The sequence below is a fragment of the Thunnus albacares genome, chromosome 6 (assembly GCF_914725855.1).
Source record: "Thunnus albacares chromosome 6, fThuAlb1.1, whole genome shotgun sequence".
NCBI lineage: Eukaryota > Metazoa > Chordata > Actinopteri > Scombriformes > Scombridae > Thunnus > Thunnus albacares.
This window is the reverse complement of record NC_058111.1, coordinates 14,318,872-14,463,050: the sequence shown is the minus strand read 5'-3', so window position 1 is coordinate 14,463,050 and position 144,179 is coordinate 14,318,872. Positions and strand designations below refer to the sequence as shown.

The 144,179-nt window shown below is 40.1% G+C and overlaps 3 protein-coding genes and 1 long non-coding RNA gene across 8 annotated transcripts in view; 2 read left to right on the top strand and 2 right to left on the bottom strand.

Annotated features, from left to right (window-relative positions):
* The window catches only part of LOC122983537 (succinate receptor 1-like), a 4,344-nt gene extending 435 nt beyond the window's left edge, over nt 1–3,909 (bottom strand). The window contains exons 1-2 of the mRNA XM_044353313.1: nt 1,343–3,909; nt 1–1,089 (exon numbers count right to left, since the gene is read on the bottom strand). The exon at nt 1–1,089 is cut by the window's left edge and continues 435 nt beyond it. Coding sequence (XP_044209248.1) covers nt 139–1,089; nt 1,343–1,441 — 1,050 coding nt within the window. The 5' untranslated portion in view covers nt 1,442–3,909 and the 3' untranslated portion in view covers nt 1–138. The remainder of the gene's footprint in view (nt 1,090–1,342) is intronic.
* A 27,079-nt stretch (nt 3,910–30,988) lies between these two features.
* LOC122983497 (muscleblind-like protein 1) lies at nt 30,989–99,306 on the top strand. 5 transcript variants are annotated; one of them, XM_044353229.1, is made up of 11 exons: nt 30,989–31,118; nt 49,667–50,730; nt 79,480–79,650; nt 84,701–84,919; nt 88,053–88,292; nt 90,512–90,565; nt 91,431–91,581; nt 93,080–93,115; nt 93,979–94,070; nt 94,440–94,513; nt 95,601–99,306. In XM_044353229.1, exons 2-10 carry the CDS (start codon nt 50,557–50,559, stop codon nt 94,494–94,496), a joined length of 1,194 nt encoding a protein of 397 aa, XP_044209164.1. In that variant the 5' UTR covers nt 30,989–31,118; nt 49,667–50,556; the 3' UTR covers nt 94,497–94,513; nt 95,601–99,306. The 5 variants fall into 5 exon arrangements, with proteins under 5 accessions (XP_044209164.1, XP_044209168.1, XP_044209166.1 ...); XM_044353233.1 differs by lacking the exon at nt 90,512–90,565 and having other exon boundaries at nt 30,990–31,118; nt 91,464–91,581; XM_044353231.1 differs by lacking the exon at nt 93,080–93,115 and having other exon boundaries at nt 30,990–31,118.
* LOC122983498 lies at nt 35,005–37,732 on the bottom strand. Its single transcript, XR_006403719.1, has 3 exons — nt 36,754–37,732; nt 36,115–36,244; nt 35,005–35,456 (listed from the first exon to the last, which is right to left on the bottom strand). It is a non-coding gene; the product is annotated as an uncharacterized LOC122983498 (long non-coding RNA).
* A 26,699-nt stretch (nt 99,307–126,005) lies between the features above and the next one.
* p2ry1 (purinergic receptor P2Y1) lies at nt 126,006–129,110 on the top strand. The gene is made up of 2 exons (XM_044355320.1): nt 126,006–126,406; nt 126,673–129,110. The coding sequence occupies exon 2, from the start codon at nt 126,702–126,704 to the stop codon at nt 127,761–127,763; it is 1,062 nt and encodes a 353-aa protein (XP_044211255.1). The 5' UTR covers nt 126,006–126,406; nt 126,673–126,701; the 3' UTR covers nt 127,764–129,110.
* The last annotated feature ends 15,069 nt before the right edge of the window (nt 129,111–144,179 follow it).

Genomic DNA, 144,179 nt, shown 5'->3' with positions numbered 1-144,179 from the left:
GACACAATAGAAATAAAGAAAAACATAACTTTAACAAAACACAGTATGTAAAGATAGAGCTGACTCACATGTGTGGATGTACTATTTCCACACATGTTGTATTTCTGTACATACAGAAGGATTTTGTGTTGAGTTTTCTCAGGCTGATTCTCTACGCTGCTCTATGTTTCTGACAAACTTTCTGAGATTAGTGATCAGGAGTTCTCTGAACTTGTCACCCATGAAGAAGTAGAAGACAGGGTTGATGACACTGTGCAAGAAGGCCAACGGTCGGGTCAAGATATACAAGCCCTCTATGTACATATTTGTACACAGACGCTGCTCTTTCCCAATCTGCCGAGATGCAATTCTGACATTTCTCATCACATGGTATGGAGTGTAGAGAACCAGAAACATTACTGCTGCTGATGTAACAACCCTTAGAGGCCTCTTGAACGAAGTTGTCCTGCGCTGTAGAGTGTTGTCCTGGGCACGGAGCAAATGTGCAATCTGGTAGGAGAAAACACAAAGTCCAAGCAGTGGGAGAATGTAACCAGTCAAGGTTAGCCCTAGGCTGTAACCTAATATATCGACATCCCCTTCTAGGCTAGCAAAATCTTTGCATAGACTATAGTTTTCAATCTGCAGGTCCTGGAACATCAGTACTATCATTGGAGTCACTTCCACGTTGACAGCTAGCCAGCTCAGCCCGGTCACGATCCGCGCTGATTTTGGCCTTAGCAGGAAGTGGTTCCGTGCTGGATATTTTATGAGCAGGTAGCGGTCCATGCTAAGCCAGACCATGAAGAGTATGGAAGAGTAGAGATTGACATGGAGAACATAGCGGTTGATAATGCAGGCAGAGGGACTGGTTTCAAAATGTTTATTCGCATAGAGGTAGGAGAGGCGTGGCAGCGTGCAGATGAAAATAAGGTCGGACACTGCCAGGTTGAAGAGATAAATATTGCAGCTTTGCCACTCCGTCAAGCAAAATATGTATCCAAGTACAACCAAAAGGTTGCCAAGGAAACCAATGCAGAACTCTATACCATAAAATGGTGACAGGTAGTACATCTCCAGCACATCATCTATCATTGTACAGTTGATCACCTGGAGAGTGGAGAGGGGAGGAGAAGAAAAGAAAAGAGGAGAAGAGAAGGAATAGGAAGAAAGGAAAGTAAGGGGTAAAGAAGGAGAAAATAAATAAATGGATGAGTAATAATAGAAACAAAATCTTATGACCTGGAACTGTGAACTTTAAGGAAAATTCTTCAATAACGTATTCAGTAGAAACTTATTTTAGGTTCAATGCTAACCACTTTCAGCACATTATAAATATTGTGTGTTTTAGGATAAGACTTACCATGCTGTAGTAGTAGTAGTTGCTGGTGGTGTGAATACTGTAGGGAGTGTGACCATTGGCAGGTGCAGCCACTATCTGTACACTGGAAACAGTAAACATTGAGCTCTGAGGGTACTGGTGACTCTAATATGACAAGGTTGGAAAATACAACCACAATAACAATTTCACCATTCATTTGCATTTACAATATGCAAAGATGATTTAAACCAAACAAGACCTCAAAATAGATTTAATAAGTTACTTGGTATCTGTACACCTATTTAATGTTTTGTTACCTGGCCCACCTGTCCAGGAGTACAGCTACTACTGTTTGTGACTGCTGTAACCCTAGATATTATGTTTATACAAATCCCCTGAAAACTTGTTGTCTAGAAAAAAAACCCATAAAAGAAGAAAATGCAAAAAATACAAAACTTCAAAAACTCTAAAAAATGTTTATGGTTTCATCTAATGTGAAATTTTCATGCTCGGTTATTATAGTTACTATAAAGTTATTATAAATTATTGAACAGTCATTTAATTCTTAGAGCTATGTATAAAACATTCGACCATGAGCATACATTCTTTTTCACGCAAATACACATTTACAATTTAAATAGCTGCCATTTTCCCATCTTAAAGAATTGCTTTTTTCAAACTGTTTTTACATAATGTCAATTTTTCCAACTTTAAAAAAAAACAGTTCTATAAGTAAGAGGTCAGTAGAACAACGGCAAACTGTGGTCTATTGACTTCTCTACTCCCTGACCAAAACCTGGCACGGGGATCAGGCTATGCTAGATCAGGGCTCTATTAGATGAGTATATGGTGGTAACTATTGGTGAAACCCCATCATTCAGTTATACTACTTCTTTACACTTGCTGCTCAGAGACGGTTCATTATGGGCCCACATCAGGCCCTTTCAGTGTTTATGGTTAGAGAGCGGTATTTGGATTTATCCGGGGCAACCTTGTCAAGAAAGATTTACTGTGTTGTAATGGGGCATAGCCAGACAACATTTAGCCACCTTAGAAACCATCACAGTACTGGAGGCTGTCCCACCACTTTATCTGGGTCAGGAAGTTGTCGCTGAATAACTTATGTTCCTATCTGTCTGCACTAATGTTGTGAACTGCTCAAAGCAAAAGCTTGAAGTGCTCGAATTGTTGACTGTTTCTCTTTCAAGGTCTGTGAATGCATGAATCCTCCACTAGTCCTCTGAAAATTTGTTTTTCTTTGCTGAAGTTTTTAGTTGTAAAAACAAAAAAACATTCAATCATCCATTCAGATTTTGGATACTTATCATTATTTACATAATATTGTATTGTGAGATTATTAGGAAAACTTAATAATAGTATGGACATATACACGATTTTTGTTCCATTGTGACAATTTTTGAGGGCAAAACCAAAACTATTGTGCACTAAGCAGTAAATAAATTTGTATACAGCTAATGAGAGATACTCTGAAAAACTGAATTTAAGTTGGATATTGCTGGGTGCTTGTATACACAGCTGACTGCAGCATGCACAGTATTGTTTGATCTACAGTGGAGTGCTTTACATAAGTCAACAAATTGAGCAGCACTTGATCATTTAGCATCTAAAAGAGCAGTGTCAGTAAATAGATTTACATAGTTATAATCAAATGCGCAGCAAAAATGGAGCAAGGTCTAAAAAAAGAAACGTGACTGTCAGAAAATGTTCACCATTCACACACTAACTACTTTTTTAAGAAAGTTTGACCTAAAAGATGCTTGTCTGAAATTATTTTGGTCATGTATAATACAACAAGTAAGTGGTATATATGCACCCCTTCTAAACTGTTGATAAACTCCATTTTAATAGTCATATTAAGTCAGTGGATAAAAGATAAATTCTATTGCTGTTTTCAACAAATTTAAGATTAAGTTTATGAGCTCTAGTGAAGTTCTTTTGGTTGATAGTTGATAGCTAAAACTGAGAGGTCTCAGTGCCTGGTCAGTGGAATAGGTAAGACAAAACGGTTCATATTTAGTCAAACAAATTTCAAACAAAGAGTTGACACGTATGAATTGGTAATTCAGTGTGTTTATAGCGAATGAGGACTTCAACCACTACTACTCAACTAATCTCATGCAACTGCTACTCAATTGTCAACAGTGTGAGTGTATCTTGCCCAAACCTGATCCTTCTTGTTGGCTGGACTGGCGGCGGACGAGGACTATAACTGCGGTTGTCCGTGACTGACTGACTGACTGAGTGATGAAGTTACACCGTTGATCGGGTGGCCGAGTGCTGGAGTTTCCCCATTGGCCGTTGCTCTTTCAAAATGAATCGGCGTGAGATGATGGAAGTGGAGGACAGTAGCGTGACCCAGAGTGACTGTGTTTCCTGCTCCAATCTCTAACGCTCTCAGCTCCGGTGTTAAATGCAGTGAAGTCGGTTAAACTCCTGTTTAAACAGATGCATACCAGCGTCTCTACCGTCTCCTCCTCTACCGTCCAGTCTGATCGACACTCCGGCTGGAAGCGCTGTCAACAGCCGGCAAGAGCTGCTCCATGGTGTGTTTGGATTTTATAACTGAACTAAATACCAGAACATAAGTATTTCTCTGATGTTTTCACATTACAAACAATGAACAACAGCATTAAAACACAAGTCTTGCAGGAAAACATGCTAAAACTCATGTAGGCTGTTATATCAGTTTAGTGTGGCGCGACTGTTCTGCAGGTGCACTTAATTTGACTGTAACTGCTGTAACCAGGCGGAGATAAAGCCTCCTGAATTTCCACCCAAAATGCTGTCACAACTTTCATTTACAATTTCCACTGCAGCCTCCATGATCACCAACAGGTAAAGAGGCAGAAAAAAGGCACAGAGAGAGTGCACAATTAAAGCACCCCAAATTAACATTACTCTGTCAAAACACATGCAGAGTGAAACAGATGAGAGAGCAGGGAGAGTTAACAGATAATTAGAATAGTTATAATTAGAATTAAAATAAGTTCTCTTTCAAATCTAACATCCCAAGATATGAATGCAAAGTATTGTTCATGCAACTGCATTTATAACCTTGTTTTTGACTCAAATGTGGCTTAATCATATCATGTGATGCTACTTCAGTACACTTTACCAGCAAATATTACCGGACCACTATAGAAAAATTGAAGATGAAAATTTAATATCCAGGAATTCATATTATAGACATTACCACTGACTATCCCTGTAACAAATTGGCCACAATTTCACACATTGACCATACACGGTTTAGCCATATAATAGGTTTTGACCTAGTCTTGTCTTTGGACAACCAAAGTAGGCAGTAGGTAGTAGGCAATTGCCAATTCTAATCCTTTTAAATTTAACATCATTATGTTATATGGTGATGCTCCTGTTTTTAATTTTATAAGCTTCAATAATGTAAATGACAACTGTTCATTCACTTTGCTTTGGAACATATGCAGATAACAGAACAATACCACAGTGTTGACTTTTGAATTTTCAATCTATGGTGTCAAGAGCCTTTCCTGTGGTTGCGTAACACCCCCTGATCTTAATGATGTTGATTGTGATAGGAGGCCACAGTATATTTTGGCAACAAAGCTTACAATGTTGGTCAGCCTTTAGAAAGCACATGATCTACTGCTGAGAGACATGTGAGATGAAGTCAGGGTGATTTTTTTTTTTTTTTTTTTACCTTTCCCTGCCGAGAAAATAAGCTAGGTATAATAGAATGTTCCTGTCCTTAAGAAACCCCGCCTGGGACTGACAGTGGTTTGTTTGGTTATATTACTTGGGCTGAAGAGTAATCTTTCAGCATCGCTGTGCTTTAGTGCTGTTGGGATTTATTCGAGCAGAGGCCAACAGTTGGGCAATGACATAAGTCTATTTTTGATATTGACTTGGACTAGCTTATGTTATAGTATCCTTGTGTTTATGTAATTCATATAATTTTTGTTTTTAAGTCATTAAATGGCCTTGCTCCAGATTAAACAAAACAAATGTTCATCCAATATCAACCGCTAAAAATTCTCAGACCATCAGGCAGCCTGCTCATGGCTCTGTCTTCTATCAGTTCCCAAGAGCAGGAGAGGTTACCTCTGATTTCTACACTTCTGACAGACGATATATCTTACCTTAAAAATGCCACAAGATTAATAAAAAAGAAGGCGTAAACCTGCGGTGCTTAACTTTTACATATAAATGAACGCCTTTTACATTCAAGCCCTTGCCAGACGAGTTCATGCAACGTTGATTTAGCCTATCACAGCCAGATAATTCACAGTATACAGTCAATTTTTAAATCTCATGTCAGCAGGGCCGCTGCTAACCATTTGGAGGCCCTAAGCATAATTGGTCATGGGGGCCCTGACTCAAGTCTGAGTCGAGTCCCAAGATGGGCTCCAGTGCTCCAATCTGGCACGGTCAAAGAGCTGACATACAAATAAAAAAAGTCTACATTAAACAAAAATGTGCTGTGATTTCATATTAATATTAATGATGCACTGATTGCAATTTTATTGGATTTTTGGCGATTCTGATTTTCTTTATAAGAATTAAATATGTTTTTTTTTCTTTTGGAAAAAAATCGGATATATATTACTTCTTTATCAGTTAACAAGTTTTCTCCTCTTCCGTTCTTCAGCGCCAGATTCATGTTGTCTCTTACTTGCCATTATGCCTCATTCAAAAACAGCTTGATAAAGCAGGCTAATATGGCAATTTTTTTTCAATTTGTGTTAAAACGTAATAATGTGATAATTATCATGACATTTTTATCAACCTTAATTTTGGGGGCCCCTGCCTGGTACTTGAGGCCCCACGCACTCTGCGTATGCGGAGCGGCGGCACTGCATGTCGGGCAGGACGTTCCTGCTTTGGCTGTTTGTATGTGCTCCCAGAGACTTCCACCAGTTGAGCTGGCAAATTTCCAGTTAGCTCTCTGCTAACTTGAACAGGGATAAAATAATTTAATCGTGTGGCTTTTCAAGGCTTTGCAGATGTTATTGGACCTCATGGACCCAATTCTGATAGTGAAACGAGTCATTTTGTGGAAGCTGTGTGATGCTCAAAACAATTTGGTTTACATTCGCAACAGTAGCAACGGAGTAGGCTACGGCAGAGCCTATGACATAAGCACACATCGACAATTTTTTTGTAATTACTGTCACTGCCAGAGGGGGGAGACAAAAGTCCTGCACTCCAGCTTTAAAACATTTGTTTTTATTACAGAATTTGAATAAGTAATATACAGTTGCCTGCTTTTGATACAATGTTTTATTTTTTATTATTTGACACTCTCTAAGTACCTTTTTCTTTGCTTTCTGTCGATTATTTTGCACCATGTGCTATTTAAATAAAGTTTACCTGGCTCTGTCTTGTCTTGCCTTGTTCATAGCAGAGTTCAGCTCATTTTTCCTGTCTGGGAAGAAGTTGCCCCTGGTTGAATCACATTATCATATCAAAATATCTAATCGTATGTCAAATAATCCCTTAATATTTTTAAATATATTACCATGATAATGTTTTCAATCACCACTTTATATAGCATGAGAGTGCTCTCTGGTGGTTGACCACAGCAATTGAAGTATTAGAGTCTTCACAGAAGCAAGTGCTGCTAAAAGGCTGAAGTCATACACATGACCACATGACCGGTCCACATACAGTAGCCAGTTGTCATCATTTTATGTCCATCTTGTGTGCATGGAGTGAAGGCGACTCTCAGTCATGCCACACATTTTTAAAACTATAGGCTGCACTTTTTCCCTAGACCTCAATTTCTCAGGTAGGTTTGAAAAAATCAGAGTGACTGGCCTACAGTATGTGTTTGGCCTTTGTAAGTCAAAGTACTCAGGTCAAATAGGAGCTGTATGTACATTTTCAGCATTTGGCAGATGCTCTTTGATTAAATTGATCAAGAGTGACTTGCAGTAAAGCATTCAGGATTCGAACCCCTGGACTCCCAGTCACCAGAAATCGTTTTTTCTGTCTCTTCCTACAGTATGACCTTCAATACTTTTTAAGTCCTGCAGAAGGAGTCTGGGTACTGGCCAGCATCATCCCCTCCAACACCCACTGGCACCACACTTCTTTATAGATCTTTTTCAGACAAACCTGACATCAGCAGGTAGATTACATTAAAACTAAAGGACCAAAAAGTGTGAATGTGTGTACATGTGTGGGTTTGAGACTTACAAATTACCACTACAAAACAGTAGTCTGTACAGTAAACGACCGTCCAATTGTACTTTTTGGCTGAATTTGAGTGCAGTTACTGTAAAACACAGCAGTCTCCTGTTCACCATAAAAGGAGTCCATAAATGTGTGTTAAGATGTCATTGTTGTGTATGTGTGTCTGCTACAAGAAGCTAGAGGACAACATTTTAAATTTAAAATTTAAATTGCACTCAATCTGAAGAGAACACTGAGATCAAATTAATGAGAATGCTATCTAAATCAAAAATAACATATTTATTCCAGCCGCATAGAGCCTTAACAGACATGTAATACAAATTTAATCCAGAAGAGGGCAGTATTAGCTAAAAGCTCAGACTTTGGGGTTGAGACTCCACAAGTGTCCTGCTTTATATTTGTAGGAATTACATTGATAGAGTTATGCACTTGTTAGAGGATTGTTACAGAATTTTTATTTTTATAAAGGTATATCAAATGAATTGAAATAACTAAGAAGTTATGAATGAACCAAATGAATTAATGAAAAACAATACAGGAGGGCAAGTCCTAAGTGTTGCCAATTAGATGGAAATTAAACTGGAAATAAAGACAGAGACAGAAGGAATAAAAGAGGAACAGATATCAGAGCTTGTGATGGACTGGTTAGTTTAACGGTGGAGCTTTGCCAATTAGTATGTCACAGTGCCCTCATTAAGTGTGATTCTGTGTGTGTGTGTGTGTTGGTGTCTCTGTGTGTGAAATGAAGAAATGAAAAGGTGATGAACTAAAGCTGTTACTTTCACTTGTGCTCATTCCTCCATCTCCCCCTGAGTTGGAGAATTTGTCCTGAATGTTCCCTGACACACACACACACACACACACAAAGAAAGAGAGAAATAGATAGAACTTAATGACCTAAAAGCATCACCAAAAATCAATTTTGCAGAGAAAATACGAATATATAATTTGGCCTGGTGAACACATACATTTTTTTTCTAAGTAGATTTCCATGTTAACGCGTTAGTGAGTGAGTGTGTGTTACATGCTGGCCCATTGTGGGCGAGTGCTCCCATTAGCCCCTGTAGATTTCACTGTCCCAGTTCTGGAAGGTGACACAGTTAAAGCTTTATCGCTACAACTCTGCACTAATTATCAGTGTGGTTCACATTTGACAGTGAGTTAATTGGATCAAAACCTGAGGTAGCGTGTGGCCTCAGGAGTGTTTTAGTGTGTATCACATGAGATGAAGGCGGAGACAGTGAGAGATTTGATTGGCAAATACCATCTTTTTACTGCATAATGTTAAGGTTGTTGAGTTACATCCAAAAGTGCGACCTGAAGTCCTCCAACTCTGATATTCTCTGCATATTTGAGTCATTTTTGTCTATTTAGAATTTTCTTCCTTCCCTGTGGTCTATCTTCTTTTTTCATCATTTCAACCCTCTCTCACACTCTTTTCAATCCTGTCTCCTTTCTTTTCTTCCAAACATCAAATCCCGATATGTTGTCATAGGTTTGAGAGGATGTTTCAACAATTCACCAAGTGTTTGTTTAAGCAGTGGTCAAACTGGCATGCCCAGACAGAGGTGAGATTGAGGACTTCATCTGCTCTGGTTGTTTGTGGGGGTCACAGCCAGTACCGGTTATGCAGACTGGTTTTGAAAAAATGGCTTTAAAATGTCCCAAACAGTCTTTGTTTTCATGTTTCAAGTGCCCGTGGTCATTCTGTCTCAGTGAAACATGATCATTCGTTGTAAAAATATACAGCGAGCTATTGCTTTTTTGGCCAATTTACAGTTTCCCTTCAGTGAGAGAACCAGTTAGACCCATGCTGTTTTATCTGTGTCAGAGGCACTGTTAAATTAAGCTCCCATTCCTCTTCCCCTTACTTCTGCAGAAGTAATTTTCAGAATTCAACATAAAGTAACATTTTTAGGATATTTCTTTCTTCAAAATTGCAGAGTCCATTTTGGAGATCTGATTCTTGATAGTAAATATAATTGAATAGCCAGGACCCCCCATCTTCAACTACTATCTTGACTCTTCTGGTTATTTTGGAACCTGCAAACCCATCAGTTTGAACCCCGTACCTCCAGCATATCTTTTTGTATTTTTTCTGTGGATCTATTTCATTTTCAGTCACGGTAGCTCCAGAGGCTTGTTTTACACACGCGGGTGGTGCATGCTGTGTCAGGCTTTCTCAGCGTTACTGATATGATTGCCTCTGCTGTCTACTGGGACGTATAAATTCAAAACCACCCTCAGGTCAGCTAACCGTCAGCTAATCTCTACTCTAGTCACTGGACACGTCGCAAAGCTAAGACTTCCTGGCCTCAGCAGGGGCTAATATCTAACTCTGCCATGTTTTCTCTTCAACCTCTGCTCTCAGGGTCAGTCAAGCACAACAAATGTCATGCCTTGGCTGTATCCACATGCTTTACATTTGAGTGTGAAACTCATACAAAATCTCTGCTTTAATGCTGGCCTGCTGTGTTTTCGTCCCAAAGCAGATTTTAAGATAATACTGGGTTAGCATAAGCATACTTTTCAATATAGTGAACCATCAGAAATGCAGTAAGCAGCTGCCTGCTTTTAATTTTCCTAAAATGGTAGCTTGAGTGAGCCTTTGTGAAAGTTTCACAAGCTATGAAACTTGTTTTCCGCATTAAACTGGCAGCTGTGTGACACACAGGGGTGCACTTCGAACAGCAACATCTGTGTGTGATTTGCCTGTTGCGTCCATGTCAGACTGAGTTCACGTGAATCGCTGTCATTCATTTCGGCAGGTTTTCTGTACAGTGGTTGTTTCCGAGCACACGCACGCATTTTCAAAGTCTTCTCTTGTTTAATTACTGGCATCACCAGGATTTACAGATCTGAACATTACCGCACCTCACAGAACATAATGGCCCTCCTGTTCTGTATTTCGACTTAGTGACATCATACCGTTGCTGTTGGGAAACCTGGGAGCTGTAAAACAGGTTATATTATGTAAAATACACATTGTAATGGTTTAGCAGGGTTTAATGGAGATAGTGAGTGTCTTCTAAGCCTTTAAAGAACTGTATATTGCTCTAAACAGCAAACAGGGAAGTATCCTTTATATCACAGATTTCCAAGTACCCTCGTAGCACATCAGCTTTCCTGTCACTCCTTTTCTGTGAATTCTGCCTGAATTGGCAGCTCTGTCAGCTGACAGTTAAGTGTGGGCTGATGACAGAAAACTTGCCTTTGCAACACTGACATCAGCCGTTCTTTGCTCCCTTTCAGTTTCAACTCAATCCCTTCTCAGGGTTTTCCCCACCTCCCCATCATTGTAATTCTCTTGACTTGTCTACGTTTTACTCCCTCACTTCTCACTACAATGTAAGACACAGAAAACACAGCTAGGGAGGATTTTTGCATCAGTAACAGCATTTGGACCAATGGCTTGTCATATCTGCAGCTTCCTAATTGGTGTTGCTCAATTGGCGTCTCACAGCACCACGGAGGACATCGCTGAAACCCGTCTCCACGCTAAAGAAAAGAGAGCGTGCAATAGGTGCTTGGAGGAAAACAATGCGCTGAGCAGTGACATAATGTGGATGGATTTTACTGTAAATTTGGCGAGATGAAAAGTAAAATTATGAAGTAAGATTTCACACAAAAGTAGAGTAAGATGAGTTGACAAGTATAATGTAAATAACCCCTGACTGCATGCTAAGATCTCTCTATATCAGGTCTCTGTGTCGCAGGTTGAGAATGATGAATTTTCTCTGTGTGGTCTTTGACTTCCCAGTTTGTGTGTGTTGGCACCAGAGGACAGGACTCACTCTGCCAGCCATTGTCGAAGTGGTCAACAGTTCTCCTAAATAACACACCCACAGGAATGTGTTTCAGTCTGCTTGGTTTTACAAAATATAAAGAGAGGAAATAAGGAAAGATCACGTTTGGAGGTGCTCACATGAACTGAACCACTAAGAATTTAAATGTTTGTTCTGTGGTTGAGAAGGGTCATCCTGTTTATTTTCTCATGTGGAGTGATGTCTAACATAAATAGTGTGAGATGTCAAATATGCTTCTGCTAAATGGTTCTGATGCGCTCCAGAATCTAACACAAGTGTCAATCTGGGCACTACTTGGGAGCCTAGGCCACAATCCAATGAAGTCCTGTTCCTATTGGTTTGGTGCTATTTAACCATTCACAAGTACTGCCATGCGGTTTGAGTTACTAGTACTCCTATGCTACCTACTGCCTATCAGCTAGGTTGTAGTAGGTGACCGGGGTGAGCAAGAATCAATACCTTCTTCCAGAGTCTCTAATCGCCGGATAAGACAATAATAATAACACAATAACTTACTATAATCAGTTGAACCAGTATGTGTTTAAAGAGGTCTCTTCTCCTCCTAGAAACTTGTTAGCATCTCACAGAAAGCCCCAGCACCGTGGTAGGTATGTCCCTCATTCTAGGCTTTTCCCCTAGTGCAGTGGCTTCTGCCCTAACAGTTCTACCACTGGTCCATCTCTTGGGGGGCACAGATTAGCAGTTCAAACATATTTGAGAATTATTAAAAAGCAAGAGGTCTTACCGAAAGGGTAGTTGAGAGCCTTAGATGGATGAATTATCAGGACCAAAAAGATGAGAAGTTCCTGTCTATCAATAGATCAAAATGATCTACTTTGTTTTATTCAGCACATAAATCAAGCTACAAAATCTCCAAAAAGTAAAATCTAATAAGTTAGAGAAATCTTCACAAAAGAGTAGTTTAAGTTTAATAAACTAAAAAATCTTCAACACAACAAGCAAACTATAATATATCAAAAGAATACAATCTAATGAGCTGAAAATCTACTCAAAAACTCAAGAAAAGCAAAAACTCACAACTCAAAAAACTGAGAAAAAACTGACTCAAAATCTCTCCTCAGAGTTACATCTCCTCTATTTAAGCTGCAGCTGAGGGAGGTCTTCACTATTTTTGTCCTATCAGAATCCTACAGAACACACATTTTAGATTCAAAATATTTCATTGGTTATGTGAAACATGCATATATTATCAATTCAAAACATTCATTGGTTATATGTATGCAGATGACACACACACAAAAAAAGAATAATAACAAAGGATAGTACCAAATAAGGTTAGTATGACAAAACATGGAAGTGTGCTTGCACAAAACTTGTGACACAGCTAAGATCGCATTTCCTGAGAATCTATGCAGATGAGTATGTGTTAAGCAACAGCCATGACTGACTCTACTATTAACATTACACGTATGCTTGTATTAGAGTTTCAGTTCTCAGTCTATGAATCGGTTTTTCTTTCCCTTTCTGTCCTTTGCTGGGCAGAATACACTCTTGCCCCGTGTTGTCTCCCAACACTTAATAATGTATGCCTGTCTGTGTTTGTGCATGTGGTGGCCTTCACATCCATCCAAACACCTGATCCAGTGTTTTCATCCTCCTGAAGAAGATACTGTCCTCTTTTCCTTTTCTCTATCACTGGTCAGTTGCTCTGCCTTTTTCTCCCTTCACTCCTCCCCAGGTGGCGATTATGAGTGACACGATACTAATGTCTCAACTTCATGCTCTGATGCACACAGACAAGGGGAAAAAAATGTCAGGGAAACAGTCTCTCCCATCTCCCATTGTCCATTTCCACTCCTGCTCCCTCTCTCATCACCTCTCTCAGCAGGTAGATGGGTCAGAGGTCTCGCTCTGTGACATCACAGCTCTTTGCTTGTCTCATGGCAGCTCAGATTTCAGCTCCATGGATTAGATTAGGCTCATATTGGCTGGCTGACTCACTGTCCTTGAGTTATGTTGCGCTTTGAAGGAGAGTCTGCATGGCTATGTGGTCAAGGAGGGGTGGATCTAAATTGGATTTTTGCTCAGATGGAGATAAATCTAAAAATGAAACTCCATAGATTCCCTTCCCTCTCTGTGCTATAGTTTGCTTTGTAATTCTAAGCAATTCTAACCACTACCTCGTTGTTTTGTAAAGGTCTGACTTATGAAAATGTTGTCTATTTGTTCACCACTCTGGCTCAGACTGAAGTATCACAGCAATCATTGGATGGATTACCATGACATTTTGTAACATTCATGTTCTCCAGTGGATGAACCCTACTGACTTTACCACCATGAGGTTGACATATTTCTTTTTTCAATGAAGTGTCTTGACAACTACTGGACGGATTATCATGCAGTTTGGTAGAGATATCCATGGTGCCTAATGTCCTATTGACTTTGATGATCCCCTGATTTTTCATATAGCACCACTGGCAGATCTAATTTTTCGGTTATCCAGTGAAATATCTCAACATCTACTTGACTGATAGCTAGAAAACTTGACTTTCATTAGCACTAACATGAGGTTGACATTTGTGATTTTGAGTGAAATTTCTCAAAATCAACTGGATGGATTGTTATGAAATTTGGTACAAACATTCATGCTCCCCTCTCCAGCTTTGGAGATTGTTTAATATTCCATATAGTGCCATCATCAGGGCAAAATTCATCCAATATTTTGTCCTGTAAAACTAATGACATTGCCATCAGCCTTAGCTGTACTATTTGTTTAGTATTAATTAGCAAATGTTAGCATGCTAAGATGCTAAACAAAAATGGTGAACATGGTTAACATTATACCAGCTAAACATGAGCATGTTGTGACTTTGAGCATGTTACTAAGCTGATGCATGCATTTAGCTCAGAGTCACAGAACTGCTAGTATGTAACTCGTGTCTTGTTTAAGAAGAGATTGTCTGTGTCGCTGGTACAATCAATACTATAATTCTTGAACTACTTACTCCTCCTGCTTTTTCTCCTTCACATTAAACAATTTCTGCCATCAAACTAGCTTTTTTTCTATCAACACCCTGATGCCACCATCCTGATTATATTACGCCTCCTTTCCGACTCCTGAATTAACTTGTGTGACCTCTGTTCCACATATACCCAGGTAGGGAATGACCTACATGTCCTGAGGCATGTTTCTATCTAAAACCTTAAACCTTAAAATGTCAACTGAAACTGATCATTATCAGCCTATGACACAAAGGTTGAGAAACTGACTCTCTATTTGACCCTTTTGTTTTATTTGTGTGTATGATGTGGTATTTTATTGGAATGTGTTTGGAAACTGTCTTAATATCACAGTCTTATTATCCCTACCCTCGATGTGTTGCTGATAGGCAGCATGAAACAAATAGGTTGAATGCGATCTGTCTGCAGTGGAGATGGAAGTGCTAGAAATGGTGCAGTAGGACAGGAAGGGCTTTGATCCAATTCTAAAGAGAGCTTCCCAGATTTCATTAACCTGAGACTGCATTCTTACCCAGAGTGTAAAACTCTCCTCAATGGACAACTCGCCTGAGCTTTCTCTTTATGGATGCCATTCTTTTCTTTTTATTCCCATTCCCCCGTTTTCTTTCTGTTCTCCATTTTTTTCCACCCCTGCTTTGGCAGAGCTCCAACGCCTAAGCTTTTTCATTGGCCTGCTGACTCTACAAACAGCTTTACAACATTCCTGAGTAAGAATCATGCCTCCTCCTCACCTCTGTGTACATACTACACCTTGCCCCTCAAAATCTCTGAAACCCCTTACAAAGACCTCCCTGGAACAACCTCACCCTTGTGTTACTTCAATCTTGTTCTGTATTTAACTACAACTCCATGGACAGCAGTCTTACCTCCTGCTCTGGTTATATGTCTTTATCTGTTCTGTGTAAACACTGCATACACATGCTAGTGTGCACATGGTCAGCCGCATTCTGTGTTTATATGAGTGGGGATAGAGGCATGCTGGCGGTTTAAGCACTGTAAACATGTCTTAAACGGATGTCTGCCTCACAGTGTGGGTGATGTCATCTTGTGTGCGGCACGGGCCAAGTTCAACATTCTACACATGCAAGCAGCGGATAGGGTCGTCGCACACAGGAAAACATATGACCAAAAAAAGGCAATCCAGCATTGGCTGTGGCATCAGTAGTCTGGAGCAAACATCATTAAGCTAAGAACTGTGACTAGCAGAGCAAAGAATTGAGTTAGCTCAGACAGTCAGCTTTCATCTAGACTCATTAGGTTACAGCTCACTCTTAGGCCTGACACACAACTGCCTCTGTGTTTTTGTCTTCTTCCTCTCCCCTTCATTCCTTTGTAGCCTCCTCCTTCCCTCCCTATGTCTACATCATTTTCTCTCTCTCCCTCTCTCTCTCTTTCTCTCTCTCTCTCTCATATACACACACACAGAAAAAATAAAAACAATATTGACTCTGCATAGTAGAATGATTACTTATAAGCTGATGCCGTGGCAGTCTGCAGCCTGTTTTCAAGTCAGTGACTCACTGTGAGGAATGGGTAATGGCTGAGAGATGGAGCTGGAGTCAAGAAGCAGAGTGGTTGGCAGGCTGGCTAACAGGGGCTGGGAGGAAGGAAGACAAGTCTGCTGCTGGTTGGCTTGGTGTTGCTCTGCCTTAGAAGGCTGTGTTTGGGAACAAGGTTTGTTTGCACTGCAGGGCTAATGGACTATTCAGAGACGACTACACATATACCGTTATGTTCTTGTCCTCTTTCTCTCTATGTCTGTTTATCTACTACTTATTGGGGCGACTGTGGCTCAGGAGGTAGAGCAGGTCAATTTTTGTGAGTGTGTGTGTGAATGAGTGTGTGACCAGTAGAGACATTGTAAAGCGCTATATCGCTCCTGAAGAGCACATTGGCACCTTGCATGGCAGCCTCTGCCATCAGCATATGTGTGTGTGAATGAGTGAATGTTGACTTGTGTTGTAGAGTGCTTTGATTGGTCGGTAGACTTGAAAAGTGCTATATAAATGCAGACCATTTACCATCTATCTGTCTGTCTCTAAGTCTGCCTGTCTGTCTGGTCCACTCAAGCACAGATGCATACTGTATGAAAAGGCACATGAATACAGAATAACACAAACACATGTACTTGCCTTGCTTTTGCATAAACAAACAACAAATGCTTGTCTGCTCTGTGTGTAAATGAATAATTCAGGAACAATGCAGCAAACTCCAAACACACCAGGATGTTGATGTGAATTTCAATCTGAAATAGTATGTTAACATTATTTCATGTTGCAAAACACATAAACATGCTTTGCATGTTCTTGAAAATGTTTTTTTTTTCATTATTTTTCATGTTTTCTTTCTGTCATGCATATTTACACATGAGGTATCGCGCATTGATTGGCAGAAATATATCATGTTTCTGATAGTTAGGTTACAAACTGATTCATTAAATGAAATGAAAAGAAATTGCAAAATATAAATAAATATGAATATCATTAACATATAGCTTTACATTACATTTCAATACAAATACTACAACAATGAATACTAAATTAGCCATTATGTAGTAGCACTAATTAGCTGAGATAGAACATGACCTATCAATAAGAAATTAATACTGTGATCATCTTGTCATTACAAGTACTATAATTAGTGAGCTGCATAATTATCTGCTATTTTTTCGATGATACGACAAAGTGTTGCTGTTAGTAAACAAGACAAAGTGTTTACAGCCGTGCTAGTGGCTCTGTGAGGCTGTAGTACAACAGCGCCTTGAGCTAAAAGCTGACATTCGTATGATAACATATTAACAATGACAATGCTAATATGCTGACATTTAGCAGGTATAATGTTTATCATGTTCACCATCTTTGTTTAGTGTGTTAGCATGCTAACATTTGGTAATTAGCACTTAACACAGAGTTCAGCTGTAGCTGATGGGAATGTCATTAGTTTTGCTCATAAATCAAAATATTTAATCTGGACCACAGTGGTGGACCAACCAACCGACAGTCTGATGTTGCCATTCGTAGAGCCATACTGCTAGCATGTAACAAGAAACAAATCATTTGGTTTATATATCACTGCCTTCATTGAGAAACTCATATTCTCTGAAATGATTTTCATGATCTTCACGATCGCGATCGTCTTTATAAATCTTCTCTACAAATCTCTCCCTGTAGCACACATATACACTGCTAACTGATAAAATAGGTTAACAATGTTTTGGGTTTACCTTGTTATCTAATCCTCTGCTACATCCTTTCGTTTGGTGACTTTTTTCACAGTACTTACAACCAGCCACCCACCAAAACACACTGTCTCACTGTCTCAGTGATAATATTGATATTATATTGCATGCCTCTCCACTCTTTATTTCATCTTTGTTTTACTGTACTTTAATCTAAGTAAAGCTGAGTAAAGTGCATGGATTTCCTGAAGCATTATGGGAAGCGTAGTCCCCCAGAGTGTCTGTCTCACTGTAGGTCTGGGCTCTGTGCTCCCTGTCGGGGTACTAAGGGGATTGGATATGCTCTGCTAATGCTATTAGTGCTGCAGCTGGGGATTACTGTCTCAAAAGGAAAGGGGAAAAGGGCGTGAAAAGTGAAAAATCATTGCGTCGGGGAGGATGTGCGTGACAGAGATTTGCATGTTTGTACATGTATTCCAGAGAGAAAGAGAGAGATTAAAAAAGGGATATTCATGCAAACTATTACACACCAACAAAATACTCAGTCACTGTCTCTAATGCAAAGTGTTGTGTGAGCTGTTTTTTAATTTCATTTGGCTGTTACAGTACTCCTGTGATTTGAGTTAATTAGTCTATTAAGCTGGCCAGCACCTCTTGGAAACAGAATTATTTTTAGCTAAAGGAGAGAGATGTTGTGATTACTCTCTTTTCAAGAAGGCCAAAGTTGAAATCTGAGACAGAAGCAGAGGGCTGATCCATTTCGACTCGCTCGTGCCAGAAAAGCTCATAAAAGCATTGTGTTGCATGTTGACACAGTAAAATCTGAGTGAAAACAAAAAGTGAAAATCACATTTTAAACATCCAGCACTATCGACAGCCTTATGAGTGGCACTTGCGGTAAATATCATACACCTTTTTTTTTTTTTTAACAGTCCTACCCATGTGAACAACTGAGTCCTCCTCCAGTCAGTGTAAGTGATATTACTGAGTTGAGAGCAGATTTCTTAAATGGGAAGTAGCCATACTGTCCAGTGTGCACATTGCTTGAGATCAATACAGGAGGAAAATGAGAATCATCCTCACCTAAAATAAGGTACACCATTTACCACTCAGAGTATGACAGCAGGACAGGAGTTTTGAGAGGTCAGCGTCTTGTTTTCTTACAGGAACGATAAAGTAGTGTCTTTCTCAGAAGGCCAAGTTGCTGGAAGCATTATATATCACTGCTGTTAAAGAACACATAGAAGCAAGCAGAGGATAATGTGTGGTGCACAGAGTGGACACTATCTGCCCACCAGGGTCTGTAGCTTGCCTTCTGGGTTCTATGGATTGTGCATCTATAACCAGCTGGTGAAGAAGAGCATGATCCTTCAGGGAAGGACATTCTGACTTGGAATTACGAAATAAGAAATGAAGAAATGTTCTGAATCATTAAATACCACATACCTCATCTAGTGAATAGCATTGCCTTATGAATATGTGCAGTGTGTATTGAGGACTCTGATTTACCACTGGCAATACTATTTCACAAGGCATTTGTTTGTCCAATCAAACAGAAAATCTAGATTTCATATTGCCTGGGGGCTGCTGCAGGTGATTTTTTGAGGTTTTCCCACCGCAACAAAAGTAAGAGTTTGATATTCCCAGTCAAATGTCTGAAGCAGTACAGACTGTAGACATAGATTGTGTACACTAGGAGTCTGTTTCAACATCTTTTTTTAAGTTATCATTTATGGGCCCTAAATCCAACCCCGCACATAATTAGCACACAAATTCACTGATCCAGTTATGTTGCATGTTTTCAGATTGTTTTGTTCATGCATCTTTAATCAGCTATTAATCTCCACGTAAAAAAAGTGCAGTTTACTTTTGTTTATTCATTAGTTAACTGCCATAATTGCCAATTAGTTCCAAAAAGTACTGATCTTTCATTCCAGTTCTGTCTAACTGTGTATAAACTACCAAAACCAATAATAAAACCAATGTTTCTGTTTTTCCTCTGTTAATCCTTAGCCCTTCTGTCTCTCTATCTTAGCATCTGTTGTCTTTCTCCAACACGCTCTCCAATATTCATTATCTCCCCACATCTTTCCCCTCACTGTCTCACACATTTACACATTCTTTCTGCTAGTTGCTATGAGTTGAGACTGTCCTTATGAATATTTACCAACAGCAAGTTACCAAGGGCAATCTGCTGAGATTTGTTCACTCCCACCCTGTTTCATGTGTATGCATGCGTATATGTCTGTGCGCTTCACACTGCATCACTGCATGTGAGTGTGAGTTATTTTTTCAGCGATAATGCTCTGACTCTCCTCTAGGCAGGGTCGGGTATTTGGATCAAACCCAAGAGTAACCTATATGTTATCAGAGAAGTCAACATCTCTCCCACGTACAGAGCCTGACCTACTGTAGATTCATGTTTAAGAATCTCTTTTTTTTATTAAAAGGGAAATGCAGTTGAGTTAGTATTCCTCACGTCCATATTCGATGTACAGTACAAGCTCTTTTTGCTGCATTGTTAGGTAACTGAATGTACCTACAACAGATACTAGCTGTAAGCACACAGTATATGTTGCATTTTGCACCCCCAGCAAGACACAGCTACAAACAGACAAGGTTGCAGCTACATTGCACCATTCTGTGTGAGTGGCATTAACAAGGAATTTTTCTTCCATCCAAACACTTTTTAACAATTCACATTACTGTGCCAACAATGGGGTAGCATTCATCTGTGGAGCACAGTCAGGGGCAGCAGTGCTGAAGAGGTCGATCAAATTCGGCAATCAAATTTGATTGAATGGCTTTTAAGTGAAACAAATGGGGGTTATTTGATGTCTATTGAATACTTTGCTTTATACACGTTGCCTTTCAGATATAGAGTCGTTTGCTGGTCAGCCTTGGCATTTCTGGGTTTCAAGTGAGAACTCACCTCTATCAGTTCTAGAGGTTTCACATTAAGGCATTTCTTGATAGGGGTTACCAGCTTAAACTATTCATACTCTTGCCAAACTCTTCAGTGTTGTTGCTGTTTCCTTCCATGACTTCTTTGGTTATAGTTTGGTTTTAGAAGCTGCACTTGGCATTTCATTGCTGTTGTGCGGTGGATGTTTTCTAAACCCTGAACACCACACCACTTTTAATTTAAGGGTGACAACAACATTTTGGTATTCTGTTTAGTTTCTAGCGTTCGCAGGAAAAGAGTTTGCAGCAAAGATTGATTAAAACGTTTTCTATGTTTTGTTAATGTCTTTCAACTGGCCATGAGCAAAGAGGTGACGTAACCTTGCATTAATAATATTACCCCTACTGTCATAGCATTGGGCTGTTATTGCTTGGATGATGGTGAAAGGGCCTGTTGATTGTCTGCATGTGAAGGAATATTAAAAAGAATTCAAGACTGTGATGCTTGTCCATTCTGTTTGGTGTGAGTCCTCCTCTGCGATAACAGACTGATTATAACAGAGACAAACATCAAACCCCTCACCCATCCCCATCTCATCTCTCAAATAGACATGAGGGGGAGATGCGCTTAAAAATAAATGGGTAAATATTATTTTGCTGTCAAATTCACCATTTGAAAAGCCTGTTCAATTTGCCACCAGCAATAGGAACCCTAGGCCTTTAACAGCGTAGCTCTGCTGTTTACAAATTACACCCAGGATCCCACTCTTTAAATCGAGGGTTTGAAGTGCAATGCTGTTTAGATATTCAATGTAAAATATGTGTAATGTTGTGCTGTGCTTGCATCAACAAATTAAGCCTTTAGAAAAATCTCTGCCTCAAGTGATAGGAGATAATATGCAGTACATCAGTTGAACTTTTTAGACTTCTCAGGATCTGCATATGTGATATCATGAATGATATCCACCACAACAGAGATTGTTTTGACTTTATTTTACATACAATATAACAAAGTGACCTAAATATCATGTTTGGGACACTTACTGTAGAATCTATTATCTGAAGCAAATATTGAGATGTGGGGAAGCCATCAAAAGATATACAGATCTACCATATTATATTCAACAACCCCTACTTGTAATATAACAGTGATGGCAACAACCACTAATCTTTCCCAAATGTTCTAATTGTATCTAAGATGCAAGGCACAACTCAAATATTTCAAACTGCAAACTTGACACAACAGTCTCTGCGTCCTGTGATAGTTTTTTTCGGAGAAAATATTCTGAAGCCACGGTCAGATAACAAGGAAAAACAAAGTTTGTGTGATCCTCCTCCATAATCATATGTGTGGTTTGTTTATATTTTCTGGTGATGGATGTCATGCGTGCAGCCACATTCTGATAAAAGTTCAAATTACATGAACTTTGACCCTGAGCTGTGCAGACCTTTGTAAGTGCAGCCAGTTTATGAAGGCTACTGGTTGTGCTGTGCTTGAGGATGAAGGATAAATTAAAGGGAACATATTATGCACATTGCCCAGTCTATATTTTCATTCAGGGTCTCTAGAGGAATATATTTGCATGATTTATAGTTCAAAAATTCATTATTTATCTTATACTGACCCTTTATGCAGCCCCTCAGTTCAGCCTATGTCTGAAACAGGCCATTTTAGCTCCTGTCTCTTTAAGGTCCTCCTCCTGATGAGCCCACTCTGTTCTGATCGGCCAGCTTTTGGCAGACCACTGTCTTCGGAGGATAAGTAAATAGTAGTAGGTTTTCACTTCTCATTTCTTGTTTTTTACTCAAAATGTCAACTTCTCAAATACATCCGTACATGTTTGAGCCAAAACCTGATCTGAAATATGCGAATGGACAACGTGAACAACCCATGGAACAACATTAGCAATGACCTTAGAAACAAAGACTACAGGATTGATTGGCATTTGTTGGCATGCGCAAACAATCTAATGTCAGTTCAGTGGGGAAGTAGAAGTAACTTTGTAAATGGTGCATTCAGAGCAGGCTGAGGCCCTGGCTTTTGACTTTCAGGGAGCATTTTTTTTATATATTCACCTCAGGTTTTGGAATGTCTAACATCATAACAGTGTAGAAATAACAGAAAATCACAAAAAGAACGATTAGAAAAGGTGTGTTTCTATAAGTATCTATACAATAACAAATCATCATCATATTGGATAAAATATCAGCCTTCAAATTCAGCTACCAGGTTTGCATTCATACTGAATGTAACCTTACTAGAAACCAAATTGCAAATTGCTATTTACCAATAAGTCTGCTCCCACAGAGTCCCCCACAGCCAACCCAAGAATCTGGCACAGAGCAAAGTAGCAAGCTCAGCTCAAAAGCCTTTTTTTCTGCTATAATGTGAATAGGGCTTATGAACTCTCTGCAGTAATGCAAGATAAACACAGTAAAATGCATGACTGCTGTCGATATACAGTTTTTGAAAAAAACCCAAACCCAGGTGAACAAAAGTCCGGGGGCTGAATTCACAAAGAATGGATTGCAGTCGCTGATGCACCGTAATTGCACATCACTTGCAACCGCTATCTGCCCTGTCTCAAGATCCAGTTCACAAAAGATATTGCGCTAATGATATCACAGTGCAAACACGCCCATAAAGTTTTGCAGCTGAGTGCAATATGGCCTTGTAAATGCGTTTCAGTTACCACCAAATCTCTGAAGACGCTAAAAATTTCACTCTAACTGCGTGTGGCTATTAGTGCTAAATGTATGCATATTACCTCATTTAAATATGTGTAAATAGAAAAGGAGCACAGAGACGCTATTTGCTTGGCAGCACAGTTAGGGGTGTATTTCAACCTTTGCGGATGCTTCGTGACTTTTTGTCTTATTTGTGCAGGTTTAGTGGCCGCAAAAGCCGCGCAATCCTTTTGTGAGTTCGCCCCTGAGGATAGTAATAATTACATCAGGAGTTCCACTGCCATCATTATGCATAAGCCTAATCAATGGTCATTGCGCTTAAGGGGAACTGCAATGTTGTTAATGAATAGTTCCAATGAGCAGTGAGCTCCGTATGTGTGTGTATGTGCGCGAGTGGTTAGTGTTAATGTCACTAATGAATAGATGTGGCGCACAGAGCCTGTGGACACCTGCTGTTACCATTAGTCCCAAAGAGCAGACTAATCACCCTGGCTTTCAAATCTGGGCAGGTTATTCAGTATCCCTCAAACTCAAGGACTCTTACTCTTATTACACGGAGGATATGAGTGGATTCAGTGATAATGCCAGCTTGTTCAGATATACTCCTTCCAGAGGCAAAAAATGCCACAGAAAAGCCCATTTTATTGATTTAATGCAGTTTTGTCTTCTGCAGAGCACTGAACGCCCGGAGGAGTAGCTTTTACTTAGTGGCACATTCTCCACAAACCTAAGGAATAAAGTAGAGCAGCAAGTGTCAATTGGCAGCCTATGTGCACAAACAAGCGCACAAGTGCTGGCACATTCACACTTGTTGCCTCCCACATTGTCTATACCTTACTCTGCTCCCTCCCCTTCCTTTGCCAAGCTCAGTGATTAAATCATTCTCATAAGAATTTCAACAGTCAATGCTCAGTGTATCCCAGTTTCTACCTGTTCCCATGGCTACTGAAAAGACAGAGACCAGGACTGTGGGAGGTGTAGTTTTTTTCTTAACTGGTCTGACTAGTCTTATTCTTTCCAGCTCCAGTGGCATGGCCGTATCGCTCATCTGGGTCCAAATGTGAACATGCAATGTGCATGTTTCGGTGACAGAGAGGATTCTCGTAAGGTCATGACGGATTTGAAGTAGGTAATGCAAGACTGTGGGACAGAGGGAGAGAAAGAACGATGACAGCTACTAGAGAAAAAACAGGAAGGCTAGATGTTGAAAGATTGAGCGTTTGGGGAACCAGTGTGACGGTTGCACTGCAGGACTCAGCTGCAAGCTGCTGATTTACAGGGCCTGAAGGACAGCCACGGCCTTCCACCCACTCTGTCGCCATGGGAGACGGTGGAGAGGAGGTCTCGTCTCCTTTTCTTCTTCACCTTCATTCTCTCTCCTTTACACACTTATCTCTCTTTCTCTCCCTCTGTTCTTTTTCTGCCTGTCAGCTCTCCCTTTCTTGATAATTTATTGAACTCCCATTATCATTCTGAATCAGCCAGCCAAATAACTATTAAAAGTTAAAAGGAAGGTGAATAATGAGGAAAATTGAAATAATTACATCAAAGTGTAAAATCTGTCTATCCCTGTGTGTCTGTCTATCTGGCTGCATGCATGTGTGCACATAACCCATTCATCTGGTCCATCTGTCCAGCTCTCCAGCCGTACTTTCCTTGTTGATAATGTGACTGAAATGTGTGTTATCAAAGTGCTGCAGGCCTCAGCGCACTGACAGTAGTAATGGAGAAAGAGGAAGAAACCACAAACAGGAACTATAGCCTGCTTCCAGGAACCAGCATGGACTGCCACATCAACATCCCCCCCCCCCCACATACACACAAACACACACACTCAGAGGCAAACACAAGCACAAGGATGCATGTGCATACACACAAACACTGTATCTGTGTCTCTCTCACTATACACCACCCTCTCTTTATCTCACAAGGCAGAAGCAACAGTTAGTGATCACATGACCTCTCCTCACTTCTGTGTTAGCAAGCTAGCTCAGGCTCAGAGTAAATGTTAAATAGAAGAAGTAGAGGCAAGTAGAGTGAATGCAGTTTGTGAAACATTTTGTTTTGTTCTATTCTATTTCACTATTTAAACAGAATACAGAGAGAGAGACTGAAGAGCTACAGTAGAGGGGGGATGGAGGGAGGGAGGCTGTTGCCAGGGCAACCAGAGCCGCGGCGGTCGTCATCATGAGGCTTCTTCTGCATTGTGTGTGTATGTGTGTGGACACAGCGCGTGTGAGTTCACCCTCCTCTCTCCAGACAGAAGGCGAGGACATCCCCCTCTAACACTGTGCCAACAGAGAGAGAGAGACACACACAGCAGAGAGAGAAAGAGAGAGAGAGAGAGACTGAAACCCCATAATGCACTGCACGCTGCAGGGCTGAAGTCGTGCAGATTCATCAGTTCCTGTTCGGAGGGGATTGTGTGTGAGCACACACTCACTCATACATCCAGACCGAGTGCAGGAGAAACACACAGACAACCTGGCAGGTAAGGCAGCCCTTCTGTGTCCGTTGGACGGCTTCTGGGTTTACATGATGATCTGCTTGTCTGTCTGTTACTGCCTCTGAAAGGAGGAGAGGGGAGAGTTCTCTATCCAGACGACAGGGTGTCATTAATATTTGACATGTTATGATTCCGACAACTTCCCTGCCTGTTGCTGGTGATTGCTGCTGTATATTTTTCTTACTTGTAAATATTTGAGTTTGGGATTTTTCAAAAGCAGGATTTATATTAGAGAGAAGATTTGAAACAGCTGATGTGCATGTGGGATATGTGTTAGTTTTTGTCTGTTTTGTTGGGGGTTTTTTTTGGACAGTTTTACATCCTTCCAGCGTACAGATACTGTCTAAACAGCTACTGATTTGAATACACTGGAACTGTTTTGCATGTAGTTATGTCATGTGAATGCTGGTGTGCACAGTTTAACTTTTAGGGAAAGACTACTGATATGGAATTCTACAGCATTCACTTATTATTCTGAAGGCTATTGACATTTTCGTGTACAATGTATACAGTGCAGTACCTTTATGATACTAAATAGTTATAATAATATCAATATTTCCAAATACTGTTTAACAAAAGTAATAGCAATTCAGCATTAATATATAAAATTAAGTTTTAAAGGCTTAATTGCAAAACATCAAGTTAACGTTGCATTGATTCTGTCTAATTTGCTTCATGTAACGCTAAAGTGAGACTAATTAGGTCATTTAAAATATAAGCCTAATGTGCCAAGTCAAAAAACAACTTGATCTAATGATCCACATTGAGTTATACTCTGATTACAACAATCATCGATGAGGCATTTTAGGATTAAGTTTCTAAAGTTCTTTCTTCACAGAATTAAAAATATAGTAAAATTCCTCAAAAGCAAAGCCTGTTTTTTTGAGTCATCTGCAGTGACATTAGTGAAAGCTGATTGGCGGGTAAAAGCGTGGCTCCTCCTTACGGGTCATTCTGTGGTTTAACGGCCACTGAGGCTTGTGACCGTATCTGTTGCGCCAGAGACACAGGCAGGCTGGAAAGTGCGATTGCAGCAGCTTAGGGCAGGGGCTCTTAAACTTTATTACCTCAGGACTCAAATGGGAAATTTCAGTTCTCCACCCTGGGATCCCTTTGAGAACTAATGTTTCAACACTGTCATGTGGAGAAACAATGGAAGGTCAAAATAAGGGCTAAGAGGGAAAAAATAGCTTTCAAATAAAACTTCATGATTTTTAAATTAAACCTTAATTCCAAAAGGACATCATTTAAATGTCAGCTGTTCATACTGACCCCTGAGTTATCTTATCTCAGAATACAGCTTTTAAATAAAATACAGCTCCAAATAATTTCACAAACAAGTCTCAAAGGAGCTTGAAGATTGTTTTACTGGTATATCTTTCACCTTCTGACAGAGTGTATTATGTGGACGTGGGAAGCAGTTTATACTGAACACTGTAACGGACTATGCAAAGAGCTTTGCGGCTTGGGACATAAAATGCAAAAAAGCCATAATGCAGATCAGGCAAAAAAAAAAAAAAATCTTTTGAATATTCAGTTTGTCTCCATTTAGCGCAGACAGAGCACCGCTTCTTTCTGCTCTTCCCCTGCAGAAATCCACCTGTCAAAACTCAAAATGGAGAGGCTCCTCTTTTTCATTATGGCTCCTTTCATTAAGAGCCCCCCCTTCACTATCTGTGTTGTCGCCTGATAGAATTATCCACCAGACACCTATGTGACAGTAGCATCTATATATCTGCCCCCGCTCTGTAATAATTCAGCGTTGGTGCTCTGGAGACTCAAAGCTGCCTGATAAAAGTGAATGTGTGCGTGAACATGTATGTGTGTGTATAGTCATCTGGGTGTTTAATGTGTTCTTGAAAGCATGTGCATGAGCTCTTATTGAGCTCCAGTTGAAGCGGAATGAAAAAGCAGAGGGAAGTATGTCTGTTTTAAGTTATAAGTTGAAAAAAAAAATGGCAAAAAGTGGTTGTTGGTTTGCTCCAACTTTGCACTGAATAACATTGGTAATACCAGACCTCCACCAATGATTAGTTTCAGAGTTTAGGAGGATTTCAAACAATGGTCATTCAGATATTCCACTGCTGGTCTGTTATAGAGCTTTGTGTTGACAGATTTCCAGATTTTCCATCCTCGTGTGGTGAGGTCACATCCTGGGGCTTCACATTATGTTGCTACTAGTACTCTGAGCTGTTCATAGTGAAGGGAAGGACATAGGTGCTGTGAGGTCGTGCAGTTTTAAAAGATTAAAATAGCTGCTATTGTTTGAAGATGATCAATTCAATGATTTGACCTTAGATACTCAACAATAGAGCAGAGGTCTGTTATGAATGTTGAAAACCTCACAGACTCACACTGGGTCGCCCTGCTGGATTTTCCATTCGGTAAGAACCCTGAGGTTCTCCAGAAGATATTCTTTTGCTGTCGGTCCAGCTCTGGCTTCGCTTAGCAGCATGGATCAAAGGTGATATATGGATCCAGATCTTCTCGTCCAACTTCAGCTCCTCCTTTCTCTGTTCTTTTTCTCAATTTTTTTCCTCATTCCTGGCTTTAATGATGTGGAACACAAGAGTTGAACATGTTCATGGAGTTATGGCCTCTTTTTGATATGATCACAATGAACCAGGATGTTAAGGCTTGTGTGGCACTGGTTTGTGTTAGAAAGCAGCGCCTGGAACGTGCTTTCTCGTTCTCTTCTCCACACACATCAGCAGAACAGTGGGCAGGATCCTTAGTGTGCATTAAATTATCTGCGATTGCAGCAATTATCTGCATCCAAAACCTTTCACTGTGCCTTGTTTCTTGATCACTGTGTCTCTCCTTTAAGACGAGAAGCACATCAACAGTGGTGGAAAGCACATTTACAGAAGTACTTAAGAGAAATTCTGAGGCACTTACTTGAGTATTTACAGTATTTACAGTATTTTATGCTACTTTGCTTCGTTTTTGGAGGAAAGAGTACTCTGCAGATTCAGATTCTCAAGCTCTGAGCATATAAAAAACTATGCATTGTTATACTGTAAATGAAACAACCTAACAGTGTATAAAATAGTTTAGGTTAGCTCCATCTCGACAAGCTACAATAATAGCTATAATAACAAAATGCTGTTTACATGTTAATGCAACAGTAATAATACTCCAATAATACAATGATATACAGTAAAATTGTTCCTAATATTTTACCACCCTCATGTATGTTAATGGAGTGGACAAAATATTAGGAACACCATTCAATATAATTCACCCCAGTACACCACCACCACCTACTAGGACCTCAATAATAAACATAAAGTAGAATTATCACTTTTCTGACAATGCTAACCAAAACTGATGTATAAGCTTCGTAAATGTACAGTTTATGGCAGAGCTGCATTAGGTTGCACAGGTGTACCTAATGAAGTGGCCAATCAGTGTATATATCAACGTTGTGCTTACAATTTGTTGCGCTGACTCCAAGTGGCCAGAAAAGTAATGCTGTTTTAAATAAAATTTTAAAATGTTAGACCTTCCAGTGATGATGGAGTATGAATACTTTGAATGGTTCTTGCCACCACATCGCTTATTACAATGGCACATGTGGGAAAGCAGTTAACCTACTGAAGTGATCGTGAGCAGGACTCTGAATGTGTGTCTGACATCTGAGCTCTCAGTAGGGCAAGAAAAAAATAAATCTTTCTTTAAAGAGTGTAACACAGACAGATGTTTTTCCAGAGAAAAGTGCTATCACATCCTGTATTTTTAGAGTCCATCTGTATTCTAAACGATCACAACATGACATGTACACACTAAATCCAGTTCCCATTTCCGCATAATCCTGGAAGACAACTATAGGGCCTTTTTTGGGCACAGGACAGTGACTTGCCAGCTCTAAAATCGAAATTCCATATTACTGGCGTCTGTAGTGCGTTGCTTTGACTCTATGAACGAATGAATAAATATTTACAGAAGCAAAAGCTAAACATTAACACTTAGAGCAGAACAGACATTCATCATATGTGATTTTGAAGGCAGGCTGCAGGCTGCTGCTCAATCAACACCCCAACACTCTTACACACACACATGCACACACAAGCCAATACAGTGATAGATTCCAAACACCCTGATATATTGCAGCCACAAGTCAGTGATGTGGCTCTGAGTCACTTGGTAACACCCACCTGACACATACACACACACCTCCACACACACACACACACACACACACACACACACACACACACATACGCACCTGACGTAGTGTTTGATGGAGTTAGACACCATGGCAACAGAGCTGTGACTCTTGCTGTCCTGTGAGTGGACTGAAGCTGTGGAGGAGGGAGGAGAAAGCTACAATATAGCGCTGCTACTCAAGTGCAGCTATTATTATTCCCAATCGCTCTTTCTCTCTATTCTCTGCTTTTCTTTTTTCTCTCTCTCTTCACCACAGCCGTTATCTGCATGGTGCATTTCTCTTCCATTTTTTTTTTTTTTTTTTTTTTGCAGTATAAAGGCTGTGAGTTGAAAAACTCAGTCAAAGGAAGTAGAGGAGGTAGAGGAGAGGTCAGCAAGCATGTATTTCTAAAGCTATCGATGTGCAAAACCTGACACATTATCAGAGGGAATCGCGCTGATTCTCACAGCTGCAACCAGACATCATCCAGGATGGCGTCTTATTTGTTGACATATTATTTTTATCTCACCCATCTTGTGCTCTCTCACTCACGCTGCACCTCCCTGCTTCAATCACAGACCAAAAATCAATTAACTCCTCCTGTCATTATTTCTCTATTTAACCCTCCTTCATTTTTATTTGCCTTGCAGTTTTACTCTCTCTCTCTTTTCCTGTCAGTCATGTTTTATAAAGGTAGTAGCACAGATGAGGCGAGCGGAAGGAGGGAGAGAAGGGGGCGTGCAGGTGGACAGGTCTCACAAACAGCATCTGTATGAGATTTACTGCCTGCAGATACAGATGGTGGAGAGACAGGGAGGAAGAAAGTGGGGGGAGAGGGAGGTGTTGGAACAGTGCAGGTGAATTGCATTTTTGGTCTCCGGTAGCATTTTCACAGTCTGATTGTCAGCATTTGTTAACATACACACACGCACACACACACACACACACACTATAACGCAGTGTGAAATTGTGGGAACGTGGCTGTTGACAGTAGAAGTTTGTCTGAGTTAAGTTCCCCTCTCCTCTCCTCCCTCTTCTGCATACGATCCAAGCGCGAGCTGTGAAAGGTGAACTTGCAGCCTGCTGTGGATAAATTATGTGTGACATGTTTAGCTGTGCAGCCTTATATGGAGACGGGTGTATCTGAATACAGTAGGGCTCTGCCAAGAGGGAAGGAGGGAGAGAGAGAGAGAGAGAGAGAGAGAGGGAGTGAAGGACAGGGAGGGAGGAAGAGGAGAAGGAGGAGGAGGAAGGAAAAGAGGCAGGGGAGGGAGAAAGCGAAGGAAAAAGGAGGGAGGAGGGGGCAGTGACGGAGGGAGTGAAAGAGAGGAGTGCCGCGAAGCAAGCATGAGGTTTTCACTTTCCATTCTCCCCTCAGCAGCAGTCAGATGAGTCCTTGCAGAGACACAGTAAGTCTTTGCTGTTTACTTTGTGTATGTGTGTGTGTGTGTGTGTGTGTGTGTGAGGTGTGTGTACAGGCATTACTTTGTGTTTGTTTAGTCACTAATGAGTGAGTTTGCTGCTTACATTTTCTGCCATATCGCTTTTGGAATTATCATTCACCATCTGGATATTGACTGTGGTGTATTCATGTGTGTTTGTATGAGTAATTTATATGTCTGTTTGTGTGTGTGTGTGTGTGTGTGTGTACATATGCAGATGGCCACTGTGCTTCACTGCTAATGTGTGGTTGTTTGAGGCGGGACAGTTTTAATGTGGAAAAGAGCTGAGCAGACGAAAGAATGGGTAACGTTAGTGTTTAATGTTCCGCAGAGTAGTTAACGCTCACAACACTCGCGCACAAAGACACACACTGACACACACTGACACACACACTCTCTTTTCTGGCAGACTTCACTCTGTCTCTCTCAGTTTCTCACATGCTCTCCTCCTTCAGTTGGACTACACTGAAATCCCCGTTGGGTGACTCCTACTGTTAACACTAAAGCTAAAATATTCACTCACATTTATGGATGAATGAATGAAAACACACACATACACACTCACTCACTCAGACACACACTTACACATATGAACGGCTTTACACTCCCCCCTGTATAATGACAGGACTACTGTTTACACTACAGCTGCCCTCAGGAAATGATTAAACTCCTGCGTTACCCGGGCTGTCTGCGCCAGTCTGACACACAAGCGCAAATACACACACGCATGTACACACACAAAATAAATCATCACTGACATTTGCATGCTGTATAAAGGCCAAAAAAGTGAACATAATTTGGTTAAAGTGGCTTTATAATCCTTAGTAAAGTTTGTGTATACATTCAGATAGTAAATGGATGCTATAATTAAGTCATGTATATATAGGCTGTTATATTTTGTCAGTGTTTTCCTGACAATTTCTTAATGTGGGTGGTTTTATTTGTCAGTAGGGTGGGGGGCAACAACATGATAGAATTGTAAAAGCCTATGCTTAATACAGAACCATTTGGAGAAAATAATATAATAAACATAGTCTCTTTAAAACCTGGAATTTTGGATATTGAATATAAGCAGGGTTTCACTCTTGTTTGCTTTGCATTAAAAGTTAAATCACTGGAATAGGTCGAGTGTGGTCTAGAATACATTAACTTTGGAGTCTCGACATTTTTCAATTAATCTTCTAAACATGCACCGCTCATTTGCCACATTTCCATACGGTTCGGACACCTGCTCGGTGCTGTAACTGTGATCGGAGTCTATGATGCAAATTTTCCGCACCGCATCTATCACTCTCTCATTCACCTGTCTGCCTACATGTCTCAGGAGGGTTTGCCAGAAGGTGTCACTTACTTTGATGACATGTTGCGGGTTCACCCAAACTGAAACACGTGCCTGCTGCCTGCAGTTCCTCGTCTAATAAGCTCAGTGTGACTCCATTTACCAGTTTTAGATTTGCATCGATAGTACCTTAAGTTGCAGACTTCATTGCAGCTCCAGGAGCACAGCAGAGAGATGTTATTGTGGGTCCCTTTTCCTCCTCCCTCCATCTGTCACAAGTGAAAGTAAGCACCAAAATTTTGGAGTAGAAGGAGTCGAGTTGGCTGATTGCTGATGGAAATATTTACAGAAGGGCAAACACAAATTCTTTCTAACAACAGTTAATACTGCAGTTTGAGCTCTCATGTCATTATTCACCAAATTGATCCTGTCGTAGACACCATGTCCGTCTATATTTCCTCTCTTGTTTCACATACACGCCCTCTTCTCACCCACTAATCTGAACACTTCTACCTCTTCGGGTTCCTCATCCCTCTCTGTCTTTGTCTCTCTCTGCAGCTGTCTGTCTTATTCTTTGCGTCTTTCTGTTTTTGTTTTTTGTTTTTTTTTATGGCTCACTGTATTTCTCTTTCGTCTGACTCTTCGTGGGATGGAAAAGCTTCTCTGCAGATCAGAGAAGGCAGATCTACACGGTCATTAGAGTATAGAACAGCAAGAGCGCAGAGGCACTCATACATACTGAATTTCACAGCACACATATCCCGACTAAACAACTGTGTGTATGTGAGAGAAAAGAAAGAGACTCTAATGGATGGGGAGTTAGAGGACGCATGCTTACCTGCTTTTGACTGTATCGATTAAAAAAAAGAGGAATTATGGTTTTCCTCCCCCACCTTCTCTTTCCATCCTTCAACTAATCTTTGGAAGTGATGTCATCTCCCTGCTGTCCTCAGCAGGCACAGGGCAGTCTGTTGCATGCAGATGAGTAGTGTGTGTGTGTGTGTGTGTGTATGTGCATAATGACATGAGCATGCCTCCATCCTGATTTACATTATTCAATTATCAAGTAAGAAAATGGGGCGAAAGCTCTGATCAAGGTTATGGCAGGGGAAGGTGACTGGAGATGACTTTGAGCCTCATGCTTCAGAAATTCAACACAGAGCATGTAACCGGCAGATAGATAGACAGTCAGTCACTCAGACAAATGGTTGGGGGAGTCCTACGAGGCCATTTGGTGAGTGGCAAAATCACAGTGAGTCAGTCAATGGTGTATGATTGCTGTTTTCCCTGCAGTCTGCAAAGCTGTCACTGGACTAATGCACACTAGTGGAAGATGTAATCTATAGTAAATACACTTGGCTCCACAGAGCAGCCCTCTGTGATTTCCACAGATTAAGGTGTCAAACTGAATCACTGGTCATAGACAGCTGAAGAGTACAGATTATCCGCCGTTTGGCCAAGGGACTCCCTAAAAACTTGGTATTTCACCCGGGGGTGGTGCCTTTGCCCTGCATCACACAAAGTGTTGCATGCCTGATGCACGTTGTCATCGGCTCACTTTGGATCGTCTCGTCACTTTTTGGTAACCTAAGTTGTTTATCAACCTAATCTTTGCTTCAACCCCAATATTAAACCTACAGGAGACCTCACGCCTAATTGTAATTTCAAACAGAGATGATTTTTTTTTCACTCATCGATTTATGAAGATAGATACACTTAAATTTTTGCTCCTGGCACTGCTGGCATGGCTGCAACCGCAACTAGAGCCCTGGAGATTTTCAAATGACTTTTACCAGACTGTTGATAAATTCTCAAATTGACCATCATAATGTTATACTGGAATATATGTACAAGTAAATAGTGCTAAAATATATTGACATTTTGATATACTAAATTATGTCCAACAACAAAAATCTACTCAGATGGAGGTCTGTATTCTGATATCAATGTAGTATCTTGCATCAATAGATGCCCAAACGAGCTTACATGGCAGACTATCAGTTTCCATATAGGTGTGACACCAAATATACAAATTATAGGAAAACATGAATAGTATATTATGTATGCCTTCATACTTGACATGCATCAAAAAAACTGATCTCATATTGTATTTGTGTATTATTCAGTCTAGTTTGCCTAATTATCCAAGCTTTAGAAATAAAACTAGCCCATACTTTGCCACTCAGTCCAACTTCTCATTTTCATTAAACCAAAACAATTCAGGATTTTTGTTCTGTGTGCTTACAAAGGTGGACACAGGTTATCATAGTACAATTTATTTTCATCATCTCCCAGGTCTCAGACCAAATACACGCTACCTTAATCACTTACCTACTTCTATTGCCAGCAGTAGGATACCTCCTCTGGACATAGCATAGAGTTCCTCACCAAAGGGTTTCTGTTCTTTCTATTTGAGAGTCCTTAGCATGGAAAAGTCTGGGAACTCCTCACCAATCCACATTTCAATTGGTGCAATCACCAGAGGCAGTGCATGTTGCAACTCCTTGGGTCTCATAATTTGGATTTTTAGTATTTGTCAAAACATGTCAATAAAAGTAACTGAGGGCCCCCACCAGAATTATTTCCATGTACACACTTGAGACCAAATATACAAATTAATACTTTAACAGAATATTATGTATATGTTCATATATGACAAACATCTGCACAAATAACTGGTATATGTTATGACATTCTTATGTTAGCATGACTGGATAGTGCAAATTAAATGTAGTAACCTATATTATTTGTACAAAACTAGCGTAACTCACCGTCCATCATGGAAAACCAATGAACGTGCACTACGAGCACGGGCTGAGACGGTCACGGAGCTCGCAGAAGCGTGTGCACTGCTATGTCCTGCAAAACCACACCCATCCAGGTGAAATACCAAGTTTTTAGGGAGTCCTGTTTGGCCCAGTTCTGCTCTGATGATGAGTCAGGGATTCTGCTCTTCATGTGTGTGTGGTTGTGATTAACTGACATCCACTCCTTTGGTATTTCCTGATTTGATCTAAAATACCAGACTGAAGAATGACAAAAATTCACAGAAGGCCAGTTCATTAGTGTTAATTATCTTCATCGGACTTTAATAATCTATACAACAATTCTGCTATTAAAGTTTTCAGCCATTCAGCTTAATCAGTGATCATCTTGCTGTTACTGAGCCATCTCCTGTCAAGGATTGTCCGTGGCTCAAGTTGTCATAAATTGCATCTGTCTCTGTCTTTATATGCTGGTGTCCTGCATGCTGAATATCTCCACTCTGTCTATCTCAGGCCATGCCATCTCTACCTCCCCTCTGTCTACCTATTTGTCTATATCTGTATACTGTATGTCTGCATGTATGAGCAAAGGCGAGTCGGGGAAAGTAAAAAAGTAAAGACTGCGTATGTGTCTGATAAAGGCCCCGTGCTTGAAATGCCACATGCGGAGGTCATAAATTTACACAAGGCAGCTTATTTCAAAGTGGGCAGACTACTTTTTCACGGGCATCTGTCTGCCTCCCTTCCACCTATTACATCTATATCCCTGGGATGTCTCCTCTCCATCAATCAGTCTGTTTCTCACCCTGTCCGTCTGTCTTTCCATCTAACTCTCTCTCTCATTCTCTCTGTTTTCCAATCTTTCTCATCTACCCTCCCACCCACACTCTCACACACATATATATTCTCATACACACACCTCCTCCATTGCTATTCCTGAGAGGAGCAGACTGGTCTGGCAGTGGCTTGGTTTATGTCCATGAACTCAGTGACACCGTTTTTGCCGCTGCATTACACCACACTGGCACTACCACAGCTAGGTATCCACACTGCAGAGGGGATAGGAGTAAAAAAACAAGCAAAATGCATGTCACAATACATGCATGCACAAATAGGTAATCATGTATCTAAATGTATATTATCTCACATCCCTGTGTGTGTGGATGTCTACTATCTCCCCAAACCCCCACCCCCACCCCCCATCTCTATGTGCATCAGGCTGTTTAAACACTTGCACTGATATCACAGTGCAGACGACAGCTTGCACACGTGCCACTTGACTGCCCTCATCGTCTCCCCTCCCCTCTGTTTGTCTTACAGCTGAAGGAGGGAGTCATAGATTGTGTGTGTGTGTGAGAGACAGAGTGAACACATGAGAGAGATAGTTGATGTTGTTCATATGCATACATATTACTCATATGCTTGTGTCCTGAATATAAATGCACTGGCTGACCTTCCGTTCTTCTCTACTGTTGTGTATGCTTTGTAGATGATGCAGATCTGCTGTGTCATGGTTTGTGGTCAATACTAATGTGTGTGTGTGTGTGTGTAAGATTACCCTGATGGTACAATCTGTAGAAACATCATCGTAATGGAGTATCATTTCAGAATGACCAGCACTCAACCGGAGACTGCTGGATCATATCTTAAGCCTGTAGGGGATTGGCATGTGAGCATTATTTATTCGGTTGTCCCTTCAGCAAGGTATTTAATGTCACACAGATGTCCATCACTCAGTTTTCCTGAGCAGTTTAAATGGAGAAAAAAGGAAAAGTTTTTATTGTGCCTTAGATTAGGGTGACCAGAAGTCCCTGTTTTCCAGGGACAGTCCCAAAGACAGTTTTTGATGGGCTGTCCCTGGCTGGAGCTGTCCCTGGATATGTCCCTGTCTTGAACTGTACGTTAAAAACAGACCACAAAGTGAAATAATATTTTACGTGGCAAGAAAGGCCAGGCAGCAGAGCCTACCGGTTGATGTCTCAATTGCGTTGTACTTGTTTTGGCCAACAGAGGGGGCTGCTTGCTATAGCGGCTTCATATCACTCTTCTTCTTCTACTAACTACTTGCTCGTGGCAATTTTAGAGAAAACTAGCTAGCAAGTGTCACGTGAATCCACAACATCACCACAAACATCTTTTCAAGCCAGGTAAGTTGTCACCATGAGAAGCACTGTCGCCAAGTGCTTGCTCATCAGGGAATTGCTGGGTCTCTATAAATTAAAGAGTACGGTCTGGACCTGCTCTATGTGAAAAGTGCCCTGAAATAACTTTAGTTATGATTTGGCACTATATAAATAAAAATTGAAATTGAGTGAATGAATTGAGTAAGTTACAATCATTTGAGATCCTAGCTAGTGATGTTATAATGTCACAATTTATTATGTAGATAGATAGATCAGCTCTATAAGGTTTTAAATGGCCTTTAAATACCCTAAGTTAGCTAACTAGGTTAGCTAGCTACTGTCATGCTAGCTAGATTAAAAAACATTCACATGTAAACATACAGTGGACAGGGTATTTTGAAAATATGATTATATAAAATGAATGCACAATTAATTATAAAAATATTTATCTGTACTTATTATTTATTACTTATTTGTATAATTTTAATGGTTTGGCATTATAATAAGTAGTGTGAAAATATATTTTGAAATTTTCATGGATAACATTAGCATAATGTTTTGTTAGGGAGTGGAGAGGAAGGAGAGGAGGAAGACTGGATAGGAAGAAGAGTGAAGGAGATAGAGGAGGAAAGGTGAAGATATAATTACAGAGCCTGCCAATTTATTATTCCAAACAATGTTTTTGAGATAGAATACAAAATGAGGCAAGCAGTTAGAATCTGTTAACCTAAGTATTTTATCTAATAGTGTACTATTTATTATTAAAGATTAGAGAGGAAGGAGAAGAGAGTGACAAGGAAAAATTAAGGCAGTAAAAAGAGTGAAGTGAGGAGACTGTAGAAGAATGAGGTGGAAAGGTTAAGAGAAGGACAGGAAGAAAGAGAAGGAAGATAAATGAAGAAAAGAGGAAGAGAAAGACTGGAGGAGAAGAAAAAGTTGAGAGTAAAAAGAGTGACACAAGGAGAGTGAAGAAGAGCAGACAGAGGAGGTACAATGGCTATTTCCAAGAAACGGAAATGCCATTTTAATGACAACATGATGAGAGAATTTCCATTTATACGCCCCAATTTATGAGCCAAAGTTTACATGTGCTAGGACAAAATGTGATGCCATAGTAAGTAACGTATTAGCACCATGGGCAGCTACTTTGGTAACACATGACCTCGACCTAGACCTGTCCATTAATGCGTCTAATCATGGACATGTAAAGCCGCTATTGTAAGATAGCCTATATAATGGCAACACATCTGTGGAAACAAAACTGTTTGATTTTGTTGAATTGAAAGGAGAAACAGCAAAGGAAAGTGGAGCTGAAGTCCTGGTGGTTATCCAAAAATTTAATCTGGAAAACAAAGTTGTGACATTCTCTGCCGACAACACAAATACCAAATTTGGAGGACTGAATAGGCTGGAGAGGGTCAGTGAATACCAAAGTTAAAAATGCTCTGCAGCGGGAGATGACTGCAAGACGTGATGGCAACTTCATTCCAGTTTTGGTCAGAGAACTTCTGAGAGAGCTAGAGGAAAATGGAGCAATGTCAAAAGAGAGCTTTCCCAAAACATCCCAATCATTCTTCATTACGGCTGTGAACTACTTGCAAGCATGGGGAAAGCACACAGATGATCTAAAAGATTTACATTGTCTCCTTTTAAAAAGGGAACCGCAGCACGAAGAGATCCAGAAGGCAGCAGCCACACTGCAAGAAAAATGCTCCAGTGTGACCATCAACGAGGATGCGTTGTTTGACGAGGTTACTGGCCAGCAAGATTTCCTAAAGGGGGGATCTCTTGAAGAATGGAAAACATCTGAGACACCACTTAGTCAGAGATGGAGCATGGTGGTTACCCACTTCAAAGTGAATGACATCCCACACACTAACCTGGCTAGATTAATGTTTATTGTCATGTGCTTACTTGGAAGTAATGCACCAGTTGAGATAGTGTTCTCCCAAATGAATGATATATGGACAGCAGCAAGAAATAGCTTTGCTGTTCCTCCCATCAAGGCCATGCTTATTGTGAAGACAAACGTCAACCTCCCCAGCCAGGAGTTAATGGAGAAGCTGGCCGAAGACAGAGCTATCCTGAAGAAAATTCTTCTGAGAAATATACAGATTAGGTTGGTATAAGTATATTGTGTACTTACCAATCTCATCATCATATTTCTTTATTATGTTGTTAAGTATTTCACATATACTGTTGCCTCTGTTTTTTCAATTTTACCCATGTTCTCTTCTGCTCTTATTCTACCCAGACTACCAGGGACCACTGTTAGTGTGTCTGATAGTTTTGTCTCTCTGTTGCAGTGTGTCTGTTAGTGTGTCAGTCTGATAGTGTTGCTTGTCTGTCTTCTCTGTCTTGTACGTATAGATAATTAAATACACTGTATTGAACCAATGTAGTTTGACCATTCTCTTTATTGTGTGTTCCAGTGTTTACTATAGCTTCACTCACCATGCTACTGTAAACTATGATTGTCTGACATGGTTTACAAAGTAGCATAGTTTATTACAGTACAACAGTTACCATGGTCAAAATACTTGAAACCCAAATTGTCCCCCTTTTTTATTTCATAGATAATAACATTGGATATTTTGATCATATATTGACCGCCAGACTGAAAATGGCCCCGGTTTTCATTTCAGAAATCTGGTCACTTTACCTTAGATATTTACGGACTCCAAAAGCAATTTGCTGTTCACTTTTATAATATTAGCTAAAGTAAAATGGAAAGTTATCCCATTAGCACTCATTATTCACTGTCATGTGACTTGTTGACTCTTAACGAGCCATTTCTGCATCATTAATTAAGATGTTATGTCACTCTTAAATATTACCTGTATTTAATGAAGCAAGAGTCTACAGTCATGCTAGCGGCTCTGTGAGGCTGTACTTAGGAACAACAGCCTTGAGGTAAATGCTACATCAGCATGCTAACAGGCTTACAATAGCAATGTTAACATGCTGATGTTTAGCAGGTTTGATGTTTACCATCTTAGTTCACCATATTAGCTTGCTAACATTTGCTTATTAGCTCTTCACAAAAGTACAGCTGAGGCATGTGGTTGGTCATAAACCAAAGTTTTGACAAATTAAAATTTTGATCTGATGATGGTGCTGAATGAAAAGTCAGCGGATCACCAAAGTTAGCACAATTTATGCTAAGGGAAACATGAATGTCTGTACGAATTTTCATGTCAATGCCACCACCAGTTGTTGAAATATTTCAGTCTGGAGCAAAGTGTTGGAGTGACCAACCAACCAACAGACAGACATTGCTATTCATAGAGCAGCCCAGTCGCCAGAATAAAATGTTGGCATTGTATGTTTCTGTAAACCACGGATATGTTGAATCTCTACATTTCAATACATTCAATATGTAGCATATCAACATTTCTACAATACATATCATAGGGAAAGTGACATAGTTCAGATGACATCTATATGACTGCACTTCCATGTTAGGAGGAGACAGATTGGGCTAGACAGTTGCCAAAGTATCAAGCAGCAGAGACCATTGTTCAAGACCACTGCTCACTTCCCCCTTTAACCGACAAAACTGGGTATTTTTAGCGAGTTGTTGCGACATTTGCAGCTGTTTTTCTGGCGACAAAACTGGGTATTATAACCCAAATGATGATCTTTTCCTAACCCTAACCAAGTGGTTTTTGGGCCTAAACCTAAACAGACCTTAACCACAGTGTTCTCACAACATAAAACATAATTATTCAACTAAAAACAGCCATTTAATGCAGCGTTAAATGACACACGAAAAGTTTAAAATGCGATCAACAATGAAACATTGAAATATAGAGATTCTACGTATCCGTGGTTTGCAGACACATACAATGCCAACGTTTTATTCTGTTGACTGGGTTGTATAGAGCCATGCTGTGAGCATGGCTAAAAGAAAAAAACGCTATCTCACAATATTATTATAATGCTAGCAAGTATTTCTGCAGCGTGCACCAACAGAACAGTGCTAAGTGATGAGTATGTTAACACTGTTTTTTCAAATAAGTGTTATAAAAATATATTTATAGAGAATGAAAGACCCGCTGTCTCTTCTAGCTAGCCTTGGTCCAGTATTTTATTTTCATCTACATTAATCATGCAGTAATTCCTGCTGCTAGTCTATAGAGAGGAAAGATAGGGACTGACAATAACATTAAAGTCACATCCACAGCCCTTGAGAATGTTACATTAACGTTAGCTTACCTTTTTATCATGGTTGGCATGCTGGACTGTCTGTTTTTGTAGTTTGTCCCATCTATTTTGTTGCTGTCTTCTTACCTAATTTCCAGAAGGATTGTAGTTTCATAAATCTGTTATAAACCGGTGAAGTTAGGTAACATAACTGGCAGAGACAAAGCATCACTGAAATGCAAGATGCTGCTTATTGTGCAACAGGTCAAGCAGCAATAATCTGTCTTTTACATTTCTGTTTTGTTGTGTACAAAAATTTTAATGCGCTTCATCTTTGTTTTTGTTTTCAAATGTTACTTTTTATTTAGTTTTAGCATACATGGGAAAAAAAGGTCGTCAGCAAATATTTGTTTGTCATAATTTTCATAGATGACATTAACACTGCTCAGGACTGAAATCAGGCTATGACACTCTTGTACTGATTTTTAATGTGAAACTTAGAATAGTTTTATAGAATATACTTAAACATTCTTAGAAACAGTAGAAAGTAAGTTTACAAAATATTTCATATTTGTTTACAGGAAGCTCTCCAGATATGTAGAGTTATAAATATTTAAGTAAAACTATTTGGTGAAAACTATTGTCTCTTGTTATTGAAAAGCCAGAACTTCCTGCTCTAGTCTCAGCACTGGGTAATAAACTGTCTACTGAGCAATGCTGCTCAGATTTCATTGCGGCATTTGAAAACTTGATGATTTCCTCTGAACCGCCTGCTATCAGGCAGGACCTGACACCATTAACCACTTTGTCCTTGCTTTAAACATGGTTTCTCTAGTTGCCGTGGTGATGATGACCTTGCAGCACATTTCTGTGGTACTGCAGCATAAGGTGTTGTGTGAACAAGGAACGAGAAGAGAGACAGCGAGGAGCGATAGAGGGGGCAGAGACAGTGGGCGAATAAAATGAGGCCAGCTACTATTAAAAGACAAGCCACGTTCACAAAGTTGTTTATGTCACATGATACTCATACGAGTGCTGCTTACCAGAAGGCGCGTAGATTTCCGAGAAGGAGAAAGATTTGGGGAGAGAAAAAGTGGAAAACAGAGTGAGAAATATGCATGAAGAGAAATAGAAACAGAGAACAGGTGGGGATCAGAGAAAGATAAATGAAGAAAGATAAGAAAATTCAACTTTTTTCCCTCTTATTTCATCTTATATCCTCTTTTATACCTGCCAGGATTCACCTTGTTTCCCCCTCTCACTACCAGACACCTACCTCTGTCTCCCTCCAACTTGTACTAATTGCTCCTGTTTGCCTCCAATCACTCTTCCTTTAGCCTCTTCCCTTCCCCTGTCACCACCTCTTGTCTCCTTTACTCAATTTGTCTCTCACAGTCTCTACCCCTCCCTTCTTCCCGATGCTCCTGTCAGTATAAAGGGCAGCTCAGGTCGTATATAGATGATGTCCTGGTCAGCCGGTGATGCGGTGTAATACGAAACGTCCAGCATCTGCTTTTTGCTGCTGCAGTCAGCGCCCTTTAACCTCTCGCATTACTGAATTTCTCCTCCCTCCCTCCGTCTTTCCTTCCCTTTTTTTCTTTTGCTTTTCCGAGGGTGCACCAGATAAACCGCTGACTTCTAATCTGTTGTATAAACTTGCTAATTACATTTTAACTGAATTACAATAATCCCTGTGCTTCTAATCAACTATATTTCCAAACATACTAGAAGAGAGCATAAAAACGAGATTCTGAGTCCTTCACTGAAATTTGTAACAGTTAAGGAATGTCTGAACTGTCAACTCACCGCCTAAACAAACAGGACTGTCTGATTGGCAGACAGCAACAAGTTTTCTTTTTTTTAATTTTTTTTTTATTATAGACCAGAGTTTACACTCTGTCTCTTGGGCAATTTAGTTTCAAGGCAAATTGTTTCCTCTCTCTTTCAAGCAAGTTTGACCATTGCTCTTTTTGTCTCTGTCTGTTTGTTGTTTTTAAAGGTCAGCAATAGGAAACCAAACATGTAGCAACCTGGTTTTTTTTCTTCTTTCCTTCCACTTTTTCTCCTTTATTTCTTCTTCTGGAAGTCATTCGAGGTGAATAAATGGCTCCCATCTCTGGCTCCTGTTGACTTCCTCATTCCTTCTCTTTCTCCGTCTGTGCTGCTCTCAGATGCAGGGCTGAATGTGGCTTGTGTTAACAGAGGCAGTTTGATGAAATAAAGTGCAATTCCATGTGGCTTGCACTAAAGGATACACAGCTACTTAAAGCAAAAAATGTGGTGCTGGCTTGACATTGTACACAAACTCACGCACAATTATTATCTGTCGTAGATTATCATTGATGAATAGGATCCACTTTTCATCATGAAGACCACGATTTGTGAATATTCTAATCTATATTCTTTAAACATAACAGTCAGTAACTCAGCAGCAGTGGTGTCACTGGAGGCTAAATTGGTGTGTTTTTTTCTGGGGAGTTGTCATAGCCATAAAAATAATCCAGAGTTCGCCAAACAAGCGGCACCATTTTAGCAGACAGATTAACACAGGATCAGGTGGCTTTCTTTAAACGAGGAGATGCATGAACCCCGGTGACATTCGCAGCATTGCACTCTGCTTTGTGCATGTCGACAGCTGAGGTTGGTCACGAGTGAGGCAAAATGTTTAGCCAAGATTTTATGCTTTTAATGAAGTGTGTATGTTTGTGCGTGTATGTGTGTGTTCAGGGATTCGGGGCGTTAAGGGGCTGGGGGTTGCGTAATATCCTCAGCTTTTTCTACCTCCCTCTCCTCTCCAACTTATTACCTTGGCTAGTTGATCTGATAGTGTAATAATATCTCCTGCCTCTGGCTACGGGAAATGGCCACATGCATTATTCACACATGCTAAGATGCTTATTGATGACTCCTTTATTTATATATTTCCTCAACACCAGAGTCATTTCTCACATTATTTTTTTTTTACCCTTTCAGTTTTAATCCCCTGTTTTGATATGAGCCTTGTCTAATGAGCCTCATTCACTCTCAGTTTTCAGATGTGTTGTGTTTGTTTGATAGGCATTTAGTTCAAGCTTTTGGCATGAGAGAGCTCTTTGCATGTCGATGTGACATAGAGGCTAATAATACATGTAGGTGGAGCCCCATTTATTAAATCTGCTTTATTTGATGTTAAAGCTCATGGCAGTTCATTATGCCGTAGCTGTTTCCACTGGGGTATAATACCAGTGCTGTATGAAAGTCCAGAGAAAACATAACTCATTTTGGAAAACTAGCATGACATTGCTTTTGGACTCTTGGGTGGGTTTGTCTAATCTAATTTTTGTGCATTCTCCAGCTATTTGCTTCCTTTCCATTCATGCAGTCATTGTAAGTGGATCGCATTCTCTTTTATCTCGGTGCATGCCAGAGTTCAATGCTACTGGATATTTTCTCTCTAAACCCACATTCCCTTTCTGCTTAAATCCATAGCCTCTGACACAGCAATTACACACAACATTGGTGAGCTGTGTTTCTGGCTAAAAATTGATACTTAAGGTGTGCAATTGTGTGTGTTTGAATGTTTTTCTTGTTGAGAATCAGTGTTTGTGTAGTGAATGATAACAATAGAGTTGGTTCCATTTCTAAAAGGTATTCATGATATCTAGCTCAGGTAGATTAAGTCAAGTAGATAAAATCCCAAATGCGCAATTTCATAATGCACACAGACCGGTCCACATAAGCATCTTGATACCGTCTCCTACAATTCTGAATCGATTCACAAATATTAGAAATTGATTTTCTAAATGTTAGTTAATAATGTAAACTCAACTGCGAGGGCAGTGCACCACCCGGACAGTCTATAGCAGTCACAAGCTAGTTACACACGAGTTATCTTGTCAATACATCCATGTATCTTGTAGTTCATCTTCAAAAACAGGAAGCGGTAGTAAACATGTTTTGATTTAATCACTAAATAACTTTGCAAGACAAATATTAAGTATATTATGAACTTTTTACACTGTCACTCAGACACTAAAGTTAGCGGAGTGGAGCAGCAAACTTCAGCAGTATCAAACAAGACTGGCTGACAAACACACACTGCAGCATTAAACAAATTAAACCAACTCTAAGGTGAAGAAAATAACTCAGTGCTCAGTCTGTTTCACCTCAAGAACCCTGCAGCAAGCAGCAAAACAGTGATGGCTTTCCTCAGAGCTAACGGTGCAGCAGAAGCTGCTCTTCACTGCTGGAGACATAACATTAATAACACAGCGGAGCACTCCGCCCAGGGGTGGATTTAGTGATTTGAGGGCCCAGGCAAACTCTCTCTTGCTTTATTTTCACCTTCTCTCTGACTGAGAATGTTAGTATTGGCAGTGGTAGAAGAAGTACTCAAAACTTTTATTCTGAAGTAAAACTATTAATACAGCACAGTAAAAGTCAGTATTTAAATTTTTACTTTAAAGTGAAGAGTGAAACATAGGTATTATTAGCACAATGTACTTACATGTACTTAACTTGTGTTCAAGGTGGAGCTTTTAATTCTTATATAATGCTGGATAATTTAATGAATAATATTAATCATCATTTTATTCGTTATATTTCATGAGTAAAATCTGAATCTGCAATGTAACCAGTAACATTTATCTCTCAGGTAAATGTAGTGGTACAATGTTTTCCTTGGAAGTAGAAGTAGAATTATACAGTTGCATATTTTTTAAGTGCTTGGAGGACCTTTTGTAAGTTATTTTGGGGTATAATGAGTTAAAATAGTAACATAATTCAATATTTTTCATGTCTAAACATCATAATAAAGTCTGTGCCTGACTCCGCCTCCCCCTCATTTTGTTATTCTCATACAGGCAGGAGACTTTCAAATTGATTAATTAATTAATTAATTAATTAAGTTAATGAAGTTAACTTTTTAAGATAAAAAGGCTGCGGACCATTTATCTTAATTGCTAGTTATGTTTCATATTGTATTCCAGTAAACTAAGTACACCAGTGAATTGTTTCAGTATACTGGAGCACAGATTGAATATAGTGCCTCCTTTTCTATTCATTCAATTGAGAATCTATTGTGAATCAGAATTGAAATGTGAGATTCCCAAAGATTCCCAGCCCTAATTAGATAATTTCAGATAGCAATAAATAAGGTTATTCATAAAACTTTGTTTGACTAGTTTATTATGCTACTGAACCCACCCGTCACACACTGTGCCTTCACACGCCATGCACCACCACCACAGGTAAATTCTCAACGTGTGGGAAACACTGTATCTAAATATAATAAGTACATAAGTGCATTTAAAGGAACAGTTCAACATTTAGGGAAAAATGCTTACTTGTATTCTTGCCACAAGAGAAGATTGATGTCACTTTCATAAATGTTTCTTATAGTAAATAATACTGAAACAACAAAATTTAAAAAAAAAACAAAAACGTCATATCTCATTTGTTTAACTGGTGATGACACGAAAAATGCAAAGCTTTAGCCGCATAACAGTTTGCTTTGCATAAAAACTAGAAGTAGGGGAAAACTAGCTTGTCTCTGACCCACATAAAACTACAATGTGTAGTTTGAATAAACAAACAAGGTGGAACGTGTTCATTTTAAGCTTTAGAGGTGCTGGTAGGTGGATTTTGTTATCTTTGGGCAGAATCTGATTCGAGATTCCAGCCAAACTGGCTACTGGTTGTAGTTTCATATTTAATGGACATACATGAGAATGGTATCAATCTTATCATCTAATACTCAGCAAGAAAGGCAAAAAAGCTATATTTCCCAAAGTGTTGAATTAGTCTTTCAAGTAAAAAACCTTAAAATTGAATTCATTGCATTATATATGTAGGTCCTTTTATTTGCAGACAAGAAATGCCACCTACTATCCTGACATCTGTGCGATAGAAAGAAAGAGGGAAAGTTATAGGAGAGGTCAGGAAGTAAGTAAGAATAGGCGATGCAGAAGACTAATTTTGCCACTCCATATTTAATGCACTGGTAATGGTAGCCCTCTCCGTATTCTCTTTCCTTACCACATTCCTCCTGCCAGATACAGTGGGCTGCCCTGGCCTCTTGCACACACACATGCACTGCCCAAAATATCAACTTCGGGCTGAAAAAGTAGTTCACCACAGATGTGACTGGCCTAAATAGTCAAAGAGGGCATGACACATAAGCAATCAATGTTTGACCAAGGGAGTATTTTTACTTTTTCTCTTCCTTCCACTCTCCCTTTGCTATTTATTTCACGCTCATTTTACTTCAAACCACCTGTTTTTTTTTTGTTGGTTTTTTTATTATTGTTTTTGCAGTATTAGTGGTTGCAGATCTGAAGAAAAAAAAAATCAATCCTTAGATGCTATGCTATCATTGTTAAATATCATCAGTTTGTGAAGTTCAGGGTGTTCCAGGAGTTATTTTGTGATAAATAATTGTAAATCACCATCTTTCAACCTGACTCATCTTCTTTTTCAGTTTGTGATTTCCCTGAATGCGTTGTGACAGTTCCCAGAGAGAAATGCCTGCTTTTTTGTGCATCTACTACATGTAGGTAGCAAAAGAGATCGGCATACTAGGTTTATTATAGTAGACTGAGAACTGAAGTTTTTCAGTCAAGTTAAGGACTTGAGGTCTATCGACAAAGCTCATTCTATTGTCTTTTGACCAATTGATGCATTTAAGTGAAAGAAAAGTGTCACTTTGGTGTGTTCACTAGCTGGTGGGAAACGCTGACATCCAAGGCTGCAAAATCCTTTAATGCAAGATACTACCACTTACAACTTTTTCCACATCATTCATCAGTGTTGCTGTTTGTCCTCATGGCTTCGTTTTCTAATACAATAGCCAGTGTTTGGCAGCTGGTAGATATGTTTGGGATGTTAGTGTTTCCCGCCAGCACAAATAAACTCAACAGGCCACATCAGCCCAACAGACAAAGACCAGCCTGCTTTCTGTTTCTGAATCACACCAAAATAATGACAACTAGTAGGCTCCTAGCTTGCATACGGTATGTAGGAACATGACAGTGAATAACAGGTCTACTTCAGTAACCAGGCGTTTCCCTAAATAAAGTCCTTTTAAAGTTGCCCACAAACTTCTGTCTCAATGGCTGCTTTATATAAAGATCATGTCATCCTTTCCTGATATCATATTCACAAACACATTATATCTGCTAGAGTGTGGGGGGCCTAGAAGTGATGTAACCATATGTGGGATGAGGGCACTTAGTGTAAGCGTAGCAGCTGTGGGAGTTTTGGGGGGCAGTCGGTGCTTTCAACATCTGAATGTGAGCACAGAGGTCAGAAAGTGGATGATTTAACGAGCGTGTGAGAATATGTTTAACAAAATAAAAATGCACAAGTAAAACAATATGTCATCACTTGATTCCTTCCTCTCTCTCTGTGATGAGCAACCTCACGTAGTCCTATCTCTCATCTCACTTGGCCATCTGCCAACTGTGATGCTGGAACCATTCAGCCAGCTGATTGGGTGTTTCCAGTCTCACCAGGGATGGGCAGGTTTATAAGTCACTGACTACGCAGTGACAGCGAATACTTGGATACTTGAACACTTGCTCTGTTGTTATTGATACCTATGTTGTTATTTTGTTGTTTTGTGGGTGCAAAGTTGCAATGTTTCTGCACTTAAATAGCACGTGTTTGTGCCAATAACTTACAGCACAGGTTTCTCTTCGTGTAGAAGTTCCTAGTTTGAAGTTCCTATTATTTTGTTATTTTCTTTTAATTCAAATTTATCTGGTATCAAAGTTGTTAAAGACTGACCTGTGCCAATCATAATAAGCATTTCAAAGCAATTATTACTATAAAAATCAAAATGAGATTGTCATAAACAACAGTCTAAGATTTCTAATATTATCCATTCCTACAAGTCATTGTTTCTTTCTCTCTCTCTCTTTTTCTTCTTCCTCTTGATCTCTCTCTTCTTCACTGTCTTCCTTATAAATAAATTGTCTGTGCCTGAATGCGTGAGCTTTACTGTTAGCGATATGGTGTTTGATTTGATTTTCCAGTTGAGAGCCTGGCAGTGTCTGTGAGGGCTACTGTGAGAGAGGATCTGCAGGAGAATGAATGGGAAACATGTTCCGATGAAGCTGTGTGTATGAATCTGAATGTGTGTGTGAATGTATTAGCCTCTGTGCGCGCACACGTGTGTGTGCGTGAAGCCATGCTCCACTGACACTATTCCCTCCCTCTCCACAGAGAGAAGTGCCTTCTTTCGCTGACCCCTGTGGCTGTTTGGCTCCACTGAAGCCGCCTCTGCCTCTGTGCCTGTACATGTCTGCCGGAGTTGCCAGCCACACCAGGAGCCGCAGGACTGCTAGGACTGCCAACCCCGTCCACTGAGCCAGTCCCCACACCACTGACACCTCCCTCCCTCCATCTCCTGCTCTGTTTGCCAGCCAGAACTCTCTCCATCTATGCCACTCAACCCTCCTCTGTGGAAGTCAACCACTCCCTCCTCTGCAGACAGAGCCTGATGCTGAAGACAGACAGCTTTTATCAGCTCCTGTGAGCGGAAGGAGATTGTCTCTTTGGTGTCCCCTCCACCAAAGCCTACTCCTCCTCCTCCTCCTCCTCCTCCTCCTCCTCCTCCTTCTCTTCCTCTTTCTCCTCCTTCCTCCTTTCCTCCAGCCCTGCATCTTTTCATCATGGGCCAACTCGATCGATAATGTGTTTTGCCATTCGTCTCATCTGACAGTTCAGCCAAGGAGCGAGGCGATTGAGAGAACTTGTGTGTGTGCGTGTGTGTGTGTGTTTGAGAGAGAGGACGAGAGAGAGAGATTACAAAGCAAACCTCTGTGGCCATCACCAGCTCAGGCCCTGGGTGACAGGCGGTGAAGGATTCCTATTACAGCCACAAACAGACTCTTATGATGGGCCGCAGGTGGTAGGCGAGTCCCAGGCCTCACAGGCTTCACCTCAGAGTCAGACCCTCTGGAGATAACCTCTTAAGACTGGCTTTTTCCCATGTCATTTACTTATTCATTCTCACCATTTGTCCCAGTGTCATTAGAAACGTGCAGACGCACACATAATTGCATTTGCTGGATACCTATTACTTTCAATCAACCCCTCCTGCCTGGCCCAAAATGGCGGTGAATGTGACACCGATCCGGGACACGAAGTGGCTGACGTTGGAGGTTTGTCGGGAATTCCAGAGAGGAACATGTTCACGACCGGACAGTGAGTGCAAGTTTGCCCACCCTGCCAAGAGCTGTCAAGTGGAAAATGGCAGAGTCATTGCCTGTTTTGACTCACTCAAGGTGAGTATGACAAACACCTGTGATGTTCATTCACCACACAGCCCTGTTTGCTTTTTTGTCTGGCTTGCGAGGTTGACAAGCACTGTCTCAGGAAGTTTTAAGTGTTTACTTTGGGGTTTTAGGGATGCTAGAATTTAGGAAGAATGTGTAGCTGGTGATTCAGGCTTTGATACAGAAAAGTTCAGGAAAGGCTTTTCATTCAGGAAGATTGAGTATAGTTTGTAGTAAGGAAACAAGGAAGGAAACAGCAATGATTTTGCTGCAGAGTGAGATATTGTGACTTAAGAGTACCACGAGGTTAAGCCATGGCAAGGGGATAAATGCATACAATGCCAGTCAAACCTGTGGACACATTTTCCCATTCACTTGAATGAGAATGTGTCCAAATGTCTGACTGGTACTGTATCTGTATAAATATGTTTGTGTGCCTTGGTAAGCTGAGATGAGGCCACAATCGCATTATGGGAATCAGTCTCAGAGTTTCCTTCTCTGGTACAAAACTTTAAGGCAGGACCGTCTGTTGGCACATTGCAAAAGTTTCTGTGTGATCGTCACATCAACAGGCTGAATGGGAAACAGAAGTAGGACAGCACACTGTGTATTTCATGTTTGTATGTGAGTCTGCAAGTGTATGTCTGTGTGTGTTATTTTGAGGTCATGCAGCACAGTGGGGTGTTCTCAGAAGGCTCTGTAATTTACTATCTATTTTTGCCCTGGCACTGAGACAACACACTCCCACTATGCAGCTTCTCTCTCTCTCTCTCTCTCTCTCTCTCTCTCTCTCTCTCTCGCACTCTCTCTTGTACTCTCTCTTTCTCTCTCTCTCTCTCTCTCTCTCTCTCTCTCTCTCTCTCTCTCTGAGATGGAGGGAGGGAAAATAAAAAAATGAGAGAAGATGGAAAGAGGGGAATATAGAATGGACTGGTTTGAGAAGTTGTGTTGAAAATATATATGAAGGGTTTCATCACAGAATGCTGAATGTCCATTGTGACAAAAAATGTTTGCCTGATGCTTGAAAGCACAGCTGATTAAAATGTCTATATTGTCAGTAGACTGTGACCAAAGTACTTGAGTTTAAAAGCTTCTTAGTGAGTTTGATTTTTATGTCTTTATGTCATTTTTGTCACAGTATGTCAACCAACCCTGTCTCCCCAAAAATTAAGTTCATATATTCTCTTAATTTTATTTTTGCAGGTATTTGGTCATAAACCTAACCCTAAACATATTGAGCAAATCAAAATTTTGTTGTTAATTTTTTGTTGTTAAGCGTTGTCAGTTTCAAGGCAATCAATTCAATAGTTGCTGAGACATTTCACTTAAAACCATAAATGTCAACTTCATGGTGGCACTAGATGAAAAGCCAGGGGATCACCAAGTCAGTAGGATTCATTCTCTGGGGACCATGAATGTCTTCACAAAATTTCACATCAATTCAACCAATAGTTGTTGAGATATTTCAATCACTAAGTGGCTAAACAGTAAACACAGCCCGCCTCATGCTTCAAGTCAGCATTGATTTTTTCAGTATATAACAAAGTACAACCAACCTTGACCAGTTGAGTTGCCTAAACTTAACCTTAAAACCATTAATCATCCTTTAGTTGCCATGAGCGAATATTGTTGGTAAAAGAAGTTAAAACCTGTTGTTTGTTGTTTTGTCGAATGTATTTTTTAGCTTCAACTAAAACTAAGCTATCAAGAAAAGAGAAGTTTTGACAATAATGAAAATACATTTAAATAAGATACAACACATTATCTCATCAGTTATAAATATATGGTACTCAGCTGACAGTTGTGAACAGTCATTAACTGCGGGTATGCATCTGGTCACACACAAAGGGTCAGCTGTGGCAGCATGGCTGAGAGCCAAGCACAAACACTGGGCTTCTGTAACAAAGTATATGACACATAAATATGTACATATTAAATGTACATATGCAGGATATGAGTTCACGTACCTCAACACATGCCTGCGTGTGTCACACAAACCTCACAATGTGAAATGTGTTGGATACAGAGATATCAGTTTAGTCAATCTGGGCATTTTGGCTCAAGTGGGCACAATGATTCTGGATCCCAGAGTTCTGTCTACCGTGTTGTGCACATGTCCTGTAATTTGTCTCCTATCTGATTGGCAAGCAGGGTGTTACTCAGTGTAACTGGAGACCAGAGCTGGAAGTCAGTCAAGCCAGGCCAGGCTGTAGCTTACCCCGGTTTATAACTGGGGGGATTTCTTGTTAAGCCAGGCACTGTGTTATTACAACTCTGGGCTGCTTGGTTGGAGTTGGGGTGTCTTGGGTGGGTTGAGTAGGTACAGGTAAGGCAGGAATGGATAAGGGGGACTGCTGGGGCATCGTATGGATCATGAAAACAGTCATGCAGACTGAGCCGGAGAGTGCGAGAGCAGGCGCAGCAGGGAATGTGCGAGGAAGCGTAACTCTGTACTCAGAGCCCTTCCCTGCTCTCAGTGCCAGGACATTCCACAGTCTACCTCCCTTCCCTGCCTCCATGACAGTATGATAGATCTGCTTTATCTGCAGATGAATTCATAAAACATAGCTAGGCATGGAGAGAGGGGCAAGGGGATAGGGAAGGACAGACAGGAGGATGTGGAGAGAAAAAAAAGGGAGTAAAGGAATGGATGGTGGTACACGTGGCTTCACACTCCTGGACAATTTGTCATACCACCTGCCCTTCAATTCTTTTGAAACGCAGTCCGGCTAAAGAATTGAGGGCCTGTAGCAGGAAGAATAAAAAGGCATAAGGATCGCTCTCTCTTGCTTTTTCCACTTTTGCATTCTCTCTCAGATTTCATACATTTAATCTTTAACTACAGGTTCTTGTAGGCTTAACAGTTGGTCTGTATGAATAGATGTCTTTATTTTTCCCTCTCTGTTCATGGTCTTCATTCAGCCATTCTGTGTTATCTCAAAAAAAGGTGTTTGTCAGCGGTGAATGTAGTGGAAAGTTCCATTTGATGGGTGACATAACAGAAGATGAAGTGATAGAAGCCAACAGGAAATCAGTCAGAGGCAGAGACTCTGTGGGATTGGCTGATATTAGTGAGAGATTGACCCTCTCATCCTGGAATCACTGAAGATGAGCAACCTTACAAAGAAGGGAGGGAATACACAGTACAAATTTGAAATAATTTCATTTATTCATTCATGGTTGTCAGGAGTACAGCTAAAAACTGTTGACAAATGCTTTAAACAACCTGTTCATGTTTTCGTGATGAGTGATTTTTCAGCAGTCTAGATGTGCAGATTTTTTGCTCAAGTTGAAATATGATAACATTTAATGCACACTCATGCACTCAAGCATCCCATTGACTTTATACACAATCATGCTGAGTGAAAAATTTGCTTTACATCATGTCTGACTACACCGTGGGAGTAATGACTGTCCATTCTCAGTAGCAATGGCAGACGTAGCATAATGTTGAACCTGCGCAAAATGTTTTGGTTGTGTATATAAAGACCAGGACATTCACACTGGAGATCACCAATTTGCATCCTGTCTACTTTGAACAGTCAAAGTTGATTTCTTTTAGCTTTGATGGTTGTCTTTCTCTAACCTTAAGCAAGTAGTGTTAGTTGCCTAAACTTAACCAAATTTAAGCAATAGACGTGGCAGATCAGAAAACTCTCATGAGTCATTCTTGGAACAGCCATTTTGGAAGACACTGACAAACAACCGGTCATGTCATTAGGTATGAGGACTTGTTGGATAACTGTCATCTTTTTATGAGAGAAAAAAATCATAGGAAATTTGTTTATCCTCTTGGCTTCTGTTACAGGAATTCAGCAGTGTGATGCTATTAGCAGCTGGAAAAAAAAATAAAAAAGGAAATCTGGGGGTATTTAGGCTAACTTAAGACAATAAACTCACACTGGGCTATGATGGGAAACAGGTGAGAGTGAGCCAAAGAGCCACAGGGGCTCCACTACAGTATGCTGGACTGGCTACTGATGCACATGCTGCAATTGTCTGACAATGGAATGAATGAAGTCATTTCTTGTGATTTTTAAGATTTTCATCTTTTATACCCTGGCTACTCAGTGCGTGGCCCCTGGACCATGGGCCCGCAGAGCCTCAGTTTTACATGTAGACCTACAGTATGTAACACAATTAACTTGATTAGCAGAAACCACTTCCACACCCATCTTGGGGCAGTACGTAGTTGGTATACACTTCAATTGTGGCAAGAGGTGAGCAGGTTAAACCCCCATCTGATGAGAAGGCCATGTCGAATTATGGATTGTTTTATGATAAAACAAAATCGGCCTGAGAAAGAAACCACAACACAGGTGTAATTTTGTGAAACGAGGATGAATTTTGACGATGGAGAGGAAGAGAATGGACTGACAAATGAGTGCGAGGGAGAACAGGTTAGCAAAAAGATGAGCACAGAAAGTTCTATGAAAAATATACGGGTGAGTCACCTTAAACCCACTGTGCTTACTATGCCAGAAGACACGCTCTGTTTTAAAACCATGCAAGCCAGTATCAACAACAAATTTCACCTGGCAGCAACCTGAAACCTGAACCTGAGTTATAAAATGAGCAACTACTGCTCTGATTAAATGGCAGCAAAAACCTGATTGGTGTCAACTGCTAAAAGACTAACAGAGGCGACATATGAAATGGATGCATCGATCCTGGCAAAGCATAAGAAAGCATTTACAGATGTAGGTATAGTGAATGACTGTTTTTTGCCATCTGGAGAAACTGTGTATGCTGAAGAGGCCATTCTAAAACACATAAACAACTATAATTTGAGGGGTTGAAGAAATTGGCAAAGACTTCTACCAGCAGATGAACCAAGATCTGGCAGCCAGCCTGTGTTACAGCTTGGCACTGGATGAGAGCACTGACATTAGTGATGTTACTCAACTATGCACCTGGGTCCGGTTCCTCAAAAACGTCTCTTTTCATGAAGAACTTTTGTGCATACTGCTAATACAAGGCCAGAAGAGGGGAGCGTACATGTCAAATGCATGTTTTCTGACGAGAACAATCTCAGCTGATCAAAACATGCATCAGTATGCACCCTAATGCATGGGAAAGTAAAGGAAGTTATAGGGCTGTTGAGGCTGAGGGAGGATATCCCCAATTTTGCCACGTTCCACTGCATTATTCACCAAGAGGCGCTCCTTGCAAACCTCAGCTTCATCCTCTCCAGAGTCCTGAATCATCGCCAATTCTGCTGTTGCAAGAATGCGAGACAGAATACAGAGACTTTGTCATGCACAATGAGGTACGCTGGTTATCTCGTGGCAGGGTGCTGGAGAGGTTTTAGAGTCTTCTGCCTCAAATCCACAAATTCCTTTCGAGCAAAGGGGAGAGAAGAGCTGGACTTGGTGAATCCAGTGGGTACTGAAGCTGGCCTTATTGATAGAGAATGCCAAAACAATGATACCAGCAGAAATAGTGATTTAATTTCTCTTAGTCTATCCTTGCAGGCAATATGCTTTGTGTGGTCGTAGGTTTCCACAACAAAATTTGTTGTTAAGCAGTGTTGTTCACGTTTCTCAACAAGACCCAGACTTCTGCAAAATTTCAACAACACTTCTGTGGAAGTCTCTGAGGAAAGACTTTGAATCAAGATTCAAAGGACTGCAAGGAGTTTTTTGACTTCACTGAGAACCCATATAAGGTTTGAGTATCATCTCTGACCCCAGTCATCACAAGCTGGTCTCCTGACCGTGCTGCAGTGAATGTCAAATTATTGAGCTGCAGTCAAATGAGATCCTCAAAACTAAAATTGGAGCAGGTGTACACCACTTTTGGAACATGGTGTCTGTCAGTGAGTGCCCAGCTGTGAAGAAGTTTGTGCAGAAGGGAATGTCCTGTTTTGTAAGTACGTACACGTGTGGATCCACATTTTCCACCATGAACATTGTGAGAAGAAAACACGGGAACAGACAAACCAATTCTGACATGGACTGACATGACTAAAGACAAGTACAACGCAACAAGATTCAAGCAACAGCAGAGATATGTTTGCAAGTTCAAATATAACATAATAGCAATTTACCCAAAATTTTATAAATAAAGTGTTTTTTTCAGTTATTATTGCGTTATTAGGCATTTTATCTTACTAAGATTTTACACAAGCCTGATCACTGAGATCTGTCACTGTGGCCCAGTGTAAAAAATAGTGAGTACCACTACTTCAAATAGACATTTTACTACTTTTTTCCATCCATAAAATGTCACTATTTAAAACCCATTGTAACAGCTAAAAGCCACCGTTCTCAATATAATTTATTGAAAACTGGCATCTTTAATAGGCCATCTTTTAAGCTTATAGGGCTGAGTATTTGATCCTCAAAATATTTGGGGTGGTTCATTAGGTGGATGAAAATCTTTAGACACAATCTCAAAATGGTTCAGTGTTAAAATTTAGAAGATGCTAATATTGGTAATGTGTATATTAGGAATAGATATGAATGATTTTAGTTTCAGGGAGTAGTTGTTGTAATTGTAGTTTTCCCATCTACAAAGATCTTTCTTCATCTGTTGATTATATTTTTCCCAAAACAGAGATTGTGTTTACATGCAGTCTAACAAGCCAATGTACTTATTGTTAATCTTACTAGTGTTCAACATCCATGTCCTCCAGCCCATAATCAATAGCATTTTCTGCCAAGAACTTGATTAAAATAGCACAATGTTTTGAAATGCAAATACAAAATGAGAAAGGTTCCCACGACAAATGCTATGAGGAAACACTGGCATAAAAACAGAACTGTGGCATGGAAAATGTTGAAATAACCTAACTTTGAGTTTAGTATGTTGTAATTTAGCTTGTGTTGTCTTTACATTGTCAGTAATATTAAATTCACAGTGGAAGAAGGTAGTTTTCACATGGATTCAGTCCCAGAGTTTCATCTGTGCTTTAGAGTTCATGTGTTAATTATTAAAATGTTATAAGAGTTTGTTGGAGCCTTGGCTCTACCTGATCATGTGTATGATGCATGATAACGCAAAATCTCCTGAGAACTGTTATGTTGCAATTCAAAGTTACATAAGACATATGTCTTACTGAATTCAAAGGAAAGTGGAATGACGTAAAAAGCTTAACATTTATATTACATAAAATTACCACAACTTATCTTTTCCCTGAATGAACTAAAAGGAGCATTTGGTACAAAAAGTGAGTTCTAATCATGTGACGTCAAATAAAGAAGTTCACCATACAAATCTCACCTTTCTTGTACAATGGAAGTCTGTGACAGCCAATTCTTATGAAAGTGGCACACTGATAGAGGAAATTTGGGTTTGTACTGTAATACAAGTATTTTGCTATTTTGGACTGTTGTATTCGGTTTAGTGTTTAAGTTAGGAAGTGACCAGTATAAATATGTTACTCTCTATTTAACAATCTCTCAGTAATTACATGTTACACAATGTTTTTGAAAATAATACATATCTGGTTAAATGTCATACAACTAGACAACTCAAATTTAGATGCCTTAGATGTCTCTTTGTCAGAGAAAGTGTTTGGCAAAGACAAAACACTCTTTATAGTTGAAGTATAGTAATGTTTTATTTCTACCATTTTCCGGCCAGTGTTACATCTGACTGTTATCAACTAGAGACAAACTTACCTTATATTTGGCACTCTGGGGGTGTTACTTTCACACCCTGTCCACCTGCAGTGGTGTAAAGGTGTCTTATGAAGACTGAATTGGTGAATTGGACAGAGCATAGCTGACCAGACAAATGCTGTTTCACGCCTCTGGGCCATTTAGGAAAGAAAAAAGCATAGAAACCAATTTTAATTTTTTAAAAGACAGTTATCAGTATGGCTGGATTGTGACTTTGGTCTGCTCCAAGGTCTGGTCTACACTTAGTCCCGACTGAGTAGTGACTCATAAAAAAAGGAGTTTGACACACCTACCAGCTGAGACATAATTAGAGATAAACAATATAATTAAAAAAGATAATGTCTTTTAATATTTATCCAAAATTCCAAAAAGCACTTAAATAAAAAGCATAGAATTCAAATTATTAAACTTCAAATTGAAAATCATTAAAAGCACCTCCACAGCTTTTGTAAACCCAATAATGTGCCATCTGAAGCAACAATGTACAAGTACTTTAATGTACAATATGTGCATGCCTACCAGCTGGGACAATCAATGCAGCATGTTTAGAAATATGTTTCTGATACATGTTCATATGACTAGAAGTCCCTCATGTTGTGGTGACTGTAGGCTGTATTATAAAGAGTACAACTCACACAACACGGACATTCATATTGCGCAGACACAGCTACTCAAACATGAGCTAGGCAACACTGGTAATGTATGGTGACCTAAGTCCTCAAAAAGACGTACAAAAATGTACTTGTGTATGAGAGGGAGAGTGCGAGAGAGAGGAAAGCAGAGAGAACAGATAACAAGAAAATAGGTAAGGCAATATGTATTGAGATGAGAGCCCTGTGGAAAACAGGTATAGGTGTGTGTGAGTGTGTGTGTAAGTGCACAGAGGGATGCAGTATATTGGATAAGAACCCTTTGAAAGGGAAACGTACTCCAACAGTGTTAATCTGGTCTGTATCTGTATTCTACTGTCATGCTCTTCGCTCTCATCCTCTCCTCTCATTACCTCTGTTAATCTGTCTCTACTCAACCCACCCCAAACCCTCCCTCCTTCTCCCTGTTCTTCTTTTTTCTCCCCTAGCATCCCAGACACTTTCATTTCCATTTCACACACTGTGATTTTTATCTTTTTTTTAATCGATTTTCATCATATTTTGGGGAGACATTTGTTTTTTTTTTCTGACTATTGTTACTGTGGCCAACCATCAAGAGGAGATGATTCATACCTGATGGATGCCGCTTACCTGTCTTCTGTGTGCGTCATTGGCCTTTGGTCTGCAGGGGTCGCTAAGGGTGGTTGTGTTTAGACTACACATGAAAACAACGTGTGTCCACAGTAGGGGTTTAGGTTGTTGTGTCTGAGCAGTCTTAACTTCATTGTTATCCAAAACCAAACAACAATTTGAGGCTAGTGTTTTAGAAATCATCCACTTTGGGGACCGTTTACACAAAGCTTGATATAGGCTTGTGTATTAGATCTTACATCTCCAGTCAGTAATTTTAATAAATAAACCACAATGTTTCTTTCTCTACATACTTTTTATGTACTGTTGATCTACATATTTAAAGTTGAAGTATAATTTGAATTCTTCTTGCTTTCTGTGCTAAAAATCATATAAGCGATGATGATACTGCAGCTTTTGTGTCTATTTTTCCAGTTTGGAAAAGACTGTCCTCCCAAGACAAATGTCACAATAGATTGTAATGTCAGTTGCCCAAAAGCGACATATAGTCATGTTTGAGTAACAGATGCCATCTAGCAGCTCAGATGATGTTTATAAATCAATGACAGTTTTCCTCATTCGAAGGAGGAGGGGTGGATGGAGGATATAACCCAGCAGTGGACAGGAGACCGCTGTTCATTTCCTGTTTCCAACCACAAGTTGGGACATTTAAAAAAAAACAAAAACGTAACTACGATCACCCCCTAACCTTAACCCCGTGGTTGTTATTGTAGCCATGACAACGAAGATCACTTTATTTGAGGAAGTAATAACTTTAACCCACACCACATGTTTCTCTAAACTTATCAAAGTGATCATTTTAACCCAAACCATGATCTTTCCCTAAACAAGACTTAAGAATAGCATTGTCACATCTTAAAACATAATTATTTTTTATGGTTAAGGTTAAAGTTTATGATTTTGGAAAACACAGACAAATATAGCGGCACCAGATTAGAAAATGCTCCTATGTGTTGTTGTTGAGTGCATAGTCAAACAACCTGTTTGGTTGTTTAATTTGGAGGACTTTTGCTGTGGAAACAGCGTCTAAACCTCTGTCTTGTTTTCAAACTTTCATGGTACACTTGTGACTGCATATTGTATGACCTACGAAGGTTCATACAAGACATTTTCCCCCAGTTTTCAAAAAGCTCTCACACCATAGCATTGGCTGTAAACTGTTTAAGACATCTGTCTTTTTACAACATTCAACATTTGGGAGGACCCATCGTGCTGTTAAGTTTCAATTCCAGTCGGAAAGTGGAAGCTAGTTAGCCTAGCTTGCTAACATTAGAACTAATTCCCACCAGACCTCACGCTCCCTGGAGAACTCTAATGTATGTGACTCTGTCACTGCGAAAAAATAAATTTAAGTTTGACCAAATAAGCTTCTAGCCCTTATCTCTAGGATATCTCTAGATTTCTGAGCAAAAATACTTGTACCACTTGTTAGCAGATTCCGTAACTGTGGTTATTTTGGGGCAAAATGTTTGTTTTCTTTAGATTATGATATTAGATTATGATAGAATGTGCCTTTAAATTAGTGCATGTTTGTACATAAGTAGTGAGCTGTTTTTGTAAAGTGGTGTTACTGCATGAGAGATGCTCAAAACATTAGTGTTAGTAAGTGGGCATACTTATCCTGTTATCATCTAGTCCTGTGCAGATCCATTTATAGAATATATTTTTGGGCCTAACTAAACAGGATATACCATATCTGATTTCTTGCATAGCTCGGCCTACACGGGACATTATGAAAGGAGGCTTTTATTAGCACATAGCCATGAAGTAAACAGTGAACACACAGCCAGCAGATATCAACTTTGTCTGGCTCTATTCATGAGCGAGTCCTCCCTTGAAGCGTCTCCTCTAAATGTCTCTCTGTCCTCAGAGAGGCCACCATTTCTACATCCATCTGTGGATACGCTGCCTCAGCATAGACACACACGCGCACACACACACACACACACACACACACACACACACACACACACACACACACACACACACACAAACACACACACACATCCATCTTTAAACATGCTGCATCAGCATGGAGACATGACACAACAACATCAGAGCCAAAATACATACAAGGGCATTCAGGAATAGCCTACCACCACATGAAATGGTCTCTCTTTCACCTTTTGGGACCCTTTCATTCTTTCACTTTCCTTCCTCTTTTCAACAGATTTATGTGACTCACATAAAATCCTGATAACTACAACTCTGCATACAAATTTCTCTCCCAATACGACAATTTCTAGTGTTGCGTATGTGTGCATCTGCATGTGTTTTTTGCATGGGGCTGGAGGGCCCTGGATGTTTAGGCAGTCTGGAGGTAATATCAGCATCTCTGCGTGCTGAGTCGAGATGTCCCATTGCTATTGCTGCTCCTGCTGCTACTGCTGTTGTGAACAGAATATCTAATCAGTTATGGCCTAATCCATTCCTGTTAGTCTGTCTCACCCCCTTCCCCCCTCTCCAAAGTAACTTGACTTCTTTCTCCAAGTACACTGACCACCTCCCCTCCTCCTCATTCTCTTCCTCCTCCCTGCTTCTTTTACCTCACCATCCTCCGACTATACTTTCAAAGTACCCCATTTGTAATTCTTCAAGAGGGATGCGGTAAAACAAACATTTAAATTAAACTGCAGACAAGTAAGGTGTATGGGGATGGAGGAAGAGGCAGATGGAGAGTGGGAGCAACAGAACATTAATTCACTCCAGGACAGCAAGTCGTCTGCCAATTTGTTCTCCCGCTTTTGTCGTTTGGCAGCGCCGTAAGTCTGTCTACCCCTGTCTTGCCTTTCCTCCATCTCCTCTTCCCTCTATCTGTCACTGACCCTCCGCTCTTCATCTGATCTCAGGAGTTTGGGCACTGTGCAGCCGAACTTCTGAAGTGTAATCCTTCACTTTCAACCCTGAACACATAAACACACACATTGGCACTCAGGCAAACAGCAAACAAACACTTTCTCTCTTCTGCAGTCGCCCACATACAGTGACACACAGATGGATCTCAGTAAAACAGCAGAGTCCTGTAGAATCATGAGCATTCACCTCAGGTAGGTAATCACGTTAAAGTGGCTTTGGTGCCTGGTTAATGGTATTGCAGGCTGCAACAGGCAGGAAGTTGGAGACAGGGTTAGTCTCTCACTGCTGTGTTACTGGACATTTTGAATTGATTATGCATATGTGTTCCACTTTGGAAAGCATTGCACGATAGCACTTAAATTATGACATAATTGAAGAGAGAAATTAAAATGGGACAAGAGAGAGTTTGAAAGATCCAAATGGAAACAAAGAACAGATGTGTTATTATTTTGGTAAAAACATATTATATGTCGGGCCGGCATGTTGGGAGGGTTTAGGGGTTTTTACAGTGTGAACTTTGCATATTCTCCCCATACCTTCATGGGTTTCCTCCCATAGTCCAAAGTCATGCAGGTTAGGTGAATTAATGATTCTAAATTGCCAATAGGTGTGATTGTGAGTGTGAATGGTTGTCTTTCTATGTTTGTTAAGCCTGTGAGAGTGACCAGGGCGTAACTGCCTCTCACCCAATGAATGCTGGGATAGGCTCCAGCTATTCCTGCAAAGGATAAACATATGTATATAATCAGATAAGATGGATGGATGCTGTATGAATAAAATTATTATTCAAAGCATCTCCTCCATCTGGAGGGGAACTTGAAATATTGAAAAAGTCAAAAGTGACTTGAATCACGAGACAGCACATGTTTACATTAGTAACATGTGACAGAAAACTACGGTATTTCCCTAATCAAACCTTAAATAGTAAATGCCTTTTCTGGTTGAACATTTCAGCCCTGTGTCACCTTTTCGATACTCCCAGCATCACTGATTGGGTTGTGGAGTACACCTGTACATCACTGCAGCAAATAAAACCACTGGAGGCCAAGTGCTTTAATTGAGCTTTTGTTGCCTTAACTTGCCTAAACACTCATGGAACTCTTGCAATAATTTAAGAGACAAATTAGTAGTATACAAACAAAACTTCTAGGAGACGGGGGTGGAGTGGTATGTAAACTTTGGTAGAATTTCTGAATCCTACTGCTCTACCAAGGTATCATAATAAAAAAATATGCTTGCAGATGTACAATTTGTTAGCAGTCAGCTAAAGCTTGATTAATGCATCTAAAACATTGTAATATTACCTGATCCACACTTACATGAGTAACCAAATTTGATTTTCAGATTTGTAATTTGTTTGTGTCCCAAACATTTCTTTCTGCCAAATGACCTCCGCTCCCAGGGGAGTGCAGGGAACAAGGCTCGACTGAGTATGATTTCTGTCTCTGCATCTGTCATGAGCGTGTTTGTTGTTTTATCCCCTCCCCCCGCAGTTATAAACATGCATTCATGAATTTACTCATTGCCCCCATCACTCACTCCTTTAATTAGAAAATAATCAGAGTTGGATGAGAGGTTCATTAAATCTCATCCTTGAGAGCCATCAGCCACAAACACAGGAGTGGGATATTTATCACTCTTATGAAAAGAACTCGGATACCCCCTCTCGCTTTGTTTTCACTGCTGAGAGACAGAACATTGGCTGGGAGGACAGAATCAACAGACTTACACAGACTTACACAGAGGAATGAGCAAGCATCAGGGGTGAGTCTAGGATCGGACCTGTAGGGGGACCTTTAATGAGAATGCGCAATGCATACAGTGCCTTGTAAAAGTGTTCAACGCCCCTGCTACATAACATAGCATTTCACTGGGTAACAATTAATACATTCATATTTTTCTATATATGATATTTTAATTTACAACAATAATAATTTTAATAAATTACTAGTAAGTAGCATGTGTTTTACACCACAATTTTTTTTCAAGAAAATGAATAATGGAATATGCTGTTTGCAAAAGTATTCATCATCTTTCACTTTGGCAAACCTCAATTCAATTAGATACACAATGTTATCTTTAGAAGCAACCTAATTAGTTGGGTGGTATATTATAGTAGTATAACAATAATGGTTCAGAAGGAACAATGTCAGATTTCAATATAATACACCTGTTCACCCTTAGTTAGTTAATGAAACCAGAGGCAAATACTCAATCATAATGACCAGAACTTTCCAAAGTCAGTACAAGATCAAGTTATAGCAAAGTAGATATGTGGAGAAATGTACAAAACATTGTTTCAGTCTCTGAACCAAATGGAGACAGTCCACCATATCATCAAGCAATGAAAGAAGCATCATACAATACAGATACTGTCAAGTAAGACCATCCCTCCCATCTGTGCACCTGGGCAAGAAGCAAACTGGTAAGAGATAACAACCTGAGACCAAAAACAGCTTTGAAAAAGTTCAGTGGCTGCAGTAAGAGAAAGAGTGCATGAGTCACATTTTCTGTTCCAATGCTTCAATTCATTCTCCATAAATGTACTGGCCCAATCCTATCACAATAAAAAACATTGTGACTACTTTAACTAAAATAATAAAGTGCATCAGTTAGCTCATTAGCTGGCAAGTGTGCAAGCAGACTAGCTCAGAGAGCCAATATTAGCCAATAATCTCTGAGCTAGAACAATGTCAGCTAACGTTCTTTGACACTATTCACACCATGGAATTATAACCAGAGACTTTCTAAGTCTTAAATCAACTTTGTTATGACTCCATAACCCACACAAACAACATAAACTAACTTTAACAGTGCCCACACAAATGACATTCATGCACTGCCATGTTTAAAATCAGAAATTAGCAAATTTACAATCAGGCTAGCTCAGAGATGATCCAACCATTAGCTAGCTAGCTAGCTTGTGAGCTCACTAATAAAGTTACAACCTGAAAATTCCGACAGTTAACACTATGGCTCATTCTGAAACAACGTCAGTGTCTGATAACTTCTTCACCTCTAAGCCTAATGTTAAAATTATGTTGATACAACCAAATACCCTACATCAAATCAACGTTCAGTAATAACAACCAATTTGACCCAACTTTCTCTGTAAGCACATTCAGCAATTTTATTTGCTGATGTTTCAACTTACTTGTGTTTTTCTGCACCATGAAATCCTAAATTCACTACCTAGCTACTTCTTGCACGCTCATTTTGACACTAGGGTTGAGTAGGAAGTGTAGAATGGTGCTGATTTTCCATTTACAAGCATTTAAGTTCACACACTCTAAAATTAGAGGGCTAGAAATGATTTCAAAGAATAATAATTAATAATAATAATCATTATTGTCAGTTTAGGAGTGCTGAGATGAAATTTAGGTGTGCTTAAGCACCTCTAAAAAGAGTCGCTAGCTAGCAAGCTAAAGAAAGAAAGGGTTTTAATGGAAGGGAGTAATACAGTGTGAGAGTGGGAGGGAAGTACAGAAAGTGAGGGAGTGAGGAAAGGAGGAGGAGAAAAAAGAGAAGATCATTAGAGAAGTGCTAATTAACAGAAACCACACTGTTTAGCAGCACTTTGTCTCCATGCAATATTGATCCTTCATGACCATTATGGAGCGGATGTTTTTTGCTGCTTTCAGCTTGGGTTTCCTCTTTCCCCTTTCTTTTTCTCTTTCTTTCTACAAAAGTTAATACATCAGCTCTGAATCACTGTCTTGCAGCAACCTGTGAAAATCCACGTGTTTTTTTCCACCATGAAACATGCAGCAAAAATAGCTGCGAAATGACCCAAGAAGCCAATTTTGTTGCGGAAATGCCTTCCTCCTCTAATTGCATCATCATGACATTAAATATGAGGCAAAGAATGTGATCCCTGCAGAGAAAGGCAGATAGACAGACAGACAGGAGGGTGGTGTCAACAAGCAGATTATAGCCAGTGAGGAAAACCGTGCAGCAATGAAATAGAGTGAAAGAGAGAGGGAAAGAGTGATGGATGGGTGCGTAGACATTTAATGGTGTAACATGGACAGTGATGGACAGATGGAGAGGAAAGGACAGCAGATAGATGGTGTAGCCTATGGATGGAGAGAAAGCTGTGACAGAGGAGAGCATAGAAGTGAGCGGCAGTCGTGTGAGTCGTCTGTTCGGCGCGTGCAAGATTGAAGAATGTCTGTAATATCCCTTTATTGTTATAGTGCATGTTGCAGGGCTTGCTGTTGGACATTGTGATTCTTCAAAAGGCTTTAACTGGATTACAGCGGTATCAGGCTCAGCCATCAGAGAGAGATACAGCAGCTGTGTTGTGTTGGGTCTGCCGACAGTACACTGTCTGTCACCATGCTGTCTCCAACAGCAACTTCCGCTACTGATATCTGAAGTCTAGACTTGATCACATATCACAAAATATGTGATCAAAATGACATGGAGATTACAGTGGGATCCTTAATGTCAAAACAAAGCAAGATAATATTTTTGGCATCAGTATTGATTTATATTTTAATCTGATAGCTGCTCTGATATGGAACACTACTTTTTTAACCACTAATACAGCACATGGCAATGTCTCTCACAACGGATGATTCCATTGCGAGAGTGGCTTAGTGAAGGTGATCACCCTACCGTCTTTACCCCCACTCTTTGCTGAAGTGGTACGAGCCGACTTTGATCAATGTGGATCGATGTGGATGAGTGTGCAGCCGGAAGGCGCTACGTGGAAAGGGAGGGGGTGATGGCCCTCTGCTCTGTCGCTCAGTGCGTGTGTGGGAGGGAATTAAGACACACTGTGTCATGCTTTTCTCCGTGATGTATCACACTAACAAAATATATCCTTAACCTACAAATGACTCTGTCTCGGTCTCTTGTCTCTTTTCTCACTGTCTGTCCCTTTGTCTCTCACTTTCGCTCTCTTGTGTGTCTTCATGGGCACAGTGCCTGCTGAATTTGCAATGGCAAAATTAAGGTCCTGAGGGGTGGAAATGGTTATTTCACTGTTTTTAACAAATCTTGCTTTTGTGCTGAGTATTATTGGATAAGAAATTTGTAACTTCAGCATGAAAAAATCAAATTCTTAAATCTAAATGTTCTTCATCTGCTTCTTTTCTATTCCACATTTGGGCCTTGTTTTCTTTTTTCCTGAAATTGTCAGAACTCATAAAGAACACCCAAAGCTTCAGTTTGAGGATTTTCCAGCTCTGTGGTTGTTGATGCTACAAAGGATTACATGCTGTAGCTCTGTATTACTGGTATTTCCCTTTGTATTAAGCTTTGATGGTTAGTCTTCAAAAAAGGAAGCACTGGCTACAAAAAAAATAAAAAATTCTGGCCATTCTCCTCGTGTGTGTGCACTGAGCATGTCTGTGCATTGTAGTGTGTGTGGGTGTGCTTGCGGTGGGTATCATCACTTTATAGAGTAATGAATGCTAATCCTCTCTTATCTGCTTTAACCTCGAGGAAATGACACTAGCTGCTGATGCCAGTACAGTGACACACTGCGTTGGAGGAGAATGGTTATTGTGTGTGTGTATGTGCACGTGTGGGGCTGTGTGTGTAGACATGTACCACATGCGCACGTTAGAAGAGACGTCTCTACTCGTTGTTGACAACTTTCTCCTCAGTTTTTCTCGCTCTGAGCTTCAGGGCGTGGTCTTGTGATTATCTGCCACGTCCCCCATGACTCATCAGGAGTAGAATAGAATAGAACATTCCAGCCCTCTGACTCCACTGCATCTGATCCCGGCTCATCTCAACAGGAGTGCAGAAAAAAGTAATATCGACATTTGATACTAAATCCCTCCTCAGGTCATATGAAATTTCTGTGCACTCATGCCTCTGTGTCTGTGTTTGCTGTTTGCATCCACTCGTGCAGTTTCCACGAGCCTGTTGCCAGCAATGTCTTTTGTTTTCACTTTGGAGCCACTTTTGTGTAGCTGCTAAAGATCACAGCATAAAGCAAAGGCAGCTGCCAGTCTTTGTCGGTGAGCATCTTTTGTTCATTCACAAGGACAACTCCATTTTCTCTTTTCCCTTTTTTTCACACTCTCTGACTTTTTCATGTTTCTCTCTTCAAATAGTAATAATATAGGCAAACAACATTTTAAGGTTGTTTAGATGTAAAAAAAAACAAACAAAAAAACGACAACAACAAAGAGGTCTGTTCCCAGCAGCCATTGAAGCTCATATGTCAGCAGAATGAGCGTTACAAAGATGGGCAGAAAATAATTAGGCCTAAAAGCTGTTGAATCCTGTGTGCCTGTTCACCAGTCTTCCATTAAGGCTGTTTTAATGGGTCTGCTCTCTGCCTGCCTCCTTGGCACATTGAATGGGAGATAAAAACTGAATTAGGCTAAACTTTAGAGATTGTGAATCGAGAACGCTTAGGCTGAGAGTGAAGGAGAGATGAGGGCAGAAAGAAAAAGACGAACAGATAGAGGATGAAGGAAGAGGGTTAATTGAAAGAGAAATAGAGAAGAAGGGCCAGATCTCAGGGGCTGTGGGGTGGCCTCTCTCTACATCACTATCTGTGTATGTGTGTGTGTGTGCTGGTGAATGTGTGTGTGTGTTTGTCTGTCTGGGGGGAGACAATGTTGTGGACCTAATGAGAACAAAGCTAATTAGAGACTTTGCCGTGCACAATTCTACAATGATGTTCCCACAGGACCCAGGACAGCACTTGCCACCTATACCGCACCCTCCAGAGAGAAAAAGAGAGCGTAGAGACTTTTTCATTTTAACTTTTTTCATCCTCCATGTCAAGCAGATTTTACAAGCAAGTGGCTATATGAGCACAGCCAGGTCAATTGAAGGAGCACAGTGAGCAAAGATGAAAAGGAGGCTCTGCTGCTGACTTTGGGACTTTGACATTAGGCTTACATAATAGTTTTACACACACCCCAACATTTCTGTAGCTTTTTCTCAAATGCTACAGAAATGGTGACATTTCGGACTATGGGGATGTTAAATTGCTCATTTTCAAAGCAGGCAGCAGCAGATATGTATTTATTTGTCCAACCCCAAGAGGGTTTAACAATCACATGATATATAGTACAGGCCCACTGTGTGGCTCATCTCCAGTGTCCACCCTTATGTCCACAAGGACCTAGGGCTGTCCCACTGTAATCAGCAACTGCTTGAGGGCTCTTAAGTTGACTTTTGAGCCCTTTACACGCTCATTTTCTGTTAGACTTTGCTCAAGGGAATAACCCAAGGTGCACAGTGTTGTGACATTAAAACCACAATGGTAATGTAAAAAAGAGAAACATAAAAAACACAGGAGGTAATGGAAATGTTTCTGTAAGTAAAAACACATGTCACCATGTGTATTTGTGTGCTTCATGCTGGTATAATTTTAGAATATGTTGATTTTGTCCAGCAGCATTATTTTAGGAACAGGAAGCACTCCAGCTCATTTGAATATGTATGAGATATGAGCCTCACTTAATTGTCCACACAAATTTCTCTGTCAACTGTGGGTTACGTCATTTCACAAATTACTGCTCCATTTCTTACACAGGGTTTGAAGCCCTACACCCTCCTGCACTCAGGCACTTAACACTGATAACACAGGTGATGTCAACTAAAGTCTCAGTGCTTATGGCTTAGGTGGACATTCGAACTGCATCTGTACCTCTGTATCCATCTATAACATTATCTCTTGCCACTCATCCTGCAGGGTCAAGGGGGTTTTGATCCTATCCTAGCTAACATTGTGTGAGAAGGACACTGGACAGGTTGCTAGTCTCTGAACATCAAACATATAGACAGACAGTATAGACAGTTCACCTAATGTGTCTTTGGACTGTGGGTTTTTGTCTGACCACGTTTTCAAATGAGAAATTTGAAAATGTCATCTTGGGCTGTGCGAAACTGTGTTGAAAATTTTGTCACTTTCATCTGACATCAAGTAGACTAAACAATTAATCAGTTAATGTAAAATGAATCGATAGATTAACTGACAATGAAAATGAGTTACTTAGTTACAGCCCTAGTTGGGAGGCAGCCATTCTAACCAATGAGCAACAGTGTCAGCCGCATGCCGCATATTATTATCAAATTAGCAATGATATCATTGGGCAAGCTTGGATTTGGAAAGGGGTTTCACTGTGAAGCGTACAACATTATGCCTGCAACTAAAGATCATTTTGATTATTGTTTAATCTGATGATTATTTTCTTAATGAATCAATTAATCGTTTTGTCTATAATATAGAAAATAGTGAAAAATGCCTGTTATGACTTCTTAGAGCCTAAGGTGACATCTTCAAACATCTTGTTTTGTCTGATCCACAAAAAAGCTTCAAATGCTCACATTTGAGAAGCTGCAACCAGCACGTGTTTGACATTTTTCCTTAAAATAGGGACTAAAACATTTATTCGATTTTAAAAATGATTACTGATTAATTTTCTGTCGACTGGCTAATCAGTGAATCAACTAAGCATGCAGCTCTATACAACATCTTATAATGAATTCACCCTGATTATTTAAATAACATATGTTAAGTGTATAGCTTAAAATTAATTACAATAGAGAACATGGTATAACAGAAAAGTATTTGCTCTTGTCTGTTTTTGCTAAAAGCAATACATATGTATTTTATTTACAGGGCAATACTAAAATGCATTATGTTTAACTTATGATAATTATGATCAGGTTATAAATAACCAGCATTTTTCTCCCCCCTACATCACTGAACATGAGAAAAACATGAATGAATCAGTTAAATGTCAGTTTAACATGGACCACTTGAGCCATGAGACATTTCAGCCATGTCTAATAGTGGATGACAAACAGGGAACAGCTCATCTCGACAGTGGCAGAGTGCCGTCATTAGCCATGACAGCTAATGATTTTGCCCCATCATTAGCTTCCTGTGCTAACGATTCTGTACCCACACCCACCCAAAACATGCTAAGACACTGCCATACTAAGTAGTGCTTTTGGGGGCTGTAATTGGTGTTTTGGCTAATTGAGCACTACGGTTAAAAGCTTTGAGCGGACTCTGCGTCATTTGTGACGTGCAGGAGCTTCGCTGTCTGAGGCAGCGTTTTTTCTGTGAACTCATCAGCTGTTTTATTCCGGTTATAGTTTCTACTAGCTGTGTTGTATCACCTCTATCTATCATTGTCTGTGATTCTTCTGTCCACACATCTATCTGTTCTATGTCTCAACGGCTTATCCCTCTGCCCAGTTAAATGAGATTTTAAAGCCATTAACTGATCCAGGCTATTATACTAATGCACCAGAGGTGTTCCAGATTTGATAGATGATTGGAAAGAGATAATGAGACTTATATAGACATCTAGTATGAGCAGTGGCACATGGAAAGACAGAGAGAGAGAAGACGAAGGAAACAGGATGTTTTTTCTCTGTTGACTGCGGAGAAAAAAAACATGTTTGTCATCAGGTTTCCTTTCTACCATGCGGCATGATAGGCCGGTGGTTTGCAGCTGGAGTGTGTTGTGTAACACATTAATATGCTGTATTAATGTGTGAGTGTGTGTTAGTGTGTGTTGTGGGCAGTCTGGCAGCACTCTCAGTCCTCAGACAGGCCGTTCTTTGTGCTGTGTCTGATGTCATAATTTGTCTGACGTATCCTTGCCAACAGAAACCTGTGGTCAAGAAAGCACATGCCGGTGTGTTTGTGTGTGTGTGTGTGTGTGGTCTGTCATGGGCTACTTTTTGTGGACAAATTTCAGGCTTATGAACAGTTCATTGGGGATGGCTTGTCCAATTGGGGACAAAAGCTGTGTCCCCCAACTGGGGAAAAGCTGATTTTTGGGTCAGTGTAGTTTTAGGCAAGTAGTGGTGATGGTTAGTGTTAGGTAAGTCTGTGTAATGTCCCCAAAAGTGACCATGGTCTGATATGTGTGTGTGTGTGCATGCACTTGTATGCTTGTGTATTCTCATCACGTCCCTCATCCAGACGCCGTTTTCTTGATTGATGGTTGTCTTTTGGAGCAGGAGGGAGAGATGGTGCCATTGGGAGAGAATTAATAATGCACAGGGGTTTGGGACGGTGGCTCGGTCCAGACTTGAGCTCTACAGTTGTCACACTGGTCACGGTGTTCACTGTGCAGCAGCCGCGGTCTGAGGGGAGCTCAGACACAGCGAGAGCAGAGAGAGAATGCGGAAAAGATCAGAGGCTGTTGGATTATGTGTGGTTAAATTGGAATGAGTCATTCTGGATGAGTAGATTAAAAGATCATTTAGAATCAATGGGTGATTACGGGAGTGAACATGCAGAAGGGCCTGGTGGAAAGCAATGCGCCATTCAACCCTTGGAGGATGTGGATATCTGCCAGCAAAGACACTGCTCAAATCACTCGCACAGACTGCTTTGATTAATATTAATAGGAAAAGCATACTCCGCATTCGGTTTTCGTACCTCTCTCTGACTGTCTACCTTCCACTTCTTCTGTTCTTGTTTTTGTCTCTGTTGCTAGTCCGTGAGTGGAATTCTGCCATGGGTTTTATTCTCTGGGATTCCACAGACACATCCTTCAGAGAGCTGCCAAAGTACCACAGGCAACAAATAAGACTGACAGTATGAGGTTTTGATCATATAGTCCCACAGCGTGTACTCACACACACACACACACACACACACAAAATAGTAAGTCAGTTACTTCACAAACACGTGACCCAAAAGTCCTGACCATCAGCTTTGCCAATGTGGGTATAAGCGACTTTTATCTGCAATTATAATTAGCAAAGCATCCTTAACATTTAACTCATTGTAATTTAAAAATACCTCTTTATTTCATTGAATTCAGTGAGAATAAGTCTAGAGAGAAAAAAGGGCAAAGAACATAAAAGGAGGGACAATGAAAATAACTGGGTTTACGGAGAAAATGATAGAGCAAAAGCAACAGAAGGAAATAATGCTGCTGGATCATGTGCAATAACAGCAATAAAAACTGAAATGATACAGTTTCAAACATCTTTTATTCTTTCTTATGAAGTTGGTATTAATCGTTTGCAAGAAAGAAAGAAAATAGAAGAATAGATGAGAAGATTTGTGTACTTCAGTTAGAATTGCGTTTTAGCATCTTAGCAAGGGGCAGCCTGAGATTTCCCTTACCATATTTTCAGAAAACAGCTAGAATCTCTCTTTGTTTATGGTGTCTGCTTATCTGTATATCTGTATGAACTGTATGATGATACAAGGGAATATAATAATCTCTCTGCCAAAACAGTGGTCTGTGTCCTTTAAAGCATTATTTATAGTACAATTACAGATTCCCTCTTAACCTTTTCACCAACAGACTTTTCCATCCACTGGACCATAGCAACATGTTGAATTTTCACAGACTGCATGTAAACAATTTTCATGAAAGTTACGTGAATGGGAGCATGCAATACATATTAATACATTAGACTTGTGTTTTTTCTATCATTATGGTAATTTTCAGTTCCTTGCTGTGAAACTACTGTACATTGCATGGCAGAGTATACAAATGGAACTTTATTTATTAGATTAATAGTTTAATTATTAATTAAAGGGCATTGCAACAAGATTCAAATCATTCAAGCCACTCTGACAGCACTTTAGAGTCATATGGTGAACTTGTCACCAAACAGTTTTCTATTTATACATCCAGCAGACACTGGGCAACATTAGCACTTATTTGGAGACGTGATTCTTGTCACCTGGTGGATGTAAGTCCAATATTCACTCTTCTTTTAGCTCTGTTTTCACATAGGTGCTAAGTGCTCCACTATGTTCACCAGCTAATCGCTAACTTTGTCCGTCTGCCATTTGGTGTTGGGCAGGACAGGTGGTGTACAGTGGAGTTTTAGAGCATTTTCACAGAAAAGAGATTGATGAGAACAGTGAGAGCAAACCAAAATAGTAAAGTGCTGGCTGTAAAAAGAAGAAAAACAACAACAACAATGAGCTGATGCTCTGCAGAATTGAGGGGGACTGCAAACTTTGGGTGGGGCTGTGGCTTTTTCACTACGTGTGACCCCTTTCATATCACACATAGTCATTTGATCCATTGTTGATATAAAACTATTGACTAGAGCAGCTTTAAAAATATGGTGTATCCAGGGGGGTGGGTATTAAAAGGTTTTAAAAAAGTCTAGTGCCCACTGACTTACTTTTGTTTTTCTGGATGGTCTTGTTGACTTTACAGTCGTAGTCATAGAGGATTATGGGATTGTGATTAAAACCATGTTGTTGCTGAGGTCACAACCAGCCACATGTGTGATACCTGAAACTGCAGAGAAAATACCACAGTGGTAATTAAAATTAACTCAAGGTTAGGACATGTATACAGCATGTATGCTTGTGTGTGTTCTTCTATACTTTGTCACTGTAATCCACCTAAATATGATTATAAGCATCAATAACATTCTGTCACCCCAAACTTTTTCTTACATTATCCTAAAAACAAATAATGGTGTGTTTGTGTGTGCGTGCACGTGTCTAGACACACGTGTGCATGTGAGTGTGTGTCCAGGAGCTGAAATATGGCTGAAAGATATCTGGTGTAATGAGGCCAAGGTGATTTATACTCGCAGAATGCTCCATTCCCCAGCACGGACTCGTACATGCACACACATACACTTCAAGTGTGCGAGACTGTGACAGCTGGTTCACTTGCTTTTAATTGCTTGCCAATTAAAAGCAAGTGAAACTGTGTTTGCCACACGCAACTAAAACCTGGCAAAAGCAAATTGGTTCAACTTTCAAAATCTATATTTGGTGAGACTACTGCATGTGGGGGGGGGGGGGGGGGGGGGGGCTGTTTATCAAACCCTTACCCTGATATGTTAAAAGATGTTTTGTAGCTTTGAAGGGAGAAAGAGTGTAATTTGTTTGGTGCAACAGATAGTCCAGCCAATCACTCAACATCTGAAATTATGGATGGAAGGGTGAGAAGGAGACAGAGCAATCGGGAGAGTGTGTGAGAGACAGATACAGGTTGTCTGTTAGCATATTAGCATCTCAGAGGGGGGACAGGTGAAGGCAGAACAGAGTCAACTTGAGTGGAGTCTGGTAGTCACACACTCTAGCCATAGGGAGCACTGCTTTGGATCAGACTGGCTCACCATTAGCCTATGCTGACACTGTTTAGACAACGGGGAAAATGGCAGAGAAAAGAGTCACAGGGAGTGATTGGTGGGGACTCCGGGCTCACGCAGAATTGAACTGTTCAGACAACAACAAAACAGCAACAGATAATGGGGCTTTTGGTGAAAACAGAGGGGAAAAGAAACATGTCCAAGTGCTGACCTTTGTGAATGTAGCTGATAAAATGCACAGAGGTAAATTCTCATTACTACAAGCATGATAATTCTGATTTCACCTTTATCCTAATGATAATACTTAATCCAGATAATGCCTTAACAGCAGCATCTATGTCAAAAGGAATTAAATAATCTACAGTACTTCTTTCAGAAACATAATAAAGATGAAAAAGATAAAGTTTGCGTTGTATTATAAGTGACTCTGGAACAACAACTGACACTGTGTTTTTCTACATTTAAAACTGATAGAGCAGCCACTGACATTGCCCTTTAGGAAATGAGAGGACAAAACCATCAAAAGAAAAACACTCCCTAACAAAGCTTTTTTTGAGCCATCATAATGTTATGTTTTCTTCCGTCCAGACCGCTTTAATATCCCGCCAGCTTTGCTGAGTGTACATTTCCAGTATTCTGACCGCAATTTCAACTGATAAACATTCTGCACTGATCCATTCATCCATCATGTTTAGAAGGTGTTAAGTTTCCTACATGTCAGTTCAGGTACTGTGGTACTGGAAAAAAAAAAAAAGTTACATCTTGGGGAATCAATTAACACTAAACCTTGCGGCTATACCAGCTACTTACAGGCCACAAAATATACTGAGTCCCGTCAGTTTCTGATGTCTTTGAAAACATGCAGGCCTTACCTGAACTCATGTGAGTTTGACTCGTCTCTCGTGGTGTTGCTTCCCTCAGGCTGGATGGTAATCGTGAACTGATGATGAACTTATAGTTCTTATAGTAGTGGAATTTGCTTCAGTTCATTTAGGTTAACATGTAAACACAGACAGAAACTAAACCAAAATTACTTTGAGGTTGAGGACCCTTATTCATTGTCTCTCCCTCCTCTGCAGCACGCCAACTTTCTTCGGCACAAAACACAAATTAAAGCTGGGGTTGATGGGAGGTTTATTTTCGCTGGTATTTGGTCATAAACTAAATATTTGAGCAGATGATGGTGTTAGAGGAAAAGTTAAGGGATATCTTGGCAATCCAATCCAATCCACTTAAAAGTGCAAAAGTCAACCTCATGGTGCTGCCAGAGGAAAAGTCAGAGGGTTACTAACATCATCAGTAGGATTCATCCTCTGGCAACCATGAATGTCGAAAAAGGTTCTGTGTCAATCCATCTTGTAGATGTTGAGATATTTCACCAGATACGTTAAAACTCTGACTTGCTGATGGCACTAGATGAAAAGTCAGGAGATCACCAAAGTCATTAGGATTTATCATCTGTGGACCACGAATGTCTGCACAAAATTTCATGGCAATCCATTTTATAGTTGTTGAGATATTTCAGTCTGGAGCAAAGTGGTGGACCGACTGACAGACTGACATTGCCATCCCTAGAGCCACATTGCTTAACATATTAAAAAATGTTATTTAAACTGCTGAAAACAAATGAAGAGAATGCCCTCAAAGACTGTCTGGAGGATTTTTTTTTTGTCATGATAAGCTCTGCATTGTGCTAGCTAATCACATACACACGGCTGGAGTTGACATGCTAGAGTCTAGTCACCCAGAGGGAATGTGCCCTGAAAATCAAAAGACATTAACCAATTAGCGCTGATCAATAGTCACAGCCACACAGGGATGAGCAAGACTAGCAGCATAGTTAATGTGTGCCTCTAGGCCAGTCGGCATGCTGGGAATACTGTTGCTCTCAGCCAATGAAAATGCTGCAATAACTCTTGACATTTTGCTGCTCTCCAATGCAAAGTATCTCTCCGGCTGTAGCTAGGCAGAACAGGCTGTGTGAGGAAATGAAAGGGAGAGATAGGAGCGATAGCAAGTGCCAAGGAAAGGAAAGGAGTAGAAAGAGGAGAGGTGGGATGAATAGGGGAAGAGTGGGAGGCTATATGTGTTAGGTTGTGAAAGCAGGTGTCATAGTGGGCCGCAGTGGGCAGCAGGTAATCTCACCGAGATAAGGAGTAGCATGACAGCCAACCTTTAATTCCCCATGGGAGGTGGCACTGTGGAGTTGTCGCAGGGTCGGTCTCCCCATTCCCTGGAAATAGATTTATATAAAAGAGTAATGGGCAGAAGATGGGAAGAGATGGGAAGAGGATGCATTTTGATTTAAAAGAGAGAAAGCGACAAAGAGACAGTGAGAGTGTAGCACTTCTGTTTCGCTCATTCTGCACACATGAACATGTTTACATACACAGATCACAGCAGCACCTCTGCGCCTCCACTGCTCTGTATTCATGATTAGGAGAGTAAATATCAGCATGGGGTTCGGGAGGTATGGGGATTGAGGCGAAAGGAAGGGAATGAAAGAGAAAGGGGGGATATAAAAAAGAGGAGGAGATATCTAAGATATTACACCTATCCAGGGGAGTGTTCAGTGGAGCAGGCATTATGAGAGTGTAAATTACATTCCCTCCTTCTCCCCTTGGGCTGCCGGCTGCTAGATGAATATAATCACCCACAGCACCCAGACGCACACTGCACTGTCTTTAGACACTAGCAGAATGTTAGATACAGTGCTGTGATTTGTGTATGTTTATTGTCACAGAAGTCTCCATTCAAGTATAGATCCTGCATCGGTTCTCCAGGCTGTTCTTTTCTGAAATTATGTAAAATATTGATGCATACCTCATTTGTCTCAATTGGGAGGAGATCAATAGTGATTCGCTGAGCCTTGTTAAACATCCAGCATCAAGTGGGACTGCTTCTAAGGTGGCAGCCATTGAAGGACTACTGTAGCACCGTAGGATAGAGGAGAGTGTGGGTTTTTGCTAACTGAAAGTCCCAAAACAATTCCCTTTTGGAAACAGAGCAACAGAGCAATAGCAGTTAAGGTAGCATGTAAAAAACAGAGTGTTTCTTTTTTCCCTTTTTATTTTAATTTGCTTCTTTATTTTTACAATTGTTATACAAAGAGATTTGTCCCTGACCTTTTTCATTCCCTCCAGGAAATTGTGCAATCGCAATAATTAATGCAAATTCAAGAAATCTCCGCAAGATTTGCAAGACCTTGCAATTTTGCTAAATCACTGCAACTTTTCCACATGAAATGGCCAAATTAACAGACCGCTTTTGATTTGAACTAATTGTTGCATGGAAGATGACATGTGTGTCATGGAAGATGGATAAATCTCCCGCAATTTTACCGCTATAAGAGCACATAAAATATCATAAATTGTAATTGTCATTTTTTAGAAAAGCCGCTGTAAAATCAAACATTTTTGGCTGCAACAATCACAAAAAACCTCTGGGAAATCCTGAAGGGACTGCTTTTTGAACTTCTTGTAACATCATTTGTCTCCAGAGGAGAAAATACCTGTAATACCACACATTGAATACTGAATGTAGAAAAACCCAAAAAGCATTTTAGAATGTATGAAGTGAGCAGAGTGCACAGTGCATCATTCTCCATGTCTTTCTTTCTTTCGCTCTGTGTATTATAATCTGTTAGCAGAAGCAGATAGACTAGCTAATCCTCTTTATCACTGCTTTTGGAGATAATTTGTCTGTCGCTGAGACCTTGAAAAAGTATGAGAAAGTCCCGGGCGCAGAGCTTAGGTCATGAAGGGAGTAAAGAAAGCAGAACTGATCGGTCTTCTTTACGACAAACCCACTGGCAGGCCCAGATGTCAGGGATGTTAGGTTAGCGCCTGCTAATGGGAGGGCAGCAACTTGAGTCAAGGCTCATTACTTCTTTACATTAGGCAACAGTTAATGGAAACACCTCTAATTCGCCTCTTTCCATGTCTCTATCCTCCTCATCCCTTCCTCTTTTCTCTGTCTTCTTCTCTTCCTGTCCTGTCTCATCCCATCAGGGCCGCTGTTCCAGGGAGAACTGTAAGTACCTGCATCCTCCTCCTCACCTAAAGACCCAGCTGGAGATCAATGGAAGGAACAACCTCATCCAGCAGAAAAACATGGCCATGTTGGCCCAGCAGATGCAGCTTGCCAACGCCATGATGCCCGGCACACAGCTCCAGCCAGTGGTGAGAGCACACATACGCATACACAGATATACAGCATAGACTGCAGATGTGCACATGTATAAACATTTACAGGTAGCACTTGTGCTCTTCACACAGGATGCACAAAATGTTCATTTTAGAAATGTACAGGGCCCTGTTTGATTTCCTGAGGCTGGTTTAAAATTCACTTTTAACTCCAGATACAATTTAAGATAAATTCGAGGAAAATAAAGTTTATTATCTGCAGATCCTGCTTTTATTGGGTATGATAACATTGTACTCACCAAAGTAATTGCTGAGATCTCAGAACACTGCAGCATTGTTAAAAATAAGTCAGACAGGGCAAAGAAAACACAAGTGATCAGACAATCATGCTGGTTGTAAACAAGCTGAAAGTCTAGTTTAGCTACCACTTTATTTGGAAGTGAAACCTTAAGTAAGCGTACCCGTATTATCTCTAATAATCCCTCATTGCGCATGAAAACTATGAGTTTGCACAACTACAGGCAAGTATTTCAGTCAAAAGTGAACCAGGATGCTGACAGTTTATGCAATAATTTTACCATTTGCCTTTGTTTTCTCTTTCAAATGATTTTGAATAACCTGTATGATCAGCTCACACTCAAGTTTGTTCTCTGTTTGGACTTACTTTTAGCAATGTGGGCACATTCTCAAGTCTCTGCAATAATTTTGGGGAGTACAATGTTATCACTGAAGTAGGAAATAAAACTCAAGTTGTAATAAATTTAATTTTCACAATAAAAAGTAAAATACCTATACATGATGAAATAGGCGAGACAATAAAATAAAAGCTGTACATTTAGAAAATGACTTCAAATTTAGTTTGCAATAAATCAAAGAGATAAACTTGGCTGAAGGTTTCTGTTGCCAAAGCAATAGAACTAAAGTGCCATGTCAGCATCATATGATCAGCATTCAGCCAATTATATATCTGCTTATGTTTGCTTTCATTTCGAGTTAAACTCAGCCAAGATTATCAAAAAAATTCTACAACTCCGTTTGAAGCACTTATTTAGCTGGATCAGTATTAACTGGTATTTCATTTGAATGTGGAAGCTCATTCTTGGCCCCAGACACAGTTATTAGACAAAAGAAAAAACTATGTAAATATAATGTAAAGATAGATCAGTTTACTACCTTTTTACCAGAAAAAACTTCTTTGTCAGAATGGAGATTGCACACTAAGAAAACTAAAAAGCTGATATTCACTCCATTTACAGTAAGATAATTAACATGACGTTAGCTTGGATCAAACAAGAAATGCTAGATGAGCAGGACCCAGATATAAGATACTGATCGCTGTGGAATTTTTTTATACAGTGATCAATAAAGTATCATATTATCATTACACAATCACTGACACACCCGCAAATCCATGCATGCCCACCGATTCACACACACACACACACACACACACACACACACACACACGCAGTAAATTATACCAGAAATTGCTTTGTAGTGATGCTGCATGCTCCAAGGATCTTCAAGGTGATGGCCGGAGCCCCAGTCAGCTGGTTCAAATGAATGTTTCCCTGGCTGGTCCATGAGACCGTACAGAGTCAGTGAGACCTGTCAGTCAGGCTTGAAGTAATTCCTCTGTCTTCTCCTCCATCCCTTTATGTTTAAGTGAGAGCAGTGGAGTGAATTTGTCTCACACTATTCAAAAGAGCTTCAGATGCTGCATGCTTGGACACACACACACACACACACACACACACACACACACACACACACTACATACCTAAGTCACTTTTGGGGACAACACATTGACTTAAATTCATTTCCTGTAGACTTACTGTAACCCTAACCCTAACCACTACTTGCCTAACCTTAATGCTTACAGTACCTTAACCTTAACCTAACCCTAACCTTAACCACTGACCCAAAAATAAGCTTTTTCCTAATTGGGGACACAGGTTTTGTCCCCAATTGGACAAACCGTCCCTAATTAATTGGTCTTTAGTCTGAAATTTCCCGAAAGTCCCTGAAAGTAGGCTAAGTCAGAAACACACATGCACACACATACACACACACACGCGTGCACACTTAGCTGATGGCTTATCACCCTTATCTGGGAAAGAGGTGCAGAGTCGAGAGGCCCATTGAGAGGAACAGAGGAAACCATGAAAGGGTTTAAAGAAGCAATAGATCTCACTAGGACTGCAAAGCCTTCCTTTTCTGTTCATGTCATGGGGAGAGAGAAAGTAAGAAGAGCAAAGGAGGAGGAAGACAGGCTGACAGAGAAGGACACAGCAGAAGAAGAAAGGGAGGACTGAGAGAGAGGCAGGGAGAGATAAATGGACAGAGTAAAGACAGGTAGGCAAAGTGAAGGAGATAGGACGACAGCAGCAAGAAGAGATGGCTTTAGTCTTGCGCTACAAAGAAAAGTCAAGAAAACAGAGCCATGTTGTGTGCAAAGGGAACAAAGGGTAAGACCGGGTATACTAGGCTTTCCAGGAATCCTTCCTGCTCAGACTGTCTTCCTCCCTCCCTCCCATGTGTCTTTAGCTCAGTTTCCTGCCCCCATCCTCGGCATCTCTACCACATTTTATCTGTTACTCTCCCACTTTTTTTTGTCTATAGCCGTGCCCCCTTGCTCTACGTGCGTAGGAGAGTGATTTCATTTCACGCATGGAACTGTGCAGAGGGTGAAGTAATTAGGGTCCATTACAGCTGGCTGTGAGTGATGGTGCTCCTGATGCTTTTTATTACAGAGTCAACGTCAGCGGACAGCCCACATTACAATTATATCTATTTACAGGACTGTGTCAGTCATTCACTCGCTCACTCACTCACTCACTCACTCCCTCACTCGCTCACTCACTCACTCACTCACTCACTCACTCACTCACTCACTCGCTCACTCACTCACTCACTCACTCACCTCATGATCTTCGGTGCACTTGTTTGGTGCAGACACAAAGTGAATAACTTAAAATGAAAAATAAATGGTGAAATAAAAAAAAGTAAAAAACACAAACACAACAAGGGAAAAGCATTCCAGTGCTGTCTTACTTCTGTAGACGGATTTATTACCATGTATGGGCAGGAGGTAGCCGAGTGCTGAAAAGTTTGATGCACCATAACAAACAAAGTTAAATTTTCAATATTTCTTACATAATTTATTTGTTTATTTCAATTTTTAACTTACTATATTTGTGGTGTGTTGTATTGTGTATTATTACTTTTAACTGCCTGATTTTACATTTTTTATAACAAGCACATTTGTAGTCCCAAAATATTTTAAACCTGATTTACCTATGTAAAGCACATTGTCACTTTGTTTTTAAAGGTGCTGCACAGTTAAGGTCCATTACTAAATTAAATCTTACAATTTTTAGAAACATGCATATTTTACATTCAGATTTAAAAAATGGATAAAGCATGAATGCACTGCATAAGATAAACAGGGCATAAGATATTGTAAATGAAGGCCTTAGATTCAAAATATGTGAATAAGCTTGGTACTATGAATTTGAGTGGCAAAAAATGATTATAGAACAACTTTAAAGACTGTGTCAGTTATTGGCTCTGTGGTCGGATATGTCCAAGCTTGAAATCACAGGAGCGTTTAACACTGGTTAAAAAAACATTACATTACTTGCAAGAGCATGACATTGAAACCCAGCTCTAGATGATCACATTGCTTTTGATCTTCCATAATTCATAAAAAGCAAGTTGTTCAGTCTCACTCAGATAATACCTCCATAGCAATCGGTTGTCACATAAAAATGTGGGGCGAAAAAGTTATCTTTGATCTTAAAGTGTGTGATCTAAATTTTGATTGATGTGTATTTGCAGTGTGTATCTTGTATGATGTGCTTTTTCAATCTGGATTCAGGGCATTTAAAATGGGGAATCTTTACTGCATAACTATAAGATGTCACTGTTGCAATACGAAATGCTGACAGGAAGCATGAAGAGTCCAAATTTTCTTTTTCTACTGTGTGATTCATTCAACATAACTGAGGAATCTGCATTGTCATATCATTGTTATTCAGAGCAAAGTGAGGAAATATTTCTGAAATGACCATGAGCACGCTCGCAAACTTTAACAGGATGACATCATTACATTGTTAAAACCTCATGACTCTGAGTCTTTTCAATGACATCATACCCACTTCATCCCAACCATGAGCTATGATATCTGAGCACCTTGAGAGAAACATGTCTATTTTTCCAGAGCACTTTGTGATAGGACATAATTCTCCAGACATTCCCGAGGGCAGCACTGGAAGAATTAGAAAGTCCATGCCATTTTTCTTGATTTTCTGAGTCATCTCAGAGCTGCAAGGAGGTTTTGGGAGGAATGTAGCTGTCCAGCCCTGGCTGCTGCTGCTTTATTACTCACTGTGTCGTGTTGGCAGGGGCTCAAGAGACAGTCCTCAGACTGGGGCTGAGGTCAGGAACGTGCAGGGAAAACTTGCAGCGGACTGTGTCAGCTAGCATACTCCTTAGTCTCCTTCTCAGAGAAAGTCAGAGGGATCTGTAGCAAGGATGTTTCCTATTTCAAACTCCAGCACGACACATAAAGGTTGTTGCCCCCCTCTTGCAGGTACACACAGCTTGATGTCCCTCATCCTTATTACTCCTATATGTGTGTGATCTTTGGTGTATGAAGCGTGTGATTCCATCTGATCCTTGTGGGGAGTATGTGACACCACATACAGAGCCTAGACCTCCCTTATGTGTTACTGCAAATAAAAGACAAGCAGCCATCAAAGAAGACACATTCTTCTTTCTCAGATCTGCGCCCATTAATTGTCTATTTTTGCCATCTTGTTCTTTCCATATCCCCAGCCACAGTTCCTATCCTTTGCTTGGCTGTTTTTAATTGCATACATGTCTTATTTCACCATCTACTGTCATATATCTTCAAGGGGAATATGAGTAGGAGTGAGGAAGGATGGCATTATACTTATTGATAGATATAATTAAATATGCAACATTTTTATATATATAGACTTAGTTGGTAATCTGAAGGAGATCATTTTGTGTAAATTTTGCCCGACATTGACCAGCTCTCTCATTTTGCATGTGCCCACAGCCCATGTTTTCAGTCACACCCAGCCTTGCAACCAATGCCAATACTGCTGCGGCAGCGGCCGCTGCATTTAACCCCTACCTTGGCCCTGTGTCGCCCGGCCTGATGCCCGCTGATATCTTGCCCAGCGCCCCAGTACTGGTCACCAGCAACCCCAGTGTCCCTGTACCAGCTGCTGCTGCTGCTGCTGCACAGAAACTCATGAGGACAGACAGACTGGAGGTGAGAAACACACACACATTTACACACACACACACAGATGCAGGTATAAATGGAGAAAATATGACCGCATTAGCACATATGCACACACACCACAGATCACACAGATGCAAGGATTTGCATAATTATTTTGTCACTCTCATATCAGTCACAGATTAAAAGATAGATTATTAAAACTCTAGTAAACACTGCACCCGATGAGAATCTTTTTCCCAGCTATGCAAACAGATTGGGCTTTGAAATGAGGGACTGTGTCTATTTGAATATTAAAGGCATGGGTTGGAAAGTCTTGCCTCAACAGTTTCTGTTTGTAGACTTTAATTATGTATCTGGTACACACTTTCTGTTACAGTAACTACATCCTATTACCATAACACAGTCATTACCCAGACTTAAGCAAAGAGAAAGAGACATTAATGAGAGTATCTGTCTACAAACATTACCTTAGTCAATGCTGCATTCAATCAACAGGCTGGAGACAGCATTGTTTGGCACAAATTCAAGTTATACTGTGTCAGTGTGTAATTTTCAGAGAAATCTTTAATTCTCCTATGAAAGCAATCAGTCATTTGAAACCTGATGAGTGCCTCTCCCGTAGCTGTGTTCAGATAATCATTAATTGGACAGTAAGTCAATCTCATCCATTATGCAGCCCCACCCGGGAAACACTTGCAGCGAAATAATGGGGAAATCGTTGGAGGCAGGCAGGAGGCGGGCAAGAACGTTAGGAAGGTTACATTTAAAATGTAACATTGGGTAGCCGGGTAATTAATGGGAGTGAGGCTGAGGAAGTCTCCAGGCCCGATGAACAAGTGGACAACATGCAGAGTGAGGGAATGGGTCAATGACAGGAAAAAGAGATGGAGGGGGAGATAGGAAATCAATTTGTAGACCTGTTGTGGTCATCAGGGGAGGGGTTAGGGCAAGCAGAGACAAAGATAACAGAAATAAAGGAGAAAGTAGTGACTGAATTTCATAGAGGAGTCTTGACGAGTTAGAAGAAGTTACAGAGGTTGAACAAGATCGGAGGCAAGAATCGGTTGTTAGCAGAAGAGGAGCAGTCAGATCTTGATTCAGGCCGAGGATTGAACCAATTGTCTGGCAAAGGATGGATAGCATTGTGCACCAAACTCTGAACAGACAAACAGATATGAAATATTTATTAGCCAAATACAATTATTAACAGTAGAGGCAAATCTGCTCATTTTCAGTGTTTTCCCTTCAAGATATTTAAACCCAGTGGTCAACACGGCCTGTTCTGCTCAGCCTGTGTATCCTATAAAGCTTTTTGATTGGGAAAAATTCAGATCCCAGCCTAATTTGTCAGAAACTAGGTTTACTAAAAATGTCTTAGAAAACAGGGCCAGCCATATTTTAGCTTCTAGTGTGTGTCGTTCAAAATAAACATAGCTGGAATTCTGTGGACTGACACACATACCAGTGAGTAGATATGTTACAGACTATTTCCTTGAGGCTGAGAGAAATTCCTATTTTAGAAGACAATCCTCTCGGCTGTTTTCCTGAGAAATATTTTCCAGGAGTCTTGCGGTCTCTATCTCTTATGTGGCGATACACTGCAGCGTTTCAGCATGCATACACTCATATGTTGCTTACCTGCAACCATGGTGATGTAAATGGCCCAGAGGGACAGTTACCATGGGGACAGAAATATGATTAACAGGCCCTTTATTTGTTTCTCCAACTAAGCACTTTCACTGGGTTAGCTCCCTTTAATGCATGATTAACCACTGTTAAGAGAAACACACTGATCCACACCTGGTGCAGAGAGAACATCAAATTGCTTCCATTTAGCCTTCCCTCTCTTCAGTAATTTTTAACCATGCCAGCCACACTCACTCGATCACCAAAGACTCTCACTCTCACTCCTTGATCCCCATCTCTCTGTCCTTTACTCCCTATTCATCAACCACTCTTACATTTTCCTTTCCTCTCCCTTGTTTCCTTCCTCCCTCACCCGCCTCTCCAACATCTGCCTGACAACAAGGCAGTCTCTTTTTTTCTTTTTTTAAATAAGACCAGTAGCAGCCATGGTGATGGTGGCAGTGGTGGGGAATTAATGTGTGTGTGTGTGTGTGTGTGTGTGTGTGTGTGTGTTCACATTCGTATGTGAGAGAGGCACATAAGAGCAAAGAAGAGACAGACAGAGAGAGAATCGTACCCCATCGCTCACACAGATCAGCGATTGCGGATGATGAGCTGTCATGACAGGAGACAGAGCAGGGTTAGTCTGTAGATAACGGTGCTGGTGGCCTTTTGTCTGGCAGCCGGTCCACCACAAATCAAATGCTTTATGCATGCAGACAGTGAGACCGGTAAACAGACATTTGGTAAATGGCTTGTTCTATCAAAATAACTGATAAATTGATACAACGTACCATGAAATTACATTTCATTTGGTGGAGGATAGGATTCAGACTCAGCGGTGGCTGACTGTGCTCAAACGGAGATCTTAAGTTATTGCACAGCTCTTTAAGTGTCAAAATTTCATTTTGAGGGAAAAAAAAAACGCTGTCTCATAATTTATATGTGCAGCCACCTTGTGTGTGTGTGTGTGTGTCTGTAAACGTGTGTGTGTGTGTGTGTGTGTGTGTGTGTGTGTGTGTGTGTGTGTGTGTGTGTGTGTGTGTGGGTTGGTGATTACGTCAGCTACAGCCTCCTTTGAGGGTAACCAGTCTCATATTTCCCATGAGCCTCATTGAGCCCCTACATTCAGGCTGAGGCAATCAGTATCTCAACTGCTCATGCAGATGCTGCCCCCTTCTGTCTTTCTCAGGAAGAACAACAACACAGCTCATTTGAATAATGGATAAATGTTGTGTGATTGATGAGTCTGTAAATGCTGGTTACGGTCTGTTCTGCTTATCAATCAGCAGTAATGGCCGGACCTGTCATTAAGATTGGTTAGCAATGTCTGTTAAAGTGATTGTCAAGTTCTGAAATGACTGAATAGATTGATTACTTCATCAAATGTGAAGTTAAGTGAACAACAACTTCATAATGTGTGTGTGTGAGAGTCTTGTATTTGCATGGATTTATGTGTGTTTTGGCGTTATGATCAAATTCTTATCTTCAAGTTAACAAAATAAAAGTAGTAAAATGTGTGTTTGTGCACCAGGTATGTCGGGAATACCAGCGTGGCAACTGCACACGTGGAGAGAATGACTGTCGCTTTGCCCATCCTTCAGATAGTACTATGATTGACACCAACGACAACACAGTCACTGTGTGTATGGACTACATTAAGGGCCGCTGCTCTAGGGAGAAGTGCAAGTACTTTCACCCTCCGGCTCACCTGCAGGCCAAGATCAAAGCCGCTCAACACCAAGTCAACCAGGCTGCAGCTGCTGCAGCCATGGTAGGTATCTGTCCAGAGATTACACCACCAAGAGGGACTCAAGCTGAGGAACATCTACTTTATTATAACACTTTCAGCCCTGTGCAGCAAGAGGAATTACTATAAATTAAAACAAATTAAATGTAATCTAGAGTAGAGTTTATATAGTTATTTCAACACTATCTTATGTGATGACCTAAAACATATTAATGTGGGCTCTACTACAATAAGGGCTCAATAAACATGATGTGGGTGATTCTATGAGGGTATGAAGCACAAACAGTGTAGCACAATCACTCATATTCAGTTCTCACAGACAGAGTTTTCTGAGTCAACATCTCCTACCCTGTGCCTTTACTCAAGCTCCCAGCACACATTTCAGACTCCACTGTTGACCTAATACACACTAAGAAAGATATGGAGTCAATGCGTGCTTTATTAGCAGCAGGCTGTAGTGATCGTGCTAGTATGTGACTGAGCCTGCTGCTCCCCTGCCCTGCTCCTCCTCCTCCTCGTTTTGCTGCTTTGTTAGTTCTATATTTTGCTGTCGTTCACAGTCGATATGGACATTTGTGCTGAGAAGAAAACTGTGAGGACTATTAAGTGATAATGCAGTGTTTATTTTCTTTGAAGAGACACAATGATAATTGCTCAAAATTCAAGTCATTACATGAAGCCAAAACAGAGCTAACATGATTAGGTTAATTCCCTGCTTTGATAATAGTGTTTAGATAAATACTTAAGATTGGTCTTCAAAATATTTGATGTAGTGACAAGATTAAAGGGTAACTTCACATTTTTTCAAGTTATCTTAATACAAAACGTATATGCACACAGGATATGTTGAGTAGATGTATGAGTTCTTGGCCGCTCTAATCTCTCCTCCTGTCCATACTGGCCATGACGAGATTCCTTCCTAAAATGACCACACAACAGATGAGGGACAAAATCCACAGTCCTTGTTCTGAGCAAAAATGCACTCTCATGTTCAGCTGGAACTAACCTGAGTCCGTCTGAGTTAAATCAATAGGTATCTTCCAAAATTGCAGTCTTTTCAGCACAGAGTTCCCTCTTTATTTTTCCTCAGATAGCTGCAGTAGAGGGATACTGTAGTAACACAGATATGGCATTTAATACTAAAAAGACTGTAACTTTGGAACACACCCACTTATTTTGGCTTACTCACTGAGTAAGCGCAACTGCCGAAACCTCCTATTTGCTTCAGCTGAACTATAAATCACAGTTTTTGCACCAAAGGAGGACTGGGGATTTTGTCTGAGATCTCCTACATAAGGAAGAAGTCGCTTTTCAGCCAGTATGGAGAGGAGGAATGATTACAGCTACTAACTAACTCTTCCAGCATACATATGGTGTGATTACTACTTTAAGACAGGCTTCAAACCTATTCTTTAATTCCTTTAATCTCATTTCATGGTGACAGTGCTACTTTCACAATGTGCCTACAAATTAGGACCAAATTATCTTCATGAGCTTCATAATTACATTCTAATTTGATCATAATTCATAAATGAGCGAATAAAAAAAATATTCTAGTATATTTAAAAGCACATAATAAAATGCTTTGGTGTTTTGGAGGCTTTATATTTAAGTAGGTAATTATAACAATGTTTCTGATACACTATATCAACAGTAATTGTGACAACTTAATACCAGTTATTCATAATTATGATTTATGGCCCTAGTGCAATGAGATATTCTGGCCAGTTGATGGTAATCCCATCATAGTTGGGAACATGGGTAATTGAGAGTTGGAGCCTGAGTTAGGATCAGTTTAGTTTCATAGCGTCATTTGCCACAACCGTGTCACCCCTTTAGTATCTGAGACAGGGGCTTTTCTGTTAGGATTTTTCTGAATTCAACAACTGGCTTAACTGGCTTCTCCTCCTGTCTGCAGTATTCGTCAGAACATCATTGCAATCAAACTTACACTTCACTAAACAAAATTCTTTTCTGACAATATATGATATCAAGGCCCATAATTCTTTTTAGTAACCCTACAGCCATTAATGTGCATGCCCTAGTCTTGTTATTGTTGTATATTGCATTCCAATGATTTGTTTTTTTATTTGTTTGTTTTTTTTTATTTGTTTGTTTGTTTTTTCTCACCAACCCACACTGCACTGCTGCCCCCATGATGCACCTCCGCTTGCTGGTTTATGTTAATGCGCTTGAACCCCATTGGCCCATTGCCATCATGTGCTCGCTGCCTGCTAATTAAGACTCAGTCGGCTGTCAAATCACTGAAGCGACCCCTCGACGCAACTTTTGACCTGGTACTATGACCTTTCACCTTTTAGCTTGGCATGTAGCTGTGGTGTAGTAGATATAATTTAATTGTTCTGGCTAAAATAAAGTAGAAATTTAATTGACTGAACTGAGGAAACACTGAGGGGTGATGAACTGATTGCCACAAGCTGTTATATTTGTTGCATACAAATTTTTTATAAAATACCAATTGAATCGTAAATCAAGACAACAGAGAAGAAACACTTTTTCACTATCAATGATCAGTTCATCACCTCATATGAGTCTCAAAGGCATATAATTGGTTGCATGATGTGACTGTAAATGTAAATATTTTAGTTTCTAATATGATATAGTAGTCTTTGCATGATCTTGTCACTTCCCATACTGCATGTGTAATTGTTAAAGAGGTGTCGTGACAGACTTAACATGGCTTATAGTGTACTATTATCATGGAGCGAGCAGTGCAGCTTTCCCTAACTACATCATTTCTGTTGATGGTCCAACAATCAGTACTATAAAACTTGTATTAAAGCTGAAAGTGTAGTTAGCCCCTCTTTGCAAAAGCCTCTAGTTATGCCTTAGACTGCAGAATTGGTATGTTTTGAATTGTTCAAGATCATAAGGTTCATGAAATTGTGCTGAGGACTGTTTTTGTTGTCATCACTAGCAAGATAGATGTCACAGTTTGTCAGCTAGCACCACTGTCCTGTCCTGCTCTGACAGCGGTAGTGTAGTCCACTGCTTGCTTGCCAGTGTTTGTAATAGCTGTTTGGAGGGGCAACTTTATCTTCTAACGAAGTTCTTTCTTCTCTCTGTCCTGAATGTCACTGCTACCATCCTTTGATTTCCCTCACTTCCCATTCCTTTATTTTGGCGTTGTCCCCTCATCAGGGGCTCCCTCCCGTCTTGCCTCCTTTACCAAAGAGACCTGCACTTGAAAAAGCCAACGGTGCCACCACTATGTTCAATGCTGGCGTATTCCATTACCAACAGGCCCTGGCCAACATGCAGTTTCAGCAGCAGGCTGCCTTCATACCATCAGGTAAGGCCTGATCCTTCTTCAGCCCATATTTGTGGCAGTGATCGCATCGCTATTGGCTGTCAAAGCACACGTAGTTTCTCACAAAACTCCCTGATTATGTTTTGGCATCAGCAGTGAATGATTATGTGATTTCATTGTTGGTGACAAGGTGGAAAATTTTATTTGCATGAACGTAATTGCGCATGATTGTACAGTAATTACATAGGTCAGAAGTGTGTTTGCATGTGTGTGTGTGGGGGGGTGAGGGGGGGGCATAAAGTCAGAGTTGTGTTGTTTAGATACTATGACTGCTATTTTCTGTATATATAAACATGTAGCGCAGTGTATCAACTAATCGAATGACATGCTGTGATAGAATTGGTTGTTGCACCTTCCATAATTAAGGTAGTCTAACAAATCAATTAGAAATGTTGTGTTTATATCAGTATTATTAATGGCTTAAGCTTGTTGAAAAGACTCATTAATACAGGCCTGATAACTGCCTCCTCTTTTATTATCAATTTTTTAGAAGAATATTATCATCAACTGGCTCTTTCTGGCTCTAACTTGTGTATGTAGTGCTTCCTCAGGCTGCATCCCACTCCAACAAATGGCACCAATCAGATAGTCAGGGCAGTCTGACAGGCAAACAAAATAAAAAAAACAAAAAACCTATTACACAGTAGGTGAATCAAATGAGCATTTTTATCAACCCCTCTCTTTTCTGATCTGGATTTTGGCAGCTACACCGTAAGAGGATAATATTCGGAGAGATTTTATGAATACAGTCAAACTGAAACTGTAAAAGTGGATTGGTATTACAGTGGAAATTACACCCTTGATGTACAATGTGTGTGTATGTACATACATATGTGTATATACAGTTTGCACACACACTCCACTCCCACAGAGCTTATTTGAAGTGCTCTTCTCTGGCCACCGCATAGTCATCTTACACTGCGTCCCATATTCTCGTCTGACAGCCTAAGAATAGCCTGCCATCGATTCCCTTCTGTGAGAGATTCGGATACTCAGATCCTCATATGTCCCACGCTATTGGACTGTCAGGTCACTGCAACACACTTTGAGGATTTTGAAAGCAGGTCATTCAAGAGTACCACTGTGCAAACAGCTCTTAACGCTGCAGACAGGAAAATGGGACCACTGGCAGTGTTTCATTTGCCCTTCCGTTTAATGGAGCAGCGATAGTTGAACAGTAAAGTGGGACTGGACAGACAACTCTCCTCTCTTAGAGTGTTATACAGTAGCTCAGGCATATGCTTCCTATGCAATATGCTGTGCATGTGTGATCGCAGAAATTGGGATGTGTGAAATGGAATGATTACTTTGTTCAATTATTGATAATCAGTACTGTTACATAATCAGCTATAGCCCTTGTATTGATGCCATGTCCAGGTTAAATCCAATGTTGTCTGACTTTATAACACTTGTAATGGGTTTTCTCGATTTCTTCTCCTCCCTATTCACTCCACTCCCTGTTGCAATGCATGATGGGCAGGCTCGATATTGTGCATGACACCTGCAACAAGTGTTGGTAGGTGCCAGCTTTCCTTACTGATTATCTCTGAGCCCATTTTAGTCACTCACATTTTCATTCAACTCTCCACATAATGTGAGCACATTCTCCATTTTTAGACTTTGATATTTACACCAAAACTATGTAGTCTCTCCTTTGTGCAATCGAACATGTGGCTGACAAAATAATTTGTGTAATTTCAATTGGAAGTCATGTGTTTTATTATTCTCTGCAATATATTGTTGTATGAATCCCTTTTTGCTCTGCCACAGGTCTGTCTGTCACCTAATACTTGTTGCAGTTCAAAATCCCTTGACCCCTGCTTCATTATACAATACTTCCATCCCAAGCTCTCTAACCTCTAGAGCACCTCATTATACTGTCTGGTTATACATGCCTTATAAACATGAGGGTTATTATTGGTAGTGGAAGTGGTGGTAGAAGTAGTGGCTGTTTAATGTTTGCATTATTTGTTGTAGTAACAGTAGTGATTTGCAATTTTATTGTTTTATGGAAGTAAAAGAAAAGCCAATTAATGAACATGTTCAGTATGAATGCCAAGAAAAAGTTGTTTCCATATGAATTTATAATTTTGGAAAGTACCTTCTTGTCATTCAAATTTGCCAGTTAGCTCCATTACACCCTTTGGTTCTGCTTTTTCTTCCTCTACAGCACATCAGACTATCTCTTAATTCAAATTGACAGAGTAATTGGTGGCAAAAATTTTTAAAAAGTCGCTAGAAAATAGATCTTCTTTTGAGCTATTTACAGATTCTCTCATGTTTATTAGCAGTCTATAGACAGACTTAAAAATGAAGTGTAAACATAAAAAGCTTTAAATCTGCTCTGGTTCAAACGCCTGTGTGATCTTTCCCTCCAAGTACCCATGATGCACGGTGCTACTCCAGTCACTGTGTCTGCAGCCACCACATCTGCCACAAGTGTTCCCTTTGCAACCGCAACAGCCAATCAGGTTTGCTCTTCTCCTGCCTCCTCTCTCTCTTTTTCACTTCTGGTATCAGCTCTGACTTTTCAGTATCTATTAGTTTATTTATTTTTACTCTTATGATTCCCATGTGCCCCTTAATGAAAAATACATGAATGCACATCTCTGATCTTTGTGGGCTTTTGAGAGCATCTGATACTGTGATTACTCAGATACTTATTATGCATATATTTATTATCAATTTAGGTTGAATTAATGACAGAGTGGGTGCTGTTTGTCTTCATTTCAACTGATTTCCCCCTCCTTCTTTGTCCCTCTGTTTGTTTCTCCATCTCCCTCCATCTCTCTCTCTCTCTCTCTTTCTCTGTCTATCTCTCTCTTTTCCCTCTCAATCAGATTCCAATAATATCTGCAGACCATCTGACTAGTCACAAGTATGTGACCCAGATGTAGGAGTCTCAATCAGAACAGTATGTACTGCACCTCTTCCTAACATCTCACATACAGCTTTAGGACCAATACTGTCTGTTACTCTTCACCCAAACAGCCACAATGCAACCTGTGAAGCAATTGCTACAACTGTAGTTCTTGCAGCTGACAAAGCTGTTTGTTAAGGCAGTCACCCATTTATTTATTTATTTTGCAATTTCAAGGAAGATTACACTTAAGTAAAAGATTTCAATTCAGCATTCACTCAGCAGGAAACATGATCGCGAAGCCACCAAACATCTGTTGATTTTCTAAATTTGGCTACTGTGGAAGTTTTTGGGGTCATGCACCATCAAATGTCAGTCTGACTCCTTGCTTCCTTCCTTTGCAGCCACTGTTAGTTTCCCTGCTTCCCTGCAGTGGTAAATGTGTCATAAATTATATTTAGAAAAGAACTAGAGGTTCTGTAGCGATATAATAGAATCCTCTTCACTTTAATCATATGAATATTACCCAATTAATACATGAAAAACTGATTGTGATGTTACATCATTGTGTAATATTAAGGAAACACCAAAAATACATGATTTGCTTGTTCAAACTCAGCCCAATATCCCATCGAATAAACTCGGTGTTGGATAATTCTGCACTTTGTGATTTACTTCCAGTGCCAGCGCAGGAAGTAGTGTGCCCTGTATGTAGTGAGGTGGGAAGTATGGGTGTGCAGGTTGGGTTGGAGGAGTGTGTAGCACATCTGACTTTCATGCAGGAGACCAGAGTTTGTGTCCACTCACACACTTGCAATTAAGCATGACCTCTCCCTAACCAAGTGTGCATCCTGTCCTTTCCTAATCTTTCCCTAAATTTAACCATACCATAATTGTCATGCAGAAAACGAGAATAAAAAAATGTTGACATTGACCGTAAAAAAAACACTGGGGTTGAAGGTAAATCAGGGTTTAAAAATCATCCTATATTGATGTTTTGTCTACCGGCTTGAAACCTTGCCTGTGATGTGAAATCAGGAGCCGATTTCAAGGCAATAAGAAACGTCTCAACTAAGCTTTGTTATGACTTGTCCCTGTGATTCGAATCTAATTCTGCGGTCTTTTGTGATCTTCTTTCCAGATGGAACTGGAGTGTGCTGGTGTCAAGTCCAAGATTAGCGGTCACCCTTCATGCCTGTAACATCGAGAGCAAAACGAAGAACCGACTCTGAATTGGTTTGGGATAAATCTGCATGTTAACATAGGAGGCACAGTTTGTTAGGGTTGTTTTCATGTGTACTTCATGCACACTATTACACAACTACAGAAGAGAACATCATTTACATTAAAAGACTGCCTTTCACTCTGTAGAGGCAACTTACCTTTATTCACCGGACACACTTTGAATGTTAACATGAGGTAAATGTGTGGCGCAGTCATCAAATCGGCTGGATTGGTACGTCCATTGACCAAGAATCATGACTTCTTTTGTTCGTCCGTTCATTGGTTGTTGGTCTTTGACCTAAATGTGTTCATTTGTTTACACAAAGGTGCACCTTGTATTTCAGTTGAGGTAAAAGAAACGAATAATCTGACTGAATCACATATGCATGCACAATGATTTTGTTATGTATAATTTTATTTTGTTAAACCAGTGATAAGGGAAATTACAAGAGTGCACTCAGAGGCAAAATAGCAACTGAATGTCTGTGAGGTGTCTTTCAAACCTTTGTAGCCTATCTTTCTATCTCTTAAGCACATGTCTTTAACCTTGCAGGCATCCCTGTAAAGTGCCATACATCTCAAAATACATGAATGGTATTTAAGCAGTGTTACAAAGTGTTAAACTCAACAATTCCCTTTAATATTTTCTCTCTTGGACAGCATGTAGTGTCCATTGTTGTGACCTGTCATTACCTGTGATTCCCAGTAGCGCCACTGCTGAATAGATTTCCTTCCCCAGATTTTCTGCTATCCTCAAATCTTCTACTGAATGAATGAATTGCTTTTTAATTTTTTTTTCCTCTTGTCAATGTCAGACAGGAAATGACTGGAACTGTTCTGACACAGATCTTTCCACGATCATAAGTCTATTGACTCTAAAAGTCAGATGAGTTGTAAAGAAGGGTCTTGGCCTGCACGAGAGACCAAAGACTCTCCCAATGATGAAGACATGATGATGAATAGCTGAAATAGGTGAATTGGTATCCAAACTGCTGTGAGACAGAAGTCAAAATCCACCGTGCAACTGGTGATGGATATGTGATTTGTATGACCTGATTTGTTTTTCATTTGTATGGTTATGCATATTTTAAGGCAGATTGTCAAAGTAAATTCCGTGTTGTGTATATAGTCTGACATATTTAAGAATATTTGTTTAATACGTCTACCTGAGAACTGTTTTCAGATTGTCAGCCAAAGTCTTTTTGTGTCACTGTTATTGGATATTGTGGGTAGACTAGTGGGGCTAAATTTCTTAGAAAAGTCTGGGCCGCAATAGCGAGCCCAAAGAAGGATTGGGTGTTTAGAGTAGATCTCTAGAACTCTTTGTTTTTGTTGTGTTCTGGGTGTTCTTCAGGCATATTTAAATGGTGGATAGTACAGGGAAAGTGGCAAGAATATAACGATTGTATTACTCATCCAAAGCCTTAGAATGTACCATCGGGTCAGCACAATGCAACATGCCATTTTGAACCATCCAGTTGCCTAATCCACGCCATATTAACACACACACAGAGCACTATGTAACTGTCACTTTGTTTTTGAGTTTTTCTTAACTTTCTTGTAGTTTTTTCTTTAGACAGGAGTGTTTTATTTGTTTGGATGATATTTTGATATTTAGTTCTGATTTTCAGTTCTGCTTATTATATTTATCTTTCTTATAATGAATATAAGGTAAAGTGTGTGTTTGTGTGTTCCTCATGCACAGTTTCCTGAAATTCCATGTAATGTTAATTTTAGTATGATTATGATTGTAAACACAATATTTTCTACGTTATGCATATTGTTGAACTGTATGCATATTGTTCATTTCTCTAGTCTTTTTGTGTTCTTTGAACAAAGATGTTTTATATGAGTATCTAACAGTGATGAAATAATAGAACAGAGAGGCTAAGTTGTCACTGTGGCAACCGTCGCCGATAACCGAGTAATATTTTAATGATTGTAAGGTTTGTAACTAGTCATATAAGAAAAAAAAAGACTATTATAAAAAATCTAGTTCTTAGATGTTTAGAGTAAAGATGTTATTTTCTACTGTATCCATTTCAAATAGTAACTATTGTTTTAATATTTTTACTCTCCCTGGAAATTGGGCCATGTTGGAAAACAAGCTGCATATTTGATCACTTTTTCGGGGGCGTTGCTGGCGGGGTCAGGTGAACGTGGTGAGTAGAGACGTGAGTCTGCACACTCATCTCTTACTCAGCCAACTGCAAACAACAAGGGTGGGGTGGGGAATCTTGAGGTGATAAAGGTGATAAAGGTTGACTTTTTTGCACTTCTGTACATAGTCAAAAAAGAGAGAATCATGTATATTGAGATCTTATTTTGAATAAAAAAAATAATGTCTATAATGACAAGGAATTTTGCTAGGATAACAAAAAAATCTTATGAAAGGCTGAACAAAATTGCTTGCATCAAAAGGGCACTGAGTTCTCACTCTCCTACCCCTTTCAGAAAAGGCCAAGTGTTGCTCTTCTTTTTTGTCAGCAGCTTGTAGTTTGCCAGGTAACCTTCCGGAGGAGGCGTCCACTACCCTCCAGCGTAAGGGCCTGACTGGGTTTGTCTGGTCCCCTAACCTGCCTGTACTGACAGGTCTGTGTGTCATGGCCACGCCCTCCCAGGCCCAACCAATCACAACACGTCCTGTCTCTTTACTTTACTCAGAGAGGAATGCATGTTAAAGGAAATACATATACAGTTTAAAAAAAAAAATCACGACACAGTAATATTGAATAAGAAAACATGTTACACAGAAAGATGTATTTACAGTATACAATATTCTATCAATGTAATGGAATAAAATATATATAAAAAATACAAAAATAGAATAGTGGTTTATTTAAAAAAAAAAAGATTCCTGAGACTATACTCACAAAAGTTTCACCACTTGGAGAGTTAAAATACATGCAACACAAACACCATAGCTATAAGTATGTTCTTTATGTTTATGTAAGCTGTGCTTCTAGTAGATGAAACTGACCAAACAGGAATGTAGTTCAACATCAGGCAGAATTTAAGTAAACTGATAATTTGCTTTGTGGTTTGGTCATGAACTCGTTAGTTTGGAGTTTTGTCCTGATCATCTTCGTCATCTCTCATCTCCTACAAGCACGCATGCTTACGTTTATGATATGATGTAAACTGAACTTTTTTCGTTTGTTGTTTGTTTTCTCTGCTTGTAGTGCTAATATGATGTATTCTGTCTTCTGCTGCAGTTTGTTTCTGCTTGTTTAACTGTCACAGGCCCTGTGAAAAGATATGTCATGTTTGTCAGCTGGCCACCTCCTCTGAAAAGCACTTGTTGTGAAAACCGCTGATTGCCACAGTCTAAAGCCATAAAATATAATCTCATCCGAATGAAACTTGTGTGAAGAAACCAGAAAGGAAAAAGAGGTGGGAAATTGCTAGTTGGAACATGTTTGCAGGGTTTATATTAACAACAACATCATGTAATAATTGAAGTCATGAATGTAGTTGATATAACTTGTGGTGTGCTGTGCCAACTTTGATGGATGTGTGCGGTTAAGAGAATAGTTGGTGCATTTTTTCACGGGGCCTGCATTGCTATATTTGATTCTTGCTGTTATGAATTTAAAAAAATGAAATAAAAATTTACAAATGAACTGAAGAAACTGCTGAATATGCATTATTTCATATATATGTGGATCGTAGCTAAAGGTTGTTCTGTCTAAGAAAGGACAAGTTTGACATTTTGGGACATACACTTTCTTGCCAAGAGTAAGATAAGAAGGTCAATGCCACTCTCATGTCTGTCCATTCGATTTGAAGTTGGAGCCAGCACATGGTTAGCTTAGATTGGCATAAAGACTGGAAACAACTAGTCTGGCTGTGTCCAAAGATAACAAAATCTGCTCACCAGCACCTCTATAGTTCATCAATTAACATGTTATATCTCGTTTGTTTAGTGCGTACAAAAACTGAAGTGTAAGTTGCAGTTTTACAGGGATTTATGTTATTTCTTGGCTGGGGGCATTAAAGGATAGATTAACAATTTTTCAAGACTGTCTTAAAACAACAGTCAGGTGCCCAAATGAACAGTGACACATGCTTTTCTTGCTGTAATCATTCCTCCTGTTCATACTGGCCATTAAACGATCCCCTTGAAATGTGCTTTCAATGTAAGTGATGGGGGCCAAAATCCACAGTGTGTCCACACAATAAATTTGTGCAAAAATGTATTTAAAAGTTTATCTGAAGCTTATATGAGGCTTCAGGAGTCTGAGTTAGTCATATCAAGTGGATATCTGTCACATTTACAGTCTTTTTAGCATCAAATTCCCTCTTTGTGTTTCCTCGGACAGTGTTTCCCAGTTGAGCTACGGTGGAAGTATAGTAACAAAAAGCATGACTTTCTACCACAGTTTCCACTAAATATTTGATTTTACTAATTTGGATGGCTGAAGCTTCATATTAGATTAGAAGACTGTTGTTATAAGACAGATTTGAAAAATTGTGAACCCCTCCTTTAACTTCTTAGAGTCTTGTCATCAATGAGAGGTTGTCAGACAACCAGTGGAGACTCCAAGGTGCCACTGGCCAAGAAATAGTCCCACACATAACCCCACATAACCTCTCATTTAACTCTCATTGATCTTGAACTATTTCTTTAAACAAAGGCAACATTTCACTAGTAACCAATTACCAATAAGCGGGAAAACAAGAACAGTGATGCCACATAACACAAAGCCAATGAACTGATGAAAATTCATCACCTAGATTATAGTGTTGTGTCTGAAACAGGCCATTTACATTACAGAGTTAAAGAGGCTACTTTAAAAAAGGATCTAGATTACTGGATATTAGTTAATGCATGTTGTCAGCACCGTATACATAATGTACCACCCAATATTTCACTTGGTGAAATATGTGACATTACTAATTTCCATTGCTTTTGATTGAAGTCCTATAGCAGCTAATTTGAAAATGACATTTATACTTGAGCTTGAAGTTTCATTCTTGACCTTGGTATCTTGATCTGGCCTGATTATTGATTATTGTTTTTTAACAATGTGTCTGCAAAATCAAGACTTTTTACCTTGTTAAAAGGTTTCTGAGTGATTCAGTAGGCAATCACACCTTATGTTAATATCTGTATCTGAGAAGAGGTCGAGAACTTACAGAGCTGGAGCCGGGACAACAACCTTGTTCTCAACCCAAAGAAAACAAAAGAACTGATATCGGACTTCAGGAGACTGAAACATAATGGCCACAATCCCATTAGCGTCAACAGTGAGAGGGTGGAGGCAGTTCCGAGCTTCAAATACCTTGGGAGTCCATATAAGCCAGGATCTGTCATGGTCCATCAACACAACAGTGATGACCAAGAAAGGTCTTCAGAGGCTCCACTCCCTGAAGTGCCTTAAGAAAGTACAACTTCCACAACAGCTGCTGGTCAACTTCTACAGGCGCACCATAGAGTCTATCATTACATACTGCATTACAGCATGGTACTCTGGCTGCACCTCTGAGAACAGGAAGGCCCTCCAGCGCATCATCAAAACAGCTCAGAGGATTATCAGCTCACAGCTCCAGAAACTAGAAGAGATCAACAGAACCCCCTGCAGCCGCAAAGCCATGAACATCTACAGAGACCCGACCCGACCCCAGCCACAGCATCTTCACCCTTCTGCTGTCTGACAAGCGCTACAGAGCCCTGTATGCTCACATGCTCATGTAATATTTCTCCAAACTGCTGCACTACTACTGTAGCTCCACTTGCTCCCACTACCAGACATTTTACTTTTTTCTGTGTATGTACAGTATTTCGTTCTTGTCTATTTTATCTATTTTTTATATTTTTTTGTATCTCATACAGTATAGTGTCTATATTTTTTTTAATAGTTTTTATTCTTAATTAGGCATCTATAGGCTTGCTCCAAACAACATTTCATTGTACTTGTACAGTGACAATAAAGTATCTTATCTTATCTGAAATTATCAATCTAAATCATCTAAATCTAATTTTTGCAGTAACTTTATTAATTACATAGACTTATATTTAGTTCGCACAATTATCTTACAAACATCAACATTCGTCCATGTCACAGATATGTTTTACATGTTTTCAATGCACTCAGTGACTCTGCATCGATTTTTATTTTCATTTTTGTATCTCTACGCATTATGCACCAATTTGTCCTCGCTACTGAAGCTACTGAAGCTTCTAATTAGGAGCAAAGATTTTAATTGCAGTAGAAATGTATGCCTCATTTCTTTTAGAATCATGAATTGATTCGCTGATCAAATCTGACTGAGAATGTGATTCAATTTAGATCCAATCTTTTTTTTTTTTTTTTTTTTAAAAAGAAGCTAATTAAGTCAGTAGGATGAGGGATTCCTTGAAATGTTGAGGTAATTTATTCATCTATAATTCAGCTATATAATACAGCATGTACACACACTGTGAAGATTAAAGTAGGCAATTAACATTTAAAATGACACACATCCTAAATTTAAGCCACCCCTGCTTCTTTGGCACATGTGTTATGAGTTAATTTGGCTTAATTAGGCCTCTTGATTAGGTTGAAGTGCATCATCATCATCTAATCAGCCAGAATGATTGAAAACACATGTGCAGGTTTGCAGGCACTTTAAAGTTAGATGTATTTACACAGAGAGAAGTCAGAGGTAACGTGTCCCTCTCTAGAATAAAATAGAAACCATGCTGCTTGTTCAAAGATGTGATGCACAGTACAGCCACCAGATAGCACCATTTCTTTGTCAATTTGGACTCACAGTTCAGCAGTGACAGCACAGTGTAACTGCATCATCACCTGTTTGTCCAATATCAGAGCTATATACTGCACGTATGAAATAATTGCATACATATTCTTGAATCATATAAGCATTTCAAAAGGCTGATGAGACAGAATTCTGGTGCTCTGATTGTGCGTCAAATGATGTAATAGCCACAGCTGTCAGAGAAAACGAGAGGGACAAATGGTTGAATAGATAGATGGGATTTTACCTCTGAAACTTGGATGTGGTGAGGTATTGGAGGGTTTGCCAACACACGACTTGAGTTGTTGAGGAAATGTTGACTAAGAGAGCATTAACAGGAAGCTGCAGGCCATTATCCCTAATGCATTATTTCTTTACAGTCCGACTTTTACGTCAGATTATCTTCTTGGGGGAAAAAGAATCATTAAATTACCTCAAATTACAGAAAAGTGTGGATGACTGCAGTTTAGTCCCACAGTTTCTTTTCTTTATTCAATCTCACTCCTCTCTCTCACCCCCTTGTCCTCTTGCAAAACTGTTTTGGCTCTCTCTCCTCCTTCACTCTGTCATCAGCTTCCCCTGCCTTGTCTCTTTCCTTCCATCTCTTTTCCTCCAAGCCTTTCACTCTTCCTTTCCCTCTAGCATCTCTCTTTCCTCTCTTCCCCTTCCCTTCATCTCTCTGTCCAGAGGCGTTAGCAGCAGACTGTGTCATGTGGGGACTTAATGAAGCAGTGCTGATCCAATAATGGCAGCTTCTGTCGCCCGCCTCACAAAGTATGATGTATGACCTCATGTCCGCAACACGTCATGAATCTCACTTACCACAGGCCCCCTCGACATGCCTAGATTTTCAATTAGGCTACCCTTAAAACAACAGAGAAAGCTGAATCATGTGTAGGGGTGATTCTGTGTGTGTTTGTGTGTGTGTGTGTAGAGAGAGATTGCACCCTCAGTCAAGTTGTCTTGTGCGCGTGGGGAAAACAATGAACTGAAGAGTTGCACTGTGAGCACTGAGCCGTAAGTGTCCATTAATATACAATAAATATCATTTAATGAATCACCTCTCAAGGGAGGAAAATCCTGAGAAATACAATAAAAATGCAAACACTTCTATTTAGATACAGACAAAAGTGATGTGGGATGTCTTTTCAATTAAGGGGTAGGATAAGCAGTTGAATTTAATGTGTGTGTGTTTTTTTTTAACTGACCCCATGATGGACTAATGCTCTGACCCCATTATAGAAGGCATAATGAGGAAAAAAAGAGGGAGGGAGGAGGGAATGGAAAGGAAGGAGGAAGAGAGCGTGAAATGGAGGGAAAGAAAGGCGAGAATGAGTCTTGAATTCATGGTTACTAGAGCTGGCAGGAGGTGCAATCATGAGATATGAGTGCATAAAAAATAAATCATGATGTGTTTTCTTTGAGATCAGAGATAAACAACAGATTAGAGAAGACAGGCATCACGAAGAGTTTTATGTGCATACAAACAGAGACAGACAGGTAATTCCACGCTTGATACACGATGATCAAAAAAGAAAGACAGCTTCATCCTCTTCATCCTTTGACACCTTCACATCAAAGTAATCATTTCATTATTTTTATATGCACCTTCCTCCCCACCTTTGACTTTAAACCTCTTTGCTGTCTCTCCCTCCACTTTTATCGCACCTGTCTGCTGAGTCACCACTTGACTTTCACTAGTGCTACTTGGAGCATGGCTCAAATATCCAATTTTCTATGTGGGAGTGTGCGTGTGTGCATGCATGCATCCAAGTGTATGTGATTACAGTAAGTGTCTGTGAATGTTTTCCTGTGCTGATGGAAAAACAGAGTGGGAGCTGCAGAAGGTTAGTCTAATCATATCTCCTTCTGCAAGAGGAGGCATATCGATCCAGTCATTTGAAGTCCATCATTGAATTTAACACCAGCTGTATATAACAATAACAGGCCAATAAGAGGCCTGTGATTTTGTTGTGTTTTGATGGAGTCAAATCACTGAATACTGTTTGAAGACACTGGGCCAGTGCTAGTACCATTTAGGCATGGCTACAATTTCAGCTACACTTTTTAAAGTCAGAAACAACTCCTCTGTACTGAAAGTTCTGGTACCTTCAAACTCACCAGAGTTGCCACTGATTTTTCCCACTTTGTTGGCCAATTGATGGCAAGTTCCTGGAGTTTAAATTGAAATTTTTCAACTATAACAGTAAAAGAGGATGTCCTTAACACACCATTAGGTTTGGCTGCTGTGAAGCTTGAACAGAAGATGTGCAATTCAGGCCATTAGCAGTTCTCAGAAGGCTATACATTCATAGACCAAGTTCTTTAAAGAGGGGGGTACTGAGCTGGCTTCTGTAAACTGTGTACTGATAGGTGTTGATGACATATGTTACCTTAAGGTGGCAGTATAACCATTAGGTTATATATTGTAGGTAATAAAAGGAAGTGGAGAATAAGCCATGACACGTGAACACGACCAACTAAATAAAGAAGATAGCCTTTGCTAGTATAATGTTCCAACCCGAGTATTTATTTATAATATAGGAACATTACATGGTACCAGGACGGGATTAACTTTTTGTTTCGGGAGAAAGGGGTGACACAATATGATGGATGCACTTAAACCGCCAAGTCAGTTGAAACTGACTGGAAACGTAGATGCAAATTGGAAGGCTTTTAAGCAGCAGTTTCTGCTGTATCTTTCGGCTGTCGGAGTGGATCGACGGGCAGATGAGAGAAAAATAGCCATGCTGCTCACTGTCGCCGGCACAGATGCCACAGAAGTCTTCAGCACTTTTGTGTTTGCTCAACCCGAAGACAGAGACAAGTTTGAGGAGGTTTTGAAAATGTTTGATGAGCACTGCTTGTCGAAGAAAAATGAAACCTATGAATGGTATGTCTTTTGCCCACGTGTGCAGCACCAGGGAGGGACATTTGATAATTTTCTAACAGACCTCAAGCTAAAATCACAGACTTGCAATTTTGGTGATCTCAGAGACTCTATGGTAAGCAATCAGATCATGTTCAATACAAAGGATAAAAAGCTCCGAGAGAAATTGTTGAGAGAAGCAGAGCTCACATTGGGAAATGCTATCAAAATATGCCAAGCTAGTGAGCTAGCCCGCCAACTCATGCTGACTTTTAATGAGCCTGCTTTGGGTGCAGCAAGCTAAGTTGGGGACGCGATGCATGCCCTGTCGGTGAAAGGGAAACAGCGGGGCAAATTCAAGTTCAAAGACAAAGAGACATTTTCCTTTAAGAGATGCGGTGAAAAACATAAAGTGAGACAGTGTCCTGCTTATGGAAAAACATGTGCAAAGTGTAAAGGAAAACATCATTATGTAAAAATGTGTTTCTCCAAGGATGTGAAAAAAGGACATCAAGTATACACTGTAACAGAAATGACAGTGATGATTTGAATAAAACATTCTTCATCAAGATGGTGTCAAGTGAAGATGATGATACTGGACAGACAGTGAGTGCAGTGCAAAGTGATAAATGGATGGCGCCACTGTTGGTCAGTGAGATAATGGTGACATTTAGGATTGACACAGCAGCCAAAGCTAACTTAATTAATGAAACTGATGTTGAGGCACTCAAGGTTAAGCCAAAAAATATCAACACCAGAGTAACACCACGGAAGGCATACAATGGTTAGCTGATTGAGACAAAAGGAAGATGCAGACTTAATGTGACATCGAGAGGCAAGCAGTACAACCTACTGTTTGTAATTGTGCCGAAAGGACATGAATCACTCCTAGGAGACAAAGCCTCAGAGGGCCTGGGTCTGGTTAAGAGGGTCTATCAGATAAACAGTGAAGACAACATGGACAAATGCAAGCAAGAATCAAACTACACACAGTGTGAAGGATCGGCAGACATTGTAGAACAGTTTCCCTCTGTCTTTAAAGGACATGGAACATTACCATACTCCTACAAAATCCAACTCAAGAGTGAGGCCAAGCCTGTAGTGCATGCACCACGGAGAGTGCCGGCACCACTTCGAGCTGGTTTGAAAAAAGAGCTGGTCAGAATGACGCAGCTGGGTGTCTTTCGGAAAGTGGAGGAGCCCATGGATTGGGTGAACTTGTACCAAGAAAAGCAGTGGTGAGTTACGAGTCTGTCTTGATCCTAAAGATTTAAATGAGAACATCAAAAGAGAACACTACCCTATACCAACACGGGATGAGATTAACAGTGAGATGACAGGTGCAAAATACTTCAGTAAATTGGATGCATCACAGGGATTTTGGCAGTTGAAGCTAGACCCAGAAAGTAGTAAGTACTGCACCTTTAACACGCCATTTGGGCGCTACTGTTTTCTGCGGCTCCCATGTGGCATAATCTCAGCACCAGAGATCTTTGACAGAGCAATGGAGTCCATAATAGAGGGTCTGGAGGGTACAAGAGTGTACATTGATGACCTGGTGGTTTAGGGAACGACATGCCAGCAACATAATGAAAGACTGAAAAAACCTCTTCACAGAGTGAAACAGAGTAGACTAAAACTGAACAGGAAAAAATGTCAGTTTGGTGTCACAGAGATAACTTTCATGGGAGACAAGCTCTCGGGAGAGGGGATGGAACCTGATCATTCAAAAGTGCAGGCTATACTGGACATGCCGCCTCCCACTTATTAAAAAAGGAGTCCTGAGAGCCATGGGAATGATCAACTCCCTTGGAAAAATCATCCCACATCTTTCTTCCAAAACAGCATGTCTCAGAGAGTTGCTCCACCACGATAAGGAGTTTGAGTGGGCTGCTAGACAGAAAAAAGAGTGGAAAAAACTGAAGGAAACTTTATCCACAGAACCAGTCCTCACATTCTTCGACCCCTCAAAGCCAACAAAGATCTCCACCGACGCCTCAAAAGATGGCTTAGGAGCTGTTCTGTTTCAAGCTACGGGAGACAAATGGCAGCCTGTAGCATATGCCTCAAGATCAATGACTGAAACAGAGCAACGCTACGCTCAAATCGAAAAAGAGACTTTGGGTTTGTTGTTCGGATGTAGTAAGTTTCACAGTTATGTCTATGGTTTGCCAGCAGTCTATGGTTTTACAGCAGAGACTGATCACAAACCACTGATTTCAATCATAAAGAAAAACCTGAACGACATGTCCCCTAGAATCCAGCGCATGATGATGAAACTCCAGCGATATGATCTTGAGTTAATCTACACACCAGGAGAATACATAGTGCTTGCAGATGCATTGTCAAGGGCACCAGCACCTAGCAGCAGCGCTGTGGATGGCTCCACGACGGATGATGTTGAAACGCATGTCAGCATGGTGACGGCTTCGCTATCCGTGTCTGATGTGATGTTAGAGCGGATTGCACATGAAACTGCAAAGGACCCTATGCTGCAGAAGGTTAGCCACCTTATTCACAATGGCAGTTCTAAAGGAAACTGCCCCCAGTACTATCCAGTACGTGCTGATCTGAGTGTGACCAATGTCCCTCATGCACCATGACATGCTTCAACGTATACATGAGGGACACCTCGGCATAGAGAAATGTAAACGGAGGGCCAGGGAAACAGTCTATTGGCCAGGGATCAATGTGGATATTGAGAACATGATAGGAAGATGTGACACATGTCTCAGACATCATTACAAACAGACAAAAGAGCCGATGCTCATCATGGAGCAACCTACAGCTCCATGGCAAAAAGTAGGAACTGATCTATTCCATCTGCATGGCAAGGACTATGTTTTGGTTATAGACTATTTCTCAAACTATCCTGAGGTAGCGCAGCTCACTAGTACATCTGCACAGTCTGTTATAACACACTTGAAAAGTTGTGTTTGTATTGCCTGCAAGTTTGATAAAGGCAATAAAGTTAAAAAAAAAAAAAAGAAAAAAAAAAAGAAAAGTTTCTTTGCCAGGCATGGCATCTCTCAGTGTGTGGTTAGTGACAATGGACCCCAGTACAACTGTGTGGAATTCAAAGAGTTTACTAAGCAGTATGGATTTCAGCACACTACCTCTAGCCCAATGTATCCACAGGCAAACGGACAGGCTGAAAAGGGAGTCCAGATTGTCAAAAGGCTGTTTAAAAAGGCAAGAGATGGTAGAGCTGACCCATATCTGGCTTTGCTCAGTTACCGGACAGCAGCATTGGAGTGTGGGGCATCACTTGCTGAGCTTCTCATGCATTGCAAGCTGCGCACCACTCTGCCACACATTTACAAGGAAAATAAGACGCCACTAGCCAACTGGCTAACAAGCGAATCAAACTGAAATTCAAACAGAAAACGGACTATGACAGAACAGCGAGGAGACTGGAACCCCTTCATGAGATGGATGTTGTGAGAATCAAGGACCCTGGTGCTTGGACCAGAAAAGCAACTGTCCTCAGTGAAGTGAGTCCCAGGTCCTACACTGTGAGGACAGAGAATGGACAAGTGTTAAGGAGAAACCAGAGGAGTCTGCTGAAGACTCAGGAAAACATTGAAGGACATTCTCAGGAGACTGAGTCTGGACAGAGTGCTAGTGTGACTCCAGACTTGCAACACACTGTGTCTCCTACTACACCATTTCCAGTACTGAATGCTCCAGTTTTGAGACGATCTTATAGAGCCAGGAAACCACCTGACAAACTCATAGAACAAGGGTGAAATACTAAAGATGTACAAATAATAATTGAAAAGAAAAAATCAAAAACAGAAAAGTAGAGAAAGAAAACATGTTGACAAGTTTGCATGATGTTTTATGATTTGTTACATATTGGACATGGGTGACTGTTATTGTTATGTCTTGTGTACCAAGTGTATTCGGTGTTGAAGGAAAATAAAGCTAAAAAGAAAAAATGTATTTACAATTTTGTTTACGTTATATTTTTTACATGGTATTTTGAATGTTAGCCAGAATGTTAACTTACTTGCAGACTTTAAGTGCGGCATGTGTTCATGTTATAAAAGTATGTTACATCAACCTTCTTATTAAAGGGGATGTACTGATAGGTGTTGATGACATATGTTACCTGAAGGTGGCAGTATAACCATTAGGTTATATATTGTAGGTAGTAAAAGGAAGTTGAGAATAAGCCATGACACAAGAACACAAAGGACTAAATAAAGAAGCTAGCCTTTGTTAGTATAATGTTCCATCATCATTTATTTATAATATAGGAACATTACAAACTGTGTATAAAGATGGACCAAGCAATGTGTGATGTCACCTGTTGGATTGCATTGGAGCTGGTTTGAAGGTACTTCAGCATTGGCTTCAGCCTCAAGCTGTGGGAGCTGCCGCTTGGAAGGAGTCCAAAAATACTTTGTTGGCCCAATGATGGATCTGATCTGATGGATTTCGCAAATTCGCACAACACATGCTCATCTATCAAAGCTACAGTAGTATTGATTGACACATTTGAAGACACAAAAGTGTATCTGTTCTATGACATGAATGACTGATGGACACTGTGTGCACATTTTTCTCTGTTACTTTACCAGACTGTTACTGTCAGTGCTGTCCCATCTTCCAAATCAGTGCAGTCGGGATTCTTCTCTTCATCCTAGACACCTCTGAAAGAGCAGGAGTTCTATGTAGCAATATGTATTTCTTCTTAGTCTTCAGTATGAATGAAGCTCAGATCCTTATTTATACATTGATAAAGTAAAAAATCTTTAGTTTAAAAGTTGCTCCTTCCCCCTCTTCCCTTCTTTCTGCTTCTGGTTGTTCCAACAACAGTCTGTTGTTGACACAGAATTTGACAAAACTCAACAAATCCATCAACTGTCAACCCTTTGCCAGTCATAATGGGGCACTAGTCTGTAACTATCCATCATTTATTCTCCTTTGGAACGAACAACTTACACTCTCCATCAATCTGACAATGTATGAAGGTGCACATGTGCATGGTGTACAAGTCTATTTTAAGAACACTTGCAGTACAGTGCAGAGGGAGTTTTTACACAACTATTTATAGTTTGTAATGCCTCCATTATCATCACTGGGACCGCAGCCATAAGTGGCCAGTGGAAGGCTGTATTTACTGTAAATTAAGTGCTATAAAACAATCTTTCTTTCATTTTTGCCCTGCAGTGGGAATAATGCTCATTTGTAAAAGCCTTGTGAAAGTCACAGAGGACTTGGCATGTCTTTCCTGTCTGGATTAAATCCTATTTAAATTTAATGATGCAGCAAATAGTTAGACTACAACCTTTAAATTACAATCAGAGCACCACACATTGTTTTCAGCCATGACCTTGAGCCTGTTCTCAATTTAGTGAGTGAATTTTCAGATTACAGTTTACTGAATATTTTAGCTCTTAGATAGCAGAGGAAGTACAAGTAGGGGGTACATAACAACTGGCAGGACATCTTGCTTCGTGTGACAGAATATGGGTCACACGAAGAGGGTACTGAGGGCACAGCTGTACCCAGAGATGAACGGCCACTATTCACATGGTGACAGGATGTCCCTCTGCGTTACGTGTAGCACACAAAGACAAGAATAAAGGAAAGCAAGAGGAGGTCAGGGAAGGCATGACGTAGAGCCTATTAACATACTGTAAGATATCCTTTATTCTGCGTTAATTAGCCAGTCGTTTGTCTTTATATGTCTGTACTATTTGAGGACGAATGAAACAGCAGCAGGGGGAGTCCACAGAGAATGAGAGCCGTGTACAGAAAGACAAAGCCTAAAGAAAGATCCCACTGTGATACCAGAGCCCACAGGAAGAAAGTGGGAAAAAAATCTGTTGTAACAGCTGTGGTGTAAACTTCATCTTTGTGACAAGACTCTGTGGACAGCTAGGAGGATGAAGTGAAGAGTTGCATCAAGTCACAGCGTCACCCTCAAGCATGTGAAGTTGGGGAGGGGAGGAGAGAGGAGAAGGTGGGGATCACCCTTTCAATCCTTAAGACAGACTGTTTGAAGCTTTAATGTAAATCTGCACTTCGGGGTAGACCGAGTGTAAATCAGTATGCTGCTCGTGTATGCGTATGTATGTGTGTGATACCAGTAATCCATCCCTCTCATTAGTGAGTTTCCTCATCTCCTTCTCTCTTTTTCTCCCTCACTCTTCCTTATCTCTTCCATCTCTGCCACCCGTGTTTAACTCATAAAGCAGCCTGTTCACCGTGGCTATCACCAAGCTATCGGTACAGCGACGATTGGCATCTAAATCACCTGTGGTGTAATTAATTCACAGTGATTTAGGAAGAGTGAGAGGGGCCTATTGCTGAGACAGGCAGTTTGGCGTATAAGGCTTCAATGCTGCCCTCCCTTTCTCTCAGTGTCTTGTCTCAGTTTGTCTGGCAGAGATCAAATCTCTAATGGTTGCATTATGTGCTGTATTACATTTTCACAAATTAATTATTCCAGTGCTGGTCCTGTAACAGCTGCTTTCATGAAAAAGCGAGAGAGAGATCAGCTTCTTCCCCGATGGGCTTCTTGTAAAAGGTTTTCTTAAATTAATTGTTAAATGTATTGGGAAATACAATTATTTGCTTTCTTAGAGAGTTAGAAGAGGAGATCAATATCACTCTCACGTCTTTATGAAGCAACTATAGTTAGCTTAGTTTAGCTTAGCTTTAAGGCTGGGAACAGGGGGAAACCGCTAGCTTGGCTCTGTCCATTACAAAAAACAAAAAGCAAAAACAAGATATTACTTGTTAGTTAATGAGATTCAGATGTGCAGGTAGGTGGATTTTCTTAACCTTTGGGTAGAGCCAGGCTAGGTGTTTCACCCTTTTTCCAGTCTTTGTACTAAGCTAAGCTAAGCTAATTGTCTCCGGGCTCCAGCTTCATATTGAATAGACAGATGAGAGTGGTATCGATCTTCTCATCAAACTCTCAGCAAGAAAGCAAATAACTGTATTTCCCAAATATTCCTTCAACACACATTTCCATCTCTTCAGGCAGGCCTTTGTGCCACATTTTATTACACGTGCTTCCCAGTGTGAAGGTACGACATTATTCTTAAATTTGAACTTTTTGGAGGAAAACAGGAAAGGAAATGTTTGTGGCATTTATACAAAAGATAGCAATCACAGTACAGGAGATGTCTGAGCTTCCTTTGCTTGGATTTGTCTTTTTTCTCCATTGGATTGCCACGGCATGGAGGGCTGTTCTTCCCTGAAATGAAGTCTTATCAGGTCATAGCTATCACACACTTGATATGTGTTTTAAACCCACAAGGGGTCAAAATGCAGAGATAAATAGTGAGTTGCGGTTTTATCTAGGGTCTGTCAGTCTAATTTCACTGCTATTTCCTGCGCCTAGCTGTGCCCAACCCACCACTGTGCTCCTCCATGTGACCTTCAGCCTGAGTGTATTCATGTAGGCAGGTAAACCTGAGGCAGGCAGTTTCTCATGAACCAGCGTGTGAATAATCCTTAGTAGCACTGTGACTCAGACACTTTATCACACAAGAACAAACATCTGCTCAGGAGGCTCTATTTTTATCTGAGCCACTGTTGGATTCAGGCAGCTCCTGTTTTGAAATCAATCTTATTTTTGATCAATCTTTATATTTGCCAACCGACTATGACTTAGCCAATAATAATAGACCAGTTGGTGGAGCAAAGCGTTTCAAGTTGTACTGACTTCCTCCTGTAATCCTTTCTGTCACCTTATTAGGCTTGGAAAAATGGTGCCCGCCAGACCATAGAGCTATCTAATACGAAGTTAAAAAAGTAGCATCACTGTTCTTTGGTTAAATGGGTCTGTGAAAGTACAAGGGAGTAAAAGTTGAAGAATGCAGGGAGGAGGAGGAAACAGATATATTAATCTCCTGAAAGTTACTGTAGAGGAGAAAGTTGAGTAACTAAGGCGGCATACAGTTGTTCTTTTCCAAACTCAGGAAGGTAATTACTGAGGAAATTCTTAGGCTAAAATATTTTTTTACCCTACACATGACTGCACAGCTGAAGTCTTAACCTCCAGGCTAGCTGCTGTTCCACTACCCTCTGCAACTGAAACAATGATTAACGAACATCTACAGTTTTAACAGGTTAAACCATGATTCATTTGTTAGCATGCCAAAAGCCTACAGTTCCAGTGAAAATGTACCAGCCTTCACCTGCAGCGTTGTTCTCCCAACTTTTTAGCCGTAATCTGTGTTGTCTAAAAAACATCTGCACTATTTGGTCCTCCCTGTCCTGCTGTTACTACAGACATGTCTGAACTAGCTGCAACCCCTTGACACCTTCACTGTCAAGCTGGTCACAATAATAAGGAGAACAAGAAAACCTCCTGTTATTTGGACTTGGGAGTGTTCACGTATATTTCCAAGATGGTTACCTTGACTGCTGAAACAAACAAAACACCGGCACTCACAGATCTATCTTCCTAGTATTTATGGACAGTAATTCTGTCCACAATAAACCGTTACTGTCCACCAGATACTTTGTTTAAGACTTAAAGCTGTGCACACTGCTATTTTTACACTGACTGCTAGCCTTTTGGTCACACAACTTTTTCTGTTATTTTTATATTGTTATGATGTGGGGTATCTATGTTAAACATGGTCAAAGAGGTAAACGTATGTAAAATGCTCAGTGAAAGTCAAAAGCCCAGGCTTCAACCTGCTCTGAATGCTTTGTTTTCAATGTTACCTCCACTTCCTCATCAAACTGATGTCAGATCGCATATGGCCATCTGTTCTTCAGTCTTTGATGTAAAGGTTGATCCATGGGTTTTTCACGTTATCCACTCACATATTTCGGATCAGATTCAGGCTCAAACATGTGCAGATGTATTTGAGACATTTTCATTTCAACTAAAGAACCAGAAAAGGAAGTCTTTGTTTTTTATGTAGCTTATGGAGCTGCCAGAAATTTACTGAGGGGAGCTAACCACACAGAGTGGGCTTATCAGGAGAGGGCCTTAAAGAGACAGGAGCTAAAATACTGCATAAATGGGCTGCATAAAGGATCAGTATAAGATAAATAAGGACTTTTTTAAAGACCCAAAATATACATATAGAATTGGAAATGTGCACTCAGACAGGCTGAGTCTGTTGATGCTTTTAAGATGCGCCTGAAGACCCACTTTTATTCTCTGGCTTTTAATTGTGTTTAATCTGTTTTTTGTTTGTTTTTTTTTATCTCATTCCTTGAGTTTTAAATTGCATTTAAACTTGTTTCTATTTTTATCTTGCTTTATTTCCACAACATCTGTTATGCACATATATGTCTTTATGCTTATATGTATGTCTGTCTTTGTGTAGCATTTTGGTGTAAAATCTGTTTGCTTTTTAAAGTGCTATATAAATGAAATACATTTGAAACTTGAAACACTTGAAACAAAATATTAAACAAACAACAATATTGTTTTTTTTAAAAAAATTACCATCATTAGATGGACATATGGAGTGAACCTCTTAACAAACTGTTGAGTAAGGTTACGTTTTGAGGTTGGATTTTTACTCATTTGTGTTATTATGCATGTCAGTGTGATTTTGAAAGAGTGAGATACAGTTGAACGTTAGCCTTGAACATCAAATTATTTTTCTCTTTTGCTACTCAGTTTGAACCTGACTCTCAGCCTGCTTCTCTTCATCTGCAATTAAATGCTTTGGAACTCCCATGGTGCACTGCTGCCTTCCTGTCTTTTTCTTTGCCTCCCATAACAAGAAAGGATGGATTGTTTCATTCTTGGCGCTCCCATCTCTCCCAGATGTGACACACTGTTGCTTCCTTTCTCTTTTCATATCTGTCAGTTTTCCCTCTGTTTTGTGCTCTATATTCAGAGTCTCCTTCCCTCGTCCTCCCTCTGCTTCTCTTTTATTCATTCACCCGTTGGTCCCTCGCTCTGTCACTAATGCTTCCCGTTGTCACATCTCTCTTCTCTCTATGTGCTGTCCCTTCATCTGCCTTTTAAGTCTTCCTCCCCCTTGTGCTTCATCCATCTCTCTCTCTCTCTCCTGTCACGGTGCAGAATATTGATAACTGGCACTCTGACAAGGAGGGACCCTTAAACGCAACGCCTGAAAAACCTCCACAACATGGCAGCTGATGTTTCTCTTTTATATCTCAGGTGTCGAACCAAGACTTGCTTTAATTGGCAAGCTGCATTGTGACTTCATGTCATTTTATAATTAGAACCCACTTGTGGTGTGTGCAGCCATTACAACCATTAATTGTTTCTCGTTTTCTTTAATGGCAGTGGTGCGCTCAAAACACTCTTGTGTTAATTAAGAAAATAAAGTAAAATAGAAGAGCATGTGAGTGAGTCAAGGCTTTGGAATGTGGTTAATCGACTGCGATTTCCTGAGAAAATGTTGAGGAGTACAATATTGTATTGTTGGTATGCATGTGTGAATACAAGTGTGTGTGTTTGTGTGTGTGAGAGAGAGAGATAGCACGCGAGAGAGAGAGTGAGTAAGCGCGTAATGTTTCTTTTTTTCTTTCTTTCTGTCTCCCTCTCCCTGTCTTTCTTTTGCCAAGGCTTTGTATCATGGCTGCCAAATGTGTTCCAACACCTCTTGGCATGTTTAGACACGGCAGTTTACACACCATACAGTAGATCCAACTCTGAGAAATGATTTACTGCTGACTTTTTGTGCATTGTCTCAAATACATCAAACACACATTATTTTTCACCTCGTCAAATTGCTCATAAAATGCACAACCTTGTTCGCTTTCCACTCTGAATGTTCAGCAATTTTACGGTGGCTTGGTTGCCTAATGGGAAAAGTTTGACAAAGTCATTTTCTCCCCTCTTTTCTCCCTTCGTTACATTTCTCACAGCAGGATTTATTCCATTAAGGATTTAGTGAATTAGAGCCATTCTGATTATGATTCACAGAAAAGATGATAATGTTAATGCTGTGAGGTACTATATGTTGAGATGGTGCCATTCATTCACTTATTTGCCTTCCTCCACACAAAATAGGATATTTCACCAAAGCACTTAGACACTCGTACAAATATACAAACAGAAATATGAGCGCAGTTATAGCTCTTTTCTGCTCAGCACTACCAGAGGCACATAGTATGTGTTGGGTGAAAATGGAAGCAGTCCAGGAAATATTGGATTAAAATCTAATTTAGTTGGCAGAGTGTAGATCGATGTGGGGCTCTCCTGGAAAGATAATGTACATCCTGTACGTCTCACCAAGCTCCTGAGTCTTTATGAGTCAGCATTAGCCCAACTATAAGGCCACAGCTTTACGCTAATGTGCACCATTAGCCCCTACTCTTTCACCCCCACTTTGCTCAAAGCATCTCGGCATCTCAGTATCCTTGTCTCCAGTGCAACAAATTGAGTAACAGAGAACCCTCTCCATTAGACGATAACAGTGCTACCCCGCTTTCCTCTCCATCCATCCATCCATCCATCTATCTGCATTCCTCACATTTCACACTTAAAACCCTCTACTTTGGAAATGTTTCGTCATTTGACCTGACACCTCTCATAAATCAGATTAAGTGCCTAGTTTCACTCTGTTTTTACAGCTTGACTGTTGCAAATTGAGTTTAGAAACGTGCTTTTTTTTTTTCACCTTAAGTCCAAACTGTTGTTCCTCGGTGTAAATGAAATAAAATAAAATGAGATTTCGATCTGGCAGTTGGGAGCCCTCAGGCAGACTTGACATCATTTTTGAATATTGAGAGATAATGATAGTGTAGGTAATAAAAAAAAAAATCGCCCTCCAAGTCGTGAGAATCTTGTTGGCCTCACCCTACCTGACTGTAATTACTATTACTTGTAACATAGAGAAGTCAGTTTAATTTCTTCTTGTTATCTGCCCTTAAAGGATAAGACTGGCAATATACTGTTTTTCCTTTTGTCAACAAATCCCATGAAAAGTCAAAAACCAACAATGAACTGATCCTTCTAACTAACTAATTATTGCTACTAAGTATACTTAGCATTCTTCACAGACCTCTATTGTTTTCTCAAAACTATTAAAAGCACATCAGTGAGCCACATTGTTGTATAGGGTGGCATGGTGGGCACTGTAGTTTATTTGAGGTCAATCCCACATATCTATTAATCCACGTCTAAAAATACTTGGGGCTGAGTATCACAGAAAGGCAGGGAAGTCAGAAAGTTTTGAGAGGCAGACAAACACATTGTTGATTTGGGTCTTTTAAAGGGATTTGCTGACAATGTAGAATATGGACAGCCTTATCCCTTAAAAAGTAAGTTGTTCAAAGCCTGTCACTCACACAGGATCTGGTCAGAGTTTATTCTGCATTTCAATTTCAATTTAAAGTTTCATCATCCTCCTCTATTCAGTCAATGTTAGTACTTGCATTTCAGAACCAGTAAGGGAATGAAGACTGCTTAAGTTATGTAATTTATGCAGAGTTCTTTAATATAAACTTACCTTTCAGATATCTTCAAACGAAAATCATTTCCAACTTGCCAACAAATAAAAATTGTTCCCTTCCCTCCAAAAAAATATAGATTTTGTTGTTTGTATGACATCATGAATAATAAGTAAGCATCCATTTAACTAACACCAAGCTTTCAAATTTATTCTGACATAGATTTCTCATGCTGTCAGTGTAAAGACCAATCATCACATTACCTATCTACTCTATACATCTTGGTCTTCTATTTGTAGTGCTTCCTAAAAGATGTGTCAAACTGATATTTCTCCCCAAATTCATTTGACTAGACTTACTCATATCTCCTGGAAGCCACAATCATCAACATGGCCTAAATATGTCTGTACTTTTTGAAACCGAAAAATGGACTCATGGGGAGAGCACAAGAATTTATAATTATTTTGACCCCTTTTCTTGATTGACTACACTTTGTTCTCATTCTCCTTTTTTATTAGGCTCCTTCTGCTGCTATTATGCATTCTTATGGGCGTTCATATTGATTTTAATAATCAGTCTCAATTGGATCTGTTAGGAGATAGTTGATAGACTGGATGTTGTGGGGTTAGTGCTAGTAGGATGAGAAGGTACTTAGAGAGTAGAAAGTATAGATAATCTTGATTCTTTGAGTACATTTTCATTTACTTGCTGTCTTTTATATAAGTAAACATTCTGTTTATTATGTTTCACATGTAACATTGAAAATGAGCAGAAACTGATAAAAAAAAAACTGTCAGAAGGATTGTTGTGTGCGCATGTCAGCATTTGTGTTCAGCTCTGACTTCATGTAATGAATGTGTGTTGACTTTGTGACATAAACATAAACTCTGTGGTCAGGCTGTTTGAGGTCCAGAAGGATCTCATTTTGGCTTTATAAGGATGGGGGAGAAGGAATAGGAATGATGGAGGAAAATAAACAAGTGAAAAAAAAAGCAATACATTAAATCCTTGGAAGAGAGGATGAGACTCTGATGGGTTGAATGCAACCAAACCGGAGGGACTGTCAGAAATTAGAGCAGCGGATATCGTTAGCATTTAGCGTTTGACAATGTTTAACAGGGTGGTCAAGACTACTTCACTCATTCACTTTTCTGGGAACAGCTATCAAATTATATTCACATCACAGTCTCCTTCCAGAATTGCACAAATACCAGCCACACTTTGACTCACTCCGCTGTAAAAGGTCTGGCAGAATGGTGGCCCGGGAACTACATTACTGCGGTATTTACACAGAACAGACACACTGACCTTCTCTCTGCTAGATAGAAAGCCTCTGTGACATTCAGCCGCATTGATCAGATTAGAGAAAAGTCAGTTGCTTAATGTGGAACAGCAAAAGTAAATGATACCTTGCCATTTGGTTAAGATTGACAGATATCGGATTTGAGAAATGCAGATGGAGTGATACCAATGTGCAGAGAGATGAAAGATGAAAAGGAGGAGAGAAGGTGGAGCTGGAGGCTGCATGTGGGGTTGGTCATAAGGTTTAGCCTGTTGATCACAGTTGCAGCCAGAGGAGCCCTGGGGAGCAGCTGACCTTTTTGTGTATGTGTGTGTGGGAACACACCTGAGCTGTTTACTGAAAACGAAAGAGGGCACCTGATTTAACTGACCTTTCTTTTAAGGTCTGTTCTGTGTGGACGCTAGTTCCCTGGTAATCATACCAGGAGAGCAGGAGGTTATTGGTGCTTTAGATGAGTTAGAAATATCGCTGAAAATTTGTCAAGGTCACTCTGAGAATGTGTGTACATCAAACTTTATGTCTTTAAACCTGCATTGATTGATTTGTTGGCCACTTGGGAGCAGTGGAAATATGCTGTAAACTATCACTGACGTACAGTATTATCACTTTTTTATAGTATGTTGATATAGTCGGACTTGTTAGCAAACAGTCGCCTATTTACACATTCAGCAGATAGCCTACAGAGCAATACTGGCATTGATTTGGGGTTGTGTTTGATTCCATCTGGCATATCTAGGTCCTGTTGACCTTATACGTTTTAGCACCAAGGACGTCCTCAGCATCTGTAATTTTGTCTCTCTGGGTTATGTCATGTTGTTTACATTGACATCTGCCGCTTGCGATCACATTGTGCCTACCTTGCGAAAGACTGATCTACAAGACCACAAGATCCTCTTCTGCAACAGTCTGACAAACATTGAGTGCTATTATTATAGCAGCAGTCATTAGATAATTTCTCCCACACAGCACCTGGATCAACCGGTCATGCTGACTGCTCAGGATGTGTTGGCATCTTTGCTTTATGGGTTTATAACATCATAACATATTATGACATAAGTTGCTTACGTAATCAGTCTCCACTTTGCACACAGAGTGCAAAGTGGAGACACATTAGGTTAGTTACACTATTACACTGCACAGTCTAGTTTTGTTTGTTCATGACATGGGATTTTTTACTAAAGCTAATTATCCCAACTTATGCTATCAATAAAATATATGTTATATTACATAGTTGGGTGAAAAGATGTTTTAATTTATGAAAAAAAGGTAGTGGTGTGCTCGAGGACTGTCTTGATCATGTAAAACTCAAGAAAAACGCAGGTGCTCTTCAAGATATGGGTCATCACATGGAAGGAAAAGCAAACTTCAGGCACTTTAGGTCTTTAGGCCTTTATTCAATATGGCTACGTACAATAAAAAAAAACGGTTGGGATTTTTAACAGGGTACCATGATGAAGACCTTTATGGTTGAAATTATTGTTCTCACCTCTTCTTTTAAATGCGCTGAAGTGTTTTTTACCAGTATTTTTTTATTTTAAGTAGCCATATTGAATAAAGGCTTTTTAAATTAAGTTTTTCATTCTTGCTCCACACACGAGTGTCTGAAGTTTTCTTTTCCTTCTCTGTTTTAATTTATGTTGAAAAATCAGATAACAGACCAAAAAAAGAAGCTAACATTGAAAAGAGTGAACCAAAACAGTAAAGTACCTGGTCAGAAAAACAAAACAATCAGCTGAAAGATGTTAAAAAGCTTCATAGAGCTGCAGAGTTGGGTAAAAATATATTGCAGCAGCTTTAAAAAAGTTTCTTGCCATGATTACAGAGATAGTCCCATGAAATGAATGATGGGAGATATCAGTTCTCTTGTGGAATAAACACTCTGCTTCCCCTTTGAAATAAGAATCTTAATAGTTTTCAAACAGTTATACAGTGTACACTGACTTGCTTAGAAAATAAATGAATTGTAGAATGAGTTTATATTCACAACTATTTAACAGATCATCATTGAAAGCCCTTTATTCATCCTGCATGTTTACACTGTATTTTTTTCCCCATCTTTTCAATGTCAGACTCCCTTCAGAAATCACATTAACTTGAGTATGTTAATTGAGTTTCAATATGGTAAATATTACGCTTTGATTTCAAATATGCAAGATTAAAAAATGTCAGCACTATGAACACGAGCCCTACTCACTACTACAAACACAACATTAACATTTTTGACAGCTGACGCACTATAATCTAGCTATGTTTGGTTGCAAGTATGTTGTCAAGTGAACCATGCAGTGTCATTACAGCAAGAGTCCCACAGGGAAAGAGTCTGCCAGGCTATCAGACATGCTATTACTGGAAATTTAGCTAAATGTTTCAGTACTCACGGACTCTCAAAACAAGTGACTGGCAAAATAGAGGCCAGTAGTAATGGGTGTTTAGGCTGGAAACACAGAACAGGCACGGGAAAATACAGGCAGGCAGCTGAGAGTTTCAATGCGGGTAAAGCTCTCATTCTACATTCGGCTCACCTCTTCAGGAGCTCATTTGGGGAAGGGAGCGGGGAATGCGGATGTTCATCTGAAACATATAAGGATGAATGCAAGGGAGAGGAACATAAAAGAGGAAGCAGAACAGTGTGGAGTGATGCAGAGTGACAGAAAAAGAGAGGCAAAAGCAGAATTAATTATTTTCCAGCCTAGTCTGGTGGACGGCTGATAAGAAAGATCAATACTGGCAGAGATGCTCATCTGAATCACGCATGCGTTGTGTGCGGTGGTCTTCTTATGAGAATGTGATGAGCCTGGAATTGGATGAAGCAAAATAAAGAAGCCAATGAATTGAATAGAAGAATTTTTTTTTTTACGGAGAGAGAGAGAGATGGACACAAAGAGAGACAAAGAAAATAAATAAATAAATGGAGAAACAGAGAGGGAGCTTAAGAGATAGTGAGGATTTTAACAATAAAGAGGAAAAATAATTTTCCCCAAAAATCCACTAACTTGTCAAATTAGATTTCCTTAATGAGACAGATGCATGAAGAACGCTAATGCCAGTTAGCGTCTGATTTTCATCGTTCAGAGACCCGGTTCGACCACAGCTAATGAGAATGACACAAGCAGGAAACAGTGTTAGCCGTCCAGACTCGGATGGTGATTGGGTTGTCAGAGGAACCAGTGAAGCGGCATGTAAAGAAATACAGGTCAAGACCTGAGACAAATAGATTTTCCCTTCATTGCTTTACACTTGTCATTATGATTACATCTGGGACATGAGGAGAAGCGTTATTACGTCCAATCACTTAAAGGGATTCCGGCAATGGGACTAAATCCGCTGGTGCAGCTGAGAAACATCAGGACCCAAAGGGCTAGTTAGAGTTAAGAATGTGTAGTAAAGCATTTCAGTAGTATCTCTCAAGTAATGACATGTTTTAAAGTGTCTGCAATAATGTCATGCTTCTCTGTGCATTCACTTTGCTTTTCACACACTTGAGACCAAATGAGGCAGCAGCTAGAATGTTTTGGACCGGAAGGCAGTGATCCATACGCTGCCTTCCGGTCCTATACTGAGTGAGTGGATGGGAGCTGCAGAAGGTAATTTCAACTGTGTCCTTATCTAACTCCACACCTGGGAGCATGTGCATGGTAACGCTGCACTCACAGACATGGATTGGTTCTGACTGGGAACACCTGACTCACCAAAAGCTGTGACAACAGAGTAACCGAGAGTCGAGCCAGGTTGATCCATAAATAATTTTCAACATGCAGCGCTGTTAGAGTGTTCTGCATTTTAATGAAGACAACATTGACTCTGTTGTACCTCTATTTGTCTTCATTTGCAGACTTTTGAAATATTGAATTGTCTGTATGACTTTGTTCTTTACTGTATTATTAGTTACTTGTACTAGCTGTTGTCTGACCTTCTTTCTCCTCTCCCCTGTTACATCATATATTCCATGACAACGGGGCAAACTCCATCCAATGAGGAAGATCAGCTGATATGATTAAAAGCTCCAATTGCTAAATTGTCCTTGAAGAGACTCATTTTTTTATCACTTACGTTGAATTGACAGTCCAGAACTTTGTATTTCTAGGTTTCTATTGTATTATTTGGATCTTATGAAACATTGCTTTTATGAAAGTATTGTGTCATTTGTTACAGGTATAATTGATTTTTGATTGGTTGTTGCAGCCCTTGCCTGTAAAGATGATGACATTTTATATTGTAAGTTTAATGCCTGACAAAGATCTATGACCAAAACATTACATTTTCAATCGATTTAATGCTGAGAGAACAGTATGTGCGAGAGTTACTACTTTCCTTTGCATTTATTCTTCTATTCACCTGCCCACCAGTATGTGTTTGCCAATATTCAGTAAAGGTAACAGTAGAACATAGAAAACATACATAAAAGTAACGGGAAGAAATGAGAGAACATTACAGGTGTGGTTTCGAGTAAAAATATCTATATTTAGTTGTTTTAGTTTGCTCTCAACTCCATTGTGCCATATGCTTAGAAATGCCACTTTCATGGGTTTTTCAAATAACAAAATGTCTTCAAACCATCATAAAAATGTTGTGAAAACATTAACATCACACAGCAGCTCCTCTGGCAGGTTGAGGTACACTGACCTCGCCTGTGTTGGTGTTTTAATACATTTAAATTAATCTTACAGTGCACATCCAGCCGTGCCCAATATGTCTCTGTCCCTGTCAACCTCTGGGGCAGAAAATGGAGGTCAGAGCCAAATAGGATAGGGTCCTTGGCAGAAAATGTAATAGCAGGTGCAGAGAGCATGTCTTAAGTTTGCTCATCCTGCCTTGAGACTTTAAATTTTGCATCCTCGCCTTTCAAGTAACTTCAGTCTTATACGACAAGATGCGAGGCAGGTTTGACAGAGACATGACAGATAAGAGTAAGCAAATGCAACTCTATATGTCACATGTTAAACCGGCTCCACTGCTATGTTTTAGGAATGAGTTTACACAGTCAAAAATGCCTGAAGAACTCTGGTTTGATTGAAGCCTTTGCCTTGCTGCCAACAACTGCACACGGAAAGGATAAATTACAAGGGGCAAATTCCATCACTCTGTGTTTTGGCAGATTTATACTCTTAAATGTCTTGAACTGATTAAGTGCTAATATTGCTATGCTGTCAGTTTCCAAAACAGAGATACTCAAATTAGCCTCAGAGAATCTTTACAACAATTTAAACCTCCACACCTATTAGTGAGGAGTAGCGTAATGAGAGCTCAATCTATTCAGTGCTCATCCATTTTTACTTCATTTCTCTAAGATATTCTTCTCTCTATCATGCAGTCAAACAGAGATAAACTGTAACTCTAATTGAGAATTCTCAACTTAAATTTCATAGTTTTCCATTACAGCAATACTGTATATCTCACACCTAATCATTTGAAATGATGTGAAAGGTAAAATTACACAGTTGAGTTACTTTGGGTTTGTTACACTATTGTTATAAGCAACTCTGTGTTGAGGTAGCCTCTTAAACAGCATGTTCGCTGAATAACCGGGAATTTTTCTTATTCCCTAGAGTCTACAGATTTGCTTTAGCTTTGCCTGGAAACAGTCATTTAGTTTCACATCAAAAATGACTCATGAATGAAATGAAATGAATAATTTTTTCATTGCAAGAGGTTATTCAACAAATTGCAAGGAACCTTGGATGAGCTTGTGAAAGAATGGTCTCCTCTTAGCAACGTCTTTTGGTTGTGAGCGGCCAGCAATAATTTATAGAGCTCATAAAGCAACTTGTGTTTTGTTTAATTGCTTAATATTTCATGCTTTGTTGATGTTTATATCTTTTTTTTGTATTTCTTCATACTTACTACTTCTGTCCCTTTATACAACAACAAATGAATTTGTGCACTTATGCGTTGTTTGCTTTCTTGATATGTGGGCAGATGTTTCACATCATGGTGACATAAAAACTATATCTGCAACTCACCTAATATCCTCTGATGGATCATAATGTACATCTACAAAGTTTATAGTGGACATTTATTCTCTTACTTATTAACAACATCCATTAGATTATTGGTACAACCTTGGCTCTGTCCACTTTCCACCATTTTTAAGATATTTGGCATCACAGCTAAATTAACTTAACCTTTGGCTCTCTCACTCCACGGCCCCAGTCCCCTCTCTATTCTCCACCATCCTCCCTCTGTCTGCTGCCTCTGCCAGTGTCTGCTTTGTCCTTGGCCGTGAGTCGCGCACATACAGCTGTCTGTCTCAGCCTTTTAGGAGACAAGAAAATGACCATCTTGATGTAGAAAACAGTATTTTTTTGTTTTTTATGCTCCAGCCAATGTCATTGTTAATCAATGTCTTTATTGAGCCCTGACTCCTCAGTGTGGAGGAATCATGCAAAATGTGAATTGCACTGACAAATCCATTACCATGACATATCACTGTAGTCCATTATGGATCTGCCTATTTCCGATTTAAATGGGTGGCTGTGGCTCAGGAGGTACAGTGGGTTGTCTACTAACTGGAAGGTCAGCGGTTTGATTCCTGGCTCCTCCAGTCCACATGCCAATGTGTCCTTGGGCAAGACACTTAAACCTATTAACCAAATTGCTCCTGATGGCTGTGCCATCAGTGTGTGAATGGTTTTTTCTCTAATGGGCAGTTTGGGACCTTGCATGGTAGCCCCTGTACCCATTCATGAATGTATGTGAATGGGTGAATGTGATTTGTATTGTAAAAGTGTTTTGAGTGGTTGGAAGACTAGAACGGCACTATACAAGTACAGTCCATTTACCATTTACCATTTACTTCTCAACAGACCCCCAAAATATTTTCAAAACACTATTTCCAAAGTGATATGTGGCCTAATATTTTATCTATTCCTTGAATTTCTAATTGAAACAGCAGTAATGTTATTACTAAACCCTATGGTAAATATCTGCATCTGACAAACGCATAGTAGTATTTGCTTGCGCAAATCTGCACAGCTGAAATCTTGATCACCGGATATAATCTGTGTATTATACGGGCTCCGTACCTTCCTACAGTCACAGCCCAGGTCAGATCTCATAAGGGTCCAATTGGAGGAGAAAAGAAATAGAAAGAGCGCGTTTAGAAACGGGAAGCTGCTCAGTGGTTTTGTGTAGTGCGCACCTCCCCTCTCTGTAGCACAAGAGCCTCCTCTAATTCCTGCTCTTCATGCCAGAGCCTGCAGCTGTCTCTGTTGCGTCCCACCGCCGCCGTTGTGGGAAAATCGTCGCCCTGCATGACGAACCGACGGGAGACTTTTTCCCCCCTTGAAGTGACAGAGCGAAGCCGAAGGATCGTAACTTTAAAACAATTTCCAAAACTGTTAGGAGACTGAATGAAGACACCTGACAGCTCGTAACGCCCCGTCCGTGTGTTGCCTGAAATCTTTGCAACTGTGAAGGCTATAGGAATGTGGAATACAAGTGTATCTCAGCGGTGAGTGTTGTAATGCGTTTATCATTTCTGTCTCTCTCTAGTATTTGTTAGACTGCGTGTAGGCGTTCCGCAAAATTAAGTTTGTGTTCCCTGCCCGCGCACGAGTGGTTTTGATTGCAAATGTCATTCACGTTGAATAGTTATAGCATGCAGCAACAGATCAGTGACATTTTAATCTGTTATTTTCTGTCTAAGAATGCGTTTAAATACCAAAAAATAAGCTTAAACATCAAATATTTCTTCATCTGCTCATCCCTCTCATGCAGTAAAAGGACCTGCCTCTGCCCCTGACACCATGACCACAGACCTGAACTTGACCTCTCTGCTGAATGTGACAGATCTCCACAATCACACAAGAGGATGTTCCCTCACCAAGACAGGTTTTCAGTTCTACTATCTGCCCACCGTCTATATCATGGTCTTCATCACAGGGCTGGTGGGCAACAGCCTGGCCATTTGGATGTTTGTGTGCCACATGAGACCCTGGAGCAGCATCTCTGTCTACATGTTCAACCTGGCTCTGGCTGACTTCTGCTACGTCCTGTCTTTGCCTTTCCTCATCTTCTACTACTTCAACAAGACCGACTGGATATTCGGTGATGTTCTGTGCCGACTGCAGAGATTCATTTTCCACGTTAATCTGTACGGGAGCATTTTGTTTCTGACCTGCATCAGTGTTCACAGGTACTCCGGGGTGGTGCACCCGCTCAAGTCTCTGGGTCGACTGAAGAAGAAAAATGCGGTTATTACCAGTGCGTTGGTGTGGGCGGTGGTCGTTATAGGCATCTCTCCCATCCTATATTATTCCAGGACCGGCTTGAAGCGCAATGCAACCATTTGTTATGACACCACCACTGAGGATGAGTTACCAGGTTATTTTATCTACAGCATGACTTTGACTGTGTTTGGGTTCTGCGTCCCTTTTATAATCATATTTTGCTGCTATGGCATGATTGTCAAAGCGTTAATCTGCAATGACATGAACAATGCGCCTCTGCGGCAGAAATCTATCCACCTGGTTATCATCGTGCTCGCAGTCTTCGCCGTCTCCTACCTGCCTTTCCATGTGATGAAGAACCTTAACATGAGGGCCAGGCTGTACTTCCAGAGCCCTGACATGTGTGATTTTAATAACCGCGTCTACGCCACCTACCAGGTGACGCGGGGGCTGGCCAGCCTCAACAGCTGTGTGGATCCTATTCTTTACTTCCTGGCTGGAGATACCTTCCGGAGGAAGCTTTCAAGGGCCACTAAAAAACCCTCCAGAAAGGGGGACAATGTCCTTCAGTCCAAGAGCGAGGAGACGGCGCTCAACAGCCTGGCTGAGTATGTGGAGAATGGGGACAGGAGGATGTGACAGGGCACAGAGGTGGCCTCTGTGTGCCAGTCATGGCTGTGGATTTTGGAAATAGTACTAGAAACCACAATGGACCTGGGATTGAATAAGTAAATGCACTGTGTGGACTGAAGGCTGTGTGTAAAATGTAATGGGACGATGGTTTATAGAACTGTAGGATAAATACTCCATTTAACCCTGTGATGACCATCGGTTGCTTGCAGCCTGTCGATGTCGATAAACTATTGTACTGTATTGTTCTATACATGTATTGTAGAGCCATCACTCTTCATTCTCACTGAGTAGTTCGTGTTGTTTACACTTTGGACAAAATGAACATTATGATCAGCCAAGCTAAGGAAAATAGGTTTTCCTACAGGCAATAATGTCCTGTTCATCAATTTGTTCAGAAAAAATAGGACTGAGGATGGATAGCACCTTCTGCAGCCGCCAAGCTGATGCTTAATCAATAGCTATTAAGCAGGTGAGAGCTTGTGGTTAAAGAAGTGTACCTGGGACGGCTTTTGGAGGAAAAAAGTAAATGCACTGAACCTGAGATTGCTGCATGGATGTGCTGTGCAGACATTGTAATGCACTATGACTAGGGGACTCTCTGCTCTGAGGGCTACCTATCACTCCTCGTTTCTTTCTCCATCTATTACCGACTGGGCGAGGAATGTGGTCGAACAGTTTTTCATTTTGACAGCTCTGAGGTTAAGGTCCGCGACGGCTCTGTTACCACAATCTTTCTCGATTTGTTAACCTGTTCTCCACAGAAAAAAAAATAGAAGATAATACTCAACAGTATTTTGTGTATATGATACTACAATGAATGAAAGGTGTACTGTACAGGATGTTGTGACGTTCCAGATTAGTTTGTGTTGATAACCGTTTTGTTCAAATCAGTATCACTAATTCAAACCTTTTAGTGCATGAGTCAAGTATCAAAATATTATCAGTGAAACAATGATTTATCACAGCTGGTTTTAACTACACAAGTGCAACATAAGGAATAATAGCTTTTAAATGAGCAGAACGGACATACGCACTCAATCACCTGCTTTGTGACTCCATCAACATATTGAAGACTTGTTTGTATGAGATACCTCAAAGTAAATACTGCACTGTGCTCTTGTGATGACAGATAATAATTTCTGTTTTGTATCTGTTGTAATCATTCTGGAGAAATGATTGTGGAGCTCTCTCAGTATATTTTACCCTGGACTACCTAGATGTTTGATGTCTGTACTAATGTACCTTTGTAAATCTGTAACGTGGCTTACTATTGTCAAGAAAGGAAGAGAATCATCTGTACAGGATATCTGGGGCCACTTGTATCTTTGTCAATAAATTTTTATATGAAAACAAGTGAGAAAATGTAATAATAATTCTTCTCAGATGGTGGCCAGTTTTAAATCCCTGATTGCATTGATGTCACCTTATCCATACCAGCTGTTCTTAGTTAAGTATGTACACTACGATTGAATGGACACTGTTGGCTGCAGAGACTTGCATGCAGAGTTCTGTCTTCCCCGCTGCTGCTCCTCCTCTTTCTCTGCACTGCTGCTGACTTTCTTTTTCAACATAGCCAGGAGGAAGCGAAGAGACGAGGGAGGAATAAAGAGTGCCACCTTTTTTCTTCTGGCTTATCCTAAAACGGCTTTTGTGTCTGTCACAATGGCGTGAAGTTATTGATGCAGACAGGGGTGTGAGGCTGTCGCCAGGACCCCAGGGTTTCACGGGACTGTGGGCACAGGAAAGCGACCAACCTTCTTCCTCCAAGCAGGGCCCATGAATACAAACGGCTTTTGATTTCCTGGCTTTGAGGTGCAAACTGCATAGCTGGCCTTGGCAAATATATGTGTGTGTGTGTGTGTGTACTTGTGTCTCTGTGTTAGAAACCCTGAAGGCAATGGAGACCTTATTCAAGTAGGTGGTTGTTTTAGCCGTTATTGCTGTTTGTTGAGGACTGGTTATTGTTTCTTTGTTGAAAGGAGTCACTGTGTCATCCACAGGGGTATTAATATATATCTACAAGTGTCTGTTTGTGGGAAATATATCCTTTCTGCTGTGTGTAGATGTGATTAGATAAAAGGACGGTTAGATATAGCCAACGCCAAACCTCAAGCCAACGTCAGTGCTGTTGAGCTTGAGTGTCAAATCTTAACTTGCAGAAAGTTGGGATGCTTGCCAGTATCTCCTCCCTCCCTTCTTAGCCACCTTTCACCTCTTTTTTCTCACATCTTCCTCGCTTTATTCTGAATACAGAAAAAAAAAACGTTTTCTTCACTGCATTCCATCACCTTCAGGAGAATATTATTTGAAGAAGTGTTGGGAAGAGAAAAGAAGGGATTTCTGCAAAGTGTACAGTAACGGCAGTTACAATGTTTGAATGTGTGCGTTTCCAGAAAACACTGTTGGTGGCAGGGGGGGGGCTCAGAGGGTAATCACCGTCAAGACAGCTAAACCAAAACATTGAGCTTTGTTCTTGGAGATTTACAGTGGGAGCACAGCAGATTTACAATGATGGCACAACCACATCTATCACAGGGGCACCATCTGCTTGTGCCAAAAACTACCGCTAACTACACAAAAACCAAATGTAATCAAAATGTCAGCATGTGGTCCTTGGTGAGTAACTCATGATTCAAACAATCACAATGATGTGTGGCTACATTGCAAATTCCAGTCACTCCACTGACACCATGTGACATCACTATAAAAACACGTGAGGCAATACAAACTCCTTTAAACACAAATTCCCACATTGCTACTGTATTATTAGTGAGTCATGCACTTCTGATATTTACATCATAACAACATTACACCTCTGCGTAATGCTTTTTGCAATGAGCAGTGTTTGGAGGAAAAGGAGCATGCACTACTGAGAGTGTACAGAGCCCTCCCCAGTCATGCATAAGAGAGATACTGTGTGTTTGTACACACAGTGTACAGAAGTCACACAACCAGGTACATGTTTTCCAACTATGTAAACATGTGCGAAAAATATTTTGTTCAATTGCTCTTGGTTACAGCACCACACTTTGTTATTAACATGTGTTTACTCGTTCCAGTCATACATCATCCTACCACACACCCCACCACTAGAGCGCACATAGAGCGTTATTGCACTTATATGGTCATGTCAGGCTGTATTCACATCCTTTTTGACTTAAACCTTTTGAAATAAAACAGGAAATTTACACATCAACGACACCTCCTTGAGTCTACTTTTGAGAGAGGATCCGGACTGTGCTAGTCAGGTAAGCATAGCTCACACCTCATTGACAGTCAAAACAGTTGTGGAACATTCAGGCTGTCGATGCATGCCCAAATGCAAACAAGTGTGCCTGTGTATGTGTGTGTGTCTATGGAGTTGTTCATCACACATCACAGATATGACTCTGCTGGGCAGGTCATCGACTTGCCAACTAAAAATCACCAACCAATTGGTAGAGAGCATGCAGTTGCACACACACACATTTATAATCAAACAGAATAATAACAGTTTCACCGGCTTGATGCAAGAAGCTATCAGAGTATTAAATGTCATGTTACTGCTGCTGAACCAGACTGTAAATGGATGAAGGTCGGATGATAAATGTAATCTTTTTATAGATGATTATGTTTCCTTACTCAAGGGATGTGTTTATGTTCCGACATGTCTCCCTAGACAACGTGTGTATTTGCATGTATTTTAGCAGGAGGAGGTATAAAGGTAATCTTAACTTCATTTTGCATGTCAGTAAATATGCAGTGTTTATGTAACTCAGCCCATATAACCATTTAGTGTTTTATATTCTGTCTCTCAGTGTCTTTGCTTTTTCAGGCTCTGGCTTCTCTCAGCATTTTTGCTTTCTGTTCTCCAAAGAGCAGCTGCAGGGACAAGAGGTGTTACATTCTCAGCACTATATGCATGTGTAACATATGTAAGTAAAGATACATAGAAAAACTGGCTTGTAAAAAAAAACACAACAGCAACAGAAATAACATCAACAAAAAAAAGCAAAACATAAGAAAAGCAAAGGAATATACGTTTGTGTTCATATGTCTACATCTACACTGCCTCTGTCCACACCAATACTGCCAAGATGGCAACATATATAGCTATGCAGCATGAATTATAGGCTACCAGAAATACAGATGACCTGGGGTGTGGCTGCTTTTGACAGTGAAAGCCATTTGAAATGAGACTGCCGTGAGTGTCTTTGGGGCAATATGTTTACAGTCACCTCTGGAGTTGCCTCTGCCTCCTTTGACCCCCTCATGAAATGACTTCACTTTCATCATGTTGTCAGACATACATCCAAGGGTGTTAAAGTCAATTATAGGCCTTGATCTAATACTTGTATGGACAAGTAAAAACAAAATGAAAGACATTCTCCTCACTCTGTTACTGTACAGATGGTGTAAGCATAACAGTGAATGGGAACTCGTTATTTTGATCTCTATCGGTTACTGTAAAGTCATGCCTAAAGTAAGCCATGTGATGGCTCGGACTGCTGCCAGTAATAATAATGTGAGACTGGTATTGTATACAAGATGTGCAAGATTTAGATGGGACTGGAAGAACAAGTGGGAGAGGGCGTGTGAGACGGAGCGCAGGCTGTCATATTTTGGCTGTCATGAGGTTTATGATCAATATCTCTGCAGCCACTCCTGTCTGGCTTCTTGTTGATTTTCTGCCGCTTCTTGGCACTGTCATCAATCAACTTGAACGATCGGTTTACTGGCTGACATCCACAAACTTACGTCTTTGATTTCATACAATGGGGGTCACAAAGATCTGTCAGGCAGTTTAACCCCCAACTGAAAGGAAGATGTCTAAAAGTGGTTTGGTTTGATCAGTTTTGGACAATAAACTTCATATTAATCCTATGGTTTTCATGCAATATATACAGTACATATGGAGAAGGTAAAGCTGATGCTGTTTCAGATGATGCACTTTTGCAAATAGACAGACACAGCTGGGAGACAAGAGCGTTGTCAGACAGAGCGCAGACGAGCTGGCCCGTCTGATAAGAGTTATGAGATTGGAAGCGTAGCTTTGAAATGAACTGAGGTTAAATAAAAGGGTGCCCGCTGCTTGGGAAGGATAGGGAAGAGACAAGATAAGGCGAGGTGTGAGAACAAGAAGCTGAGAGCTACAACGATATCAAATGTGCTGTAGGCATATTAAAAAAGCTGCAGGAGAAGGAGAAAGAAGCACAAAGAAAGAAAGGAACGTTATTTGTATATCCAAATACACACTGAAATAAATGGAAGGAAGTATGTTATTGTATTGCTGTGAGATTAATTTCTTAATCCTAAATCGCAATAAAAAAAAATACCAAGAGCTCTATCATGAGGCCACAAAGTAAGTAATAAGTACTTTCAAGAAATGCTTCTTATTAAATCATAAAACAAGATTCATCCAAAAAGTGAGTCAGATTAAAATTAATACCAAGGGCCATACTGGGAGACTGTCCTGTGAAGACAACCAAAAGTACAAAAAAGGACACATTTTTTAAAAGTATGAGACTAGATTCTTAATTTTGAGCTCCTCCCTGCCTGCGGCTCGTCTGCAAGTTTGCTAGGAAGAACCACGCCACAACTCTATGTAATTTAAAGGTTTTAATGGACATTCAGGAGGTATTAAATGTTGAGGACAGATGAATGGATGTAAAGGGGAGGGGTAAAGGTGGAAGGAGGACGTTGACTGTTAGGCTGATCTAGGAGGATGTACTGTCGACCGGGCGGAGGGAGACTTAGTGTGGGGGTTCCGTCTCAGGTGTGTTTCCACCTGAGATGATTACAGGCCCCCAGACGGTACCTAGAATGAGACGTGGGAGAGGTATGCAATGGATTGAATAGGAAAAGATGAAGGGGGTAGATGAGGTAAGAAGGTGAATGGATGAAGAGAGGGGAAAGGGAGGGTGGGTCAATAAATCTGAGACAAACAGGGCAGAATTGGTTGACCAGGAATAAGCAGGGCTTGACAGGTGATTAGAGGTGTGGTTTCGGTGTGGCCCTGCTCCTGATCCTAAGTTAACTATTTAATTCGTGAAAACTATTGTAAAGGATGATGAGCTATGCACTCCACTGACAGTCCAATGCTTTTATTAGCTGGCAACCCGACAGTCTGCCCTTCTGCCCTTCTGCAGGGATGATAAATCTCTTAAGACCAAAAGTTTATGTACTGGCAGATTACATCCACTGCTCACATATTCACAGTGTGTCAGTGTGTGTGTTGCAGAGAGTGGGAATAAGCGTGTGGGTATGAAAGGGAAAGAAAAGAGCTTCGCAGCAAACTGTGTGTAGGCATATCTATATATACAGCAGGTGAATAATGGAAATGTTGGACAAACATAACCATATATGCTTTATAAGTAAGACGCAGGGTCATCTTTTACCTCCACAGGTTCACTCCTCCTCACCACTTTTGGTTTCCTGATATGCTGGTCTTGAGCTGTGTGTGGTGGGAAAGAAAGCCTGTTTCATGTAAGGGATTAGGAGATCTCTACACACCCTGTGCTGCAACCTCCCACAACGATTCATTTTTGTTTAGATCGGAATACTGCTAGATGAAACCACTCTCGAGTTTGTTCAGCTGCGTTTATGGGTCCATTATCATCTTAAAGGACCATCTTAAAGAAATCACTTGAAGCTGAAGAGCTGATTGCATGTCCTATGAATTGACCATTACATGAATGGGCGGAGCAATCATCAGTTTGTAATGACACTTGCAAAATTGCTTCCAAAAGTCACTAGTTGACGACAAACTGAGGTCATGAGTTCAAATTTCTGCAGTGCAACACCAAACCCTGTAAAACATGTTGACGAGTCACCAAGAAATGTCTTAAAATTTCATGTTTTTGCTCACATTTTGTTTTTTCATTTAGCTTCTCCATTCATATTTTCTAGACATTATATCTCCATATACAATATTCTGTGTATAATATATGTTGCCACAAACAGTCAAATTCAAATATGCTGGGTCAAAAATTTCAAAATCTTCAAGTGTAATTTGTGTACAATATAAACGCCTCCGCAGGTCATTAAATAAAAATCGAATCAAATCAAATCCCCAGAGACAATGCAGAGGATATGGCCTGACATGTAGGGGATATGAGCTTCAATCTAGATCCTCAAGAATCTCAATCTAACTCAATCTAAATTTTGCCGTTTTTTTTTTTTAATTTTTTGCTCCAATTGTCAAAAAGAGGCAAAAGAGCATCAGAACTCATATCTTCTAATAAAACTGTTATTGCTGTTGCTGTTTATTTCACCCTCTCACATGAGCACTAAGACGTCTTTGTCTATCTCAGAATCTCTTAAGAGGATACAGATCATAATTTCCAGTGGATGTTCTGTTCCAAATGTTCACAACTTATGGCATTTAAATTATATCTTGCCTGATGAATCTAAGGTGAAAAGATTGTCGTTAAAAAATGTCCTTGCAGGTGTTTATTCAAACTTTATGGAGTAATTTGCTGGAAAGCCAGAATCCACAGCTGCACACTGTTACACATTTAACAATAAATACCCATGAGCTTCCTGCTGCTTGCAGATTGTAGTGGATTGGAAAGTGTAGAAATGTAGAAAGTAACAACTTTGTTTTTTATCATGTACGTTAATTAAAAACAAACAAACCAAAAAATGCATCACTTCCTGTGTAGTATTACTTTTTTCCATATTGTAGATCAGAACAGGGAATTCTGAAGCTCTGACAACCTGGAGGAAACAACTGGTTAAACACTAAAGGTAAAACATTTTATCATCAAATAAAACTTTAATGCAAACTTATTTTGCATAATTACACAACTGATAAAACATGGAAATATTAGTGAAGGTCTTAAAAATCCTTTACATTCTAATTAACAAGTGCAGCTTTGAAAATTCACACACCGTTGAAGTGATAGCCGATCTCTTTTAAAGCTGACACATGGTGCTAATTGGCATTTAACGTTGCCTTTGTAATTGTGATTTAACTACTTCAAACTTAATCCCTTCAAAGTTTCATTCTTTGCCTTCATTATTTTGTCACTTTTCCCCTCTCTGCATACTGTGTGTGTGTGTGTGTGTGTGTGTGTGCTGTACGTCTGCACATGGACACCGATGAACTCAATTACCTCATCTGTTCTGCATCCTTTTCTGGCCCGTGATTGTTAATGATCCACCCCAGATCAAGCTGTGTTATCAAGGATCTATAGCCTCCCATGGGAGTTGTCTTCCTACCTCATTAGGCAGAGATACACCTTGCATGCTTAGCAGATGACTGTCAGGTGCCTGGGCCTTTTATTGCTGCTGCACTATTGGTTTAGGTGTGTTTAAAGCCTGAAATGTACCAAGGGAAGGTCATGTCATTCTCCATAAAATCCAAATCAAGATAAGATTTTGTCAGCTTCCAGTACAGAGATTTAGTCAGCCAGAAAATGAGAAAATGCTACATAATATAAAATAAAACAAACGTTGTTTCCACTCTTTTATTTGATATCCAACATTAGATGTGATTTGATCTCTTTCTTTCTCTTTTTCTTTCCATGCTTACATACTTACTTAAATACTTTGAATTCTACGGGCGTACATATAAGCATTCACAAACATTAACAGCCATGCACACACACCTCCAAAAACTATTATCTGTTAATTGAAAGAGACGATCAGCAGTGAAGTGCATTTTCCACTTAAGGAAAAAGCTGACAGAACAGTTTGCTCTCTAAAGCCGCCGCACTAACACCTACACACATCTAGAGAGTGAGAGTTAATCAAAGAAAGACACCAAAACAGCCTGACAAAATGAAATTTGTATTTTTTATATCCAGCACCTACTCTGTGTTACCAATTTCGCCTCTAACCTCTTCTTCTTGACCATAAATCCTCCTCCCCTTCCCTGACCTCCGGTGATTAGTCACTCTCTCTTCAGACACCTCCCCTTCCTATTTCTCCTTTCCTCTTTTCTCTTCCCCTCCAGCCTCGTTGTTCAGATTCTATTATCCTGTGCTGCTTGGCTGCCTCACCCTATTAATTCCTAGCAGTTCAGTGTATGTGTGTATGTGTGTGTGTTTGTATGTGCACACACACACACATTGAAAACGTTCACACACACTGAAAACGCGCACTTACACATTGAAATCGTGCACATATGCACTGAAAACATGCACATACACGCTGAAATTTTTTACATCCCACCACCTTCACACACTGTGGGGTATAGGCTACTTGTGTGCGTGGGTATCTGAGTGTGCTTGTGTAAAATAATTTCAGTGCCCCCGGAAGTTGCTGTAGTATAACAGAAAGGCAGGTTGAGTTTTAAATCTAGACCTGTTGCAATGGGAAAAAAAACATCTTCATGGACAGTAGAAATCTTGTATAGATTGGATGCGGTGGCTGATCACAGGCTTAAAGGTCAACTACAGTTAATTGTAATAACTGCATCTTCATCTTTGAAAGGACAACACTGTGGAGCTACGTAGGTCCAGGTTACGCTCTGAATCTGAGTCCTCCTGTAGCACTGAAACAACTTCCGAGTGCACTGAAAAATATTTTACGTGCACATACAGGGAGCTCCCTGCACACATTCAGATACCTACACACACACACACACAAGTAGCCTATATCCTGCTGTGTGTGAGGGTGGTGGAGTGTGAAAATTTTCAATGTGTATGTGCACTTATTTCAGTGATTTAACCCTAATCAGCCTCTCATAGTGACAGTGGGAGAGTGTAGTGGCTACCGAATGCAGATACGTGCAGCAAGCCACATATAAACACACACACACACCTTGCGCAGGTGTCCTGTTATAATCTTGTCTGGAGGGTTTTGTCTGTCTGGACAAAAACAGACACCAGAGCAAGGTTGTGTCTCTCTCAGTGGATTGAGAGAGAAGTGAAATGAGGATGTAGTGTAAAGTCATGTGCTTTAAACGGAGTTGTGGACCATTAAAGAGGAATAAAACTGTGAAACTACCGTTGGTGACTCGAAAAGCTAATGACACAACTTTAACGGTTAAGACACCAGTTACGTTACATTATCTTTGCAGTGATTTGTCCTCACACACCAGGAAACAGTGCAATAGATATTATTGAGTAACATATTTTGAGCTTCTACACAGATTGTATGTTTTTTGTTCATTCTGTACACAAAATTTTGTTTTCTCTGCTTGTGCTTCCCCTCTGGGCTAAAATATGTGTGTGTCTATATGCTTGTGTGTGTGTGTGTGTGTGTAAGCTGATCCACTTGTCCTGGATTCCCTGCTAAACTTAGCCAAGTGACTGTGGTCATGATTGAGTGGTCATCAGCATGGCTCAGTGAGCGGATTCTTGGCCGTGGATGAGCACATTTGTCTGCAGCAGACCTCAGTACCTGTTGCCTCAGCCTGCTGATCTCACACCGCGTGAACTCACTGATGATCAGAGTATTGATCCAGCAGTGGACAGCGATGGCCAGATTCACTGTGAGTCACAGAGGCTTGGCTTCTAGACAGCAGGCTTAAGGTCAAGTTCACACTAATGCAGATACATTTCAAATAAATCATTTTTTAGCCTTTCATCCATGCTAAATCTGAGTCGTTGACCCCTAAAAATTAATCTTTTCAAAAATGCTTTAAAAAGTGGATTCATTTGGAGAATCCAGTTCAACGTTTTAGTGCAGCAAGGAAGACTAACTTTTAAAAAATGCTGACATATGATTACCACATGACCAACCTTTCAACTTAGTGAAAGCTTCTTGAGTGCTTGAGTGGTGTCTGCTGTACAAGTACCTGCTCTCCTGAGACAGCTGCTATTAGTCTTTGCAACCGTTTGTAAACAAACTATGGTAGCTACTGGCTTCAGGGTGAAGGAACATGTTCTCCAATGCAAAGGTGTGGCTCATTTATGTGTTTTTAATAGTTTTTGGACAACAACTCAAAGGATACAATATATTAAGCTTCAGATACACGCCCAATACTTGTAAGTAGGATTAGTTCATTGTTGGTTTCGCTCTGCACGTGAGATTTGTTGACAATAAGAAAAATATAGAAAATCGCCAGCCTAAAGAGTGATTTAATAAATCATGTCAATAAACCCACAAAATTGCAGTCAGCCCTCGTTATCATGAAGCATGGACCTCAATGAAATCACTGATTTATACTCATGCTGATTTATAACATCAAAAACATTTATGTTTGTAAGAAACCTTCATTGTATCATCACCTATACTGAAACACACAAAAAAGTGATCATAGAGAAAGAGCAAAATATGACATAATCAAGTTTTACCTTGTGAGGACTATTTATCTAATTTCTTATATCTAGATGGTAGCAATGATGCACTATTTTCACACAGTCTTTATGATACTTGAAAAGCAAGTAAGTGGACCCTACGTTGGGACTGTTTTATCAAACCAATATTTCATGACAGAAGTCCTAAAAGTGCCATAAATAAAATCACAACAGATACTGAACTTGTCTACATATATCTTCATGAAAACAGAGCAAACTCCATCTGCAGATAAGGACCATTCATTAGGGTTAAAAGCTCTGGAAAAGGCTTGTTCTGCAAGTGGACCTTGAGTTAGGATTGTTTATTATCAGCAGTCAGCAGTGTCTATCATTTTATGGTTTGCTCACAGTCATTAATCTTAAAGACAAGACAAAAGAAAGAAGAGATATAACTACTTAATGTAGTTTTTTTGGAGCCATTTTAGAGTGAACAGCAAAGAAAATCTAAAAGGTTTAACAGACATCCTTTAACACGCAAATGTCATTTTCTTATTACAGTTGACTTGTCCTAAATGTCATTCAAGCACATACTGTATTGGCAGCAGTTGGTCTTATATAAGGTGAGAAATCAGTGGCTTTATTTTTGTCTGTTGGAAGTCTTGCATGAAACCCCAGTAGACCTCTGAGCCTTTCCAATTCCAATTCCTATTTAGCACTGATTGTGTCTGTGTGGAGTGGGTTAGAGAAGTGCCCCCCCACCCCTCACACACACACACATACACATTCACATACACACACCTCCTATTTTAATGGATGAATTGCTCCCATTGTGTTTGCAACAGCAGTAATTACATTGCTGCTGGGTTTCTGTCGCTTCTCTTTGGCCACAACACTGAAGCTGGACATCACGGTCCCCAGAATGTCATCTGGTTATTATAAGGATTTTCACATCTGGCTGAGTACTTTACAAATCTGTTGCAGCTTCCCTCCAGAGGCAACTTGAAGCTGAAAACCAGGGAAAGAATACATTTCCTCATTGCATTTCTCATTATTACGAGCCTCCCCATCAGCCTCAGTGAGGAAGTGAGAATGTCAGACCCTTCTCTGTGATGATGATGGTTACTGTGACTCTCAACCCTAAACTTTAACCCCCAGCAGTCAACTGTACTGGGCTGGATAGAACTGTATGTATTATTAATGATGGCCAAATTCCACACATGAAAGGCTGGCATTGTGGGCTGGATGAAAGACCCTGTGTCTACTCTCTCGCTGTCACTCTGTTTCTTTCTATCTGCTGCTTCTTCTTTCATTTCCCTGTTTTACTCTTGTCTTACATCATATATTCTCTCGCTCTCTGTTTTAATTTATATTCATTCTGTGATCAGTTCGGTTGAAAAGCCGTATGCCACAATGTCAATGACAGAGACTCGATGGGTTTCTCTCCAGAATGTTCTTGCTTTGTGAGTGAACATAATGACATTTAGCCAAAGACAAGAGCCTTTTGTCTTCCATTTGAACAATATTGCATTCTCATCCAGAAAGATGTCAATAGAAAATCCTCTTCTTGCTGTGAGTTATATTTTTTTCAGAACTGTGAAGCTGTGTTACATATTAATTCAATAAAACAAGTTCTGACACAATCACCCATTAGTCATGAACTCCGATCAATTTTCATTAGTAATTCTGATTTTCTCTCACCTCAGTGTGAAGTCTCCACCTCACCAAAATATCTGAGCTCATGCAGGACATTTCAGGGCACTCACATGGTTGGATGTAAGTGTGCTGCTCTCTGCTGGAAAATATGCCTCATTGCAGACAAGATAGGCAGAACATATCCTATCTGTTCCCGTGGTTCTGAGGAGGTAAAACTCTCCAGTATCTCAAGATAAAATGCAAAGATTAGATAACGTCAGAGAAAAAAAATGTGTGCACTAGAAATATTTTTTTTCTTATTTTCTACTTTGTAAATCATATCGCAACCCCTCGTATTGATCCAGCAACCTCCAGTTGGAGAAAACTGCTCTATCCTGCAACATCAACATCAGGTCTTTTGGCTTTATCTTTATTTTAAGGCTGCATTTTGTAGCCTGCTGGTGGCTCAGTAACTGTGACAGCATCATTTTGAATCTGGCCCAGAACATCTGTCACTCCTCTCAATCTTTCCCATCTGCTTTTCACATCATTTGCGTACTATGTGCAAAGTGCCAAAAAATGTTGCATAGCAAAAATGTTGTCAGCTTGCTCAAACTCTCTCTATGTGATGAAGATGAGATGTGGTTGAAAGGTTGGAAAAAGCAAAAAAAGTTTACCTTGAGTTGATATCATTTTTTCAAATTACAACTTCGACGGCTCATTTAAAAAAAAAAAATTAAAAATTAATTGCACCACAATGGACACAACTCAGAATGGAACAAGCCAGGCTACACTGATAGGTTGAACACTGGTGTTCTGCTTTTCAAAGAGAGATCGGAAAAAGAAAGATAACAACCCTTGACAGCTTTACGTTATAAAACATAATGGGTAACATTTGGAAACCCTAATGTATAATACATAGCTGCCAGTTTTTTATAGCTATTAAGCCTCATCGCATCACAAGGTGGCTATGGAAAGCATTTTATTTACACTGTGCTCTGATGTTATTGAATGATGAATGGGCATCTTCCACCATCTGAATAATTCATAAATCAAAACACACACTTTGCCACAGAAGATGAGTGGAAATACAAACTATGAAAACTGAAGGACTGAATCAAAGTCAAGAGGCTATCAACAGTACATCCGAACCAAGTCATAAAATAACGTTTTTCCCCTTTGAAATTACAGCCTAAAAACATGTTGTTTGAAAGTCCCTGTGGGATGAAAATGTTGGAAGGGACTAATCTCTGTCATTAATTAGCACAGTGTTCTCAGACATTTTAATTAGACTACTGTCAGTCTCACAGGACCAGGGGTGAGGATTAAAGACTTGTCGCTGTACATCTTATTGTGTTGTTGTAGATGTTAACGTTTTACTGAATAGATCACACCGGGGCAGTCGTCGGGCTGTTTCAGGCTATTTTAATTAGAGCATGCTGGGGATGATATGAGATGAAAGTGGTATTAGGTGAGAAGCAATAAGCCAAGGCCCCTTGGTGGAAGTTATAAGGGAAGCTTTGGATTAAGAAAGTTGTAGGAGAGTTTTAGGAATGCAAACACAGCAGATTACTGTTTAAGAGACATATCTTTATTTTTATGTGACGTGATTGTAAAATAAAGAAATCAAAGCATTAGTGCACTATAGTCTACCACTTATTGTACTAACAACAGATGAAATGGCTGTATGTAAATGTCACTCATAGTGATAAACCTTCAGATATTTATGCTTTGCAGGTCCCAACAGGTCTACAGTGTTTATTGAGTTAATTATTTTGGCTGTTTTCAGCGAAAAAGCTCTCTAAAAACTCACAGTGCACTACATGCACAGCATCAAAGTCAGGTCAAGTCGAGTCAAGTTTTCTTTATATAGCCCAATATCACAAATCAGAAATTTGCCTCAGGGTGCTTTAGAATAAATGCTCCTTACAACATCGTCTATCCTTAGTACTTCGATTCAAAAAAGGAAACCCTCCGCCAAAAGAAAACCCTTTCAAGAGGAAAAAAATGGAAGAAACCACAGGAAGATCAGAACTGACATGTAATTGATGTTGCGTGTAAAGAATAGACCAAGATAGCAAAAAAAAAACAGGCAGACAAAATTATAGATAAATTGATAACATAAACAGTATGAACAGTATGAACAGTATGATCGGGAGGGCATAGAGGAGCTTACAGGTGCTGCCAAACAGAGATAGGACCTGAGTCACATGACCTCCTCTCACTGTGGAGACCTGGAAAAAAACACACACACACACACACACACACACACATACACATACTCTCACACAGATGGAGAGTCAAGCAAACTATACACACCAACAGCTGACAGACAAATTGAGAAACAAAGTGAGAACATAGTGAAACATTACAAGCTACTAAAGAGCCAGATAGTTCCCTCAGGAGTTAGTGGAGTGCAAAAAGGAGATGGAATATTTGATTTACACTCCCCAGGTAGCCAGAAACATGAATCCAAATGGATGCTAATATTGCTCCATATCTGCTGGGTATGTAAATTGGCAACTGTTAGTTGACAAGTTCACCATATCAACTTAAAAGGCGTTAATATGTGTTAGTATCTGTCTACAGCTTGTTTCTGCTGCCCTGAAATGGCCCAAAATCAGCTAATGCAGATTTAAAGTGTTAATGATTCAGATTTTGATACAATACTCACATGATCATATACTGTATATACTGAAAGAGTTCATCCACAAAACTATTTCAACGTCGCTGTAATCATTCCTTCTCTCCACACTGGAGACTTCACCTGAAACTATTCTGAGTTAGTCAGTGCAAGAGGGTATCTTCCAAAGTTACAGTCTGAAATGTACTTTTTGATCTGAAAGTCCCTGTTTGTGTTGCACCTAAGCAGTACATAACTCTTTCAGTTTACATATGGGCATATTGTCATTGTTTTTAAGATACAGTAGAATTAAAAACATCTGAATCTATCCTTTGAGGGTCTCCTATTCATATAGGTATACAGGTAAAACAAAAAAAAGATCATTTAATATAGCCTGAGCACCTGCTGCAGCATTATCTGTACTATAGGTGCTTAAACACTTGCTGGATCCTGTTTTTACACACATCAAGGGAGTAAGACAAGGGAAGAGACACATCAGTGTCAGTTATTTCCCATCAGATGTCGTCTCTTTGTTTGTGTGACTTGTGTACGTACATATATATGTGTGTATGAGAGAGAGAGAGAGAGAGAAGTATATTAGTGCATACATATAAGCAGACTAGTTAGAGTCAGGCCAGAAGTACTCAACACCATAGCAACTGTGTGGAAAAACCACACATCACCATCACCATCAGCTGCATCACAGCTCTTTGTTAGTTTTGTTTTTGGGGAATTTACCTAGGGGGGGTAGGGGGTGGGTAGCATTACTTGACAAAGTGACCATGTCTATCTAATTATCAGTGGTGTGTGAAAATAAACTCCACTCTTCTCTTACAGGGCAGCCTAGTCCTTATAGTCAGGGTGATCACTCTCACAGATGTGACAATCCACATCACAAGGCTCTATAGGTCACGTTACCCTCACTCCCCATGGGGCAGAGCGCTGATTGTCTTTGTATAGGCTTTGATTTGTTGTTTTTTAATGAGATTTGAGGAGGGG

Excerpts from the sequence above, each read along its gene's own strand:
- LOC122983497 (XM_044353229.1), top strand. The coding sequence starts at position 50,557 with ATGGCGGTGAATGTGACACCGATCCGGGACACGAAGTGGCTGACGTTG. Across the intron at positions 79,651-84,700 it reads GCACACAGCTCCAGCCAGTG|CCCATGTTTTCAGTCACACC; the intron begins GTGAGAGCACAC and ends ATGTGCCCACAG. Across the intron at positions 84,920-88,052 it reads TGAGGACAGACAGACTGGAG|GTATGTCGGGAATACCAGCG; the intron begins GTGAGAAACACA and ends TTTGTGCACCAG.
- p2ry1 (XM_044355320.1), top strand. The coding sequence starts at position 126,702 with ATGACCACAGACCTGAACTTGACCTCTCTGCTGAATGTGACAGATCTC.